This window comes from Vulpes vulpes, unplaced genomic scaffold (assembly GCF_048418805.1).
Source record: "Vulpes vulpes isolate BD-2025 unplaced genomic scaffold, VulVul3 u000000709, whole genome shotgun sequence".
In the NCBI taxonomy this organism is placed as follows: domain Eukaryota; kingdom Metazoa; phylum Chordata; class Mammalia; order Carnivora; family Canidae; genus Vulpes; species Vulpes vulpes.
This window is the reverse complement of record NW_027325751.1, coordinates 76,654-220,832: the sequence shown is the minus strand read 5'-3', so window position 1 is coordinate 220,832 and position 144,179 is coordinate 76,654. Positions and strand designations below refer to the sequence as shown.

The 144,179-nt window shown below is 39.2% G+C and overlaps 3 long non-coding RNA genes across 5 annotated transcripts in view; all 3 read right to left on the bottom strand.

Annotated features, from left to right (window-relative positions):
• Positions 1 to 12,626, bottom strand: part of LOC140596796 (uncharacterized) — a 14,564-nt gene extending 1,938 nt beyond the window's left edge. Inside the window, exons 1-4 of one of the 2 annotated variants that reach the window (XR_011998665.1) lie at positions 11,896 to 12,626; positions 8,724 to 8,844; positions 1,419 to 1,525; positions 641 to 702 (exon numbers count right to left, since the gene is read on the bottom strand). This is a non-coding gene — a long non-coding RNA (uncharacterized lncRNA). Of the gene's footprint in view, positions 1 to 640; positions 703 to 1,418; positions 1,526 to 8,723; positions 8,845 to 11,895 lie in introns of those variants that run through there. The other variant, XR_011998666.1, reaches the window with a different exon arrangement.
• A 29,375-nt stretch (positions 12,627 to 42,001) lies between these two features.
• Positions 42,002 to 45,771, bottom strand: LOC140596799 (uncharacterized). Its single transcript, XR_011998670.1, has 2 exons — positions 45,680 to 45,771; positions 42,002 to 44,506 (listed from the first exon to the last, which is right to left on the bottom strand). It is a non-coding gene; the product is annotated as an uncharacterized lncRNA (long non-coding RNA).
• A 14,378-nt stretch (positions 45,772 to 60,149) lies between these two features.
• LOC140596798 (uncharacterized) lies at positions 60,150 to 131,260 on the bottom strand. Of its 2 annotated transcripts, none has more exons than XR_011998669.1 (4): positions 131,029 to 131,260; positions 129,602 to 129,692; positions 72,151 to 72,367; positions 60,150 to 60,241 (listed from the first exon to the last, which is right to left on the bottom strand). It is a non-coding gene; the product is annotated as an uncharacterized lncRNA (long non-coding RNA). The 2 variants fall into 2 exon arrangements; XR_011998668.1 differs by lacking the exon at positions 60,150 to 60,241 and adding an exon at positions 84,191 to 84,294 and having other exon boundaries at positions 131,029 to 131,257.
• Positions 131,261 to 144,179: the final 12,919 nt, after the last annotated feature.

Here is a 144,179-nt window from a genome sequence, read left to right as displayed (position 1 = left end):
TCAAAATCAAATAATTGGAAGTGTTTTCAATATGGAAAATATACAAATGAAATAAATGGCAGAGACCTATTATGAGCAATGTTTCATTACTTGCAGGTTGTCATTAGATAATTTCAGAATCTAAACAAAGACTCTCAATATTCATACTTCTGTTGCTGTATTTTACATTTAATATCTCCCTACCTATAATCCAGAGGCAAAGTCCTTGACCAAAAGGTCTGATTTAAGAAGGCATTTAGTTTTATGGCAAAAGTTATCCATCTACAGTTACCACTTTCAAGGAATTGACAACAATGCTGATGTGATCTGCTAGTTCCCTTTTGAACAATGTGCAATAATTTATGCCAACCCTGTATCAAGGCATACAGGTAACAAAAAATGGGACAATTATGCACAGTTCAATAGATGTATAATGTTAAGTTTCCCCAGTCTAAAAATTAACCAGTGATACAAAATTTATCAACTATAGTTGACTTCGTTTCAGGAAAACCGCATCTGAGAACTACAAGTACATCACTGTCCTAATCTCATCCTCAGTCACTGGTCGGAATTTTATAGGCCACCATGCTATTTACTTTGTGGATAGTAGTAGTAAATGAATGAAGACAGACTTCCTCAGAATTGGTAATAAACTGTGGTCCCGACTCTTCCCATTATTCAAGTACAACCAAATCTTTGTATAAATCAGTAGGTCAAATGAACCTAAATTGGGGATAAGATCATTAAAGTACAATTAGTTTTTGAAAGGTACAACTATCCTTCCTCTCTCCCTCACATGTGAGCCACCTATCATGTCAGAAAAGCTAGTTTGGCTTGATCTCTAATCAGTTATATTAGCTAATTGCTTTTCTTCAATGGAAATTTTAGTACAGAAAATACTGTACTCCTTTTTACTTACTGAAAAACTCGATTGTTTTTTTTTCTTCAAAGAGAAAAGCCATTAAAGATATTTGCAGAAAGTATATAATTGATCACGAGACAGCATGAATCTAAGCCAGAGAAAAAGAACATCTTGGTTTTGTGACCGCTGTATCCCAATGCCCAGAACCATGGAAGGCATACAGTAGGCATTTAGGGTATATCTGATGAATGAAGGAGTAACTAAGCCAGAAAAGAAAGACACAGTTATACCTGTCTAAGTCTTAATTATATACAAGGAAATGTGTATAAAATAAAAGTAATGGAAGAAATTACGTCAAAATATTCAGGAGTACTGAATGAAAACTTTCATTCTTTCCCTATTCAGCACTTGTAAATAAAACACAACCAGCATCGCTTTAGATTCATGACGTTTTTCTCACTTATATACCATGACATGGATAATTAAGAAAAAACTCAACAAAACTGTTAATTCTTAAAGTAATAGCTTAATCTTTCCACAACAAATCTGAACCATCATGAAGTCATATAATACTTACAAGAGACTTCCAACAGCGGCAGAAACGTCACGGTAGCTGTGATCTGTCGGATTACGGAGAGGATCTCATCCTGGATGGCCTTCTGAGACTTTCCTCTGGGTGTGCTACTGAAGAAACCAAATGAGTTGATTCATTTTAAGTTTTAACAAGTTATTTAAAACACTGGTAAGATTATTTGTTTGATTAAATGCTTCAAAACTCAAATTAAGGAATGCATTCAAAAGGAGTTTTTAAAAAACAATTATAATTTCACTTATTATTCCAGTGATTAAGGCTGATCTTAGTATCAGGTCATTAAATAACAGATGACCAGAAAACCTGCCAAGTGCTTCAAGTCAGGAAACATTCAGCATATTGTAAAATAAAGATAACAATTAGTATCTAAGATCTTTAATTGGCATAATCATTTTGGCATTTTTAGGAATACATAAATGTCTAATTCTGTAGTGCTTCAAAGAAGATGTTATATCAAGTTGTTTTTATTATTAAACATTTTCCAGGGGAGGGGCAAGATGGCGGAAGAGTAGGGTCCCCAAATCACCTGTCCCCACCAATTACCTAGATAATCTTGAAATCATCCTGAAAATCTATGAATTCGGCCTGAGATTTAAAGAGAGAACAGCTGGAATGCTACAGTGAGAAGAGTTCGCACTTCTATCAAGGTAGGAAGACGGGGAAAAAAGAAATAAAGAAACAAAAGGCATCCAAGGGGGAGGGGCCCCGCAAGGAGCCAGGCGAAGGCCAGGGCGAGTGTCCCCAGGACAGGAGAGCCCAGGCCCAGAGAAGCAGGAGCTTCACCAATCTTCCTGGGCAGAAAGGCCTCGCAGGGAGTTGGAGCAGGACCCCAGAAAGGCGGGGATGCCCGCAGGCTCCATGGGACACTAACAGAGCAACTGCGCCCCGGGGAGAGTGTGCTGAGCTCCCTAAAGGGCTGCAGCGCAGACACGGCTGGACCCGGGAGCAGCTCACAGGGGCTAGGGCCACAGTTCCGCAGAGAGGCGGCTGTGTGGTGGGAGCACAAATCCAACAGCACAGGCCCAGGAGCACAGGGCGCCAGGGACACAGCCCAGGATCCGGCCTCCTCCCGGGACAGGCAGAGGCCAGGCGGGTCCAGGATGGGAAGGACGCTCCTGCCCCAAGCTGAGCAGATCAGCGGCCCCGACCCCGGAGCATCCAGGCCCCAGCAGATGGAGAGCTCCGTAGTAACTGCAGGAGCTGACTCCAGGGCTCCAGAGCAGGCCGCTGCCACTGCAGGTGTTTCTTCTGGGGCCTCAAGGGGTAAACAAGCCCCTCTGAGCCCTGCACCAGGCAGGGGGTAGAGCAGCTCCCCCAAGCGCTAACACCTGAAAATCAGCACAACAAGCCCGTCCCCTAGAGACCAACTAGACGGACAAGTTCCAGGGGAAGTCAAGGGACTTAAAGTATACAGAATCAGAAGATACTTCCCTGTGTTTTTTGTTTGTTTGTTTGTTTTTGTTTTTTGTTTTTTGTTTTTTGTTTTTTTTGTTTTTGTTTTTTGTTTTTTGTTTTTTGTTTTTTTTGCTTTTTGAATTTTATTTGTTTCCCTTGGCCTTTTTTTCCCTTCTTTTTCTTTCTGTTTTTCCTCTTTTTTTCTTCCTTTTTCGTTTTTCTTTTTCTCTTTTCTTTCCTCCTTTCTCTCTTCTCAATTTCTCCTTTTCCCAATTCACCTTGTTTTTGGCCACTCTGCACTGAGCAAAATGACTAGAAGGAAAACCTCACCTCAAAAGAAAGAATCAGAAACAGTCCTCTCTCCCAAAGAGTTACAAAATCTGGATTAGAATTCAATGTCAGAAAGCCAATTCAGAAGCACTATTATACAGCTACTGGTGGCTCTAGAAAAAAGCATAAATGACTCAAGAGACTTCATGACTGCAGAATTTAGACCTAATCAGGGAGAAATTAAAAATCAATTGAATGAGATGCAATCCAAACTAGAAGTCCTCACAACGAGGGTTCATGAGCTGGAAGAACGAGTGGGTGACATAGAAGACAACAAAGAGGGAAACAGAGGAAAAAAGAGACAAACAATTAAAAGACCATGAAGATAGATAAACGGAAATAAACGACAGCCTGAGGAAGAAAAACCTACGTATAATTGGGGTTCCCGAGGGCGCCGAAAGGGACAGAGGGTCAGAATACGTATTTTAACCAATCATAGCTGAAAACTTTCCTAATCTGGGAAGGGAAACAGGCATTCAAATCCAGGAGATAGAGAGATAGAGAGATCTCCCCCTAAAATCAATAAAAACAGTTCAACACCTCGACACTTAATAGTTAAGCTTGCAAATTCTAAAGATAAAGAGAAGATCCTTAAAGCATCAAGAGACAAGAAATCCCTGACTATTATGGGGAAGAGTATTAGGGTTACAGCAGACCTCTCTACAGAGACCTGGCAGGCCAGAAACGGCTGGCAGGATATATTCAGGGTCCTAAATGAGAAGAACATGCAACCAAGAATACTTTATCCGGCAAGGATCTCATTCAGAATAGAAGGAGAGATAAAGAGCTTCCAAGACAGGCAGGCACTGAGAGAATATGTGACTTCCAAACCAGCTCTGCAAGAAATTTTAAGGGGAACTCTTAAAATTCCCCTTTAAGGAGAAGTTCAGTGGAACAATCCACAAAACAAGGACTGAATAGATATCATGATGACACTAAACTCCTATCTTTCAATAGTAACTCTGAACGTGAATGGGCTTAATGACCCCATCAAAAGGCACAGGGTTTCAGACTGGATAAAAAAGCAGGACCCATCTATTTGCTGTCTACAAGAGACTCAGACAGAAAGACACGTACAACCTGAAAATAAAAGGTTGGAGAACCATATACTACTCAAAGGGTCCTCAAAAGAAAGCAGGGGTAGCCATCCTTATATCAGAAAAACTAAAGTTTTTCCCAAAGACGGTAGTGAGAGTTGAAGAGGGACACTATATCATACTTAAAGGATCTATCCAAGAAGAGGACTTAACAATCCTCAATATATATGCCCCGAATGTGGGAGCTGACAAAACGATCAATCAATTAATAACATAAATTAAGACATATTTAGATAATAATATACTTGGTGACTTCGATTTAAGGCTTTCTCCACTGGATAGGTCATCTAAGCACAACATCTCCAAAGAAACAAGAGCTTTAAATGATACACTGGACCAGATGGATTTCACAGATATCTACAGAACGTTACATCCAAACTCAACTGAATACACATTCTTCTCAAGTGCACATGGAACTTTCTCCAGAATAGACCACATACTGGGTCACAAATCGGGTCTGAACCGATACCAAAAGATTGGGATCGTCCCCTGTATATTCTCAGACCATAATGCCTTGAAATTAGAACTAAATCACAACAAGAAGTTTGGAAGGACCTCAAACACGTGGAGGTTAAGGACTATCCTGCTAAAAGATGAAAAGGTCAACCAGGAAATTAAGGAAGAATTAAAAAGATTCATGGAACCTAATGAGAATAAAGATACAATCGTTCAAAATCTTTGGGATGCAGCAAAAGCAGTCCTGAGGGGGAAATACATCACAATACAAGCATCCATTCAAAAACTGGAAGGAATTCAAATACAAAAGCTAACCTTACACATAAAGGAGCTAGAGAAAAAACAGCGAATAGATCCTACACCCAGCAGAAGAGAGTTAATAAAGATTCGAGCAGAACTCAATGAAATTGAGAACAAAAGAACTGTGGAACAGATCAACAAAACCAGGAGTTGGTTCTATGAAAGAATTAATTAAGATAGATAAACTATTAGCCAGACCTATTAAAAAGAAGAGAGAGAAGACTCAAATTAATAAAATCATGAATGAGAAAGGAGAGATCACTACCAACACCAAGGAATTAGAAACGATTTTAAAAACATATTATGAACAGCTATACGCCAATAAATTAGGCAAACTGGAACAGATGGACGCATTCCTGAAAGCCACAAACTACCAAAATGAAACAGGAAGAAATAGAAAACCTAAACAGGCCAATAACCAGGGAGGAAATTGAAGCAGTCATCAAAAACCTCCAAAGACACAAAAATCCAGGGCCAGATGGCTTCCCAGGGGAATTCTATCAAACGTTTAAAGAAGAAACCATACCTATTCTACTAAAGCTGTTTGATAGAAAGAGATGGAGTACTTCCAAATTCGTTCTATGTGGCCAGCATCACCTTAATTCCAAAAGCAGACAAAGATCCCACCAAAAAGGAGAGTTCCAGACCAATATCCGTGATGAACATGGAAGCAAAAATTCTCAACAAGATACTAGCCAATAGGATCCAACAACACATTAAGAAAATTATTCGCCATGACCAAGTAGGATTTTTCCCCGGGACAGAAGGCTGATTCAACACTCATAAAACAATCAATGTGATTCATCATATCAGCAAGAGAAAAACCAAGAACCGTATGATCCTCTCATTAGATGCAGAGAAAGCATTTGACAAAATACAGCGTCTATTCCTGATCAAAACTCTTCAGAGTGTAGGAATAGAGGAAACAGTCCTCAACATCTTAAAAGCCATCTACGAAAAGCCCACGGCAAATATAATTCTCAATGGGGAAGCACCGGGAGCCTTTCGCCTAAGTTCAGGAACAAGACAGGGATGTCCACTCTCACCACTGCTATTCAACATAGTACTGGAAGTCCTAGCCTCAGCAGTCAGACAACAAAAAGGCATTAAAGACATTCAAATTGGCAAAGAAGAAGTGAAACTCTCCCTCTTTGCCGATGACATGATACTCTACGTAGAAACACCAAAAGCCTCCACCCAAAGATTGCTAGAACGCATACAGCAATTTGGCAGTGTGGCAGGATACAAAATCAATGCCCAGAATTCAGTGGCATTTCTATACACTAACAATGAGACTGAATAAAGAGAAATTAAGGAGTCAAACCCATTTACAATTGCACCCAAAAGCATAAGATACCTAGGAAGAAACCTAACCAAAGAGGTAAAAGATCTATACCCTAACAACTATAGAACACTTCTGAAAGAAATTGAGGAAGACACAAAGGGATGGAAAAATAGTCCATGCTCATGGATTGGCAGAATTAATATTGTGAAAATGTCAATGGTACCCAGGGCAATTTACACGTTTAATGCAATCCCTATCAAAATACCATGGACATTCTTCAGAGAGTTAGAATAAATTATATTAAGATTTGTGTGGAATCAGAAAAGACCTCATAAAGCCAGGGGAATTTTAAAAAAGAAAACCATAGCGGGGGGCATCACAATGCCAGATTTCAGTTTGTACTACAAAGCTGTGGTCATCAGGACAGTGTGGTACCAGCACAAAAACAGACACATAGATCAATGGAACAGAATAGAGAACCCAGAAGTGGACCCTGAACTTTTTGGTCAACTAATATTCGATAAAGGAGGAAAGACTATCCATTGGAAGAAAGCCAGTCTCTTCAGTAAATGGTGTTGGGAAAATTGGACATCCACATGCAGAAGAATGAAACTAGACCACTCTCTTGCACCACACACAAAGATAAACTCAAAATGGATGAAAGATCTAAATGTGAGACAAGACTCCATCAAAATCCTAGAGGAGAACACAGGCAACACCCTTTTTGAACTCGGCCACAGTAACACCTTGCAAGATACATCCAGGAAGGCAAAAGAAACAAAAGCAAAAATGAACTATTGGGACTTCATCAAGATAAGAAGCTTTTGCACAGCAAAGGATACAGTCAACAAAACTAAAAGACAAGCTACAGATGGGAGAAAATATTTGCAAATGACGTATCAGATAAAGGGCTAGCATCCAAGATCTGCAAAGAACTTCTTAAACTCAACACCAAAGAAACAAACAATCCAATCATGAAATGGGCAAAAGACATGAACAGAAATCTCACAGAGGAAGACCTGGACATGGCCAACATGAACATGAGAAAATGCTCCGCATCACTTGCCATCAGGGAAGTACAAATCAAAACCACCATGAGATACCACCTCACACCAGTGAGAATGGGGAAATTTAACAAGGCAGGAAACCACAAATATTGGAGAGGATGTGGAGAAAAGGGAACCCTCTTACACTGTTGGTGGGAATGTGAACTGGTGCATCCACTCTGGAAAAGTGTGTGGAGGTTCCTCAAAGAGTTAAATATAGAGCTGCCCTATGACCCAGCAATTGCACTGCTGGGGATTTACCCCATAAATTCAGATGCAATGAAATGCCGGGACACCTGCACCCCAATGTTTCTAGCAGCGATATCCACAATAGCTAAACTGTGGAAGGAGCCTTGGTGTCCATCGAAAGATGAATGGATAAAGATGTGGTTTATGTATACAATGGAATATTACTCCGCCAATAGAAATGACAAACATCCACCATTTGCTTCAACGTGGATTGAAGTGGAGGGTATTATGCTGAGTGAAGGTAAGTCAATCGGAGAAGGACAAACATTATATGTTCTCATTCATTTGGGGAATATAGATAAGAGTGAAAGGGAATATAAGGGAAGGGTCAATAAATGTGTGGGAAATATCAGAAAGGGAGACAGAACTTACTTACTCCTAACTCTGGGAAACGAACTAGGGGCGGTGGAATGGGAGGAGGGCGGGGTGGGCGTGACTGGGTGGTGGGCACTGAGGGGGGCACTTGACGGTATGAGCACTGGGTGTTATTCTGTATGTTGGTAAATTGAACACCAATAAAAATAAATTATTTAAAATAATCAAATAAACATTTTCTAAAATAGACCAAAGGCTTCAGGAACAAAGTACATTTCATTATGAGAGAGAGTTCTGAGTTTACAGGTAAGCATGCCTTGGACAATGCTAAGAATTAGCATATAATGAGGGGGCATTTCCCATCCAGAGGATCTAAGAACTTCAGTTCAGAGTGTCTTAGGAAGTTCATAGCATTAAATGAAATACAGTAGAGCTGCATATCAAGCTAGGAGAACGTCTAGGATAATACTTCATGGTTAAAAGTACCTTGACACAATCCATTAAATGGGCCACCTAATACATCCTAATACACCTAATACATAGCTTACATATAGCACCATAAATACTAACGGTTGAAATTCATGGATTTTAGACTAAGGGCAGTTATGTTAAAAGTACACTATACAAGTCCATAATAGGCATGACTCTTTTGTGAGCACAGTTTGTGAGTCTTATTCTTCTCCACAGGAGATCTAACATAATTACAAACAAACTACCTTATACGAAACTAGTTCAATTTGGTTAGAACTCATTTAGTCAAGAAAACAAGTTTTGGGAAAAAAATCATGAAAATGGAAGCAGTTTAATTCATACTTACCTGTCATCTTTTGCAGTCTTGTCGCACTCAATGTCAACCTGCCACCTTTCAAGGACTTCACTGCTTTCATTATTTGAGATGAATACCACCAGCTTCTGAACTGAACACTTGTATAACCAATCTGCAATACAGAACAAGGCATCTGTTTTGGTTCACTGCATTACAAAGTAACTCTTCCCAGGTCTCACTTTCTACCCTTAGCAAATCCTACCACTGGTATTTTGGAACTCCTCCAACCTGTACAGAAAACTTGCCTCACGATAACCTAGCTCCCGTTTTCCAATTCTCAGTATCCATAGCAGATGTAGTTAGTACTGAATGCTAAGCACAGAGTAGTGAACATGCAGTATACTGTAATCCAAGGTAAATTGCAGAAGATGAGCATTAATCTAATCACTGCAGCAATGAATGTAAATTTTTAATTGTAATAAGTGCCAAGAAGGTGCAGTATGTGATCCAATGAGAGAATATAGGAAAATTTGACTCAGGGAATTCTCACTGGACTTCAGTTCTACAAGTAAATACAATTAAATATGCAAAAGGTTACAGAAAAGGGTACAGGTCTAAAATACTGGAAAGCAAAAAGTATCTGACCAGAGGATTGAAAGGGTAATACAGATACAGTTAAGAAAGGGAGAATGAACAAGGTCGGTTTGTGCAAGATACATAGGGGTCAGACCACACAAGGTCACATGGGCTAAATTAAAGAACTTATACTTCAAGTACCAGGGAAGTCATTACTGTGTCTGAAGCAGGGTGTGATGTGATTAAACTTATATTTCAGAACTATCCTTTTGGCTGTGATGTGTGGAAAGTAGAGTGGAAGTAAAGAGAGGATCTAGGGATGCTAATTGATTAGTAATTCAAGCAAGAGGTACTGAAGGCTTATAGAAGGATAAATTGGGAGAGATGGATCAGTATAGGTAGAGTGAAGAGATTTCGTGGTTAAAATTGTTAAGATTTATTGGATACTTATGAGACTAAGGAAGAGGAAATACTCAGGGATAGTTCCCAACTTTCTGGTTTATACCACTGGTTGGAAGGTTGATCCATTCATTGAGAGAAAGAGAATGGGAATGAGACATGATGCTTACAATTTTATAAGGTTCTATTTTTCTTCTTTTTTAAAGATTTTATTTATTTATTCATGACAGAGAGAGAGAGAGGCATAGAGAGAGAGGCAGAGACACAGGCAAAGGGAGAAGCAGGCTCCATGCAGGGAGCCTGATGTGGGACTCGATCCCAGGTCTCCAGGATCATGCCCTGGGCTGAAGGCAGTGCTAAACTGCTGAGCCACCCGGGCTGCCCTAAGGTTTTATTTCTAAGTAATCTCCACACCCAATGTGGGGCTGGAACTTACAACCCAAGATCAAGAGTTGCATGCTCTACTGACTGAGCCAGCCAGGACCCCCTTAAATTTAGTTTTCAAGTATCACTAGGATAGCCACATGTGGATATCAAGGGAGCCACTTACTATATGAGCAAAGAGAAGACTTGGGTTGGATGTATGTTTGTGAGTCAACTACACAAAGATTGTTAGTAAAGTTATGTATGTGTCAGAAGTCATCTTAGAGATTATAATAAGGGGACCTCATAATGAGCCCTGAATTAATCTTGGAACTGGGGATAATATACTCAAGAATACACAGTTGTTGTTTTCTTTCAAGAGACAAAAACAATCTTGTAATATTTAGGACTTGTGGGCCCCCTAGGTCTCTTGCGTAGTCTTTTAAAAACTAGCCTTTCAAAATCTGAAAACACTCAGTTTGCAGGTAGTACAAAAATTGGCCACTTGTTTGATATGTGCCCTCAGGCTTGCCGACCCCTCGACAAAAAACAACCTTTTCTCAATTTTGGTCTGAAAAGGAAGAGATTGGGTAGTCACTTAAAGATCTGGGGTGGGTGGAAATCTTTTTCTTTTAAAACTGAAGACAAATGAAACCAATGAAAATATCTCAAAAGAAAGAAGTCAGAAATACCAGAGAAGAACTAGGGTAGAGTCCTTAAGAAGGCTAGAGGGATGGGGATTCAAAGAGATTGAACAATTTGCCTCTAAGAAGAGCAATTCCCCCATTCTAACTAAAATAAAAGGGACAAATTAAATAGGAAGGTGTACATACAACCGAGGTGAAATGTCATCAGTGTAGTCTTAAAGGAGACAACCTAAAAACCAGTAACTTAGGCAGGGTTTGCTTCTTCATCAAATTAAGGTGACATAGATTCTTAGTTACTTCTATGTTGCAGGCTGAGTAATCTGAGTATCGCCCTGGGTGATTTAGCCCTGAAGATGATAAAAATATAATTAATAGAATTCTAAAAATAAAGCCTCTTGAAACAATATATATATATATATATATATATATATATATATATATATATATATATATATATATATGACTTAGGAATAAAAAAAAAATACTATAATGTTTTTTTTGGTTTTTTTTGGAACTAGCTTTGGAAGGTCAAATGAGGAGCCAGGGAGAAACATCCTATAACACAGAAAAATTAGAAGTGAGAATCCTAAGTAGAGAAAAACATGGGGGAAAAAGAGACAGAATAGATGGAGAACAAGTATTCAGGAATTTCTTGAGCTACGGAAAAACAAGGAGTGTTCAGATAGAAACGGCTAACTTACAGGCAGGATTTTAACAAAGACAAATGAAGAAAGTAAGACATTAAAAAACTTTATTGGGTACTCTATTAGTAGTATTTTTTTAAGTTTAGTTCCCAGGCTGGATCCAATTTCATTTTCTTTTATCTTAAAATAATGACGGTTTTAAACTCCAGGCAGCTATAGAAAATATGTCATGTAAAAATATATAGTGGATTTCTCTCCAACAATAAACATCATCATAGTTATGTAAAATTCCAACTTGTTCCACCTGGCTACACGAACTGCAAAAATCACTTCAAAAAGAGTTGATAGAGATTGTTTTGTGAAGCCAGATCAGATTCCTAACATCAACGTATTTAACCCACTCAAAATGTGGTAGGGAAGAGTGGAGTTTCTTTCACTTTATTATTTGCTTCCTTCCGATGGAGAATCGCTTTATTTGAGATTGCAGTGTTTTACACCTCTTTGTATAGAGCTGAAAAATGAACACCAAGATGCCAGAAAGTACGGGTCCAAGAAGGCCTGCGAAACTCAAATTGGTTTTCAACAATTAAATACCTTTCACTTGTTCCACTACATTACTGAGTTACTTTATGAGCTCAGGATCTGTTGTTATAAGCAAGGTGAATGCGTATTTCTGCACTCTGGTAGAGGTTTCAGGTGGATATATGCCACGCTGATATAAAATGCTGTTGACGCCAAATGCTGAAAACAAAAGGAATGTTAAAGTTATTTCCACTTTGTAACTCTGGAAAATAAAACCTATTTAGATGTGGCTGCGGTTTCATTCATGGCATCAAACTGAAAAAGCCTAATGTGCGTTTGTGGGTGTCTCGCTGAAAGCAGAGTAGGTGAAAAGTGCCACTGAAAATCCTTAAAAATGTTGCTTCTAAATCAAAAGAACACGATACGTGCTTTTATGCGGAAATAAAAATGCCAAACTGCATTAACCTAGCGTCAAAGTAGAACTACAAGCTCACGGTAATGCAAGCCCCAATTCAGGTTATGTGATCACAGGGTGTCCAAATAGGCTTTTGCGTCTGGATTAGCAATTGACTGATTAACCGGTCCAATGCTCCAGAGCAAGCCTCTCCCTCACTTTTCCCTCCTCTTCTCCTGCCAGAGTCTATCAGAGGGTGCAAACATGGCCTGGTCCAGGACAGAGTTTCCTAAATCCAGTCCATCGCCCTCAGTGCCGGAATCAAAGCTTGGTGGATGGGCTGTGCAAAATGTACTGGGGCTCCACCCTCTCGGGGCGGTGTCGGCCGGCCGGGCTGGGAAGCCTGTGGGATCCGCAGTTTAAAGCAAGGCTGCTGGGGAGGGGCCGGCGCGAGGCAGGCCTGGGCAGCACCTGGGCTTCCCGCTGCCCCAGGAGCAAGGCGCCTAGATTAGATTCTCCAGCCAGGCGGGCGCTGGAGCAGAGCCGCCCCCACCCCCGCCCCCGCCCCCGCCTCCGTGGCCCAGGGCCTCCAGGGCCGCCGGGCCTCAGCTCTCCCCGCCCTCTGGCCTGCGGGAGCGGGACTTGCAGAAGAACTCGGCCACGATGTCCGCGCTCCCGCGCAGGGCGATGCCTTGCTCGCGGGACAGCTGCAGCGCCATGACCAGGCCTAGGGACGAGGGAGCGCGCTGCTACCCGGCAGGCGGCGACCGCACAGCCTCCAACGGTTCCCGCCACTCGTTTGGAAAGTAACGACGCTGCTCCCCGGGGCCTTCCGCGCAGGCGCGACGAGCCTCTCAGCCCGCCCAGCGCCAGTCTCCCTGCTCGCCGGAGGGGGGGCGCCTCGCGCAGGCGCAGTGGGTAGGCGTGGTCAGGCACTTCCGGGTTGTCGGGCTCCAAAGGGTCCTGGCAGGCCCCTGTAATTGTGGTCGCGGGCAGCAGCTGAGGCGAGAGGACTGCAAAACCTGCTTTGACGCCCGCTCCCGAGGCCTGCGGACTGAGCGGCCCAGGATCCCAGCTCGTCAGTGCCAAAGCGATTGTTTCTTTTTTTTTTTTTTCAAAGCCATTTTCAAAGTGATGTGAACCGCGCGGGTTGCCTCTTAACGTGGCCCCAGGGACCCCCGCCACCTCCCCAAAGTTCTGCTTAGATGCTTCCGGAGTCAGTGAAGAACCCGCCTGCGTGGCTGCCCAGCTGCAGCTTGAGAGGGCCTGGTGACTGGATCCGGGCGCAGCTTTTAAGAAATTGGGTGCGGCCGGGGTGGCCCAGCGGTTGAGGCGCCTTCAGCCTGGGCCTGACCCTGGAGCCCTGGGGTGGAGTCCCGCGTGGGGCTCCCTGCATGGAGCCTGCTTCTGCATCCGCCTGGGTCTCTGCCTCGCTCTCTTTCTCTGTGTGTCTATCATGAATAAATAAATTCTTCAAAAACAAGGGAATTGGGTTGGGGTTAAAGGGGTGAGCCGCAGCTCCTGTCCTGTGCTGTCAGCGGGGAGCTGCAGGGGCTGCCTCTGCGCGCGGGAATAAGTTCCTCGGGAATAAGTTCCCCCCCAATCAGGCCCAGACACGCGAAAGAAGTTGTCAGGGAATTCTGACCCACGAATTCACTATGTTATGTTAGGATGAGAAGTTTGAAAGAGAGCGCACAATCCGTGTCAATTGCAAAAACACTGTAGTCCTTGAAGCAGCTAGAAACATTATTTGTAAAAATCAAGTCTCAAAAACTACGCACCAGACATGCTATCCTACTTGATTATATGAGAAATGCCTTAGTGTCTTACTGTCTATGATTGCATGACAAATTACCGCAAATTGATGGCTGAAGATAACACGCATTTATTATCGCCATCTGGTACATCAGGGGTTGCTGTGACACAGCTGGATGCTCTACTCAAGAGTCTCACGCAGTTGAAATACAGGTGTCTCTGCAAGTGCAATCTCATCCATTTGCATCCATCAACCCAGAAGACCCAGGGTTCTCTTCCAAGCCCCTTGGCTGTTGGCAGAATTAATAACCTTGGACTGGGGTTACTGTTGTTTTGCTCCTTGGCCAGAGGGGAGTCTTGTGCCTTTGCCAGATGGCTCTTCCATAGACTTTCTCATACTGCGAGTCTGACTTCATGGAGATCCCTTTTAAGGATTCATCTAACTGGGTTAGACCTAGTCAGTTAATTTACCCTTAGCTAAATTTTTTTTTTTTTTACCTTTGATGAATTTAATCCGGGAAGTGAATCCTATCATATTCACAGGCTCTGGCCACACTCAAAATGAGGAGAGTATCTAAAATGTGCTCCTTGGGGGATCCCTGGGTGGCGCAGCGGTTTGGCGCCTGCCTTTGGCCCAGGGCGTGATCCTGGAGACCCGGGATCGAATCCCACATCGGGCTCCCGGTGCATGGAGCCTCCTTCTCCCTCTGCCTGTATCTCTGCCTTGTCCCTCTCTCTCTCTCTCTGTATGACTATCATAAAAAAATAATAATAAATTGAAAAGATTCCTTTAAAAAAATAAAAAATAAATAAAATGTGCTCCTTAGAGGATTTTTCTGCCATCTTAGAATGCTGCCTATGACAGTGTTATCAGATTTTGATCAGTTTGAAACATACCTAATAGGCCAAGTAGCCCTAAAATATTTTCCGTACACCCTTCAATCTTTTGTACCTGTGTATACACACAGGTGTGTTTAAATCACCATCTTTTCACTACTTCCACCAGGAATTTAGAGGCAGAACTCGGGCATTATACTGGTAGAGCCACATGCTCAGCTTACTACAAATAAAAATTGTTTCTCTTTCTGAGGAATTTTATATTGATACTGAGCACGTAACGAAATATTTTCTTCGGTTTCATTTTTCTGAATATGTAAATAATTGTTGGTATAATTTTGGAGATTCTAGAATTTACTTTTTTAATTTTTTTATTTAATAAATTTATTTTTTATTGGTGTTCAATTTACCAACATACAGAATAATACCCAGTGCTCATCCCGTCAAGTGCCCCCCTCAGTGCCCATCACCCAGTCACCCCCACCCCCCGCCCTCCTCCCCTTCCACCACACCTAGTTCGTTTCCCAGAGTTAGGAGTCTTTATGTTCTGTCTCCCTTTCTGATATTTCCCACACATTTCTTCTCCTTTCCCCTTTATTCCCTTTCACTATTATTTATATTTCCAAAATGAATGAGAACATACACTGTTTGTCCTTCTACGATTGACTCACTTCACTCAGCATAATACCCTCCAGTTCCATCCACATCGAAGCAAATGGTGGGTATTTGTCGTTTCTAATGGCTGAGTAATATTCCATTTTATACATAAACCACATCTCCTTTATCCATTCATCTTTCGATGGACACCAAGGCTCCTTCCATAGTTTGGTATTGTGGACATTGCTGCTATAAACATTGGGGTGCAGGTGTCCCGGCGTTTCATTGCATCTGAATCTTTGGGGTAAATCCCCACAGTGCAATTGCTGGGTCGTAGGGCAGATCTATTTTTAATTCTTTGAGGAACCTCCACACAGTTTTCCAGAGTGGCTGCGCCAGTTCACATTCCCACCAACAGTGTAAGAGGGTTCCCTTTTCTCCGCATCCTCTCCAATATTTGTGGTTTCCTGCCTTATTAATTTTCCCCTCTCTCACTGGTGTGAGGTGGTATCTCATTGTGGTTTTGATTTGTATTTCCCTAATGGCAAGTGATGCAGAGCACTTTCTCATGTGCATGTTGGCCATGTCTATGTCTTCCTCTGTGAGATTCCTCTTCATGTCTTTTGCCCATTTCATGATTGGATTGTTTGTTTCTTTGGTGTTGAGTGTAATAAGTTCTTTATAGATCTTGGAAACTAGCCCTTTATCTGATACGTCATTTGCAAATATTTTCTCCCATTCTGTAGGTTGTCTTCGAGTTTTGTTAACTGTATCCTTTGCTGTGCAAAAGCTTCTTATCTTGATGAAGTCCCAATAGTTCATTTTTGCTTTTGTTTCTTTTGTCTTTGTGGATGTATCTTGCAAGAAGTTACTGTGGCCGAGTTCAAAAAGGGTGTTGCCTGTGTTCCCCTCTAGGATTTTGATGGAGTCTTGTCTCACATTTAGATCTTTCATCAATTTTGAGTTTATCTTTGTGTGTGGTGAAAGAGAGTGGTCTAGTTTCATTCTTCTGCAAGTGGATGTCCAATTTTCCTAGCACCATTTATTGAAGAGACTGTCTTTCTTCCAGTGGATAGTCTTTCCTCCTTTATCGAATATTAGTTGACCATAAAGTTGAGGGTCTACTTCTGGGTTCTCTATTCTGTTCCATTGATCTATGTGTCTGTTTTTGTGCCAGTACCACACTGTCTTGATGACCACAGCTTTGTAGTACAACCTGAAATCTGGCATTGTGATGGCCCCAGCTATGGTTTCCTTTTTTAAACTTCCCCTGGCTCTTCGGGATCTTTTCTGATTCCACACAAATCTTAAAATAATTTGTTCTAACTCTCTGAAGAAAGTCCATGGTATTTTGATAGGGAATACATTAAACGTGTAAATTGCCCTGGGTAACATTGACATTTTCACAATATTAATTCTGCCAATCCATGAGCATGGAATATTTTTCCATCTCTTTGTGTCTTCCTCAATTTCTTTCAGAAGTGTTCTATAGTTTTTAGGGTATAGATCCTTTACCTCTTTGGTTAGGTTTATTCCTAGACATCTTATGCTTTTGGGTGCAATTGTAAATGGGATGGACTCCTTAATTTCTCTTTCTTCAGTCACATTGTTAGTGTATAGAAATGCCATTGATTTCTGGGCATTGATTTTGTATCCTGCCACGCTACCAAATTGCTCTATGAGTTCTAGCAATCTTGGGGTGTAAGCTTTTGGGTTTTCTATGTAGAGTATCTTGTCATCGGCGAAGAGGGAGGGTTTGACTTCTTCTTTGCCAATTTGAATGCCTTTAATGTCTTTTTGTTAACACTGATTTTCTAAGCACAGAGTGGGTATAAGACTGTCTACACGTCCATCACACGAAGAAGGCAAGCTGCCCAAGCACCCCACAGGATGGCTTCACTGTACACTATTGAAGGTGGATGCCTAATGATCTAGGGCAAAATGCAACAGCCACACACCAGTGACCTCTTCAGTTTCCAAAAATGCTTAGGAGCAATTCTAACTAAAAAAAACAAACAAAACAAAACAAAACAAAAAACAACAACAACAACAACTGTGGATAAATAACCTCAAGAACAAACAATTTTACATCTTAGAAGAAGGTCAAAGCAATGCATGTGTAAGTCCGGGTGACCCTCTGTTGATATTCTCAAATTAAAAAGAACTTTCAAGGTGTTACCCTCAGCCTCCTGTGCTCCTCCCTTACTTTCCCTCTAAGAGGCTTAATACTTCAGCACTTTGGACCACGAGGAGTTGAAGAGGGCACCACTCCTAGAATATGTTCTAGCTAGACAAAGGAAAGCTGGGAAGAGGTGATAAAAGAAGTTGTAAAATTGTCATCCTGGTTCTGTGACTTCTAGTGAGTGCAACCTTATAATTTCAATTTACTACTCTGACTTGTAACCAGATCACGTGACTAGGTGAGAAAAGGGTCTCTTGTTGTTATACATTCTGAGAGAAAACAAAATTTAGGGCACCAGAGAACAGGGAGTCTTTACTCTTGGTTATCGTCTGGTATGCAACATATGTTTATTGAGCGCACACCAGATGCCGAGTGCTGGGCTTGGCCCTGCTGAAGAATAGATAAAGATAGGTTAGGTCCCTTCCCCCAAGCTTGCACTCAATTCAAGAGAAAAGATGAAAATACATCACTTTGATCATACCTAGCAAACAAAGTGAGGGTTAGTGGACCAGCGGCACTGGGTCACCTGAGATTTATTAGAAATGTGAATCATCAGGCTTTACCCCAGCCCTCCTGAGTCAGAAGCTATATTTTACCAAGATCCCCAGGTAATTTTGTATGCAATCCAAAGTACTTTGAGAAGTACTAACAAATAGAACACTATTTTCTCCTCCCATGGGTCTATTATGCTGCAACGTTAAAAATGGCCACTGGCCCAGCTACATGCCAAGACCAAATGTGTATGTTCATGAAAGACAAGGAATAATTTAAATGAAATATGCCTACGAGGCTGGAGATAACAGTAGACAAGCTTAGCAGAGATGCTTTTGTTCATTTTTAGTGCTATCAGAGTATAAAAAAAGAAGACATTCTTTTATTTAGCTTGCTATTTGTAGACCACTAAAAGGTACAAGTGACCTCATTAAAGGGAAGAAAAATCTACAGTTTGAAATATGTTTCCATTAGTTTACAAGGCTAAAAAGGATAGCATCTGGAGGTTATTCAATTTTACAAAAGATTTTGTGATTTAGTGATTAAAATTCTTGTCTCCTTATCCTCTTTCTGGAATTATCATATCTCTAGGATATGTCAACAAAAGGAGACCTATCAGCTAATGAGGATTTTTTTCAAAGGACGTTTCAGTTTGCATGTAAGAAAACCAAAAGTATCAGGGTGAGTTGTGGAAGGCTACAGCATGTAATTTAAGTACAACATATGTAATATAGTATCAAAATATTTTCATATTTAAAATTTATTCGAAATTAAAAAACAGCCAATTTTTGTACTCAGTAAAGATAAACAAAACCAATTTTAAAGTGATGGCTGATATCGGCAGAAAATGTACAACAATTGCTTTGTATCACTGGACTATGAGGGAAACACCTGAGAATTATTAATGATTACTAAATTGCTCTTCACAGTGTGGAGGCCAAGAAAAATCAAAGCCTTTCCACCTCAAGTTTAGCGTTAGCACAAGTACAGCCATTTTAGGCCCCTGTGAATAAGAGCTGAACTTTATGGGAAAACTGCAGAATGTCCTCAGTGTCCTCGGCAGGTAATCCCATATCAGAAAGACAACAGAGCCCACGCCCATGGTAGAAAGTCCCATATTAGAACAAGAACAGACCCCAAGCCAAGGGCAGGAAGCCCCTATTAGAATAAGAACAGAGCTCAATGCCCTTGAAAGCCCCATATCAGAATGTAAACAGAACTTGAGAAATTCCTCCATCCCTTCTGAAAATCCCCTAGACCAGCCCATAAAAACCCAGCTGTAACCCACTTCGGGGTCCAAGTCCTTGTTCCGCTGTGTCGGGTATACTTGGACCCAAGCTCGAGCTTGCTAATAAACCCTCGTGTGCTTGCATCGTTGTCAGCTCCTCGGTGGTTTCTCGGATTCCCTATCTTGGGCACAACAACAGTACTGATTACACTTTGCACTATATTCTGCAATTAGGTAGATGTATAATTATTACACATTACCATCATATTACTATTCTTATACATTCATTCTTTATTCTTTTAGGTCCCTTAAAGAATCAATGGCATTCCTGGAAGCTAAAGTAGATTTCATTTACATTAATGCAGGTTCTGATTAGTTCATGGAAAATAATTCTATGCAAGTTCCTGTATTGAATTATCCTTTATAGGTTTTTCACATGACTCTCTACTCTTTGTGTATTAGTATTTGTGGAGTGAAATGTAGTTCAAAAGAAGGAAGATGTTCTTCCTTTTATCATTTCTGACTCCTTTTTAAATGCAAGATTAATCATGTTACTCACTAAACATGACTTCTGAAAATCACATTTGGTCATTGAAGAACTATTTTTTCTCTTTTGTGGACTTCAATTCCCAATAGTGATGATATCTTACCATTTGCTGTGAGAAGGAAAACATAGCTGTGTTCCTAAAAGAAATTAAAAATATACTCTATTCTTGGTATATCACCATTAATGGGAATATAAATTTGTAAGAACATCACAAAGGCATTTGTTCTATCCAAAGTATTTGTCTTGTTTACCATGATGCTGTGGGATCCATGTTAAGAGATCCATGTTAAGGTCACATAAATGGCCTGCACCACTATAGAGTCTAACAATTGTGCTGTTGTCCCATTTACTTGGTTTGGGTGTTTAATGAGTTAACCATCACTATCTCTAAAGTATGAGGTAGGTCAAAAAATATAAATACCTTAGAAATGAAATATAAATATGTAAGCATATGTATAGGGGGAAATGTGAAAATATTTATATTTCTAGAAATGTCTATATTTATATAAAATGTATAAATGAACATAAAAATGTCAAACAGTAAGACTTTTAGTTCTAGAATATAAAAGTTCAGGTCTGTCATATTCTTTAGTTAGACACAAAGATATTTCTTCTCAAAGTAACACATTTATTGTAAAAATGCACTTTGGGTGTCATGTTCATCATGAGTGTTTCAGAATTTGAGACATATAAAAACTTTTTTTAGGTAATCTCTAGACCCAACGTGGGACTCAAACTTATAAACAACCCCAAGGTCAAAAGTCACATGCTCCACTGACTGAACCAGCCAGGCACCCTTAAAAATTATTTTTAATAGGGTGAGTAGTTTCTTTTTTCTCAACCAGATTTTCCAATGTTTATTTCATAATCATATCCTTATAGATACAGTTACTTTTAATTACAAGACACTATTCTAACATTTTGCTATATGCATGAAATAGTCAATATCTCATCTTCTCACAATGAGGTAAGTCGTCTTCTGGGGCAGTCTCATACAGATTCATGGAGATGTTGGTAATCAATACAAAGAAAATTTAGAGATCAGTGATTTTTCATGTCTCAAAACAGAAATTAATAAATCAGACAAATTCAGTTTTTACAAGAATGGCATAAAATAAAAAATCACAAAGGAAATATAACTATTACTCCAACAGCCTCCTGTAATCAAGCCAGTATCAGAGTAAGAAGAAAATTCTTCAAGGGAAATGTTTCACACTAAGGTTTTTTCTGTTCATTTTCTTGATGTTTATTTAGGAATCACAGCTGGGGTTTTTCCACATGCAATTTTCCATAAGTGGAAATCTGAATTTTCATGTTAACTTACATATTCTCTAAAATTGTGCCCTATGATTAGAGCTTCTATAATGATGGAATAAAGAAAGGGGCATTCTGGAGACATAATAAATGCCTATTTGGAGCCACAGGACTGAATTATCTGCTTTAGAGAACTCAGAGTAAATTCTCTGCAAAACTCTTATTATGTAACTGACAGCATTTTGCTAATATTTTTGTCCCTTCGCTTATTTATGTAAGAACTCATTAATGTATGTGATAAAGAACTGTGTGATGCTACTTTGTCCTACAATGCAGTATATGAAAGGGTCTTTTCTGGAATACAAACTCAATGGTATTTTCTTTACAATTCAGTTCATTTCATAACATATTACATATTATATACATATTATATACGAAGTACCTACTATGTGAGAAGTATAAGACCCTGTGTTTGACCCTACAAGGGATGGGATATAACAAGATAAATACGACTTAATCCAGCAAAATTACAATCTCTTTTTTTTAAGATTTTATTTATTTATTCATGTGAGACACACACAGAGAGAGAGGCAGAGACACAGGCAGAGGGAGAAGCAGGCTCCACGCAGGGAGCCCGACATGGGACTCGATCCTGGGTCTCCAGGATCAGGCCCTGGGCCGAAGGCGGCGCTAAACCGCTAAGCCACCTGGGCTGCCCAAATTACAATCTCATAAAGAAAACAGGACATGTAGCATTAGTTACTCTACTATAATCTCCCCCACAAAGGTGTCACGGGAATGATTTAAACATGGAGTAGACATATAGAGGACAGAGATAATTTCTTAATAGAGAAGGCTGAGGGAAAAAATATTTGATCCCATGACTTAGGTAGCACTCACAATGTTTTCAATCCAAATATCAGGCATACATTAAAAAAAATTGGTACAGGCTTGGTTTCATAGTTTTTGGGCAATGGCATCATAACTCATTAGCATCTACTAAGACGTCAGAAATTCCCCCATGGTCTCCCTCAGCAGTCCTTCATTTATTGTCCTCTTCATCCCTACTCCTGGACCTCTTCCACACTGCTTCCATGGTACAGATGACTCTGGGATCATCCCAACCCTCTCTGCTTAGACACACTCAACTACCTCCTAGGAGTCCCAGTGGGAACAGGGACAGTCCTTTTTTGACTTCTCTATTCTTTAGAGTCCTCTAAATTTTTCTGCAGCTGTGATCACCTCTTACCTTTAGGGGACACTACCTTGAGGTAAAAAGATTTTGTGGCAAAGATCCACAGTGGTGTGCACAAATGTATAACATATTGAAAAATGGCTAAGATGTTGCCATGCTGATGGGTGCCTGGGTGGCTCGGTGTTTGAGCATCTGCCTTTGGCTCAGGGCATGATCCCAGGGCCCTGGGATCAAGTCCTGCATCAGGCTCCCTGTGAGGAGCCTGCTTCTCCCTTGGCCTCTGTCTCTGCCTCTCTCTCTATGTGTGTCTTATGAATAAATATATAAAATCTTTTTTTTTAAAAGGATTTTGCCAGGATCCCTGGGTGGCGCAGCAGTTTGGCACCTGCCTTTGGCCCAGGGCACGATCCTGGAGACCCCGGATCGAATCCCACGTCGGGCTCCCGGTGCATGGAGCCTGCTTCTCCCTCTGCCTATGTCTCTGCCTCTCTCTCTGTGTGTGTGTGACTATCATAAATAAATAAAAAAAAAATTAAAAAAAAAAAACTTCGTCATTCTTTAAAAAAAAAAAAAAGGATTTTGCCATGACATGACAGAATGAACTACTCTTTACATATTGCAAATAGGAAAGTTTAGAGGTCAGTTTCAACGTGCCACCTCAAAAAATGGGCTGGGGGTAGTGGTACTTTGGTTCCAAGTCGCAATTGAGAGTTTGCCACTTAACTGACTGAATCACCCAGGCACCCCATGATGGTAGTTTTAAATGTATCTTAGGAAAAATATCAGAAATCCAATGGATATTTTCTTCGATAGATAATTAAAAAAACATAAATAAGTAAATACAATTAAGTACATTAATCACTCTGAACTTTAACTCATCTTGAGTCCCCTGTTTCTTCACTCTGATCTCCCTAATTTACTTTTACTTTCTGAATACCACACTAACAAATACAAGGTTTTATCTGGAAGGCAAATGGGAAAATTCTAGTTTTTTCAAGCAGAAGAAATGTATGGTATCCATGTGTTTCAGAGAAAAATAACCTATAGGTGTAATAAGAATTAAGTGCATTAACTGTTAACATAATTTATGGACCAGAGTTGTCAAAAAGAAGGCACTGGGACTAAAATAAGAACATAGAATCTTAGTTATGAACATTGATTTTTTTAATCGCACAGCCCTGAATTTCAGTCCTATTCTAGATTATTTACCATGTGAATTTGGAAAAGTTTTAAAATATTTTTAAGGGACACCTGGGTGGCTCAGCTGTTGAACGTCTGCCTTGGCTCAGGGCATGATCCCCGAGTTCCTGGATCGAGTCCCACATCAGGCTCTTTGCCTGGAGCCTGCTTCTCCCTCTGCCTATGTCTCTGCCCCTCTCTGTGTTTTTCATGAATGAATGAATGAATGAATAAATCTTGTTGCTTATGAGCCTTCAAGATTTAGCTTTCTAGGAAACAAAAAAGATTCATGGCATAGAGTCAAAGATTTCGGTGGCAATCCCATGGGAAAAGCCCCAAACCACTGGGTAGGTACATGAGATATCTGCACCATTTCCTGGATGGAAACCAAAAGGAAGCAGAAATTCCTCACAGAATAATGAGCTGACAAGTCTAAGAAAGAAGGGGCCTTCTATGTCCATGCAGAGTTGCTTATACCTCAACATGGAACAGATCAGTTAGTAAATGTCTTTCGATCAGTACCAGAATAGTATGGAAGAAATAGAGAGCCACTGCGATTGAAAGACGTGCCTCAGCAACAGGCGTACAGACCAATTTCCCATGGTCAGATAGCAGTTTGGACACCTCAGTGGCTATTAGTATACATCAATGACACAGAGCAACCAGATAAGTGCCACTTCACCATTTTACAGCCTCTACAGCACCAAAAGACTCTAGAACATAGACACACTCATGAGGGCAATTAAGAAATCCTAAATCTCTGGCAGTCTTGGAACAGAGAATCAAACTAGACATCAAGTGAGCTATTTAGAACTACAGAATTGGGATCCCTGGGTGGCGCAGCGGTTTGGCGCCTGTCTTTGGCCCAGGGCGCGATCCTGGAGACCCGGGATCGAATCCCACATCGGGCTCCCAGTGCATGGAGCCTGCTTCTCCCTCTGCCTGTGTCTCTGCCTCTCTCTCTCTCTCTCTGTGACTATCATAAATTTAAAAAAAAAAAAATAGAACTACAGAATTGTACATTTCTTACATATGCCAGTGTATAGACAGAGATTGCTATCAGTGCATATAGAATATATGATCCATGCATTGTTTTCCCATTTCCAGAGAAGGTTCCCCTGTCAAATAGGTTTGGAAAATTCATACTTTCCCTTTGAAAGTCAAATGCCCCAATTTTTTTCCATATTTATTTGACATTACTTGACCCTTTTGAAGTGACCCCATTAATTAATCATCCTGGGGACATTTACACTACATGAACATGCTGTATATTGGCCATGGTGAAAATAAGGCTAAGTGAATTAAAATACACTAATCGGGATCCCTGGGTGGCGCAGCGGTTTGGCGCCTGCCTTTGGCCCAGGGCGCGATCCTGGAGACCCGGGATCGAATCCCACGTCGGGCTCCCGGTGCATGGAGCCTGCTTCTCCCTCTGCCTGTGTCTCTGCCTCTCTCTATCTCTCTGTGACTATCATAAATAAATAAAAAAAAAAATTAAAAAAAAATAAACATATAAAAAAAAATAAAAATAAAAAAAAATAAAATACACTAATCAACCTTCTTCCTTAGATACAGGCCACAAGACCATGAAAAGCAGTGCTTTCAGAACTTGGCATTTTGGTGGTGCGCTGGCACTTGTCAGAACAACCAGTGCACAACTGCACCATCTGCAAAACCAGGACAGCTCTTTGGAGTTTCCCTCACAGATATCTGTGATAATGACAACTTGCCCTTCCCAATTCTGGTAGGTCTCAGTTTGGTCTTTTATTGCCTTCCTGAGGAGAAGGAACTTGGAGAGGCCAAGTGTTTTCATACAAACCTACCCCCAAATGTGGAAATTATTAGACAGCCCCTGGCTGTGGCTGAGAAGCCTTGGTAGTGTCATTTGATTTAGCCACTGCAGAGTCATGAGGCCAATACAGCAGCACAACTTTTTGTCCATTCCACTTGTTTCCATAGAGACCCATGTAGGCCTGTTCAGATCAGTCAAAATGGACTCTGTGTGCATGAATCATCTTCACATTTTCCCACTGTTTTCTGAACTTACAGTAGACTCCAGTCTCCTTAAACTGAGTCTACTTAATCTAAAAACAGAAAACATCTTACCTAAGCATAAAGACTCACCCTGCAGCAAATATGAATCCATTAATCCTAACAGAATATGTTAAATGACAGCCACTAGTTTGGCCTGTGTTATCTCAAATCGGTCTACTGAATTGTTGCTGTGCAAATTTACTAAGTACCCAGTACCTCTGCAAGCACTACACTAGATTTGGGAATGTATGCTAGGTGTGAAGACATATACCACGTTAGTTACATGCTAGCTACTACCCCGGTACTTGTATCACGGCAATTTTTGGGGGTAGGTAGAACTATCATCCTCCACAATTTACAAATGAATTAGAAATGTTTCAGTACAGTTAACATGTGCCCCAGGTCACACAATAGAATAGAAGGATAATAGATTTCCGATCCCTTGGTCTTTCTGACTTCAGCCCTTATTATCTTTCTACACTGCAGGAAGAGGACATGTAGATAGATCAAAGGACAGTGAAAGACTCATGAAGGGAATGTAATTGGAGAATAAGAAGAGAGCATTTGAGCTTGATTTTAATAGAGGAAATGAAATAGAGGTAGTACGAATGCAGCATGCAATCACTTAAAGAGGAATCAACAAATGGGAAATGAGTACGGCAAAAAAATTTCCATACTTGGGGCAAGAGCATCTATGGAAGGGAATAAGGAGAAAAGACTGGTAAAGTAGGAGACAGGCAAGGATTCCACAAAGGCCTTGAAACATGGAGTTTGATTTAAAAGGGTAAATGCAATGAAAAAAGTCAAATTAAAATAAGTGATTACAATGTTTCAGTGTATGACTGTAAGGTGGATTTTTGGGTAGAAACTATAGAGAGACATTGACTAAAGAATCTAAATTGACTTTAGTCTCCCCAGCTGTAAAACCACATATTGTCACATTCCCTAGGTCTTTCATAAAGGAAGCAAGCTTTTGCTCTGGGATTGGGATATGAAATGCCATATACTATTCTTCTTTTCCTACAGAATATGCTTTCATTTATCAATCAGAAAGGACCACTCATGAAAGACATCTTCAGAAAATCAGGAAGTAGAAAATCATGCAGAATCCTAAAGGAGAAACTAAATATTGGGGACAGAGTGAACTTGGACAGCGAATCTGTCCTTGTGGTAGCATCGGTTTTAAAGGTGGGGAAAGTTCTAGCTTTATCCACACATGAGTAGCTCAAGTGGTGATTGGTGTCTTTCAATCATGATTTTCCAAGAACCATCATAGGCATAACTGATTAAGAACTTGACACACTGGAAAAAACTTCATCAAATCAAAATTTAAGGAAGATACTGTAGGAGTTAAAAGCCCCAAACATTAGAAATACTTTGTTTTTACCACACACCGCCCACCTGAAGACTCCATGCAGAATACTAATGCTAATATGACTACTAGTAATAATAATAAATTTCAAAATATCCACTGGCACATACATGATGTTTACCAAAGCAAACACCTGCTTTTGATGACGTCCTCACCACCCTAATGAAGGCAGTTTCCAAAAGAAAAATCATATGATACATTTGAGAATAGACATAGAAGTTCACAATAGTAAGCAAATGTTTACTTTATGAGGAATCCAAAAAGGCTCAGTGAGGTGACCAAATCATTCTTAAGCATCATTGTCTCCTGTTTCTTAGTGCCTTTTACTTTATAAGTCATGGAGGAAATATTTTGCCATTTGTGTCTCTTTTTACCACATCCTAAGCATCCTTTTGTTAATATTTGTGATGTCTAGCCCACCATCCAAAGTGATAACAACATGGCAACCAGCTCTTGCTACATGCCTCTTTTGATAAATCTAACTTTTGAAGTAGGTGCAATGGACAAAAGTAGTTTGGAATTCTGAAAATTCAATAGATCGACTAAGAAATAGATTAATTTTGAAATTATACACCCTAAATCACAGATATCGCATTGTATTGCTAAAATGGTAATAGAGAAAGAAGTGAGAACTAGAACAAAGAATTTAATCCATCTACCTTGGTACATGCTAACACCTCTAAACAAAACTATGGTAATGCAGTAATGATGACACTCTTAGAATCAAGGTCATATTTGGTCCTTCCTTGTCACATTTGGTCTTTCCTTCTACCCCATTACTGTTCAACTATACAATAATAGCAATACTCCCTAACCACTACTACACTGGGCTACAGTAAAACACACCACAATGTATATATCAAGCGACAGGGGAAAGAATGATGATACATTAGGTACACAGATAACATGATAAGTGTAGCCCTCTTTAAGGTGCACACATGGAATTGACTTTTCTAGCAAGACTTAGTCAGGTCTTTTCTATTTCTGTGTTATAAGCACAGACTAGGAAGATGGTGACCACGTGTGCATAGAGTTCTTAGACATTTCTAAAGTTTTCCCTTCCTAAAGTTGACTAATCTTTGTGGAGAATCAGACTCTGCAACCTTGGCCTGAATAGTATCATATCAAACTATCTGGAGAACTGGCCTACACTAGAAATGAATATATCCTCAGGACCAACATGAGTTTGCCATTAGACCGTCTACTTTTATACAGTTAAGGAAAGGAAGAATGAAGCAATTATGAGAGTAGCTTTTGTAATAGTTTGCAAAAAAGTACACAAAAGAGTAAGTGCGATATGATGGAAGGGAGCTTTGTCTTCCTTTCCACTGAAGCCTAGGCTCTGCTTTGATGCTTTCATTTTTTTGTTGGAGAAAATCCACTCTCCTGCTTTTGCACGTGCAAGTAAATGGATAGTCAGAGCTGAGCTCCGTGTGGGTCACAGTTTGGGTATCTATGAAGGAAGTAGGGACCAAAGTGAAGTTTCAACTCAGTGTTTTCTCTGTAAAACTTCCAATATATATTTTCTATTTTATATCTATGTTTGTTTGTATATATCTTTTTTAATCTACATAAGGATTTTTTTCAAGATATCCAGGGAAGTATATTTTCATTCGACCTCTATGATAAATGGCTTGGTGTTATTGATGAATTGACTGAGGAGGAGAAAATAAATGTAGCCCAAAGGTAATGATACAATAATTACTCTATTCTGGTCATGTCTCTGAAATACAGCAAATATACTATTAGGAAAATATTGGCTTATATTTTGCCACTTTGTCCTCCAAAATAACAATCAATGCCAAAGAGTTTTAATTCTTCACACCCATGGAGGCCAGTTTCAGAATACAGGCATGCCTTATGGCTATTAATGCTCTTCGCCTGAAGAGCATTATTAATGTGGACTCCTTAGCCATTGTACACCTTCTGAATATGTGAAGCTGGTAGACAAAATTCAGTGGCCTACGAGAGATACTAGAGCATCAACAGCCAGTGGTATAACCTTAAGTTTGTCAAACATTACCAGAGTGGGTTACCTCAGAAATCGAATTCAGTGAAACATTTTTGTATACATTCATGCCTGGAACTCTGCTACAGCGGGTTGTGTACTAGATCTAAAAAGATGTCCTCTGTTCTCCGTCTCTATGCTTCCAGCTTCCTAAGTGCAATGACTTGCCTTATTCAAAAGTGCATCTTTCTGACTTTAGGCTTCTAGCCCAGCTGCCAAAAGCGAATCTTGTTCTCTTGTGATGCCGTTTTGGAGTGTTATACAACATTGAGCAACGAACCTCATCCAATCAGATGACAGCTTTTATTTTATCACTGCATATAGCCCCAAGCATTCTTTGTCTGTCTAATTCCTGCAGCTTGGAATTGTAAGACAACTTCCTAAAAAAGGTAGAGAGAGCTCTCATTTGTGTCCTCTGGGGTTTAGAATCCATGCTTTGAATGTGAAATGTGTAGTAGTAAATCGGATGGATCAGTACTGAAAAGAGCAATCTTATAGGCTTCCTTGGAATGGCAGAGTTTGTTATCCTACTCGGGTGGAATGTGGGAAGGGGTGTTGTTAAAGTGGGAAATGCAGAGCAGTTGAGTAGCTCCTTTCCTATCCAGGAGATTCAATACTAGACTGACTAAACAAAAGAGAGAGAAGAGTGGGGTGATATGGTAGAAAAGAACCTGGGCTCCAGAGTTTGACATGCCAAGCTTCAACTCTCAACCTGATCCTTGAGGGGGGAGCTTGGAACCTTGGGCAAAGCCATGGCTCCTCATGACACAGTGGTAACAATACCTAGCTCCTCTGGTCGTTACTGGCACATCCTAGGTGGCTTGGGCACTATGAGCACCCATGGCTCCAAACACATTGGCCTTGCTCTGCAAGTTGTGGCTCATTTAGAAAAATACTTGGCTACTGTTTTGCCTCTGCTACATCAGACAGAAACTACTAGAGTATTCCAGGACATCCTAATGGAGCCACAATGCCTAATACGATGATAGCTTTTCCGCAAGCTCATGTCTAGAGTCCGCATTAGGCAAAGCAAGACATGAGAAGGGGACTGCCCTGCAGTTAGACACACGTTTTCTCTCCAGCCATGTGAGTTTTTCCTCAAAAAACAAAACAAAAACAAACAAACAAAAAAAAGCCCACAGGAATCTCCAAATTCCACTAAGATACTTCCTCATTTAAGAAATGGATTTCATCAGTTTTTGTCTATGCTTTATGCATTTAAATAAGATGTTATACATAAGTTACAACCCAATATAAAGTGGAAACGAAATTTTGAAAAATAAGTAGTTTAATAAATTAGGTTACTTTGAAAACCATCCTAGTTTTAAAAATGTAACCATTGATATCACAATGTTAGCTATTAAACTAGGCCACAAATTAGAACTTTAGCCCACTGACTAGTAGTATTTTAAAATCTGTACCCAAAGTTCACTGTAAAGTATCACTCTATGTTATTTTTCTTAGAGAACTCTGGTCTCTCTCTATTTTTATCAACTCTGAATTCTTCTTAGAAGTCTTTCACATTATTGGTTAGATCCAAGATTTTAAACAAAATGTGACTTATAGCTATACTATATGATAAAGAGCACCGCTTTGTGGTCTTTTTGCATTACAGGCTTGTCTTGTACACTTTTTGATTGATAATGGCCTCAAGATATTTGGAGAAGACATCACTTCTCTCTTGGGAGAGAATTAAAAAAGAGTTGTGATAACAATGAGAAGGCTGCAGGTACTGTGAATAACTTAATTGGCTTTGGCCAGATATAGACAGCAAGGTTGCCAGAGTTCATGGTAGATACTTAGCCCTGTTCTGGAGCCCAGAGCATCCCCAGGGCAATGATCGATTGCCAGCTGCTCCTTCTTCCAAAGGCTGGCTCAGAGGTCAAGGGAAGTTTCACACTGCTGGAGACCAAAGAAAGCATAGAAACTTCAAGAAGTTTCTAGCAGTATTAGGAGATAGCATGGTATGATAGAGCGTTTGGCAATTTTTTCTAACAAAATTTTAAATTGATCCCATATCTATATTATATTATATTATATTATATTATATTATATTATATTATATTATATATGCAGTTAGGCATATAATACGCAATTATGTAAATCTATTTATAATATATAAATGTGTTCTGGTTGAAACCAGAGCATGAGGCTTTTATTCATTCTTCCTCCTTGTTTTGCTCAGTGCTCTTGAGGCACCACAGGATTCCAGTTTTCTTTAAAATGAGTTGAAGGGAACCAGCATCATTGAGTACAAAGGACTTGACTTGATGTCAAACTACCTCTCCAGAGTACAAACTCCAGTGCCCCCATTTATCAGCTATATGACCTTTGGCCAATTACTCTAGCTCAGTAACAGTTTATTCATCTCTAAAATTTGGATAAAAATAATGTATCAATCTTAGAAATGATGTAAAAATTAAATAAGATAATGATGTAAAATACATTTCTAATAAAGCAATTAATAGAACTAGGAGAAGTTCCCCCTGAGACTAGTGCGAGTGTTATTGGAGCCTAGCTGACCACAGCTCACTGGCAACACCCCATTTTGTAAAACAGAGTTTAGATTCAGAACCTGGAGACACATATCATAAATCCCTCCCTACTTTTGACATGTCTTCGCTTTATGACATATACCTCATTGTGTTGAGGGAATCTTTAGGGTAATCCGTGTCATCAGGAATTAAGATGAGTCTAGTGTCATGTCTGAGAATATGCTGGATAAGACAAGTGTCTGTTTTTCATTTCATCAGTGACAGAAAAACAAACTACTGAATCCAAGCCACTGAGAGTGATAATGATTTCCAAAAGAGCACAACTGCAGAATGCTACCAAGTCCCTATCTGGCATGGGTCCATCCACCTACATGTCTACAGTTTACTAAGTCACAAAAGACTGGAATCTCCATAATGACCCTTGACACTTCCTCTTTCTTTATTTTTCCAATGAATGAGAAATGAACCCCTTCCAAGACCAAGCTATTTCCATTTAAAGCTTTTTCCTTGGTCCCTTACATTCATATTGAGGAAATCTTCCCACAAATTATCTCCTCTATCTTCAATGCCTACCATATCCTATGACATATTTTTGGAATCGTACTGTATTGTACTGTATGGTATTGTATTGTGTTGTATGTTTTTATATGGATACTAAAAATCATTCCATAACTCAGTAGGTTAGACAACCATTTCATTTGTTTATGATTCACAGAACACTTCAGTGGAGGCTCACCTGAGCAGTTCTGGCCGCAGCTGAGGTCACTTATGCAATTGCAGTTAGCCTGCAGCTCATCTGGAGCTAACCTAGGTGTCTGTCTATTGGTGCTGGCTCTTATTGGTCCCCATGTCTTCAAGTAGTTGGAATTCTGAAAATTCAATAGATCGACTCAAGAAATAGATTAATTTTGAAGTTATACAGCTAAATCACAGATATCCAGTTCTATTTCTAAAAGGGAAATTGAGAAAGAAGTGAAAATGAAAACAAAGAATTTAATCCATCTACCTTGGCACTTGCTAAAAGCTCTGAACAAAACTATGTTAAGGCAATAATGATGACACTCTTAGAATCAAGGTCATATTTGGTCCATTACTGTTCAACTCTATGATAAATCGCAATAGTCCCTGACCACTACTACACTGGGCTACAGTAAAACACAGCACTAAATATATATATATATATATATATATATATATATATATATATATAGGCATCAAGAGACAGGGGAAAGAATGATGATACATTAGGTACTCAGATAACATGATAAGTGTTGCCCTCTTTAAGGTGCACACATGGAATTCATGTTTCTAGAAGACTTAGTAGGGTCTTTTCTATTTCCATGTTATAAGCACAGACTAGGAAGATGGTGACCACGTGTGCATAGAGTTCTTAGACATTTCTAAAGTTTTCCCTTCCTAAAGTTGACTAATCTTTGTGGAGAATCAGACTCTGCAACCTTGGCCTGAATAGTATCATGTCAAACTATCTGGAGAATTGGCCTACACTAGAAATGAATATATCCTCAGGGCCAACATGAGGTTGTCATTAGACCATCTACTTTTATACAGTTAAGGAAAGGAAGAATGAAGCAATTATGAGAGTAGCTTTTGTAATAGTTTGCAAAAGTACACAAAAGAGTAAGTGCGATATGATGGAAGGGAGCTTTGTCTTCCTTTCCACTGAACCCTAGGCTCTGCTTTGATGCTTTCATTTTTGTTGGAGAAAATCCACACACCTGCTTTTGCATGTGCAAGTCAATGGATAGTCAGAGCTGAGCTCCACGTGGGTCACAGTTTGGGTATCTATGAAGGAAGTAGGGACTGAGAGAAGCTTCAACTAAGTGTTTTCTCTGTAATATTTCCAATAAATATTTTATATTATATATACATATATATGTGCATATATTTATATTTTTTAATCTACATAAGGATTTTCTTCGAAATATCCAAGGATGTATATTTTCATTCTACCTTTATGATAAATGCCTTGGTGTTATTGATGAATCGAGTGAGGAGGAGAAAATAAATGCAGCCCAAATGTAATGATACAATAATTGCTCTTGTCTGGTCATTTCTCAGAAATACAGCCAATATACTATTAGGAAAATATTGTCTTACTTTTTGCCACTTTGTCCACTAAAATACCGATCAATGCCAAAGAATTTCAATTCTACATACCCGTGGAGGCATGTTTCAGAATACAGGCATGTGTTATGGCTATTATTGCTCTTCACTTGACCTTATTAATGTAGATTCCTTAGCCATTGTACACCTTCTGAATATATGAAACTGGTAGACAAAATTCAGTGGCCTAAGAGATATCCTAGAGCATCAACAGCCCATGGTATAACCTTACGTTTGTCAAACATTTAACCAGAGTGGGTTACCTCAGAAATCGAATTCGGTGAAACATTTTTGTATACGTTCATGCCTGGAACTCTGCTACAGCGGGTTGTGTACTAGATCTAAAAAGATGTCCTCTGTTCTCCGTCTCTATGCTTCCAGCTTCCTAAGTGCAATGACTTGCCTTATTCAAAAGTGCATCTTTCTGACTTTAGGCTTCTAGCCCAGCTGCCAAAAGCGAATCTTGTTCTCTTGTGATGCCGTTTTGGAGTGTTATACAACATTGAGCAATGAACCTCATCCAATCAGATGACAGCTTTTATTTTATCACTGCGTATAGCCCCAAGCATTCTTTGTCCGTCTAATTCCTGCAGCTTGGAATTGTAAGACAACTTCCTAAAAAAGGTAGAGAGAGCTCTCATTTGTGTCCTCTGGGGTTTAGAATCCATAGTAGTAAATCGGATGCATCAGTACTGAAAAGAGCACATCTTCATAGGCTTCCTTGGAATGGCAGAGTTTGTTATCCTACTCGGGTGGAATATGGGAAGGGGTGTTGTTAAAGTGGGAAATGCAGAGCAGTTGAGTAGCTCCTTTCCTATCCAGGAGATTCAATACTAGACTGACTAAACAAAAGAGATAGAGTGGGGTGATATGGTAGAAAAGAACCTGGGCTCCGGAGTTTGACATGCCAAGCTTCAACTCTCAACCTGATCCTTGAGGGGGGAGCTTGGAACCTTGGGCAAAGCCATGGCTCCTCATGACACAGTGGTAACAACACCCAGCTCCTCTGGTCATTAAGGCACATTCTAGTTGGCTCGGGCACTATGAGCACCCATGGCTCCAAATACATTGGCCTTGCTCTGCAAGTTGTGGCTCATTTAGAAAAATACTTGGCTACTGTTTTGCCTCTGCTACATCAGACAGAAACCTCTAGAGTATTTAGGAATTCCTAATGTAGTCACACCTACCTAATAAGATGACAGATTTTTCCCAGCCCATGTCTAGAGCCAGCATTAGGCAAAGCAAGACATGAGAAGGGACTGCAGTTAGACAGACAGACATGTTTTCTCTCCAGCCATGTGAGATTTTCCTCAAAAAACAGACAAATGAACAAACAAAAAAACCCACGAGAATCTCCACGTTCCAACTAAGATACTTCCTCTTTTAAGAAATGGATTTCATAAGTTTTTGTCTATGGTTTACGCATTTAAATAAGATATTATACATAAGTTACAATCCAATATAAACTGGAAATGAGATTTTGAAAAATAAGTAAAGTTTAATAAAGTAGGTTACTTTGAAAACCATGCTAGTTTAAAAAATGTAACCATTGATATCACAATGTTAGCTATTAAACTAGGCGACAAATTAGAACTTTAGCCCACTGACTAGTAGTATTTTAAAATCTGTACCCAAAGTACACTGTAAAGTATCACTCTATGTTATTTTTCTTAGAGAACTCAGGTTTCTCTATATTTTTATCAACTCTGAATTCTTCTTAGAAGTCTTTCACATTATTGGTTAGATCCAAGATTTATAAACAAAATGTGACTTATAGCTATGCCATATAAAAAAGAGCACCCCTTTGTGGTCTTTTTGCATTACAGGCTTGTCTTGTACACTTTTTGATTGAAAATTGCCTCAAGATATTTGGAGAAGACATCACTTCTCTCTTGGGAGAGAATTCAATGAGTTGTGATAACAATGAGAAGGCCGCAGGTACTGTGAATAATTTAATTGGCTTTGGCCAGATGCAGACAGCAAGGTTGCCGGGGGTCATGGTAGATACTTCGCCCCGTTTTGGAGCCCAGAGCATCCCCAGGGCAATGATTCCCAGCTGCTCCTTTTTCCGAAGGCTAGCTCACAGTTCAAGGGAGGTTTCATACTGTTGGAGAACAAAGAAAGCATAGAAACTTCAAGAAGTTTCTAGCAGTATTAGGAGATAGCATGGTATGATAGAGTGTTTGGGAATTTTTTTTTAAACACAGTTTTAAATGGATCCCACATATATATTATATTATATATGTAGTTAAGCATATAATGCATAATTTTGTATTTCTATTTGTAATATATAAATGTGTTCTGTTTGAAACCAGAGTGCAAGGCTTTATTCCTCCTCCCTCCTCGTTTTGCTCAGTGGTCTTGAGGTACCATAGGATTCCAGTGCTCTTTGAAATGAGTTGAAAAGAACCAACATCATTGAGTAAAAAAGGACTTGACTTGACTTCAAACCACCTCTCCAGAGTACAAACTCCAGTGCTCCCATTAATCAGCTATATGACATTTGACCTATTACTCAAGCTCAGTATCAGTTTATTGATCCCTAATATGTGGATAAAAATAATGTCTAAATCTCAGATATGCTGTAAAGATTAAATAAAATAATGTATGTAAAATACATTTCTAATAAAGCAACTAATGGAACTAGAAGTTCCCCCTGAGACTAGAGCGAGTATTATTGGAGCCTAGCTGACCACAGCTCTCTGGCAACACCCCATTTTGTAAAACAGAGTTTAGATTCAGAACCTAGAGACACATATCATAAATCTCTCCATAGTTTTGACATGTCTGCATTTTTACGACATATACCTCATTGTGTTGAGGAAATCTTTAGGGTAACCCACGTCATTAGGAATTAAGATTAGTCTAGTGTCATGTCTGAGAATATGCTGGTATAAGACAATTGTTTGTTTTTCATCAGTGACATAAAAACAAACTCCTGAAAATAAGCCACTGAGAGTGATAGTGATTTCCAAAAAGGCAAAACTGTAGAATGCTACAAAGTACCCATCTGGCACGGGTCCATCCATCTACATGTCTACAGTTTACTAAGTCCTGAAGACTGGAATCTCCATAATGACGCTTGACTTTTCCTCTTTCTTTATTTTTCCAGTGAATGAGAAATGAACCCCTTCCAAGACCCAGCTATTTCCATTTAATTTTTTTCCCTTGGTCCCATATATTCATATTGAGGAAATCTTCCCACAAAATATCTCCTTTTTCTTCAATGCCTACCATATCCTATTACATACTTTTTGTATTGTATTTTAATGTATTGTATTGTACTGTACTGTATTGTGTTGTGTTGTATGTTTTTATATGGATAATAAAAATCATTCCATAACTCAGTAGGTTAGACAACTTTTTAACTTGGTTATGATTCACATAACACTTCAGTGGAGGCTCATCTGAGGTCACTTGTGCACTTGCAGTTAGCCTGCAGCTCATCTGGAGCTAACCTAGGTGGCTGTCTGTTGGAGCTGGCTCTCAATTGGTCCTCATGTCTTCCATAAGGTAGCTTCTCCTCCTTTCATAGGGTGGAGGAAGAGTTCCCAGAACCAAAAGAGACTTTTCAAGAGTTAATGTGGGAGAGGACTGTGCAAAGGACCACGCCCAAGATGGTGGTTTACAAGATGAGGAGGCATTATTTCTTGAGACCACACATCATAAAACTCATGGCAGCACCACTACTACACATATCCTCTTCTTCACTGGCTTTTAATCCTCAGTTCTCTACAACAGCATTTCCTAAGGGGTATTCCAAGTATGGTAGGAAGTATCTTTGAAGTACTAACTCATTTTTTTACCTCAGGTATTTTGTCCCTCATCCTTCTTCCCATCTTAAGCTGCCTTAAGAGGCAACTAAATCACCTCCTCAGGGAATAGAAGCAAGAAGAGAATATGAGGAAAAGGGAGCTCTTTGTTGCTTATGAGTCTTAAAGATTTAGCTTTCTAGGAAACAAAAATGATTCATGGCATAGAGTAGAAGATTTTGGTGGCAATCTCATGGGAAAAGCTCAAAACCACTAGGCAGGTCCATGGGATATCTGCACCATTTCCTGCATGGAAACCAAAAGGAAGCAGATATTCCTCACAGAATAGCGAGCTGACATGTCTAAGAAATATGGCCCTCTATGGTCACGCAGAGTTTCTTATACCTCAACATGGAACAGATCGGTTAGTAAAAGTATCTCCATCAGTCACAGAATAGTATGGAAGAAATAGAAATCCACTGGGTTTGAAAGACATGCCTCATCAACAGGCACACAGTCCAATTTCCCAGGTCAAGAGAGCAGTGCCGACACCTCAATGGCCATTAGTGAACATCAATGACACAGAGCAACCAGATAAGTGCCACTTCACCATTTTACAGCCTCCCTGGCACTAGAAGACTCCAGATAATAGACACACTCATGGGGGCAATTAAGGAATCCTAAAACTCTAGCAGTCTTGGAACAGAGAACCAAACTAGACATCAAGTGAGCTATTTAGAACTACAGAACTGTAGGTTTCTTACATATGCCAGTGTATAGACAGAGATTGGTATCTGTGCATATAGAATATATGATCCGTGCATTGTTTTCCCATTCCCAGAAATGTTCCATTGTCAAATTGCTTTGGAAAATTCATATTTTTATTTTGAAAGTCAAATGCCCCAAATTTTGCCACATTTATTTGTCATTATTTGACCTTTTTGAAGTGACCCCGAAAATTAATCATCCTGGGGACATTTATTGCCTTGTGCTGAGTAGAATATTATATATTTAGTTTAAGAGTTGTAGGCAGCATCATTTATGTTAAAGTTGAGCAAACCGAAGCTTTAAAATGCTGAGCTTCCTAAGTGGCAGAACCAGGATGCTTCTGGTGGAGTGCTGGCACCCACATCAGTGGAGGTGGTGATGTACTCACTACATTCCAGAAAAGCCAAGAGGCCAGGTGTTTAAGGTCATTTGGTGAAATGTTGCTCATCTCTTTATCCTTCAACAGCTTGGCTCATCTGTTGACTTTTAAGGAATTCACTTATTTAAGCAATGTTAAGGTATCTTCAAAGGAAAACATTCATAGCTGACCACTCGAAACACTGAATTCAGCTTTTCACTGCTGATCACCTTTTCTTTGGAAAGCTCTTCCTTTGATAGGGAATGTTGAGTAATTAAAAATCATCTCTGGAAACTGGTGGTAAATAAATGCATTTATAACCTCTCATTGTTTTGCTTTTTCTATGTTTTCTCAAGCTTGTACTTGTGTGTAGATGTATATATACATGTATGTTTGAGTGTGTGTATGAGGAAGTGTGTTTCCACAGTTCATTGTGGTTTAGGCTCTTTTCAGTAAATGTTAAACATATTTAAACAAAAACATCATCTCTGGGTGGGTTGGTGGGGTATGACAAGAAAACACAGCCACCACATAGCCAGCATGTGATGACAACTTCCCAAGGACCCTGACTGCAGAAAGTCGTCCTTGAAGATGACCCAGAGCAGAGGAACCAGAGAAGTAGGGCTCAGGCAAATTGTGTCACAAGAGGCAGATCCTCTGCATGGGAGAAACTTGAGCACTGAGAAAACCAAAGAGGATATCTGAGGCTGAGGGGAGAAGGGCTGGGAAAGCCTATGATTAGCAAACTCCACGTGATTTGAATATAAATCCTTCTAGCTTTTAAAATGAGATCCGACACCTGAACCCACTGATCACACCAGTAGAAAACAAACGTCTACAGGTTCAGTGTCTCCTGATGCAGTGTAATCGACAGTAACTGATGGCACAGGAAATACTGACCTTGAGTGTGATCGAGTCTCTAGTCTTAACCATCAGTCTGAAGGATATGGGCAAGAAGTCTTCAACACCAAGAGGATGGTATTAGCCAACATCAGAACGTGCAGAATTCTATACAACAAATGACTCAGTTTCCCTCGTCTAGCCAGTACAATGAACACGCTGTATAATAGCAATGGTGAAAATAAGGCTAAGTGAATTAAAATACACTAATCTCCCTTCTTCCTTAGATTCAGGCCAGAAGACCATTAAAATTAGTGTTTTCAGAAACTTGGCCTTTTGGCGGTGCGCTGGCACTTGCAAAAATAACCAGTGCACACCTGCACCTTCTGCAAAACCCAGACAGCTCTTTCCATTTTCCCTCATTGATATCTGTGATAATGACAACTTGCCCTTCCCAATTCTGGTAGGTCTCAGTTTGGTCTTTTATTGCCTTCCTGAGGAGGGGGACCTTGGAGAGGCCAAGTGTTTTCATGTAAACCTACACCCAAATGGAGAAATCATTGGACAGCCCCTGCTGTGGCTGAGAAGCTTTCGTAGTGTCATTTGATTTAGGTATTGCAGAGTCATGAGGCTAATACAATAGGACAACTTTTTGTCCATTCCACTTGTTTCCACAGAGACCTACGTAGTGCTGTTCAGATCAGTCAAAATGGACTCTGTGTGCATGAATCATCTTCACAGTCTGCCATTGTCTTCCGGAACTCACAGTAGTTTCAGGTCTCCTTCAACTGAGTCTACTTAATCTAACACTAGAAAACATCTTACCTAAGCATAAAGACTCATCTTGTGGCAAATATGAATCCATTAATCCTACCAGAGTATGTTAAATGACAGCCAAAGAGTTTGGTTATGTGTTATCTGAAATTGGTGTACTGAATTTTCAGTGTGGAAATTCACTGAGTACCCAGGACCTCTGCAAGCACTGCACTAGATTTGGGAATGTTATGCTATGTGTGAAGAAATTTACCACATTACTTACTTGCTAGCTACTACCCCAGTCCTTACATCATGGCAATTTTAGGGGGTAGCTAAAACTATCATCCTCCACAATTTACAAATGAATTAGAAAGTTCTCAGTACAGTTTGCATGTGCCCAAGGTCCCACAATAGATCAGAAGCATAATAAGTTTCTGGTCCCTTGGTCTATCTCACTCCAGCCCTTATTATCTTTCTACACTGCAGGGAGAGGACATGAAGATAGAGCAAAGGACAGTGAAAGACTCATGAAGGGAATGTAATAAGAGAATAAGAAGAGAGCATTTGAGCTTGATTTGAAAAGAGGAAATGAAATAGAGATAGTAGGAATGGAGGATGCAATCACTTAAAGAGGAATCAATGAATGGGAAATGAGTATGGCAAAAAGTATTCCATACTTGGGGGAAGAGCATCTATGTAAGGGAATAAGGAGAAAAGACTGGTAAAGTAGGAGACAGGCGAGGATTCCACAAAGGCCTTGAAACATGGAAGTTTGTTTAAAAGGATAAATTACCCCAAAGATTCAGATGCAATGAAACGTCGGGACACCTGCACCCCGATGTTTCTATCAGCAATGGCCACAATAGCCAAACTGTGGAAGGAGCCTCGGTGTCCATCAAAAGATGAATGGATAAAGAAGATGTGGTTTATGTATACAATGGAATATTACTCAGCAATTAGAAACGACAGATACCCACCATTTGCTTCAACGTGGATGGAACTGGAGGGTATTATGCTGAGTGAAATAAGTCAGTCGGAGAAGGACAAACAGTGTATGTTCTCATTCATTTGGGGAATATGAATAATAGTGAAAGGGAATATAAAGGAAGGGAGAAGAAATGTTGGGAAATATCAGGAAGGGAGACAGAACATAAAGACTCCTAACTCGGGGAAACGAACTAGGGGTGGTGGAGGGGGAGGAGGGCGGGTGTTGGAGGGGAATGGGTGACGGGCACTGAGGTGGACACTTGACGGGATGAGCACTGGGTGTTTTTCTGTATGTTGGTAAATTGAACACCAATAAAAATTAATTAAAAAAAAAAAAAGGATAAATTCAATGAAAAAATCTTATTAAAATAAGTGATTACAATATTTCAGTGTATGACTGTAAGGTGGATTTTTTGGTTAGAAACTATAGAGAGTCATTGACTAAAGAATCTAAATTGACTTTAGTACTTCCAGCTCTAAAATGTATACCATCACATCCCTACCTCTTTCCAAAAGGAAGAAAGCTTTTGCTCTGGGCTTGGGATATGAAATGCTATATACTCTTTCTTTTTTTTCCCTACAGGATATGCATTCCTTTATCAATCAGAAAGGACCACTCACAGAAGGCATCTTCAGAAAATCAGCCCATATAAATTCATACGGAATCATAAAGGAGAAACTAAATTCTGGGGACAGAGTGAACTTTGACAGTGAATCTGTTCTTGTGGTAGCATCTGTTTTAAAGCTGGGCAAAGTTCTAGCTTTATCCACACATGAACAACTCAAGGTTTGATTGTTGTCTTTCATTATGATTGCCCAGGAACCATCATAGGCATAACTGATTAAGAACTTGACACACTGGAAAACACTTCATGAAATCAAAATTTAAGGAAGATACTGTAGGAGTTAAAAGCCCCATACATTAGAAATACGTTCTGTTTTCACCATTCACCGCCCGCCTGAAGACCCCATGCAAAATACTAATGCTAATATGACTACTAGTAATAATAAATTTCAAAATATCCACTGGCACATACATAATGTTTACCAAAGCAAACATCCCGCTTTTGATTACATCCTCACCACCCTCCTAATGCAGGCAGTTTCCAAAAGAAAAATCATATGAAACATTTGAAAATAGGTATAGAAGTTTACAATAGTACGCAAGTGTTTACTTTATGAGGAATCCAAAAAGGCTCAGTGAGGCAATCATTCTTAAGCATCATTTTCTCCTGTCTCTTAATGCCTTTTACTTTATAAGTCATGGAGGAAGGATTTTGCCATTTGTGTCTCCTTTCACCACATCCTAAGCATCCTTTTATTAATATTTGAGATGTCTATCCCACCATCCAAGGTTATAACGACATGGTAACAAGCTCTGGCTACATGCCTCTTTTGATAAAGCTAACTTTTGGAGTAGGCACAACATACAAAAATAGTTTCGATTCTTAAAATTCAAAAGATTGACTAAAACAATAGGTTTTTGAAATTATACAGCTAATTCACAGATATCCAGTTATATTCCTAAAAGGGAAATGGAGAAAGAAGTGAGAACTAGAACAAACAATTTAATCCATCTACCTTGGCACTTGCTAACAACTCTGAACAAAACTATGTTAAGGCAATAATGATGACACTCTTAGAACCAAGGTCATATTTGGTCCTTCCTTGTCCCCCATTACTGTTTAACTCTATGATAGATAGCAATAGTCTCTGACCACTACTACACTGGGCTATAATAAAACACACCAGTAAATATATGTATAGACACCAAGAGAAAGGGGAAAGAATGATGATACATTAAGTACTTGCATAGCATGGTAAGTGTTGCCCTCTTTAAGCTGCACACATGGAATTGACTTTTCTAGCAAGACTTAGTCAGGTCTTTTCTATTTCTGTGTTATAAGCACAGACTAGGAAGATGGTGACCAAGTGTGTGTAGAGTTCTTAGACATTTCTAAAGTTTTCCCTTCCTAAAGTTGACTAATCTTTGTGGAGAATCAGACTCTGCAACCTTGGCCTGAATAGTATCATGTCAAACTATCTGGAGAATTGGCCTACACTAGAAATTAATATATCCTCAGGACCATCATGAGTTTGCCATTAGACTATTTGATACAGTGATTGAAAGGAAGAATGATGCAATTATGAGAGTATTTTTTTAGTAGTTTGCAAAAAAGCACACAAAAGAGTAAGTGCCATATGATAGAACGGAGCTTTGTCTTCATTTCCACTAAAGCTTAGGCTCTGCTTTGAAGCTTTCGTTTTTGTTGGAGAAAATCCACACACCTTCTTTCGCATGTGCACATCGATGGAGAGTCAGAGCTGAGCTCCGTGTGGGTCACAGTTTGGGTATCTATGAAAGAAGTAGGGACTTAACTGAAGTTTTCAACTAAGTGTTTTCTCTGTAATATTTCCAATATGTGTGTGTGTGTGTGTGTGTGTGTGTGTATTTTTGTTATCTACATAGTATTTTCTTCTAAATATCCAAGGAAGTTTACTTTTATCTGACCTCTAGGATAAATGGCTTGGTGTTTTTGATGAAGTGACTGAGGAGGAGAAAATAAATGCAGCCCAGAGGTAATGATGCAATAATTACTCTACTCTGGTCATGTCTCAGAAATACAGGCAATATACTTTTAGGAAAATATTGGCTTACATTTGCCACTTTGTTCACTACAGTAATGATCAAAGCCAAAGAGTTTCAATTCTTCAGACCCATGGACGCATGTTTCAGAATACAGGCATGCCTTATGGCTATTAATGCTCTTCGCCTGAAGAGCATTATTAATGTGGACTCCTTAGCCATTGTACACCTTCTGAATATATGAAACTGGTAGACAAAATTCAGTGGCCTAAGAGAGATCCTAGAGCATCAACAGCCCGTGGTATAATCTTACATTTGTCAAACATTTAACGAGAGTGGGTTAGCTCAGAAATCGAATTCGGTGAAACATTTTTGTATACATTCATGCCTGGAACTCTGCTACAGCAGGTTGTGAACTAGATCTAGAAAGATGTCCTCTGTTCTCCATCTCTATACTTCCAGCTTCCTAAGTGCAAAGACTTGCCTTATTCAAAAGTGCATCTTTCTGACTTTAGGCTTCTAGCCCAGCTGCCAAAAGCGAATGCTGTTCTCTTGTGATGCCTTTTTGGAGTGTTATACAATATTGAGCAACAATCCTCATCCAATCAGATGACAGTTTATAATTTATCACAGAGTATAGCGCCATGCATTCTTTGTCCACCTAATTCCTCCAGCTTTGAGTTGATAAACAACTTTATAAAAAAGGTAAGAGAGCTCTCATTTCTGTCCCTTGAGGTTTAGAATCCATGCTTTGAATCTGAAATGTGTAGTAGTGAACTGGATGGATCAGTTCTTAAATGTGCACAACTTCATAGGCTTCCTTGGAATGGCAGAGTTCGTTATCCTACTCTGGTGGAATATGGGAAGGGATGTTGTTAAAGTGTGAAACGCAGAGCAGTTGAGTCGCTTTCTTCCCATCCAGGAGGTTCAATACTACACTACCTAAATAAACAAGAGAGAAGAGTGGTGTGATATGATTGAAAAGAACCTGGGCTTTGGAGTTTGACATGCCAAGGTTAAACTCTCAGCCTGATCTTTGAGGGGTGGGGGAGCTTGTAAAGGCAAAAGCCATGGATTTTGGGCAAAGCCATGGATTCCTGATAACACAATGTTAACAACACCTAGGTCCTCTAGTCAGTACTGGCACATCCTAGGTGGATCGGGCACTATGAGTACCCATGGCTCCAAACACATTGACCTTCCTCTGTAAGTTGTGGCTCATTTAGAAAAATACATGGCTACTGTTTTGCCTCTGTTACATCAGACAGAAACTACTAGAATATTCCAGAACATCCTAATGGAGCCACAGATGTCTAATAAGATGACTGCTTTTCCCCAAGCACATGCCGAGAGACAGCATTAGACAAAGGAAGACATGAGGAGGGACTGCAGTTATACAGACAGACATGTTTTCTCTCCAGCCATGTGAGTTTTTCCTCAAAAAAAACAAAAAACAAAAAACAAAAAACAAAAAACAAATACAAAGAAACCCTCAGGAATCTCCAAATTCCACTAAGATACTTCCTCATTTAAGAAATTGATTTCATAAGTTTTTCTCTATGCTTTATACATTTTAATTAGATATTATACAGAAGTTATAACCCAATATGTATTGGAAACAAAATTTAAAAAAATAAGTAAAGTTTAACAAATTAGGTTACTTCAAAAACTATCTTAGTTTTAATGATGTAACCATAGGTATCACAATGTTAATTGTGATGTGTTAATAAAAATATACAGAAAGCAGAGTTCCCAAAGAAAAATAACATAGAGTGATACTTTCCGTTGTACTTTGGGTATAGATTTTAAAATAGTACTAGTCAGTGGGCTAAAGTTATAATTTGTGGCCTAGTTTAATAGCTATGACTATTATGACTTATAGCTATGCCATATGAAAAAGAACACCCCTTTGTGGTCCTTTTCATTACAGGTTTCTCTTGTACACTTTTTGATTGAAAATTGCCTCAAGATATTTGGAGTAGACATCACTTCTCTCTTGGGAGAGAATTCAATGGGTTGTGATAACAATGAGAAGGCCGCAGGTACTGTGAATAATTTAATTGGCTTTAGCCAGAAGCAGACAGCAAGGTTGCCATTGGTCTGGCAGATACTTACCCCTGTTCTGGAGCCCAGGGCATCCCCAGGGCAATGATTCTCAGCTGCTCCTTCTTCCGAAGGCTGGCTCACAGGTCAAGGGAGGTTTCACACTGTTGGAGACCAATAAAAGCATAGAAACTTCAAGAAGTTTCTAGCAGTATTAGGAGATAGCATGGAATGATACAGTTTTAGGGAATTTTTTTGAGCACAATTTTAAATGGATCCCACATATATATTATATTATATATGTTGTTAAGCATATAATACATAACTGTGTATTTCAATTTATAATATATAAATGTGCTCTGGTTGAAACCAGAGCATGGGGCTTTTATTCCTCCTCCCTCCTCTTTTTCCTCAGTGGCTCATGAGGCATTCAGAAATTCAGTGCTCTTTAAAATGAGTTGAAAAGAACCAGCAACACTGATAGAAAAGGACTTGACTTGATGTCAAACCACCTCTACAGAGTACAAACTCCAGTGCCCCCATTTGTCAGCTATATGACCTTTGGCCAATTAGTCCAGCTCAGTATCACTTTATTTATGCCCAAAATGTGGAAAAACATAATGTCCAAATCTTAGAAATTTTGTCAAGATTCAATAAGATAAAGGATGTAAAACACATTTCTAAAAAGCCAACTAATAGAACTAGGAGAAGTTCCCCTGAGACTAGTGTTAGTATTATTGGAGCCTAGTTAAACACAGCTCACTGGCAACACCACATTTATAAAACAGAGTTTAGATTCAGAACCTGGAGACCCATATCATCGATTCCTCCATAGTTTTGATATGTCTTCTTTTTACGACATATACCACATTGTGTTGAGGTAATCTTTAGGGTAATCCATGTCATCAGGAATTAAGATGAGTCTAGTGTCATGTCTGAGAATTCGCTGGTATAAATCAAGTGTTTGTTTTTCATTTCATCTGTGACAGAAACACAAACTGTTGAATCCAGCCAGTAAGAAGAACAGTAAATTTCAAAAAGGCACAACTGCCCAATGATACCAAATCCCGATCTGGCATGGGTCCATCCACCTATATGTCTACAGTTTACTAAGTCACTGAAGACTGGATACTCCATAACGGCACTTGACACTTCCTCTTTCTTTATTTTTCCAGTGATGATAAACGAGCCCCTTCCAAGACCCTGCTATTTCCATTTAAATTTTTTTCCTTGGTCCCATATGTTGATATTGAGGAAAACTTCCCACAAAATATCTTCTCTATCTTCAATGCCTACCATATCCTATTACATACTTTTTGTATTGTATTGTATTGTACTGTATTGTACTGTGTTGTGTTGTGCTGTATATTTTTACATGGATAATAAAAATGATTCCGTAACTCAGTAGGTAAGACAACCATTTAATTTGGTTCTGATTCATATAACACTTCAGTGGAGGCTCATCTGAGCAGTTCTGGTCTCAGTTGAGGTCACTTGTGCACTTGCAGTTAGCCTGGAGCTCATCTGGAGCTAACGTAGGTGTCTGTCTATTGGTGCTGGAACTCAATTGGTCCCTATGTCTTCCATAAGGTAGCTTTTCCTCTTTTCATAAGGTGGAGGAAGAGCTCCCAGAAGCAAGAGAGACTTCTCAAGAGTTAATGTGGGAGAGGATGTGCAAAGGACCATGCCAAAGATGGTGGTTCACAAGACAAGGAGGCATTATTACTTAAGAGCACACATCAAAAAACTCACGGCAGCACCACTACTACACATATCCTTTCCTTTACTGCCTTTTAATCCTCAGTTCTGTACCCCAGAATTTCCTAAGGGATATTCCAAGTATGGTTGGAAATGTCTTAGAAATAAAAACTCATTTCTTACCGCAGGTCTTTCCCTCATCCATCTTCCTGTCTTAAGCTGCCTTAGGCAACTAATCACATTCTCAGGGAATAAAGCAACAGGAGAATATTAGGAAAAGGGAGGTCCATGTTGCTTATCAGTTTTACAGATTAACTTTCTAGGAAACAAAAATGATCATGGCATAGAGTAAAAGGTTTCTGTGGCAATCTCACAGGAAAAGCCCAAACCCACTAGGTTAGGTACATGGGATATCTGCACCATTTCCTGGATGGAAACCAAAAGGAAGCAGAAATTCCTCACAGAATAGCGAGCTGACATGTCTAAGAAAGATGGCCCTCTATGTCCATGCAGAATTCCTTATACCTCAACATGGAACAGATCAGTTAGTAAATGTATTTCGATCAGTCCCAGAATAGTATGGAAGAAATAGAGAGCCACTGCGATTGAAAGACATGCCTCAGCAACAGTCACACAGACCAATTTCCCATGGTCAGATAGCAGTTTGGACACCTCAGCGGCTATTAGTATACATCAATGACACAGAGCAACCAGATAAGTGCCACTTCACTATTTTACAGCCTCCACAGCACCAAAAGACTCTAGAACATAGACACACTCATGAGGGCAATTAAGAAATCCTAAATCTCCAGCAATCTTGGAACAGATTATCAAACTAGACATCAAGTGAGCTATTTAGAACTACAGAATTGTACATTTCTTACATATGCCAGTGTATAGACAGAGATTGCTATCAGTGCATATAGAATATACGATCCAAGGATTGTTTTCCCATTCCCAGAAAGAGTTCCCCTGTCAAATAGGTTTGGAAAATTCATACTTTCCCTTTGAAAGTCAAATGCCCCAATTTTTTTCCATATTTATTTGACATTACTTGACCCTTTTGAAGTGACCCCATTAATTAATCATCCTGGGGACATTTACACTAGATGACATGCTGTATAATGGCCATGGTGAAAATAAGGCTAAGTGAATTAAAATACACTAATCAACCTTCTTCCTTAGATACAGGCCACAAGACCATGAAAAGCAGTGCTTTCAGAAACTCGGCATTTTGGCGGTGTGCTGGCACTTGCAAGAACAACCAGTGCACAACTGCACCATCTGCAAAACCAGGACAGCTCTTTGGATTTTCCCTCACAGATATCTGTGATAATGACAACTTGCCCTTTCCAATTCTGGTAGGTCTCAGTTTGGTCTTTTATTGCCTTCCTGAGGAGAAGGAACTTGGAGAGGCCAAGTGTTTTCATACAAACCTACCCTCAAATGTGGAAATTATTAGACAGCCCCTGGCTGTGGCTGAGGAGCATTGATAGTGTCATTTGATTTAGCCACTGCAGAGTCATGAGGCCAATACAGCAGGACAACTTTTTGTCCATTCCACTTGTTTGCACAGAGACCATGTAGGCCTGTTAAGATCAGTCAAAATGGACTCTGTGTGCATGAATCATCTTCACATTCTGCCATTGTCTTCCTGAATTCACAGTAGTCTCAGGTCTCCTTCAACTGAGTCTACTTAATCTAACACTAGAAAACATCTTACCTAAGCATAAAGATGCATCCTGTGGCAAATATGAGTCCATTAATTCTAACAGAATATGCTTAATGAAAGCCACAGAGTTTGGCCTGTGTTATCTCAAATTGGTGTACTGAATTGTTAGTGTGGAAATTTACTGAATACCCAGTACCTCTGCAAGGGCTACACTAGATTTGGGAATGTTATGCTAGATGTGGAGAAATTTACCATGTTAGTTACATGCTACCTACTACCCCAGTCCTTGCATCACAGCAGTTTTAGGGGGTAGCTAGAACTACTGTCCTCCACACTTTACAAATGAGTTAGAAAGTTAGAAAGGTATTCAGAACAGTTTGCATGTGCCCCAGGTCACACAATAAGAAGCATAATAGGTTTCCAATCCCTTGGTCTTTCTGACTCCAGCCCTTATTATCGTTCTACACCACAGGGAGAGGACATGAAGATAGATCAAAGGACAGTGAAAGACTCATGAAGGGAATGTAATAAGAGAATAAGAGAGCATTTGAGCTTGGTTTGAAAAGGAAAGGAAATAGAGGTAGTAGGAATGGAGGATGTAATCACTTAAGGGGAATCAACAAATGGGAAATGAGTATGGCAAAAAGTATTCCATACTTGGGGGAAGAGCATCTATGGAAGGGAATAAGGAGAAAAGACTGGCAAAGTAGGAGACAGGCGAGGATTCCACAAAGGCCTTGAAACATGGAAGTTTGTTTAAAAGGGTAAATTCAATGAAAAAATCTGATTAAAGTAAGTGATTACAATGTTTCAGTGTATGAGTGTAAGGTGGACTTTTGGGTAGAAACTATAGAGAGACATTGACTAAAGAATCTAAATTGAATTTAGTCTTTCCAGCTCTAAAACCGTATACCATCACATTCCCTACCTCTTTCCCAAAGGAAGCAAGCTTTTGCTCTGGGATTGGCATATGACATGCCATATACCCTTCTTTTTTCCTACAGGATATGCTTTCTTATCAATCAGAAAGGACCACTCACAGAAGGCATCTTCAGAAAATCAGCCCATATAAATTCATACAGAATCATAAAGGAAACTAAATTCTGGGGACAGAGTGAACTTTGACAGTGAATGTTATTGTGGTAGCATCTGTTTTAAAGGTCGGGAAAGTTCTAGCCTTATCCACACATGAGTAACTCAAGGTTTGATTGGTGTCTTTCATTAAGATTTCCCAAGAACCATCATAGGCATAACTGATTAAGAACTTGACACACTGGAAAACACTTCATGAAATGAAAATTTAAGGAAGATACTGTAGGGGTTAAAAGCCACATAGATTAGAAATACTTTGTTTTCACCACACACCGCCCACCTGAAGACCCCTTAAAAATACTAATACTAATATGACTACTAGTAATAATAATAAATTTCAAAATATCCACTGGCACATACATAATGTTTACCAAAGCAAACATCCTGCTTTTGATGACTTCCTCACCACCCTCCTAATGAAGGCAGTTTCCAAAAGGAAAATAATATGAAACATTTGAAAATTGGTATAGAAGTTTACAATAGTAAGCAAGTGTTTACTTTATGAGGAATCCAAAAAGGCTCAGTGAGGTGACCAAATCATTCTTAACCATCATTCTCTCCTGTCTCTTAATGCCTTATACTTTGTAAGTCATGGAGGAAGGATTTTGCCAATTGTGCCTCCTTTCACCACATCCTAAGCATCCTTTGGTTAATATTTGTGATGTCTAGCCCACCACGCAAGGTTATAACAACATGGTAACCAGCTCTTGCTACATGCCTCTTTTGATAAATCTAACTTTTGGAGTAGGTGCAACAGAGAAAAGTAGTTTGGAATTCTGAAAATTCTATAGATCAACCAAGAAATAGATTAGTTTCGAAATTATACAGCTAAATCACAGATATCCAGCTCTATTTCTGAAAGGGAAATGGAGAAAGAAGTGAGAATTAGAACAGACAATTTAATCCATCTACCTTGGCACCTAACAGCTCTAAACAAAGGGATGTTAATGCAGTAATGATGACACTCTTAGAATCAAGGTCATATTTCATCCTTCTTTTTCACCTTTGGAATTTCCTTGTCCCCCATTACTGTTCAACTCTATGATAAATAGCAATAGTCCCTGACCACTACTACACTGGGCAACAGTAAAACACACCAGTAAAAAAATATATATAGCCATCAAGAGACAGGGGAAAGAATGATGATACATTACGTACCCGAATCGCAGGATAAGTGTTGTCCTCTTTAATGTGCACACATGGAATTGACTTTTCTACCAAGACTTAGTAGGGTCCTTTCTATTTCCATGTTACAAGCACAGATTATATGGTGTCCACGTGTGCGTAGGTTCTTAGACCTTTCTAAAGTTTTCCCTTCTTAAAGCTGTCTAATCTTTGTGGAGAATCAGTCTCTGCAACCTTGGCCTGAATAGTATCATGTCAAACTATCTGGATAATTGGTCTCCACTAGAAATTAATATATCCTCAGGACCATCATGAGTTTGCCATTAGACTGTCTATTTTATACAGTAAAGGAAAGGAAGAGTGAGGCAATTATGAGAGCAGCTTTTGTAGTAGTTTGCAAAAAAGCACACAAAAGAGTAAGTGCCATATGATAGAACGGAGCTTTGTCTTTATTTCCACTAAAGCCTAGGCTCTGCTTTGAAGCTTTCGTTTTTGTTGGAGAAAATCTACACCTGCTTTCGAATGTGCACATCAATGGAGAGTCAGAGCTGAGCTCCGTGTGGGACACAGTTTGGGTATCTATGAAGGAAGTAGGGACTTAACTGAAGTTTTCAACTGTTTTCTCTGTAATACTTCCAACATATATTTTCTATTGTGTGTTTATATTTTTTATAACCATAAGGATTTTTTTCAAAATATCCAAGGAGGTATGTTTTCATTCGACCTCTATGATAAATGGCTTGGTGTTATTGATGAATCGACTGAGGAGGAGAAAATAAATGTAGCCCAAAGGTAATGATGCTATAATTACTCGACTCTGGTCATGTATCTGAAGTATAGCCAATATACTATTAGGAAAATATTGGCTTAATTTTTGCCACTCTGTCCACTAAAATAATGATCAATGCCAAAGAGTTTCAATTCTACATACCCATGGAGGCATGTTTCAGAATACAGGCATGTGTTATGGCTATTTTTGCTCTTCACCTGACCTTATTAATGTAGAATCCTTTACCATTGTACACAATCTGAATATATGAAACTAGTAGACAAAACTCAGTGGCCTAAGAGAGATGCTAGAGCATCAGTAGCCAGAAGTATAACCATAAGCTTATCAAACCTTTAACCGGAGTGGGTTGGCTCAGAAATTGAATTCAGTGTAACTTTTTTTTGTATACATTAATGCCTGGAACTCTGCTACAACGCGTTGTGTACTAGATCTAGAATGATATTCTCTGTTCTCCGTCTCTATACTTCCAGCTTCCTAAGTGCAATGACTTGCCTTATTCAAAAGTGCATCTGTCTGACTTTAGGCTTCTAGCCCAGCTGCCAAAAGCGAATGCTGTTCTCTTGTGATGCCTTTTTGGAGTGTTATACAACATTGAGCAACAATCCTCATCCAATCAGATGACAGATTTTAATTTATCAGAGAGTAGAGCCCCATGCATTCTTTGTCCACCTAATTCCTCCAGCTTTGAATTGATAAACAACTTTATAAAAAAGGTAAGAGAGTTCTCATTTGTGTCCCTTGGGGTTTAGAATCCATGCTTTGAATCTGAAATGTGTAGTAGTAAACTGGTTCAGTTCTGAAAAGTGCGCATCCTCATAGGCTTCCTTGGAATGGCAGAGTTCATTATCCTACGCTGGTGGAATATGGGAAGGGGTGTTGTTAAAGTGTGAAACAGAGAGCAGTTGAGTCGCTTTCTTCCCGTCCAGGAGATTACATACTAGACTGACTACACAAAAGAGAGAGAAGAGTGGTGTGATAAGATAGAAAAGAACCAGGGCTCTGGAGTTTGACAAGCCAAGGTTCAACTCTCAACCTGATCTGTGATGGGGGGTGGAGCTTGTAAACATAGGCAAAGTCATGGCTTCCTCATAACACAATGAGCTCCTCTGGTCATAACACTGTCTAATAAGATGACAGCTTTACCCCAAGCTCACGACGACAGCCAGCATTAGGCAAAGCAAGACATAAGGAGGGACTGCAGTTATACAGACAGACATGTTTTCTCTCCAGTTCTCTCCAGCCATGTGAGTTTTTCCTCAAAAACAAAAACAAACAAACAAAAAAAAAAACAAAATAGAAAAAAACCCCACAAGATTCTCCACGTTCCAACTCAGATACTTCCTCATTTAAGAAATGGATTTCATGGAGGAGGGGCAAGATGGCGGAAGAGTAGGGTCCCCAATATCCTGTCCCCACCAAATTACCTAGATAACCTTCAAATCAATCTGAAAATGTACGAATTCTGCCTGAGATTTAAAGAGAGACCAGCTGGAATGCTACAGTGAGAAGAGTTCACGCTTCTCTCAAGGTAGGAAGATGGGGAAAAAGAAATAAAGAAACAAAAGGCCTCCAAGAGGGAGCGGCCCTGCGAGCAGCCGGGCTGAGGCCAGGGCGACTGTCCCCAGGACAGGAGAGCCCCGTCCCGGAGAAGCAGGAGCTGCACCAACCTTCCCCGTGGAAAGGCACCCTTAGGGAGTTAGAGCAGGACCCAGGAAGGCGGGGATGCCCTCGGGCTCCCTGGGACACAAACAGGCACCTGCGGCGCACCAAGGAGAGTGCGCTGAGATCCCTAAGGGCTGTAGCAAACACGGCGGGACCGGAGCAGCTCAGAGGGTCTCGGGGGGGCGGCTCCGTGGAGAGGGCTGCATGGCCTGGAGCACGAATCCAAGGGCGCAGGCGCCAAAGCACAGGGCGCCAGGACACAGCCCAGAATCCGGCCTCCCCCAGGGACAGGAAGAGGCCGGGAGGGCCCAGGAGAGCAAGGACGCTCCTGCCAGGAGCTGAGCAGATCAGCGGCCCTGCCCCGGGGCCTCCAGGCCCTGCAGACAGAGAGCCCCGGAGTTACTGCGGGGCCGAATCCAGGTATCCTGAGCTGCCACCCCACTGTGGCTGTTCCTCCTGGGGCCTCACGGGTAAACAACCCCCACTGAGCCCTCCACCAGGCAGGGGGCAGAGCAGCTCCCCCAAGTGCTAACACCTGAAAATCAGCACAACAGGCCCCTCCCCAAGAAGACCAGCTAGAAGGACCAGTTCCAGGGGAAGTCAAGGGACTTAAAGGATACAGAATCAGAAGATACTCCCCCGTGTTTTTTGTATTTTTTGTTTTGTTTTGTGTTTTTTTCTCTCTTTTTGATTTCTGATTGCTTCCCCCACCCCTTTTTTTCACCTTTCTTTCTTTTTCTTTCTCTTTTTCTTTTTTCCCCTTTTTTCTCCTTTCTCTTTTTCCTTTTTCTCTTTTTTTTTCCTTCTCTCTCTCTCTCTTTTTCTCTTTTTCCCAATACAACTTGTTTTTGGCCAGTCTGCACTGAGCAAAATGACTAGAAGGAAAACCTCACCTCAAAAGAAAGAATCAGAAACACTCCTCTCTCCAACAGAGTTACAAACTCTGGATTACAATTCAATGTCAGAAAGCCAATTCAGAAGCACTATTATACAGCTACTAGTGGCTCTAGAAAAAAGCATAAAGGACTCAAGAGACTTCATGACTGCAGAATTTAGATCCAATCAGGCAGAAATTAAAAATCAATTCAATGAGATGCAATCCACGCTAGAAGTCCTAACGACGAGGGTTAACGAAGTGGAAGAACGAGTGAGTGACATAGAAGACAAGATGATGGCAAAGACGGAAACTGAGGAAAAAAGAGACAGACAATTAACAGACCATGAAGACAGATTAAGGGAAATAAACAACAGCCTGAGGAAGAAAAACCTACGTTTAATTGGGATTCCCGAGGGCGCCATAAGGAACAGAGGTCCAGAATATGTATTTGAACAAATCCTAGCTGAAAACTTTCCTAATCTGGGAAGGGAAACAGGCATTCAGATCCAGGAAATAGAGAGACCCCCCCCCCGCTAAAATCAATAAAAACCATTCAACACCTCGACATTTAATAGTTAAGCTTGCAAATTCCAAAGATAAAGAGAAGATCCTTAAAGCAGCAAGGGACAAGAAATCCCTGACTTTTATGGGAAGAAATATTAGGGTGACAGCAGACCTCTCCACAGACACCTGGAAGGCCAGAAAGGGCTGGCAGGATATATTCAGGGTCCTAAATGAGAAGAACATGCAACCAAGAATACTTCATCTAGCAAGGCTCTCATTCAAAATGGAAGTAGAGATAAAGAGCTTCCAAGACAGGCAGGAACTGAAAGAATACGTGACCTCCAAACCAGCTCTGCAGGAAATTTTAAGGGGGACTCTTAATATTCCCCTTTAAGAAGAAGTTCAGTGGAACAATCCACAAAAACAAGGACTGAATAGATATCATGATGACACTAAACTCATATCTGTCAATAGTAACTCTGAACGTAAACGGGCTTAATGACCCCATTAAAAGGCGCAGGGTTTCAGACTGGATAAAGAAGCAGGACCCGTCTATTTGCTGTCTACAAGAGACTCATTTTAGACAGAAGGACACCTACAACCTGAAAATAAAAGGTTGGAGAACCATTTACGATTCAAATGCTCCTCAAAAGAAAGCACGGGTAGCCATCCTCATATCAGATAAATTAAAATTTACCCCGAACACTATAGTGAGAGATGAAGAGGGACCCTATATCATACTCAAAGGATCTATCCAACAAGAGGACTTAACAATCCTCAATATATATGCCCCGAATGTGGGAGCTGCCAAATATTTAAATCAATTAATAACCAAAGTGAAGAAATACTTAGATAATAATGCACTTAAACTTCGTGACTTCAATCTAGCTCTTTCTACCCTCAATAGGTCTTCTAAGCACAACATCTCCAAAGAAATGAGAGCTTTAAATGATACATGGGACCAGATGGATTTCACAGATATCTATAGAACTTTACATCCAAACTCAACTGAATACACATTCTTCTCAAGTGCACATGGAACTTTCTCCAGAATAGACACATACTGGGTCACAAATCGGGTCTGAACCGATACGAAAAGATCGGGATAGTTCCCTGTATATTCTCAGATCATAATGCCTTGAAATTAGAACTTAATCACAACAAGAAGTTTGGAAGGACCACAATCACGTGGAGGTTAAGGAACATCCTGCTAAAAGATGAAAAGGTCAACCAGGAAATTAAGGAAGAATTAAAAAGATTCATGGAAACTAATGAGAATAAAGATACAACCATTCAAAATCTTTGGGATGCAGCAAAAGCAGCCCTGAGGGGGAAATACATCACAACACAAGGATCCATTCAAAAACTGAAAATAACTCAAATACAAAAGCTCACCTTACACATAAAGGAGCTAGAGAAAAAGCAGCAAATGGACCCCACGCCCTGCAGAAGAAGCGTTAATTAAAATTAGAGCAGAACTAAATGAAATCGAGACCAAAAGAACTGAGGAACAGATCAACAGAACCAGGAGTTGGTTCTTTGAAGGAATTAATAAGATAGATAAACCATTAGCCAGCCTTATTAAAAAGAAGAGAAAGAAGACTCAAATTAATAAAATCATGAATGAGAAAGGAGAGGTCACTACCAACACCAAGGAAATACAAACGATTTTAAAAACATATTATGAACAGCTCTACGCCAGTAAATTGAGCAATCTAGGAGAAATGGACACATTCCTGGAAAGCCACAAACTACCAAAACTGGAGCAGGAAGAAATAGAAAATCTGAACAGGCCAATAACCAGGGAGGAAATTGAAGCAGTCAACAAAAACCTCCCAAGACACAAGAGTCCAGGGCCAGATGGTTTCCCAGGGGAATTCTATCAAACGTTGAAAGAAGAAATCATACCTATTCTACTAAAGCTTTTTGGAAAGATAGAAGGAGATGGAGTACTTCCAAATTCGTTCTATGAGGCCAGCATCACCTTAATTCCGAAACCAGACAAAGACCCCACCAAAAAGGAGAATTACAGACCAATATCCCTGATGAACGTGGATGCAAAAATTCTCAACAAGATACTAGCCAATAGTTCATTAAGAAAATTATTCACCATGACCAAGTAGGATTTATCCCCGCGACACAAGGCTGGTTCAACAGTTGTAAAACAAACAATGTGATTCATCATATCAGCAAGAGAAAAACCAAGAACCATATGATCCTCTCATTAGATGCAGAGAAAGCATTTGACAAAATACAGCGTCCATTCCTGATCAAAACACTTCAGAGGGTTGGGATAGAGGGAACTTTCCTCGACATCTTAAAAGCCATCTACGAAAAGCCCACAGCAAATATCATTCTCAATGGGGAACCACTGGGAACCTTTCCCCTAACATCAGCAACAAGACAGGGATGTCCACTCTCACCACTGCTATTGAACATAGTACTGGAAGTCCTCGCCTCAGCAATCAGACAACAAAAAGACATTAAAGGCATACAAATTGGCAAAGAAGAAGTCAAACTATCCCTCTTCGCCGATGACATGATACTCTACATAGAAAACCCAAAAGCCTCCACCCCAAGATTGCTAGAACTCAAACAGGAATTTGGTAGTGTGGCAGGATACAAAATCAATGCCCAGAAATCAATGGCATTTCTATCCACTAACAATGAGACTGAAGAAAGAGAAATTAAGGAGTCAATCCCATTTACAATTGCACCCAAAAGCATGAGATACCTAGGAATTAACCTAACCAAAGAGGTAAAGGATCTATACTCTCAAAACTATAGAACACATCTGAAAGAAATTGAGTAAGGCACAAAGAGATGAAAAATAGTCCATGCTCATGGATTGGCAGAATTAATATTGTCAAAATGTCAATGTTACCCAGGGCAATTTACACGTTTAATGCAATCCCTATCAAAATACCATGGACTTTCTTCAGAGAGTTAGAACAAATTATTTTAAGATTTGTGTGGAATCAGAAAAGACCCCAAATAGCCAGGAGAATTGTAAAAAAGAATACCATAGCTGGGGGCATCACAATTCCAGATTTCAGGTTGGACTACAAAGCTGTGGTCATCAAGACAGTGTGGTAGTGGCACAGAAACAGACACATAGATCAATGGAACAGAATAGACAATCCAGAAGTGGACCCTGAACTTTATGGTCAACTAATATTCGATAAAGGAGGGAAGACTATCCATTGGAAGAAAGACAGTCTCTTCAATAAATGGGGCTGGGAAAATTGGACAACCACATGCAGAAGAATGAAACTAGACCACTCTCTTTCACCGTACACAAAGGTAAACTCAAAATGGATGAGAGATCTAAATGTGAGACAAGAGTCCATCAAAATCCTAGAGAACACAGGCAACACCCTTTTTGAAGTCGGCCACAGTAACTTCTTGCAAGATGTATCCATGAAGGCAAAGGACACAAAAGCAAAAATGAACTATTGGGACTTCATCAAGATAAGAAGCTTTTGCACAGCAAAGGATACAGTCAACAAAACTAAAAGACAACCTACAGAATGGGAGAAAATATTTGCAAATGATGTATCAGATAAAGGGCTAGTTTCCAAGATCTATAAAAAACTTATTAAGCTCCACAGCAAAGAAACAAACAATCCAATCATGAAACGGGTAAAAGACATGAACAGAAATCTCACCTAGGAAGACATAGACATGGCAATCATGCAGATGAGAACGTGCTCTGTATCATTTGCCATCAGGGAAAGATAAATCAAAACCACAATGAGATACCACCTCACACCAGTGAGAATGGGGAAAATTAACAAAGCAGGAAACCACAAATGTTGGAGAGGATGTGGAGAAAGGGGGACCCTCCTGCACTGTTGGTGGGAATGTGAAATGGTGCAGCCACTCTGGAAAACTGTGTGGAGGTTCCTCAAAGAGTTAAAAATAGATCTGCCCTACGACCCAGCAATTGCACTGCTGGGATTTACCCCAAAGATACAGATGCAATGAAACGCTGGGACACCTGCACCCCGATGTTTCTAGCAGCAATGTCCACAATAGCCAAACTGTGGAAGGAGCCTCAGTGTCCCTCAAAAGATGAATGGATAAAGAAGATGTGGTTTATGTATATATACAATGGAATATTCCTCAGTCATTAGAAACGACAAATACCCACCATTTGCTTCAACGTGGATGGAATTGGAGTGTATTATGCTGAGTGCAGTAGGTTAATCGGAGAAGGACAAACAGTGTATGTTCTCATTCATTTGGGGAATATGAATAATAGTGAAAGGGAATATAAAGGAAGGGAGAAGAAATGTCCGGGAAATATCAGGAAGGGAGACAGAACATAAAGACTCCTAACTCTGGGAAACGAACTAGGGGTGGTGGAAGGGGAGGAGGGCGGGGGGTGGAGGGAAATGGGTGACGGGCACTGAGGGGGGCACTTGATGGGATGAGAACTGGGTGTTATTGTGTATGATGGTAAATTGAACACCAATAAAAATTAATTTATTAAAAAAAGAAATGGATTTCATAAAGTTTTGCCTATGTTTTATACAGTTTAATAAGATATTATACAGAGGTTACAACCCAATATCTACTGGAAACAAAATTTTAAAAGAGAGGTAAATTTTAATGAATTGGGTTACTTTGAAAACTATTGTAGTTTTAAAGATGTAACTATTAGTATCACAATATTAGCTGTAAAAATAGGCCAAAAGTTAGAACTATAGCCCACTGATGATAATTACTTCAAATCTGTACCCAAAGTACACCAGAAAGTATCACTCTATGTTATTTTTGTTAGAGAACTCTGGTCTCTCTATATTTTATCAACTCTGAATTCTTCTTAGAAGTCTTTCATATTAATGGTTAGATCCAAGATTTATAAACAAAATGTGACTTATAGCTATGCCATATGAAAAAGAGCACCCCTTTGTGGTCTTTTTGCATTACAGGCTTGTCTTGTACACTTTTTGATTGAAAATTGCCTCAAGATATTTGGAGTAGACATCACTTCTCTCTTGGGAGAGAATTCAATGAGTTGTGATAACAATGAGAAGGCTGCAGGTACTGTGAATAATTTAATTGGCTTTAGCCAGAAGCAGACAGCAAGGTTGCCATTGGTCTGGCAGATACTTACCCCTGTTCTGGAGCCCATGGCATCCCCAGGGCAATGATTCTCAGCTGCTCCTTCTTCCGAAGGCTGGCTCACAGGTCAAGGGAGGTTTCACACTGTTGGAGACCAATAAAAGCATAGACTTCAAGAGGTTTCTAGCAGTATTAGGAGATAGCATGGAATGATACCATTTTGGGGAATATTTTCAAACACAATTTTAAATGGATCCCACATATATATTATATTATATATGTAGTTAAGCATATAATACATAATTATGAATTTCTATTTGTAATATATAAATGTGCTCTGGTTGAAACCCGAGCATGAGGCTTTTATTCCTCCTCCCTCCTCTTTTTGCTCAGTGGCTCTTGAGGCACCACAGGATTCCAGTGCTCTTTAAAATGAGTTGAAGTGAGACAGAACATAAAGACTCCTAACCCTGGGAAACGCACTAGGGGTGGTGGAAGGGGAGGAGGGTGGGGGGTGGGGGTGAATGGGTGACGGGCACTGTGGGGGGCACTTGACAGGATGAGCACTGGGTGTTATTCTGTATGTTGGTAAATTGAACACCAATAAAAAATAAATTTACTATAAAAAAATAAAATGAGTTGAGGACTCCTAACTCTGGGAAATGCACTAGGGGTGGTGGAAGGGGAGGAGGGCAGGGGGTGCGGGTGACTGGGTGGCAGGCACTGAGGGGGGCACTTGACGGGATGAGCACTGGGTGTTATTCTTTATGTTGGCAAATTGAACACCAATAAAAAATAAATGTATTATTAAAAAGGAAAGAAAAAAATGAGTTGAAAAGAATCAGCATCATTGAGAGAAAAGGACTTGACTTGATGTCAAACCACCTCTCCAGAATACAAACTCCAGTGCCCCCCATTTATCAGCTATATGACCTTTGGCCTATACCTCAAGCTTGCTATCAGTTTATTCATCCCTAAAATTTGGATGAAAATAATGTCTAAATCTTAGAAATGTTCTAGAGATTAAATAAGATAATGGATGTAAAATACATTTCTAATAAAGCAGTTAATAGAACTAGGAGAAGTTCCCCTGAGACTAGTGTATTATTGGAGTCTAGCTAATCGCAGCTAACTGGCAACACCCAATTTTGTAAAACAGAGTTTAGATTCAGAACCTAGAGACATATATCATCAACCCTCCATAGTTTTGACATGTCTTCATTTTTTTTCTATAGTGTAATTCATGTCTTAATGAATTAAGATGAATCTAGTGTCAGGTCTGATAGTATTCTGATATAAGACACAGGTTTGTTTGTTTTTTTCATCAGTAACAGAAAAATCACCTGTTGAATCCAAGCCAGTGGGAGTGATAGTGATTTCCAAAAAGGCACACCTGCAGAATGATACCAAGTCCCCATCTGGCATGGGACCATCCACCTACATGTCTACAGTTTATTAAGTCACTGAAGACTGGAATCTCCATAATGACACTTGACACTTCCTTTTTCTTTATTTTTCCAATGAATGAAAAATGAACCCCTTCCAAGACCCAGCTATTTCCATTTAAAGTTTTTTTCCTGGGTCCCATATATTCATATTGAGGATATTTCCCCACAAAATATCTCCTCTATCTTCAATGCCTACCATATCTATCATATTACATACTTTTGTATTGTGTTGTGTTGTATATTTTTATGTGGATAATAAAAATCATTCCATAACTCAGTAAGTTAGACAACCATTTCATTTGGTTATGATTCATATAACACTTCAGTGGAGGCTCATCTGAGCAGGTCTGGTCTCAGCTGAGGTCACTTGTGCACTTGCAGTTAGCCTGCAGCTCATCTGGAGTTAACCTAGGTGTCTGTCTATTGGTGCTGGCTCTCAATTGGTCCCCATGTCTTCCATAAGGTAGCTTCTCCTCCTTTCATAGGGTGGAGGAAGAGTTCCCAGAAGCAAGAGAGACTTCTCAAGAGTTAATGTGGGAGAGGATGTGCAAAGATGGTGGTTCACAAGACAAGGAGGCATTATTTCTTGAGACCACACATCATAAAACTCATGGCAGCACCACTACTACACATATCCTCTTCTTCACTGGCTTTTAATCCTCAGTTCTGAACTCTAGCATTTCCTAAAGGGTATTCCAAGTACGGTAGGAAAAATATTTGAAATAATAACTCATTTTTACCTCAGGTATTCCTTCCTCATCCTTCTTCCTGTCTTAAGCTGCCTTAAGAGGCAACTAAATCTCCTCCTCATGGAATAGAAGCAAGAGGGGAATAGGAGGAAAAGGGAGTTCTTTGTTGCTTATGAGTTTTACAGATTTAGCTTTCTAGGAAACAAAAATGATTCATGGCATAGAGTCGAAGATTTAGGTGGCAATCTCATGGGAAAAGCCCAAAACCACTAGGTAGGTACATGGGATATCTGCACCTTTTCCTGCATGGAAACCAACAGGAAGCAGAAATTCCTCACAGAATAGCGAGCTGACATGTCTAAGAGAGATGGGGCCCTCTATGTCCACGCAGTTTCTTATACCTCAATATGGACAGATCAGATAGTAAAAGTATTTCCATCATTCCCAGAATAGTATGGAAGAAATAGAAAGCCACTGAGATGGAGAGATGCCTCAGCAACAGGAGTACCGACCAATTTCCTAGTACCAGACAATCAAACTAGACATCAAGTGAGCTACTTAGAACTACAGAACTGTACATTTCTGACATATCCCAGTGTATAGACTGAGATTGGTATCAGAGCATATAGAATATATGATCCATGCATTGTTTTCCCTTTCCCTGAAAGGATTCCCTTGTCAAATAGTTTTGGGAAATTCATATTTTCCTTTTGGAAGTCAAATGCCGCAGTTTTTCCCCATATTTATTTGTCATTATTTGACCCTTTTGAAGTGACCCCGTTAATTAAGGAGCCTTGAAACATTAATAAACATTTCTCTAAATTTATTTTAAGTCATAGTTTAACATTCCACTCCCTGCTAAGAAGCCATCAATGGATTTCAATAAATCTTTGGTTTTTTTTCCTCTTTTCGTGAAAAAAAAAAAAAATGTCGTCTTTAAGATCCTCCACAATGCAGCCTGCTCTAGTAATTAGTATTGTCTTCACTCTTTCCCAGTGCAGATCCTTTACTTAACTGGTTCAGACATTTCCTTGGCTCTTGAACAAATCACACTCACTTTTCTACTATAATTCGCACCTCTTCTTGGACTCTGCATTGCCACACACAAAGTAGGCTAGCCATTTGGGCTCTCCACTCCGAGAAATTTCACAAAGCCTTTCGGATATCAATTTAATTGTTCTTTATAAAACATGAGCACTTGACCCTACTAGACATTGGCTGATATGCTGCTTTGACCATCAGGAATTATGCTGATGTGCTCATACATTATCCAGAAAATCCAAACTCCTGTGGTAAACAACTGTATCTTGTGTTAGTTTTATACTACTTTTAAAGCCTGGCTAAATGTCTACTCAAAAAAATGTACAGATGAATATGTTCACTTTCCTACGAGTATAGAGATTTTATAGATACTGGTAAAAACTGCAAGTTTTAAAACAAGAGGTAGAACACAGCACATGAAATTTTAGGGGGTGACAATAAGACATAGGTTTGAGTAATTGTTTTAGATATGACTTCACAGGCTGATTCACATGTGCTTGGATATACTATTTTCATTCATTATACCAAAAAAAGTGATATTGGTGTGATATATTTGGGAATGATTGCAAGTTTGTATGAAATTTCTTTTAAATATCAACAATCCAGAATAAAAGGGGCAAAAAACATAGCTGGGCAATGCAGCTATGAGTTTTTAAACCAAAGAAGATATTGAAGAAAGAAAGAAAGAAAGAAAGAAAGAAAGAAAGAAAGAAAGAAAGAAAGAAAGAAAGAAAGAAAGAAAGAAATTGAAGAGGATATAGAAATACAAGGAGGCATAGAAAAGCTGAAACTGAACTAATTTGTCAACTGTGACTCAGAGAAGAGATTTCTCACATAGGGAAATAGTTAATAAGTGTTAGTTTTTCCCTCAGGATACTCAAGCATAATATCTCTGAGAACAGCAATTCATTTCCTATTTTTGAGGAAAAGATCCTGAGAACTCTGATAAACTGCAAAAGGATCTAATTGCGTAATCTAGAATGAATGACAGGCAATTAGGTGTTCCCATATTGGCCTTTACCATACCTGGGAGTAAGATGTGTGTAATCATTAGTTAATACGCACTTAGTGATACAGTTAAGGTTAAACATTTCTAAAAGTAAAATAAAGGTACTTAGAATGACTATCTTACTTTATTCCAGAAAGAAAGTTACTCTGAGGCTACCAATATAAGGAAACTAATTCTCATAGCTGGTCTGGATCAATTACCATGATGAATAATATATATATATATATATATATATATATATATATATATATATATATATATATATCACTCAATTTTTATTTATATGAGCAACATGTAAGAATTTGGTGAATGAAATATATCTTAGTACAAGAAACCAACTTTTTTTTTCAGAGAGCACTGAACAATGCCTTTTATATTTTTCTGTAATTCTTTCTATGCTAGTCAAATGGGCCAATACATACTCTGAAGATTTATAGTGGATGGTGACTATTTTCCAGTTTTGTTTTGTTTTACTCACCCATTGCATAACTGGTGCTATGAACAAATTAGTTTCTTCATAGTCTTGGGCCTCAATGTCAGTATTAATTTAGTTGGCTTGCTCTTTTAAAGAATGAAGTCATTCCTTTGTCAAATAAAAGAAACAAGTAGAAAAACCAAATTGCCAAAGGAAAATTGTAATTTCTTAAAGTGGATAAAGAGAAACTGCTTTATTAGAATGGAAGGTTTTCCAAAATGTAAAAGTATAAAACTAGCTGGGAAACAAAACAAAACAAAACAACACCATCCTCAGGATAATAATTATCTCTGGGCAAGGAAAGAGTAGGATTAGGAGAAAGGGGAAAGAAAGAAACTCCAAGCACACATACATCAATTTAAATTCTTGGAAGATTTCAAAATGCTTACACTTCACCATGTGCTTCATACTAATGAAGAACATGTTGTAGGTAACTTGATCATATAAATATCTACCACATACCCATGCACACACAAACGCACACATTGAATTGTATATGTAAACATACAAAACACTGTTTAATGAATAAGTAAATAAACGACAGAAATTTTAAGATTTTCTATTTATTCATAAGAGACCGATAGAGAGGCAGAGACACAGACAGGGGGAGAAGCAGGCTCCTCACAGGCAGCCAGATGCGGGACTCGATCCCCAGACCAGGATCACATCCTGAGCCAAAGGCAGGCAGATGTTCAATCACTGAGTCACCCAGAGGTCCCTAAAAAACAGAATTTCTGATCATTCAGCAATTTTGTCTGTGATTCCTCTGTATTGATGATCTGGTTCACTCAGTCCAAGTGGCTGAACAGTAGTATTCCATTATATGATGATACATTTATGTGTGGGCACATCTAGTCAAACTTTCTAGAGGCTTACCTAGTTTATTAGCTTTCAAAGAAATTGATTTTTAAAATCATCTCCATAAATGTTTTTCCTAGGCTCTTTGTGTTTTGTTTTTATAATTCTGTTGCTTCAACTTTCTTACTCTTTTGATTTCTTCATCTATCTGCTTGGATTAAATGCTAGCTCATTGTAGTAAATATATTGAAGACTATTCATAACTTCTAAGTATGGCTTTAGCTATACCTCACAAATTTATTTTTCATATTTTAGTTTGTTGGTAATACCATTACAGTTTATGATTTTCCTTGTGAAGTCTTTTTTAACCTAGTCATTATTTAAGCTTTTGTGTTTTTTTTTCAGATTTTTCTAACCTGTAGGATTTTAATTATTAGTTGTAATAGTTAATTTCTAATTAAACTGCATTGTAATCAGATAATACGGTTTGAATAACTATGACTCTTTGTGATTGAGAGTATACAGTTAATTTTATAAATATTTAAAATGTTGCATGCATGCTTTAGGAGAATGTGTATTTTCTGTTGTATTCTCTTTTGAGTGCAAGGATATGTAAACTCACAATTATGTCAAACATGTTACTCAAATTCTCTATATATTCTCCAAATGTGTAGCTTCTGAGAGAGGTGTTAAATTTTGCCATTATGCTTCTATGAGCTTTTCCCTTTTATTTTGTAATTCTGAGTTTTGGTAGCTGTTGGCTTTTGGTATTTTATAGTTTAAGTCTATATTATTAGGCACATACAAATTTATAATTTCTAGAGCCTTTTCATGAATTATAGCTTATATGCTTTATTCACATTAATGCTTTGACTTCATATTCTACTTTTTAAAAAATTTTATTTATTTATTTATGACAGAGAGAGAGAGAGAGAGAGAGAGAGAGGCAGAGACACAGGAGGAGGGAGAAGCAGGCTCCAAGCTGGGAGCCTGACACGGGACTCGATCCTAGGACTCCAGAATCGCGCCCTGGGCCAAAGGCAGGCGCTAAACTGCTGAGCCACCCAGGGATTCCCCTTCATATTCTACTTTGACAGATATTGTTGCACTAGCAATTTTTTTTTTTTTTTTGCTTCATATATGCTTAGTCTATTTCTTTTTTTTTTCTTCCTTTTTATATTTTCTGTTTTAGGTTGTTTGTGTAGCAGTGTCCCCTGTAAGCAGCATATAATTGATTTTTTTTTATATCCACACTGACAATTTCTGATATTTATTAAAGCGATTTAATCTATTACATTTACTGTCATTATAGTGTATTTCGAGTTATACTGACACACCATATTTTGCATTTTTGTTTCATCAAAGATTTCTTCTGGTTCCTTTTATCTTCCTTAAGTAAGATTTGTTAGACTCATAAATCTTATTTTAGTATCCTCTGTGTCAATTTTTATTTATATTAAAATTTCTCAGCTATTAGGTCTTTGACCACTTTGTTCCAATATTCCTCTAGTATCTTTTACGAGAATCCACTAAAATTTTAAGAAACAATGATTCTCAAAGAGCACTCGATATGAACAACTTTTTCACTTTTTCTCTTCATACTGCATCCAGGGTAAAATTCTCAGTTCTTTTTTCCAGTTTATTAATTCCTTAACCTTGGTCATTCTAGAGATTATTCTTTTACTTTCATATTTTTTTTCTTTTTTTGACACCTATATATTTTCTGAGATTACTAATCAGATCTTTTTCCTCTTCATACAATTTATATTTTTTCAATAAAGATCATTTCAGGGGCACCTGGGTAGCTCAGTCGGGTGAGTATACAATTCTGGATTTCGGCTCAGGTCATGAGATGGAGCCCCACATGGGGTTCCTCACTGGGTGGGGAGTCTGCTTGGGATACCTTGTCTATCTCTCTCCTTCCCTGCTCTCTCTCGCTCCCTCTTAATTAAATAAAAATCTTTAAAAAGATCATTTCATTCATTTTCCCCTTTGATTTTGGTAGCAAGAAGTAGGGTCCTACTATGACAAATACCTAAAACTGTCAAAGCAGCTTTAGAACTGGATAAGGGGTAATAAGGCTGTAGGAGTTTGGAGGGCCATGCTGGGAAAAGCCCACATTGCTGTGAAGGTACTATTGGTAGAAGTAATAGATGCTGAAGGTAATTCTGGTAAGAGTTCAGAAATAAAAGCAAGAACTTCAGAGAGAGACTCTATCTTCTTAGAGAATACATAACTAATCAGAAACAGATTGTTCGAAACATGGATGTTGAAGATCTTTCTGTGAGATCTCAGAATGGAAATAAGGAACATGTTATTGGAAACCATAAAAAAGGAGAACCTTGTCATAAAATGGCTGAAACTTGGCTTAACGAGTGTTCTAGTATTTTGTGGAAGTTTGAACTTGGAAACAATAAAATCAGATATTTATCTGAGTAGATTGCTCAGGAAAGTTTTAAAGGAGCTTGTGTCCTCCTGACTGCTTATACTAAAATGCAAGAAGAGAGAAATGAGTTGAAGAAGGTATAAAGCAAAAAGAAGTCAGGACTCAAAGATGTGGAAAATTCTCAAGTTTCCGAATTTCTCAGTTTGTCATCTCTGCTCTAGCACTTGTACTCATGCTCTTGCTGCCCCTAGACAGTTCCCTTCTTGTCCTCTTCCCATCCAAGTCTGACCTATAGAGTCAGCTTCCCAACAGTCTGTCTTGATTTGTTCAGTCATGTTGGCATTTTCTCTTGTGAATTTCTGTAGCCTTATAATCATTTTCCTGTGATTTTTGTGACATGTAGTCTTTAATGCCCATTTCTTTTTTTAATTTAACATTTTCTGAAATTGAAATTTCAATGTTACTCTTTTGTCTATGTATATATGTATATCTTTTCAGCAATTCTAGGGCTAGCCTCAAATGCTTTTTATGGATAACACACATGTAATCCACGGGTTCTAGAATATGAGGAAATAGAAAATGTGAGTTCTGAATGGTTCTCAGATGGTTCTCCATGGCACCTACAAGAGCAGGGCTAGAGCAGTGTGAAATTTAAGCAAACCAGTGGAGCCTTGCCCTGGTCACTCCTACAGCCTTGAACAAGCAGCTCAACTCTTTTTTTTTGATACTTTTTGCTCTATTATTTTATTTATGGATCTGAGCAAAAAGTTTTGTGAACCCAAAAATATTGTTATAAATGTGTAGTATGTTTTAGCTTTGTCTCTCTTAGGAGAACACAGGCTTCTGCACCCAAAGAGACTGGCACAGTTATGTCTAGATAATTGGGTCAGCTTATTCTTGATTGGATTGTGTGCAAACATGCAGACTACATCCATAGTGATCAACCTCTTAATTTTTTCAAACAACTCTGTGCCAATCTCCTAAATGTTAGTTCCCTTCTAACATTTTCTTTAAAAAAAAAAAAAGTGTCTCAGGCCTCCCAGAATGAACACGAATTTTATAGCATTAGTATTTCTTTACAGACCACAAATTTTAGATTTCTTTCCAAAGCACATGAATGGATTTTAAGAAAATCTGTAAATGGCTATAATTTAAGAGGAAAGTATTATCCTTAAGAGAAGATTAGAATTTGGAGGGAAAAACAACCACAACTTTTATCTAGAAACGTGTTACTTCTCCCTCTGCCCCTTTTCTTGCATGCTCTCAATCAATCAATCAATCAAATCATTATTTCAAAAGAGGAAATGGGCTCACACAATTGTGGAGTCTGGCAAGTCTCAAATCTATAGGGCAAGCTTGCAGGCTAGAAATTCAGGTAAGAATTGATGTTATAGTCTTGATCCCAAATTGCACAGGCAAATGAGAAATTCAGGCAAGGTTTCTATGGCACAGTCTTGAGGCTGAATTCCTTCTAAGGAAACTGGTCTTTGCTCTAATGGCCTTCAAGTGTTTGGATGATGCCTACCCACACTACGGAATGTAATCTGCCTAACTCAAAGCCTACTAATTTAAATGTTATTCACATCTAAAAAATATATTCACAGTAATGTCTACACTAGTTCTTGAACAAATTATTGGGCACCATAGCATAACCACCATAGCATAACCACAATAACATATAAAATTAACCATCACTGTGTGTCATTACCTATTAGGCTCTGTTTTCTTCTTTCCCTCACTCTGCTCTACTTAGTTTTACCTTACTCGACTAAATAAAATGCAGTATGATTTGAGCCTTGTAAGGGTCTCCAATCTGCTACAGACCTAAAATCTCTGAACTAATCAGGAGTTCAAAGAGCTCTCTCTAGCCACAAAGACCAAATTCCCAACAGCTTTGTGTATCAGAGGTTTTCCTGCATAGTAGGTTTGGTGGAAGAGACAATGAGTGAAAGCAGCAAATGTATATGTGGCAGGCTGATCTCAAAATGTTAATACACATTTGCCACTGAATTCACATCATGGATGGTGTATCATTTGTGTCATTATTGCTAGCAGTAAATTTTCATGAAGTCTTTAAAACTGTACCTGATACATATTTCAAGACTGATGGAGTGTGGCTAGGTAAGAGTGGATCTGAGCTGCTCTTTCATTCTGTATTTGGAATCTCAGCAGTCATCCTCTGGATTACTCTATTAGGTATCCTACTAAGATTTCTGCAGTATGATCTCATTTAATTCTCATAGCAACCCGATGAAGCAGGTGCTTTTTTTTTAATAATAAATTTATTTTTTATTGGTGTTCAATTTGCCAACATACAGAATAACACCCAGTGCTCATCCTATCAAGTGCCCCCCTCAGTGCCCACTACCCAGTCGCCCCCACCCCACCCCCCTCCCCTTCCACCACCCCTAGTTCATTTCCTAGAGTTAGGAGTCTTCCATGTTCTGTCTCCCTTTCTGATATTTCCTACCCATTTCTTCTCCCGTCCCCTCTATTCCCTTTCACTATTATTTATATTCCCCAAATGAATGAGACCATATAATGTTTGTCCTTCTCTGATTGATTTACTTCACTCAGCATAATACCCTCCAGTTCCATCCATGTTGAAGCAAATGGTGGGTATTTGTCATTTCTAATGCCTGAGTAATATTCCATTGTATACATAAACCACATCTTCTTTATCCCTTCATCTTTCAATGGACACCGAGGCTCCTTCCACAGTTTGGCTATTGTGGACATTGCTGCTAGAAACATCGGGGTGCAGGTGTCCCAGCGTTTCATTGCATCTGTATCTTTGGGGTAAATCCCCAGCAGTGCAATTGCTGGGTCGTAGGGCAGGTCTATTTTTAACTCTTTCAGGAACCTCCACACAGTTTTCCAGAGTGGCTGCACCAGTTCACATTCCCACCAACAGTGTAAGAGGGTTCCCTTTTCTCCATATCCTCTCCAAAATTTGTGGTTTCCTGCCTTGTTAATTTTCCCCATTCTCACTGGTGTGAGGTGGTATCTCATTGTGGTTTTGATTTGTATTTCCCTGATGGCAAGTGATGCAGAGCATTTTCTCATGTGCATGTTGGCCATGTCTATGTCTTCCTCTGTGAGATTTCTGTTCATGTCTTTTGCCCGTTTCATGATTGGATTGTTTGTTTCTTTGCTGTGGAGTTTAATAAGTTCTTTATAGATCTTGGAAACTGGCCCTTTATCTGATATGTCATTTGCAAATATCTTCTCCCATTCTGTAGGTTGTCTTTTAGTTTTGTTGACTGTATCCTTCTCTGGAAGCAGGTGCTTTTATCACCATCCTGATTTTATAAATGACAACAGTGAGGCTTCAGAAGTGTAACTAGTCTATCCAGTGTCATGTAGGTAGTAAATTATGAGGAAGGTTTAAAACTACGTAATGGGATTCCAGACCTCATGCTCTTGACATTACATAATGTTTTCCAATATACACATGTAATCAAATATTTAAAATTGTAAGAGAAGAAATCAAAGAAGCAATTTAAAGACACTTGCAGACCAATGAAAATGAAAACACAGTGGTCCAAAAACTTTGCAATCCAGCAGAAACCTTTCTAAGAGGGAAGTTTAGAGCAATCCAGCCCTACCTCAAGAAGCAAGAAAAATATCAAATAAACAACCTAAACTTACACCTACAGAGGCTAGAAAAAGAAGAACAAATAAAACCCCAAACTAGCAAAAGAAAGAAAATAATAAAGCATAGAGCAGAAATAAATGAAATAGAAACTAAGAAAACAATAGAACAGATCAATGAAACCAGGAGCTGGTTCTTTAAGAAGATCAACCAGCCTGTACCAGGGCCCCAGCAGCCTCTGCCTCCTGCCCTGCATGCCGCCCTCCCTGGCCGACCCTGTCAGCCACTGTTGGGCAGATGCAGCCCTGCAGAGGGTCCCCAGCTTGGCCTTGCCCCACTGCCGGCCCTCCCGGGGAGCTGTCCTTGGGGCTAAGGGCCTGCAGGGGCCACATGCGGCTCCATGCCCCCAGGTGGGTGGGCACCCGGTGCTGCTGCCCCTCAGCAGCCCGTTGGGGGAAAAGAGGCTGTAACCCGTTGATAGTCCTTTTTGGCTACTCCTTTTGGCCGTCCAGCCAAGGAAGGACTATCAGGCTCTGGGAAGGCATCGTGCACTTGGTGAAGACCGCAGGTGGGCGCCTGCTCAGCCCCTGCTGGACGTGCCCCCCAACTCACCGCTTCCCCTCTGTGGGGCAATTCCCGGAGGCTGCTCTGGAGAGAAGGGGCCCTGCCGGTCCATCCTGGATGAAGAGGCGTTCTGAGAGCCTCAGATATCCTTCACACGCTCTGGACATCAAGACCACATCCAATCCTGGGCATGGAGAGGTCGGTGACTCCGTTCTTCAAACAATGGGACTGCATGGCCTCTAACTCTTCTGACTTGGCTTTTGCCCTGGAAGAAAGACAACAGTTGAATATACACGGATTGTTGCCCTCTTGCTGCATCAGTCAGGATATCCAGGTTCTAAGAATCATTAAAAATTTTGAGCGTGGCCAGGCGGGGCAAGATGGCGGAAGAGTAGGGTCCCCAAGGCACCTGTCCCCACCAACTTACCTAGATAACTTTCAAATCATCCTGAAAACCTACGAATTCAGTCTGAGATTTAAAAAGAGAACAGCTGGAATGCTACAGTGAGAAGAGTTGGCACTTCTATCAAGGTAGGAAGATGGATACAAAAAATAAAGAAAACAGCAGCCAAGCGGGAGGGGCCCCGTGAGGAGCCAGGCTTAGGCCACGCAGCAAGTGCCCCCAAGACAGGAAAGCACAGGCCCGGAGAAGCGGGAGCTTTACCAAACTTTCCAGATGGAAAGGCGCTGGGAGGGAGCTCGGGCAGGATCCCAAGAGGGGTGGTGATGCCTTCAGGCTCCCAGGTGCAGTAATGGAGGAAGTGCACCCTGGGGGAGAGCGAGCCACACACCCCAGGTAGAGCTCCCTAAAGGCCTGGAGCATGCGTCCACTATGGCCCTGGAGCAGTTCAGGTGGCGGTGATGCACGGAGGTGGCTGCGAGCCCAGGAGCTGGATTCCAACGGTTAGGACCCCAGAGCCCAGGGCACGGGGGACACAGCCCAAGATCCGGCACCCCCCAGGACAGGCAGAGGCTGGGAGGACACAGGAGAGCAAGGACGCTCCTGCTGCCGCCCCCAGCTGTACAGATTGGTGCCCCTGCCCAGGGAGCATCCAGGTCCCTGTGGACTGGGAGCTCCCGGTATTACTGCGGGACTTGACTCTAGGGCTGGAGAGCTGGCCGCTGCCACTGTTGTTCCTACTGGTGTCACCTTTTACCCCGGACTGAGCAGGCGCCTCACAGGATAAACAGCTCCCATGGAGCAATGCACCTGGCAGGGGGCTGGGCATCTCCACCAGGTGCACACACCTGAGAATCAGCACAGCAGGCCCAGCAGGCCCCTCCCCCAGGTGAAGAACAGCTAGAAGGACAGGGGGAAATAAAGTTATTGACCAAGCAGCACTAGAAAGTTCAAGAGCAGTCGAGGGATTTACAGTGTATAGAATCAGAGGACACTCCCCCTTGATTTTTGTTTTCCGTTTGTTCCCCCCCCCCGCTTTTATTCTTTTCTTTTTTTTCTCTCCTTTTCTCCTTTTTCCAGTACAACTTGTTTTTGGCCACGATGCACTGAGCAAAATGACTAGAAGGAAAAACTCACCTCTAAAGAAAGAATCAGAGACAGTCCTCTCACCCACAGAGTTATAAAATTTGGATTACAATTCAATATCAGAAAGCCAGTTCACAAGCACAATTATAAAGCTACTGGTGGCTCTAGAAAAAAGCATAAAGGATTCAAGAGACTTCATGACTGCAGAATTTAGATCTAATCAGGCCGAAATTAAAAATCAATTAAATGAGGTGCAATCCAAACTGGAGGTCATAACAATGAGGTTTAATGAGGTAGAAGAGTGAGTGACTGACACTGGAGAAAAGCTGATGGCAAGGAATGAAACTGAGGAGAAAAAGAGAAAAACAATTAAAAGCTCATAGGATAGGTTAAGGGAAAGGGAAACAAATGACAGGCTCAGAAGGAAAAATATACGTTTAATTGGGGTTCCCAAGGGCGCTGAAAAGGACAGAGGTCCAGAATGTGTATTTGAACAAATCATAGCTGAGAACTTCCCTAACTTGGGAAGGGAACAGGCATTCAGATCCAGGAGATAGAGAGATCCCCTCCCCCCTCTAAAGTCAATAAAAAACCGCTCAAAACCTCGACCTTTAATAGTGAAACTTGCAAATTCCAAAGAAAAAGAGATCCTTAAGGAAGCAAGAAACAAGAAATCCTTAACTTTTATGGGGAGAAGCATTAGGATAACAGCAGACCTCTCCACAGAGACCTGGCAGGCCAGAAAGGGCTGGCAGGGTATATTCAGGGTCCTAAATGAGAAGAACATGCAGCCAAGAATACTTTATCCAGCAAGGCTCTCATTCAGAATAGAAGGAGAAATAAAGAGCTTCCAAGGTAAGCAGGAACAAAAAGAATATGTAACCACCAAACCAGCTCTCCAAGACACCTACAGCCTGAAAATAAAAGGTTGGAGAACCATGTACCATTCAAATGGTCCTCAAAAGAAAGCAGGGGTAGCCATCCTTATATTAGATAAAGCTTATCCCAAAGACTGTAGTAAGAGATGAAGAGGGACACTATATCGTACTTAAAAGATCTATCCAAAAAAATAAAAAATAAAAAAATAAAAAGGATCTATCCAACAAGAGGACCTAACGATCATGAATATTTTTGCCCCAAATGTGGGAGCTGCTAAGTATATCAGTCAATTAATAAACAAAGTGAAGTCATACTTAGATAATAATACACTTATACTTGGTGACTTCAATGTAGTGCTTTCTACAATCGACAGATATTCTAAGCACAACATCTCCAAAGAAACAAGAGCTTTAAATGATACACTGGACCAGATGGATTTCATAGATATTTACAGAACTTTACATCCAAATGCAACTGAATACACATTCTTCTCAAGTGCACATGGAACTTTCTCCAGAATAGATGACGTATTGGGTCACAAATCAGGTCTTAACTGGTACCAAAAGATTGGGATCGTCCCCTGCATATTTTCAGACCATAATGCTTTAAAATCAGAACTAAATCATAAGAAATTTGGAAGGATTTCAAACACCAGGAGTTAAAGGACCAAACTGCAAAAAGATGAAAGGGCCAACCAGGAAATTAGGGCAGAATTAAAAAGATTCATGGAAACTAATGAGAATGAAGATACAACCGTTCAAAATCTTTGGGATGCAGCAAAAGCAGTCCGGAGGGGGAAATACATCGCAATACAAGCATCCATCCAAAAACTGGAAGGAATTCAAAAATGAAAGCCAACCTAGCACCTGAAGGAGCTGGAGAAATAAAACAGCAAATAGATCCTATACACAGCAGAAGAAGGGAGTTAATAAATATTCGAGCAGAACTCAATGAAATCGAGACAAGAAGAACTGTGGAACAGATTAACAAAACCAGGAGTTGGTTCTTTGAAAGAATTAAGATAGATAAACCATTAGCCAGCCTTATTAAAAAGAAGAGAGAAAAGATTCAAATTTAAAAAATCATGAATAATATAGGAGAGATCATGACCAATACCAAGGAAATACAAACAATCTTAAAAACGTATAACGAGCAGCTTTATGCCAATAAAATAGGCAATCTAGAAGAAACGGATGCTTTTCTGGAAAGCCACAAACAACCAAAACTAGAACAGGAAGAAAATGAAAACCTGAACAGACCAATAACCAGGGAGGAAATTGAAGCAGTCATCAAAAACCTCCCAAGACACAAAAGTCCAGGGCCAGATGGCTTCCCTGGGGAATTCTATCTAACGTTTAAAGAAGAAACCATACCTCTTCTACTAAAGCTGTTTGGAAAGATAGAAAGACATGGAGTACTTCCAAACTCCTTCTATGAGGCCAGCATCACCTGAATTCCTAAGCCAGACAGAGACCCCACCAAAAAGGAGAATTATAGACTAGGATCCCTGATGAACACAGATGCAAAAAATCTCAACAAGATACTAGCCAATAGGATGCAACATTACATTAAGAAGATTATTCCCCATGACCAAGTAGGATTTATCCCCGGGATACAAGGCTGGTTCAACACTCGTAAAGCAATCAACGTGATTTATCATATCAGCAAGAGAAAAAACAAGAACCATATGATCCTCTCAATAGATGCAGAGAAAGCATTTGACAAAATACAGCATCCATTCCTGATCAAAACTCTTCAGAGTGTAGGGATAGAGGGAATACTCCTCAGCATCTTAAAAGCCATCTACGAAAAGCCCACAACAAATATCATTCTCAGTGGGGAAGCACTGGGAGCCTTTCCCCTAAGATCAGGAAGAAGACAGGGATGTCCACTCTCACCACTGCTATTCAACATAGTACTAGAAGGCCTAGCCTCAGCAATCAGGCAACAAAAAAGAAATAAAAGGCATTCAAATTGGCAAAGAATTCAAACTCTCCCTCTTCGCAGATGGCAGGATACTGTACATAGAAAACCCAAAAGACTCTACCCCAAGAGTGCCAGACATACAGCAATTCAGCAGTGTGGCAGTCAGTGGCATTTCTATACACTAACAATGAGACTGAAGAAAGAGAAATTAAGGAGTCAGTCCCATTTACAATTGCACCCAAAATCATAAGAAAACTAAGACTCCTAACTCTGGGAAACGAACTAGGGGTGGTGGAAGGGGAGGTGGGCAGAGGGTTGGGGTGACTGGGTGACAGGCACTGAGGAGCGCATTTCATGGGATGAGAACTGGGCATTATATTATACGTTGGCAAATCAAGCTTCAATAAAAAATGAATGAAAAAAGAAAAATAATTAAAAAAAAGAAACCTAGGAATAAACCTAACCAAAAGGTAAAGGATCTACACCCTAAAAACTACAGAACACTTCTGAAAGAAATTGAGGAAGACACAAAGAGATGGAAAAATATTCCATGCTCATGGATTGGAAGAATTAATATTGTGAAAATGTCAATGTTACCCAGGGCAATTTACACGTTTAATGCAATCCCTATCAAAATACCATGAATTTTCTTGAGAGAGTTGGAATGAATTATTTTAAGATTTGTGTGGAATCCGAAAAGACCCCAATAGCCAGGGGAATACTAAAGAAGAAAATCATAGCTGGGGGCATCACAATGCCAGATTTCAGGTTGTACTACAAAGCTGTGGTCATCAAGACAATGTGGTACTGGCACAAAAACAGACACATAGATCAGTGGAACAGAATAGAGAATCCAGAAGTGGACCCTCAACTTTATGGTCAACTAATATTCGATAAAGGAGGAAAGACTATCCCCTGGAAAAAAGACAGTCTCTTCAATAAATGGTGCTGGGAAAATTGGACATCCACATGCAGAAGAATGAAACTAGACCATTCTCTTACACCATACACACACACACACACACACACACACACACACACACAACCTCAAAATTGATGAAAGATCTAAATGTGAGACAAGATTCCATCAAAATCCTAGAGGAGAACACAAGCAACACCCTTTTTGAACTTGGCCACAGCAACTTCTTGCAAGATACATCCATGAAGGCAAGAGAAACAAAGGCAAAAAAGAATTATTGGGACTTCATCAAAATAAGAAGCTTCTGCACAGCAAAAGAAACAGTCAACAAAACTAAAAGACAACCTACAGAATGGGAGAAGATATTTGCAAATGACTTATCAGATAAAGGGCTAGTATCCAAAATCTATAAAGAACTTATTTGAACTCAACAGCAAAGATATAAACTATCCAATCATGAAATGGGCAAAAGACATGAACAGAAATTTCCCAGAGGAAGACATAGGTGTAGCCAACAAGCACTTGAGAATATGCTCTGCATCACTTGCCACCAGGGAAATACAAATCAAAACCACAATGAGATACCACCTAACATCAGTGAGAATGGGGAGAATTAACAAGGCAGGAAACAACAAATGTTGGAGAGAATGTGGAGAAAGGGGAACCCTCTTGCACTGTTTGTGGGAATGTGAACTGGTACAGCCCCTCTGGAAAACTGTAGAGGTTCCTCAAACAGTTAAAAATAGATCTGCCCTATGACCCAGCAATTGAACCCCAATGTTTATAGCAGCAATATCCACAATAGCCAAACTGTGGAAGGAGCCTCGGTGTCCATCGAAAGATGAATGGATAAAGATGTGGTATATGGGGGATCCCTGGGTGGCGCAGCGGCTTAGCGCCTGCCTTTGGCCCAGGGCACGATCCTGGAGACCCGGGATCGAATCCCACATCAGGCTCCCGGTGCATGGAGCCTGCTTCTCCCTCTGCCTGTGTCTCTGCCTCTCTCTCTCTCTCTCTCTCTCTTTCTCTCTCTCTGTGACTATTATAAATAAATTAAAAAAATTTAAAAAAAAGATGTGTTATATGTATACAATGGAATATTACTCAGCCATTAGCAAAGACAAATAGCCCCATTTGCTTCAATGTGGAGGGACCTGGAGGGTATTGTGCTGAGTGAAGTAAGTCAATCGGAATGGGAGAAATATTATATGGTCTCATTCATCCGAGGAATATAAAGATTAGTGAAAGCTAATAAAGGGAAAGGAGAGAAAATGAGTGAAAACATCAGTAAGGGTGACAAAACATGAGAGACATTTAACTCTGTGAAATGGACAAGGGGCAGTGGAAGGGGAAGTGGGCGGGATGTTGGGGTGACTGTGTGATGGGCATTGAGGGGAACTTGGTGGGATGAGGACTGGGTGGTATGCTATATGTTGGAAAATTGAAATCCAATTTAAAAATAAACTAAATTGATAAACATTTAGCCAGACTCATAAAAAGGAGAAAGAGGGGGGATGTCTGGGTGGCTCAGTGGTTGAACATCTGCTTTCAGCTCAGGGTGTGATCCTGGAGTCCCGGGATCGAGTCCTACATTGGGCTCCTTGCATGCAGCCTGCTTCTCCTTCTGCCTGTGTCTCTGCCTCTGTCTCTCTCTGTCATGGATAAATAAATAAGTTCTTAAATATTTCTTTTTAACAAGCATTTAAAGAAGAGTTAATACCTACTCATCTTAAACTACTTGAAAAACAGAAGGAAAGCTCCTATGTATTCTATGAGGCCAGCATCACCCTGATACCAAAACCAGATAAAGACACTACAGAGAGGGAGGGAGGGAGGGAGGGAGAAAGAGAGAGAGAGAGAACTACAGGCCCATGTCTCTGATGAACATAGATGCAAAAATCCTCAACAAAATATTAGCCAACCAAATCCAAAAATACACTAAAAAAATCATTTACCATGATCAAGTGGGATTTATTCTTAGTATTCAAATGTGATTCAATATTCACAAATCAATTAACATCATACATCCCATCAACAAGAGAAGTGTAAAACACCATGATTGCTTCAATGGATGCAGAAAAGCATTTAAAAGTACAACATCCATTCATGATAAAAACTCTCAACAAAATAAGTTTGGAGGGAACATAACTCAACAGAATGAAGACAATATATGAAAAAATAACAGCTAATATCATACTCAATGGTGAAAAAAGTGAGAGCTTTTCCCCAAGATCAAGAGCAAGACAAGGATTTCCACCTGACTACTTTGATTCAGCATAGTACTGGAAGTCCTATCCCCAGCAATAAGAAAAGAAAAAGAAATAAATGGCATCCAAATGGGTAAGGAAGAGGTAAAACTTTCACTATTTGCAGGTGCCATGATACTATATGTAGAAAACCCTCAGGATTCTACCAAAAATTGACTAGACCTGATAAATGAGTTCAGGAAAGTCACAGGATACAAACCAATATACAGAAATCCACTGCATTTCTATACACTAATAATGAAGAAGCAAAAAGAGAAATTAAGAAACAGTTCCATTAACAATTGCGCCAAAAAGAATAAGATACCTAGGAATAAACATAAACAAGGAAGTGAAAGATACTGAAAAACTATAAAACACTGATGAAAAAAATTGAAGACCAAATGAAAAAATATTCCATGTTTATAGATGAGAGAACAAGTATTAATAAAATATCCCATGCTCAAAAAAAATCTACAGATTTGATGGAATCCCTATTAAATACCAGTAGTATTTTTCACAGAACTAAAACAAGTAATTCATAAGCATGTATGGAACCACAAAAGACCCCAAATAGCCAAAGCAATCTGAAAAAGAAAAAAACTGGAGGTATCACAGTCCCAGATTTCAAGATATATTACAAAGCTGTAATAATCAAAACAGTATGGTATTGACAAAAACAGACAATTGATCAATGGTATGGTATTATGGGCATAAAGATCACCTTACAGTATCACTTCTATTTGATATTTAGGGTGAAAATATAGGTGTTCGGTGAAATAGATGAAAACAGACCCTAGGGCAGCCCGGGTGGCTCAGCGGTTTAACGCTGCCTTTAGCCCAGAGCATGATCCTGGAGACCGGGGATGGAGTCCTGCATGGAGCCTGCTTCTCCCTCTGCCTGTGTCTCTGCCTCTATCTCTTTCATTCTGTGTCTCTCATGAATAAATACATATATTCTCTGCTCCTATGAATTCTTTTTTTTTATTCCACATGTAAGTAATATATAGTATTTGTCTTTCTCTGATTTATTTCACTTAGCATAATACCTTCAATTTCATCAACGCTGTCACAATGGGAAGGATTTTCTTTGGTTTTTCTCATGGCTGATTAATAATGCATTATTATATATGGAATATAATGTGTATATATACACAATATACATGCACTACATTTTCTTTTTTCATTTGTCCATTGTTAGACATTTAGGATGTTTCTATGTCTTGGCTACGATAAATAATGCTGTGATAAACATGAGAGTGCAGATATGCTGCTTTCATTTTCTTCAGATAAATGTCCAGAAGTTGATTTCTTGGATGATATGGTAGTTTTATTTTTAATTTTTCAAGAAACATCGACAGTGGGGGTTTTCCATAGTGGCTATACCAATTTACATTTCCACCAATAGCCACAAACATTGCCTTTTCTCCACATCTGTGCCAGCACTTATTATATCTTGTCTTTTTGATAATAGCCATTATAACAGACATGAGATGATATCTCATTGTGGTTTTGATTTGCATTTATCTAATGACTAGTGATGTTGAGCATCTTTTCATGTGGCTTGTTGGCTATCTGTATGTCTTCTTTGGAAAAATATTCAGTTGTCTTGTCTATCTTTAAATCAGATTGTTTTGCTTGTTTTTGTTTTGCTATTGAGTTGTGGGAGTTTCTCATATATTAGGGTTGTTAACCCTTTATCAGATAAATGGTTTCCAAATTTTTTATGGAATTTTTATTGGGAGGCTATTTCAGTTTACCAAATCCACCAATTGTCAATTTATCCTCAGAAAAAAATTACGTTCAATCTTCTGGCTGTATTTTTGGAAACCATTCATACTGTATAATTGCCAGGTAGGAAACAGAGATATAATTCTACTTGTTCACCTTTTAAAGGTACATTCAGGGATGCCTGAATGGTTCAGGGGTTGAGTGTCTGCCTTCGGCTCAGGGCATGATCCCAGAGTCCCAGGATCAAGTCCCACATCGGGGTCCCTGCATGGAGCCTGCTTCTCCCTCTGCCTGTGTCTGTGCCTGCCTCTCTCTCTCTCTCTCTCATGAATAAATAAATAAAATCTTTAAAAATAATAAAATAAAGGTACATTAAACTGTTTGTTTTTTAATATTTTTATTTATCTATTCATTCGGGCTTATCTGAAAGCCCTGGACACTTTGAATTAATGAAAAAATTGAAATGAATATTAAAGTCTCATTACCCTAGATAGTGATTCATGAATTAGGTTTAATAGCCTAAGTATTCTCCCATCTGCTGAGAAATATACCTAGAGAGGATTAACATTAATTCTAATAATTCCAGTTTTAAATGCTGTTTTTCACAAACAACTTATTAAAAGAATTTGCAATACTTCTTTGGAAAAATCCCTAAAGTTTTATATGACTGAAATCTGCTCAGAAATATAAAAACAAAGAAATCATGAAAATAGAAATATCAACAGAATGAAAATGACTTAATAAGAAACTACATAGATCACTGACTATTAAAGGACTTATCTCCCTGTTTGTCGATTATGATAATTCCCAAATTTTCCTTCTGATTTTTTTCTATTAACTAGTTATATCCCTGTTAATTAACAACTGGATCAAAATGTAGACAGAACTGAAAATTTTTTAAATCACAAAATGAGTAAAAGAAGTCCTCAGAGGGGATCTATTAAAGCCATTCAATTTACAAATGAAGAAATTGATGACAGGTGAAGTAAAACATTTATTTAAGGTTGCAGTGACTTGGTGATTTCATCCCCCATTTCAATTCCATTGACTTAGAGCAATTGTTTATTAATTTTAGTTATCATACTATTGAAGGTTTTCAGTGATACATAAATAAGTGGGCAGGGAAACTGATAGGTAGGTAGGTAAATAGATAGGCAGACCACTAAACCCTCCCCCAATTTTAGACATTCCAAGATCACCTAGATTTTGTCAGTTTTCAGTAGCTCTATTTTAAATCAGGCACTCAGTATGCGTACATTATTGAGCATCTGCCATGTACTACTCCTGGGATAATTGTTAGTGGATGTAACGAATAAGAAATCATCCTTGTCCACAGAAAACTGACAGAGCTATTTATTTAGCTCAGTGTAGTAAATAGGTATGAGGAAAGTGAATGGGATTGAATACATAGAGGAAAGTGAATGGGATTAAATATAGAGACCTCAGCCTGCTTGAAGGTAGGAGAAATTAGATCTGAATCTAGTCTTACCCTACTCTCAGTAGGAATTGGTCTATTCAAGGGTTGGCTGAAAGAACATTCCATCTATAGACAGGCAGAGACAAGAAATCAGGTGTTGTGAAATGGATGGGAAAATGTGTCTAGTACAAGCCTATCAGACAATAGGAACTTCAGCCTATTATTGTGGATACGTGCTGATTTTCCCTAACTTTCAGTGACCCTTCTTTATGATGAGAGCAAGAGGTTTGCCACATGTAAATTGTAACAAAAAGGCAACTGACTAACTGCAAATTTAAATACAGATAATCAAACAAGAAAGTGAAGTGACAGAAAAGAGAGTAGGACAGACTTCATAAGGGCAAAAAGGATTCCTGAGAGGAATTTAATCCATGTCTTAGTGTTATACTGTGTATTCCAGGTTCTCTTCCTATATGTATCCATTAAATTTCCAGGAATGTGAGGGACATAATAATTGAAATTACTGTCCAATTATAAAATATGAGTATGTTTTTCCTAAGTCTGTGATCCTGAAAATGCATATGTGAATACCTTCTTCCCAAATTCAATCATATTTAAATATTCTATGAAGAAACTAACACTTAAATAACTATGATAAATTAATTTGTTGGAAGAAGATAATATAATATATATCCTCAATATATATAATGTATATTGAGCTGTGATTAGATTATTATAAAAATTTTCTAGGACTACCTGGAATAAATATGAAAGGAGAAAACTGTCCTATAATTAGAACCTAAGTAAATATACAATTAAATATGTATCTTCTATATTGTCCTCTTGGCTTGAAGAAAAGCTAATTCTATAGAAAATACACCTCAAAAGTATTACTTTCACATTCAAACCTATTCAACTCTACCTACTTCATGTGCATCTGACTGAATACATTCTTTGTATGTGACAATATTTACGTATTTAAGTCTAAGAATCACACCTGAAGAACAAATATTGGTAAATAGGAATAAAGATAACTTGAAAACCAACAAATTAACATGTGTATTTGTATTTCTGTTGTAAAAAACAGCCATAATTTTCAATATGACCTCTAATCTTTATTTAAAGTATTGTCATGAATTTCCAGCTATGGTAGACCAAATGTTAAGGACCAAGATTCAGGAGAAAAAAGAAACACAGGAGGGGAGTCTAGCATTTCCCATTGTAGTGTCTCCTGATTCTCTTAAAGGTGATTAGAAGATGAGCAGTGCTTTTGACAGCCTTGGGGCCACAGTAGACAGTGTAAGAATTCAGAATAGTGGCTTATTGGAAGGAAGGAGGGAGTAAGGATTAAGAAAGGATGATGATCTTTCTTTTTTTCTTAGTGGTCATTATACACGTGTTACTTTGCCCTAACTCATCAAGCTGCACATTAGTATTTTGTGCACTTCTCTGTGTGTTGTACTTCAAAGTAGACAGTAAAAACTTACCACGATAAGAAACGTCAACTCATGCTTACACCCTTAAATTCACTCCAGTAAACACATTGAGCATCTTCTCATGCCAGCCATGATGCTGTGTTAGCCTCGCAACTCTAAATAAAAGACAAATACCATATGATTTTATTCATGTGTGGAATTTAAGAAAAAAAGCAAACAACATGGGAGAGGGAGAGGAAAACCAAGAAACAGACTCTTATCCATAGAGAACAAAATGATGGTTACCAGAGGGGAGGTGCCCAGCAGGATGGGTTAAATAGGTGATGGGGATCGAGAAGTGCGCTTGTGATAAGCACCGGGTGTTGTTTGTAACTGTTGAATCACTAAATTCTACACCTGAAACCAGTATTGTACTGTCTGTTAACTAACTGGAATTTAAGGAAAAATTTTGTAAAAAGGCCATACATTTTTTAAAATAAACTTATGTATAGAAACAAGAACAAAAACAAAAAAAGAGAGAGACACACACACATCCCTAATTTCATCAAGCTTACTATTCTAGGAAAAATATGGCATTAAGAAACGCCATACTAGGAAAATTCAAGACTTTAGCACTTACATTGAAAGCCACTGATTTAATAAAGAAATCATATCAGTTCGGAATGGTAAGTTCTACAGCCTAAGTTATAAATTTATAAATTTAATATTTCCTTTTCCATGGTCATATTTTTGCTGTGATTTTTAAAAATATTTTATTTATTTATTTGAGAGAAACAAAGAGCATGAATAGAAGGAGGGGCAGAGAGAGAGAGGTAGAGGGAGATACAGACTCTCCGTTGAGTGGGGAACCTGACGGGAGGCTCAAGCCCAGGTCCCTGAGATCATGATCTCAGCCAAAGTCAGACCCTTAATGAACTGAGTCACCCAGCCCCTTTGCTGTGATTTTTAAACATATTTACTACAAATTCCTTGAGGTAAGAGGCTATGTTTTATTCATCTTTCAATCCACTGTTCATTGCACAAGGTGTAGCTAAGAGACTTAAGTAAATAGATTGGATGAAGAAAAAAAATCAAGATATATAGAACGTCTTCTTTAATGTATCTGGTTGCCTGTGTGATTCTTTCTTTATAAAATAAGCCAATTTAAGGCAAGAGACTTTATTCTTTACATTTTCTTGAAGAAATTAAATGTCATGCATAAATTTAGTGCTTAATAATTCTTTTATGATTATTAAATATCCATTGTTCAACTTTTAATTTTTAATCTTAGACGGGCTCATGGCCATCTATTAACAATTCCTAACCCTTCAGCTCTTCAAGGATTTATAATTTAGTACAAGTTTTTAACTTCATAGATGAGGTAAATTAAGCCCCAAGAACTTGTAAAGTAAGGCATAATACTTAGCTCTCACTTGCAAATTCTCTCTTATACTCAAAGATAAACATATCAGATCACTTTGTACATCTCCAAATGTACTCTACTGGTAATTGTTTAATTCATAAAAGGAAAACATTTCATATTCAGTGTAAGAAAAACAGTGTGATTGCTACAAACAGGAAGCAAAAACAAAATGACATATACATATTTTTTATGTGAAAAAAATCTACAGGTGTGTGTATTTAATACTAACCTATGGTTTTGACAGAGTCAATGGTATTTTCTGGGAATAGGCAATTGGAAGAGTTTTTACAAAAAAAAATTGTCTTAAGAAATTTGGAAAGCAATCTACATTCACAGTTATGTTTTATCTGCAATCAAGGAACTGACAGTCTACGTAACCACAGATTTCCTATTTGTTGTTATTTTAATGATTGCAACACTAGTTTGAAAAGTTCAGCTAGAGAATTCAGTCTCTACCTTGAACTATGTTCTATGAGAACACTATGAGAAGGAAAAGTCAAACTGACCAGCAAATACATTAAATTAGACTCTTGGGATACGTGACCACTTTCTAAAAGAAAAACCACATTACACTCACAAAGCAGAGGAAAGTTTTCACTAAGAAGGCTTTATCCCAAGATAAAGCAGAGAACTGACAGTGAGGACCTCTGGAGACCATCACACTAATTAATCTCTCTGGTATCCAAGGGTTTATTATCTCCACTGAGGCCTATTCATAGGTGGAAAATAATCCTGAAGGTAGATTCATTTCCAAGTTGTTATGCTAAACAATGAAACTAGTCATGATCCAATATATCATTTATCCTTACTAAGGAAATACTTAAGGGATTTGAGATGATGAGTGAATGTTATAGAAAATTTAAAAATTAATGTCATTTAATGAACCATGGGTTTAATTATGAGCATATGAAAGAAACGTATTTGATTATTAAAAGATTATCTAAAATTACAGATTATACAACTTCTTGGGCACTTGATCTTTTTGATCAAATTCAGTTAATAAAAACTGAATAATGAGCCATTTAATAGGAAAATTCTTGCACCAAAGAGATCATCTTCCTAGGTTCAAATGTTTCTTAGGGTTAAAGGCTGATGAACGTTTCATGAAAACAAAATGGATCATACACTCAGAGAAAAATCTTGCTTTGCCAAAGCATTTTATAACCTAATTTTGAAATTAGAATGGAAATTAGCATATGGAATATTTTCATTATCATACAGTTACAACAAAGTTTCTATCTACTCTCTCGTGCACTGTATTAGCTCCTGGGTTTTCTCAACTCACATTATTTCACAATATTCTTCCACACATGACTATTTTTGGTATTTTATACTTCGAAAAATATGTTAGCTTATTATTCAGAGATAACATCCAGAGGGAGTTAAAGCAGCTAAAAACTTCATGATCAAAATCCTTGCCCTCTGACATAACTGAAACAGTATTTCTTTGAGTTATATTCTGACACCAAATAATAATTATGGAGAATAAACAAACGCTAGTAAGAGCCCTGGATGTCATCAGCAACAGAAAGGCTATTTGTAATACTGTCTTAGAACTTTCCTACTTTAAAGATAACTAACAAGCCTACTCAACCTTTTGGGGAAACTCTCAAGAGAGGAGGAGTATTGCATGGAAATAGCAAAAGTGAGCAACAATAATGCTCCCACTCCTGGCCACTATAGCATGTGAGGGGAGACAAACAATGTTCCAGTCAAGGCAAAAATAAAATAAGGAAGCTGAGATAACTTTTTAAAAAGATTTTATTTATTTATTCATGAGACAGACAGAGAGGGAGGCAGAGACACAAGCAGGGGAAGAAGAAGGGTCCATGCAGGGAGCCCAATGTGGGACTCGATCCCGGGACTCCAGGATCAAGCCCTGAGCCAAAGGCTCAGCTTAACCACTGAACCACCCGGATGTCCCCAAGATAACATTTTAAATATGGTTGAGGATATTAGGGGAGTCTTTTTACCTTAGAAAATGAATTCCCTGAGACACAGTGAAGAAATTTTGAAAGGTAAGATGAAGTAGAGGGATAAATAAGAGATAAACAAACATACAGAAAATGAGGGCATCACTGGACGATGCTACCATAGAGGTAAGGAGGGCAGTAATTAAAGTTGGGTTTTGCCTGATGAGAATAACAAGAAGTTTAGTGGAATTATCCTATGAAGGCTCTTTCTTTTTTCTTTTCTTTTGAAGGCTCTTTCTACTCACAATCACTTCCCCTTAATATTTACATCCACTTCAATCCTGATTCTTTTTCCACATTCCACTGAAATTGCTCATGCTAAGTTCACCGTTGACTTTGACATTGCCAAATCAGTGAAATTTTTCTTCCAAATGATCTAACCTTAAGCATATCTGACCACTCTGACTTTTTCCTTGTTTTCCCAGCACCACACACTCATCCATTTATTCTTATTTCACTGACTTATTTTTCTACCTCTTTTTTTTTATTCTCCTCTTACCCTAATATAAATTTTCCTTCTCTTTCTCTATCATCTTCTGAGGTAATACCAGCCAATTTCATGACTTAACACCATTGTTTCATGATGATCTCCAAATTTATATCTAAAGTCTAGACTTTTCCTCTGAGTTTGAGTTACATTTATCCAACAGTTTACTTCACATCTCTACTTGTATGTCCAATAAGCATTTCAAAATTAGTGTGACTGTCAAATTCCCTCCTCTTCTATCCTCCTCTAACATCACAACGCTGTCAGTAAAATAAATAATTGAAGGAAAAACTACTAAGTTTAAATAGTTTAATACTGTGTTTCTTCTTCTACTTTTAAATTCCTATTTCCAGCAGTGCCTTTCCAGTTCCACATGGTCTGCTAACAAAAATGTAACTATTGCTGTTGCTTTATGTCTTTTTAGTCATTATCTTTATCTTTCACTTTCCTGCCTCTGTTTCACAGTAAAGATCTGTGAAATCAGTGACTGTTATTTTTGCCATATGTTGCCATAGGAAAATAAATTATCAATAGGATTTTGCTCCAATTCTTTTATTATTTATCAAAGGTGGGAAGTTTCATTTTTTAATTAATTTACTTTTTATTGGAGTTCAATTTGCCAACATATAGCATAACCTCCAGTGCTCATCCCACCAAGTGCCCCCCTCAGTGCCCATCGCCCAGTCACCCCAACCCTCCGCCCACCTCCTCTTCCACTACCCCTTGTTCATCTCCCAGTGTTAAGTCTCTCTCATGTTTTGTCACTGTCACTGATATTTTCACTCATTTTCTCTCCTTTCCCCTTTATTCCCTTTCATTGTTTTTTATATTTCCCAAATGAAGGAGACCATATAATGTTTGTCCTTTTCCAATTGATTTATTTCACTCAGCATAACACCCTCCAGTTCCATTCACGACGAAGCAAATGGTGGGTATTTGCCGTTTCTAATGGGTGAGTAATATTCCATTGTATACATATACCACAGCTCTTTTATCCATTCATCCTTTGCTGGACACCGAGGCTACTTCCACAGTTTGGCTATTGTGGACATTGCTGCTAGAAACATCGGGGTTCAGGTGTTTCAGCATTTCACTGCATCTGTATCTTTGGGGTAAATCCCCAGCAGTGCAATTCCTGGGTTGTTAGGGCAGATCTATTTTTAACCCTTTGAGGAACCTCCACACAGTTTTCCAGAGTGGCTGCACCAGTTCACATTCCCACCAACAGGGCAAGAGGGTTCCCCTTTCTCCACATCCTCTCCAACATTCATTGTTTCCTGCCTTTTTAATTTTCACCATTCTCACTGGTGTGAGGTGGTATCTCATTGTGGTTTTGTATTTCCCTGATGGCAAGTGATGCAGAGCATTTTCTCATGTGCTTGTTGGCCATATCTATGTCTTCCTCTGTGAGATTCCTGTTCATGTCTTTTGCCCATTTCATGGTTGGATTGTTTCTTTTCTTTTGAGTTTAATAAGTTCTTTATAGATCTTGGATGCTAGCCCTTTATCTGATAAGTCATTTGCAAATATCATCTCCCATTCCGTAGGTTGCCTTTGTTTTGTTGACTGGTTTTTTTGCTGTGTAGAAGCTTCTTGTCTTGATGAAGCCCCAATAATTCATTTTTGCCTTTGTTTCTTTTGCCTTCTTGGATGTATCTTGCAAGAAGTTGCTGTGGCTGAGTTCAAAAAGGGTGTTGCCTGTGTTCTCCTCTAGGATTTTGATGGAACCTTGTCTTGCATTTAGATCTTTCATCCATTTTGAGTTTATCTTTGTGTACGGTGTAAGAGAATGGTCCGGTTTCATTCTTCTGCATGTGGATGTCCAATTTTCCCAGCACCATTTATTGAAGAGACTGTCTTTTTTCCAGTGGATAGTCTTTCCTGCTTTGTCGAATATTAGTTGACCATAAAGTTCAGGGTCCACTTCTGGATTCTCTATTCTGTTCCACTGATCTATGTGTCTGTTTCTGTGCCAGTACCACACTGTCTGGATTACAACAGCTTTGTAGTACAACCTGAAATCTGGCATTGTGATGCCCCCAGATATGGTTTTCTTTTTTAATATTCCCCTGGCTATTTGGGGTCTTTTCTGATTCCACACAAATGTTAAAATAATTTGTTCCAACTCTGTGAAGAAAGTCCATGGTATTTTGATAGGGATTGCATTAAACGTATAAATTGCCCGGGGTAACATTGACATTTTCACAATATTAATTCTTCCAATCCATGCGCATGGTATATTTTTCCATCTCTTTGTGTCTATCTCAATTTGTTTCAAGAAATGTTCTGTAGTTTTTAGGGTATTGATCCTTTACCTCTTTGGTTAGGTTTATTCCTGGGTATTTTATGCTTTTGGGTGCAATTGTAAATGAGATTGACTCCTTAATTTCTCTTTCTTTAGTCTCATTGTATAGAAATGCTTCTGACTTCTGAGCATTCATTTTGTATTCTGCCATACTACCGAATTGCTGTATGAGTTCTAGCAATCCTGGGGTGGAGTCTTTTGGGTTTTCTATGTATGGGAAACTTCATTTTCATGAAGCTATATTAAGTAAGTACTTGCCTAGAATATGGCATTGCTATCATTTGACCTTTATCAGCCTTTCTCCCTATTCTTTTGTTTGAACGAAGGTCCTTTCTTTCGTGGGAAGATAGGAAGGGCCTTTAATATACAGGTGGAGAAATGTGCCACGATTCAGAGGAAGCCTAGAAGAGGAAGTAAATAGTCCTATATAAGTAAGGTCATAGGGTGTCTCTTCCAAAATAGGCAGAAGAGACAAAAAGAAATATTATAGAAACAGCAGCTGCCATGTGAAATGGGACTGAGGGAATACTGTGTTATATGGGGGTAAAGTCTCTTAACTGCTTCTTGAGAATGTCTGTGAAGGGCTGCATCTTTCTTCCAGGCTCTTGGAGTTGAATTTGTAAATATTTTGGATGTGTCACTGTTGGTCCTAAGGTGAAAGCAATGTTATATTTGGTTTATACAATCTTACACGCAAAAATGTATTTAATTAAGCTATATTTAATGAAATACACATTAGTATATGGCCCTGTTCTAGAGACTCATAAAATTAAAAAATTGTTTCAATGATAATACCAAAACATTGAGAACTTGCACACTAAGTACTATGTTTCTTCTTGATTTTAATGTGATAAATTTACATTAATCATCTTTATTTTAGTTCATCTTTATTTTATTCTTTTCTCCATATAAGTAAAATAAGATAAAAATCTCACAATAATACTGATAATTTTGTAAAACAGCTACAGTGATTTTAACTCCTTTTCTTTGACTATGTTCTTTTGTTTACCCTTCTTTTTCCTACTTTGGGAAAAATCTCACATGTTTTTCTGGAGAATTTTCTTTTAGTGTCAGTAATTTAGAGTGGTGGTTAAGTTGGGGGACTTCCACTTATTAGCCACATGACTGGCCTCTGTTTTCATCTAAGTTATGGGGATACTAACAATAAGTTTATATACCGGGAGGGAGGGGCAAGATGGCAGAGGAGTAGAGTCCCCAAATCACCTGAGCCCAACAAATTACCTAGATAACCTTCAAATCATCCTGAAAACCTACGAATTCGGCCTGAGATTAAAGAGAGAACAGCTGAAACGCTACAGTGAGAAGAGTTCTCGATTCTCTCAAGATAGGAAGACGGGGAAAAAGAAATAAAGAAACAAAAGGCCTCCAAGGGGGAGGGGCCCGGCGAGGACCTGGGCTGAGGCTGGGGCGAGTGTCCCCAGGACAGGAGAGCCCCGGCCCGGAGAAGCAAGAGCTGCACCAACCTTCCTGGGCAGAAAGGGGCCCGCAGGGAGTTAGAGCAGGACCCAGGAGGGCGGGGATGCCCTCGGGCTCCCTGGGACACTAACAGACACCTGCGCCCCGGGAGAGTGCGCCGAGCTCCCTAAGGGCTGCAGCGCGCACGGCGGGACCTGGAGCACCTCGAAGGGGCTCGGGCGAGGAAGAGTCTCCGTGCAGAGTGGGCTGCACGGCTCCGGGAGCAGGTAGGAGAAGCTCAGGCGGCGGCTCCGCGGAGGGGGCTGTGCGGCCAGGAGCACGAATCCAACAGCGCAGGCCCAGGAGCACTGCGTGTGGGACACAGCCCAGGATCCGGCTTCCCCCCAGGACAGGCAGAGGCCAGGAGGGCACAGGACAGCAAGGACGCTTCTGACCCAAGCTGAGCAGATCACCGGCCCCGCCCCGGGGCATCAGACCCTGCGGACTGAGAGCTCCGTAGTTACTGCGGGAGTTGAATCCAGGGCTCTGGAGCTGGCCGCCACCACCAGGGTTGTTCCTCCAGGGGCCTCACGGGGTAAACAACCCCCACTGAGCCCAGCACCAGGCAGGGGGCAGAGCAGCAAACCCAAGTGCTAACACCTGAAAATCAGCACAACAGGCCCCTCCCCCAGAAGACCAGCTAGACTGACAACTTCCAGGGGAAGTCAAGGGACTTAAAGTATACAGAAAGAGAAGATACTCCCCCGTGTTTTCTGTTTTTTTTTTTTTTTTTTTTGCTTTTTAATGTCTGTTTGCTTTCCCCACCCTTTTTTACTTTCTTTCTTTTTCTCTTTTTCTTTTTTTTCTTCCTTTCTTTTCTTTTTCTCTTTTCTTTCCTTCTTTCTCTCCTCTCTTTTTCTCCCTTTCCCAATACAACTTGTTTTTCTCCACTCTGCACTGAGCAAAATGACTAGAAGGAAAACCTCACCTCAAAAGAAAGAATCAGAAACAGTTCTCTCTCCCACAGAGTTACAAAATCTGGATTACAGCTCAATGTCAGAAAGCCAATTCAGAAGCACCATTATACAGCTACTGGTGGCTCTAGAAAAAAGCATAAAGGACTCAAGAGACTTCATGACTGCAGAATTTAGATCCAATCAGGCAGAAATTAAAAATCAATTCAATGAGATGCAATCCAAACTAGAAGTCCTAAAGAAGAGGGTTATCGAGGTGGAAGAATGAGTGAGTGACATAGAAGACAAGTTGATGGCAAAGAGGGAAACTGAGGAAAAAAGAGACAAACAATTAAAAGACCATGAAGATACATTAAGGGAAATAAACAACAGCCTGAGGAAGAAAAACCTACGTTTAATTGGGGTTCCCGAGGGCGCCGAAAGGGCCAGAGGATCAGAATATGTATTTGAACAAATCCTAGCTGAAAACTTTCCTAATCTGGGAAGGGAAACAGGCATTCAGATCCAGGAAATAGAGAGATTCCCCCCCCCTAAAATCAATAAAAACCGTTCAACACCTCGACATTTAATAGTTAAGCTTGCAAATTCCAAAGATAAAGAGAAGATCCTTAAAGCAGCAAGAGACAAGAAATCCCTGACTTTTATGGGAAGAAGTATTAGGGTAACAGCAGACCTCTCCACAGACACCTGGAAGGCCAGAAAGGGCTGGCAGGATATATTCAGGGTCCTAAATGAGAAGAACATGCAACCAAGAATACTTTATCCAGCAAGGCTCTCATTCAGAATGGAAGGAGACATAAAGAGCTTCCAAGACAGGCAGGAACTGAAAGAATATGTGGCCTCCAAACCAGCTACGAAAGCAATTTTAAGGGGGACTCTTAAAATTCCCCTTTAAGAAGAAGTTAAGTGGAACAATCCACAAAAAACAAGGACTGAATAGATATCATGATGACACTAAACTCATTATCTTTCAATATAACTCTGAACGTGAACGGGCTTAAAGACCCCATCAAAAGGGGCAGGGTGTCAGACTGGATAAAAGAGCAGGACCCATCTATTTGCTGTCTACAGGAGACTCATTTTAGACAGGAGGACACCTACAGCCTGAAAATAAAAGGTTGGAGAACAATTTACCATTCAAATGGTCCTCAAAAGAAAGCAGGGGTACCATCCTTATATCATATAAACTAAAATTTACCCCGTTGACTGTACTGAGAGATGAAGAGGGACACTATATCATACTTAAAGGATCTATCCAACAAGAGGACTAAACAATCCTCAATATATATGCCCCCAATGTGGGAGCTGCCAAATATTTAAATCAATTAATAACCAAAGATAAGACATACTTAGATAATAATACACTTACATTGGTGACTTCAATCTAGCTCTTTCTACCCTCGATAGGTCCTCTAAACACAACATCTCCAAAGAAATGAGAGCTTTAAATGATACACTGGACCAGATGGATTTCACAGATATCTATAAAACTTTACATCCAAACTCAACTGAGTACACATTCTTCTCAAGTGCACATGGAACTTTCTCCAGAATAGACCACATACTGGGACACAAATCGGGTCTGAACCGATACGAAAAGAAAGGGATCGTCCCCTGTATTCTCAGACCCTAATGCCTAGAAATTAGAACTAAATCACAACAAGAAGTTTGGAAGGTCCTCAAACACGTGGAGGTTAAGGACCATCTTGCTAAAAGATGAAAGGGTCAACCAGGAAATTAAGGAAGAGTTAAAAAGATTCATGGAAACTAATGAGAATGAAGATACAACCGTTCAAAATCTTTGGGATACAACAAACACAGTCCTAAGGGGGAAATACATCGCAATACAAGCATCCATTCAAAAACTGGAAAGAACTCAAATACAAAGGCTAACCTTACACATAAAGGAGCTAGAGAAAAAACAGCAAATAGATCCTACACCCAGCAGAGGAAGAGAGTTAATAAAGATTCGAGCAGAACTCAATGAAATCGAGACCAGAAGAACTGTGGAATAGATCAACAAAACCAGGAGTTGGTTCTTTGAAAGAATTAGTAATACAGATAAACCATTAGCCAGCCTTATTAAAAAGAAGAGAGAGAAGACTCAAATTAATAAAATCATGAATGAGAAAGGAGAGATCACTACCAACACCAAGGAAATACAAACGATTTTAAAAACATATTATGAACAGCTATACACCAATAAATTAGGCAATCTGGGAGAAATGGACGCATTCCTCGAAAGCCACAAACTACCAAAACTGGAACAGGAAGAAATTGAAAATCTGAACAGCCAATAACCAGGGAGGAAATTGAAGGAGTCATCAAAAACCTCCCAAGACACAAAAGTTCAGTGACAGATGGCTTCCCAGGGGAATTCTATCAAATGTTTAAAGAAGAAACCATACCTATCCCACTAAAGCTGTTTGGAAAGATAGAAAGAGATGGAGTACTTCCAAATTCGTTCTATGAGGCCAGCATCACCTTAATTCCGAAACCAAACAAAGACCCCACCAAAAAGGAGAATTACAGACCAATATCCCTGATGAACATGGATGCAAAAGTTCTCAACAAGATACTAGGCAATAGGATCCAACAGGACATTAAGAAAATTTTTCACCATGACCAAGTAGGATTTATCCCTGGGACACAAGGGTGGTTCAACACTCGTAAAACAATTAATGTGATTCATCATATCAGCAAGAGAAAAACCAAGAACCATATGATCCTCTCATTAGATGCAGAGAAAGGATTTGACAAAATACAGCATCCATTCCTGATCAAAACTCTTCAGAGTGTAGAGATAGAGGGAACATTCCTCAACATCTTAAAAGCAATCTACGAAAAGCCCACAGCAGATACCATGATACCATTCTCCATGGGGAAGCACTGGGAGCCTTTCCCCTAAGATCAGGAACAAGACAGGGATGTCCACTCTCACCACTGCTATTCAACATAGTACTGGAAGTCCTCGCCTCAGCAATCAGACAACAAAAAGACATTAAAGGCATTCAAATTGTCAAAGAAGAAGTCAAACTCTCCCTCTTCGCCGATGACATGATACTCTACATAGAAAACCCAAAAGCCTCCACCCCAAGATTGCTAGAACTCATACAGAAATTCAGCAGTGTGACAGGAGACAAAATCAATGCCCAGAAGTCAGTGGCATTTCTATACACTAACAATGAGACTGAAGAAAGAGAATTTAAGGAGTCCATCCCATTTACAATTTGCACCCCAAAGCATAAGATACCTAGGAATAAACCTAACCAAAGAGGTAAAGAATCTATACCCTAAAAAGTATAGAACATTTCTGAAAGCAATTGAGGAAGACACAAAGAGATGGAAAAATATTCCATGCTCATGGATTGGCAGAATTAATATTGTGAAAATGTCAATGTTACCAAGGGCAATTTACACGTTTAATGCAATCCCTATCAAAATACCATGGACTTTCTTCAGAGTTAGAACAAATTATTTTAAGATTTGTGTGGAATCAGAAAAGACCCCGAATAGCCAGGGGAATTTTAAAAAAGAAAACCATAGCTGGGGGCAGCACAATGCCAGATTTCAGGTGTACTCTAAAGCTGTGGTCATCAAGACAGTGTGGTACTGGCACAAAAACAGACACATAGATCAATGGAACAGAATAGACAATCCAGAAGTAGACCCTGAACTTTATGGTCATCTAATATTCGATAAAGGAGGAAAGACTATCCATTGGAAGAAAGACAGTCTCTTCAATGAATGGTGTTGGGAAAATTGGACATCCACATGCAGAAGAATGAAAATAGACCACTCTCTTTCACCATACACAAAGGTTAACTAAAAATGGATGAGAGATCTAAATGTGAGACAAGATTCCATCAAAATCCTAGAGGGGAACACAGGTAACACCCTTTTTGAACTTGACCACAGTAACTTCTTGCAAGATACATCCATGAAGGCAAAAGAAACAAAAGCATAAATGAACTATTGGGACTTCATCAAGATAAGAAGCTTTTGCACAGCAAAGGATACAGTCAACAAAACTCAAAGACAACCTACAGAATGGGAGAAAATATTTGCAAATGACATATCAGATAAAGGGCTAGTTTCCAAAATCTATAAAGAATTTATTAAACTCAACACCAAAGAAACAATCCAATCATGAAATGGGCAAAAGACATGAACAGACATCTCACAGAGGAAGATATGGACATGGCCAACACGCACATGAGAAAATGCTCTGCATCACTTGCCATCAGGGAAATACAAATCAAAACCACAATGAGATCCCACCTCACACCAGTGAGAATGGGGAAAATTAACAAGGCAGGAAACCACAAATGTTGGAGAGGATGAGGAGAAAAGGGAACCCTCTTACACTGCTGGTGGCAACGTGAACTGGTGCAGCCACTCTGGAAAACTCTGTGGAGGTTCCTGAAAGAGTTAAAAATAGACCTGCCCTACGACCCCGCAATTGCACTGCTGGGGATTTACCCCAAATATGCAGATGCATTGAAACGCCAGGACCCTGGCACCCCGATGTTTCTAGCAGCAATGTCCACAATAGCCAATCTGGAAAGGAGCCTCGGTGTCCATCGAAAGATGAATGGATACAGAAGATATGGTTTATTTATACAATGGAATTTACTCAGCCATTAGAAATGACAAATACCCACCATATGCTTTGACGTGGATGGAACTCGAGGGTATTATGCTGAGTGAAGTAAGTCAATCGGAGAAAGACAAACATTATATCTTCTCTTTCATTTGGGGAATATAAATAATAGTGAAAGGGAATATAAGGCAAGGGAGAAGAAATGTGTGGGAAATATCAGAAAGGGAGACAGAACATAAAGACTCCTAACTGTGCGAAATGAACTAGGGATAGTGGAAAGGGAGGAGGGCGGGGGGTGGGGGTGAATGTTTGACGGGCACTGAGGGGGGCACTTGAAGGGATGAGCACTGGGTGTTATTCTGTATGTTGGCAAATTGAACACAAATAAAAAATAAATTTAATAAAATAAATAATCTATCTCAATATGTGTCATAAATTTGAAACTGCAAAAATAGTGACTTAAGAATATGAGACTTAAACTCTTTGAGAATGATGTAATCAATTTGGATTCAGCTATTAATGTTATCCCAGATGGTACTGCCTTTGCTGTCATTTCTATGAGAAAACAGAAATGATTTTTCCATTTGGAAAATTTTACAGATTTTTAGCATAAAATAACATATGTATTTTGTTAAAAATAATAAATGGTTATCTTACTGACATGGAATAACAGATGTGATTCCTTATATGCTTAATTTATGGTGAAAATTGCTTAGGCTTAATAGAAGGTTGCACAGAAATTCATAGTACACAGTAAGGTGTTATTAAAATATATAATATCGGGATCCCTGGGTGGCGCAGCGGTTTAGCGCCTGTCTTTGGCCCAGGGCGCGATCCTGGAGACCCGGGATCGAATCCCACATCGGGCTCCCGGTGCATGGAGCCTGCTTCCTCCTCTGCCTGTGTCTCTGCCTCTCTCTCTCTGTGACTATCATAAATTTAAAAAAAAAAATAAAATAAAATATATAATATCATTTCTAATAGAATTATTAATATCCCAAGAGAAATTGTCTAGCTATGGTTTCAGTTAAGCCAGCTCAACAAATGCTGCCACTCTGTTATATGCTGAACATTCTAACAGGAGATAAAAAGATAATAAAAGCAGAATTACTACCTTTAAGAAACTTTCAATCTGACAGAGCCACAGAATTTAAACAGATATAACTAGGGAGCTTTATGTATACTGAAGTAAAGGCAAATTACAAAAGTAGTACAAAGAAGGCAATAATGAATTCAGTTTGGAGAAACTAGAAGGAATAATATGGAAACTGGCCTTCGTAGGATAAGTAGCAGTTCAATGGGTGGTGAAAGTGTTTCAAATGGCCCAGACCTATAAAACAACCTTGTCATCTTCAGAGAACTACAAACAATTTAATGCTAAAAGGAAGAAAAGGAGGGTATGGAGAGAAAAAGAAGAAAAAGAAGGGGAGGGGAAGATGATCAAAAAAGGAAAAAGAGAAAGAGAAGGAAGAAGGCAAGAAGTAAAAAGTAGGGGATCCCTGGGTGGCTCAGCGGTTTAGCGCCCGCCTTCAGCCCAGGGCTTGATCCTGGAGTCCTGGGATCGAGTCCCACATAAGGCTCCCTGCACGGAGCCTGCTTCTCCCTCTGCCTGTGTCTCTGCCTCTCTCTCTGTGTCTCTCATGAATAAATAAATAAAATCTTTAAAAAAATAAAAAAAGAAGTAGAAGGAAAGGAGGCTGGAGAAGTAGGCTGGGAACAGATTAGAAAGGATTTTGTTGAGCTGGAACCTCCTCTTTTAGGCATCAGGAAGTCACTGAAGGAATTCATCTGGAGAACAATATAGTCAGATTTGAAATTTGGAAAGGTCACTCCAGTAACAACATACAAAAAGAAAAAACTGCATGGGCAAGAAGGAAACCAGGAAGACCAAAAAGCAGCCTATTATTATAATTCAGGCTGGAGGTGACGTGCTTGAACTAACACAAGGCTACTGGTGATGCTGCAGAGAAGACAGGCCTGACAGATCACTTGAGTGAGCACATGGGTATTGAAGGTGAGAGAAGAAAGGAAGCACTGGATAGCTTAGAATGTTATGGACTTCAGATAGCAGTGGTGCCATATCACTAATGCAGACAGTGACAAGAAAAGTGGAATCGTTTCAGAGTAAAGAAAGAGGAACCACATTACTAAACTCTGGGGATGTTGACTAAGGGACTTATAAGACCTCCAGCTGAAGGTACATATTTAGGGTTATCCGTTTTTAAATTATACCCAGAGACAAATGATGTTATCCAGGGAGAGAATATAATGAGAAGAGGAATAATAACCCTGGAGAAAAACAAAGTTAATCATACATTCAAGTAAGGGGTGCTCTAAAGAAGAGGTCACAGAAATACAAAGAAATCCAGACTATGTTGTCATGGAACTCAAGTGAGAAAATAGTTGAAAGAAATAATCAACACTGTTAAGTACCACAGAAAACCCAAGTGAAATAGTGACTGAAAAATGTTCATTGGATTTGGCAATTGAGGTAAAAATAACACAGTGGTAATTTCAGTGGAATTGGGAAGTTAGAATTCAGATTTCAAATGGAGGGCAATAAAACAAAGGTATTTTCTTTTATTTTGTGATGTATTTATTATTTTATTTATTTTATTCAATTTTTTATGTTTTATTTTATAAAGCTATTATTCCAGAAAGATGGTGGAGAAGACAAACATAAAAAAAGGCATTAGCCAGGGGAAAAAAAGTTTCAAAGAGTATGTTAGACTTCTTTTTTTTTTTAAGATTTATTTATTTATTCATGAGAGACACCGTGGGCGGGGGTCAGAGACATAGGCAGCGGGATAAACAGGCTCCATGCAGGAAGCCCAATGTGGGGACTCAATCCTGGACTCCCAGGATCACACCCTGAGCCAAAGGCAAATGCTCAGCCTCTGAGCCACCCAGGCGTCCCTGTTAGACTTCTTTTTAATGTCAGTTCATTGTCTTCCTTTTAAGAAAATAGGATCACTAGCAGTTTGGCCTCTAAAATTTTCCTGGTAGCCAGAAAATTCACTACTAAAAATTTTGAAGTCATTTGAAACAACAGAAATTTTAACATTTTGGAAATCCTTGGCAACAGAGAAACAACCTTCTAAAAGCAGGGCACCATAATGTCAGATACTGGCATAAAGAGCAAAGGAATGTCTTTCAGAGATCCTACACATCAAAAAGCTATTGGCACTGTAGAGGCGGTAATGCATGGTGGTTAAGAATGGTTCTGCGGTCTACGGCCATACCACCCTGAACACGCCCGATCTCGTCTGATCTCGGAAGAATGGTTCTGCGGGTGCCTTGGTGGCTCAGTCAGTTAAACATCCAGCTCATGGTTTCAGTTCAAGTCATGATCTCATGGATCGTGAGATGTAGCCCCAAGCTGGGCTCTGTGTTTAGCAGGAAGTCTGCTTAAGATTCTCTTTCTCTTTCTCTCTCTCTCTCTCTCCCTGCCCCCAATCACATCCTCTTGCCCTCTCTTCCTCTCTCTCTAAAATAAAGAAATAAATCTTTAAAAAAAGTTCTGGAATCACCTATCCATATTCAAGGCCTGGCTCTATACCACTTTGTGACTGTGCCAGAGTGAGGTGGTCTTCAGTCTCGGTTTTCTCACCTGTGAAATGGAGATAATAACTCATCTACATCATGAAGTTCTGTCAGGAGTAAATGAGATAACATTTCTCTGACACTTAGTGATAAGAATGATAATGCTAATTTGGTATATTTTGCTAATGAAGATGAGGATATTGATTATACACAGTTGTATAGCTCATATGAAGAACTATGGAACTGGATGAGACCATGAAAGCAGGGAGTAGAGACAGAAAAGAGAAGAGGTCTAAAGAGTCTTCTGGCATATAAGATATTAGGATTTTGAGAAAGAACCAACAGAGGAGACTAAATTGGAGCAGTGAGGTAGGAGCAAAAGTAGGAGAACAAAGTCATGGGAGCAATGGAAAGTGTTTCAGGAATGATCGATTGAGTCAAATGATACTAATAAGTCAAGTAAAATGAAGACTGAGTATTGATCACTGGATTTAGCAGGAAAAAAAAAAACAGAAATCTTTGGTGACCTTGACAGGAGAAGGCTGGTGGACACTGTTTGTGTCTCTATGTTAGCACATGTATGTAACTTTGATGATTTATGTCCAAGCCACTGAGGCAGATTTTTGTCCATTACTGCATATGATCCAAATAAGGAACGTGATATTTTCTGGGGGCTTCTCAGATAGCTAATGGAAAGACATACGTTCTGCCACTGGATGTGACCAAGATCGCTATCCCTGGGAATTGTTAGCAGACATCTTCAGTCTTGAAAAAGAACAGTTTTGGCACAGAAGGAATAGAAGCTAAGCAGAAACCAGTTGATGATGACAGAAGTAATTATCCAGCTACCCAAAGTTCAATATATCTCTATTTAATTTCCTCAAAGTCTGTTTATCTCAAGATAGTTATACTAGCAAAAAAATACCATTTTTACATAAGCCTTATTATATTTTTCTGTTATTTGCAAAACAAATATCCTTAACTAATAGTTCAATTTACCAAGGCTGAAACTGCATGAACTGGCTGAGGGAAAGGGTAGTGGTTCCTGGAGGAATTTTGCACAGTCAATAAAAACTCCTATCACAATCTATACATGACCAAATCCTGATCATTTTCATTTCTACGTCCCCATTCTGAAGGCATTCTAATGATGTATAAAATAATTAATTGTTAAAAGCTAGAATCTGTTTTAAGAGAATTCTGGGACAACAGTGATCAAATTTGAATGTCTTATTTCCTATCCATTTCTGGCTTAAATATATTTGTCTACCTTGAGCCAAGCAGCAGTTGGTGGTGGTGAGCCACTGAGTATAAGTAAGATGTTGAGTTATGAAAAGATCTTGGCAGAGGAGAAAATGTGGGGCCTTTTCCAACATGGGTGAGGCATGAGTTTGAAAGCCAAATTCAGAGACTCAAGATTAAGTTTGCATTTGATGAATACTAGGGATAGCTTCAAAGTTCTGTACACTCCAAGCATCTAAGGATGACTTGGTCTCTTGTGAAGGGCTCTTAGTCTGACCCCTACAAAGCTGAAAAAGCATATCTAGAAGGCTAAACATCCCTTTTTCTGAGGGCAGGAAGGTATGAGTAGGAAAAGGGACAGGAAGACTCTCTGCTGTCTAGATAGTCTAACTGTCTACCTTCTATGCAATTCCCCAGGGAGTTAGGCAGGTGATGCTTTGCTTCCCATCACTTAGGGAACCTTCAATATTTGTACCCAGGTCTACATCAAAAAAATAACAACCTTTTAGAATAAGAATCTGAAAGAGAAAGAGCAAGATCAAAGGATATAGGTATCCAGTGAAATAGTGCTGCTGGACAGATTTATGACAAGTTGTACAAAAAACTTGAAGAGCATTTTAGTAGAGTACACACACACACAATCTAAATATATATTTAAGTCTAAGTAGATATTGGTAGACTGTCTGGGAATGTGTTTTTAAAAGTACTAAATAAGAATTCTTGAAATGAAAGTGGAATTGGTTTAGAATAAAAGTATTTAATTATCTCAGCAAAACCCAGAAGTTGAAGATGGTGGCAGGGTTGGATTAGAGTGGAGTGATTAGGTGATAAAAACATTCCTTGGGGCACCTGGGTGGCTCAGTGGTTGAGGATCTGCCTTTGGCTCAGGACATGATCCTAGAGTTCTGGGATTCAGTCCCATATGGGGCTCCCCACAGGTAACCTACTTCTCGCTTCTCCCCCTCCTGAGTCTCTGCCTCTCTCTCTGTGTCTCTCATGAATGAATGAATGAATGAATGAATGAATGAATGAATATATAAAAAAATGATTTTTAAAACCCCACATTCCAAACCTCTCATCTGATGGGATGAAACACAGAAAAGCAGCAAGTGAAAGTTTGCTAAAGGACTCATCTTATTGGTTTGAGTGTTATGATAATTAGGAGGGAAGCCTCCAGGGTGTTGGGGGGGTGGTGGGGAGGCAACTGTTCTCTCTTTTCACAATGAGTATGTACATCAAATCATCACATTGTGCATTTTAAATATATCACAATTTTATTGTCAGTTATACCTCAATAAAACTGAAAAAATGGAAGAGAGCAGGAACAAGATAGAGAAAATAAGTCTAGTGAAGTTTTGAATTTCTTCATCCTGCTATACCTCTTGGACTTCATCTTCTGTGAATCAGTATAGTTCCTTTAAGTATGGGTTTAAAAATATATATATCTTGCTTTTAAACAGTAGGAGAGAAATGTGTGTCTGACTTAGAGCAGAAGAGGGGTACATAAAGGTAAAGGGGAATAGAATGAATAGTAACTTGAATAAACCAGAGAAATAAGAATAAATTGCAAACAATAATGTAAAATAAGAAAAAAATTAAGGAAAGCAGATCAGTCAATATGCTCAGTGTTAATGGACTATATGCTTCCATTAAGTCAGTCATATTGGATTAATAAAAGAAGAAATTAGAGAATATTATTAAATATAAAGTAATTTGAAAACTGAAAATAAAGAAATAGGAAAAAAATACCAGGTAAATCCAAGCAAAGTAAAAAAGACAAATAGCAAGGTTAATAGCAGACAATATATAACTTAAGTATTATATTAAATTCAATAGACAGGGAAAAGCACTAAACTAGATAAAAAGGGAAGTCATATCCTCATAAAAGGCACAAAAGAATGCACTGTATGAATGTACCAGTCAACACAGGTGCTAACCATATAAAGCAAAAACTATTATAATAGAAGGGGAATCTGACTAAAAATGTATTTACAGCTTGAAATTGAAATACATCTCTTTTCAAATCAGAGCCCTAGTCAGAAAAAAAAACAGAGAATTTGAAAAGTATAACCCACAATTATAAATACATAGCTTATATATCTTAAATAGAGAATCTAGTATCTCTCCACACTCTAACTCAGCATAGTCTTATTAGAGGAGAAATGAGTGTGCAGAAATGGCCTACTGCCTCTCTCTGGCAGCCTAAGGGAGAAGGAGAAAGGGAACAGAAAAAGAAAGAGACAGGAGGGGGAAAAGAAGGACTAGGAGATAAGGAAGAGGGAGGGAGGAAAAAAAAGAGAGAAGAGGGTAAAGAACAAGAAGGAGACAGAGAGAGAGGATCAGGGGAAAGGGAGGGGGAGACCATGAGTTGAAATTCTGTCCCTGCCTCTCTATGGCTTCTGTGTAATGAACAGCGTGACACATTGAAATGAATGAATGTGTTTTTAGAGGTTTAGAAGGTAATAGTATTTAGCATCGAGACAAACTTTTCTGCCTATTTATCACATGAAAAGCAAAGAACACCCTGAAGTGATATACATAATGATGCTTAATTTAGATTTTTTGGTTCTGCACAGTCCTTAAATTCTTTTCCTGGAAAAGCTATTATTAACTGTGCTAATTGTAGTTCAGTGCAACAGCTCTCAATGCTTGTCATGTTTAGAGGGTGTTTTTCAGTAAGCTTCTGAAAGCCCTAATTAATGGAAAAGACCAGACTCTCACTGCTTCTTCTATACATGCTTAAAGTACCAAAGATGCTTGATGAAACTACATTACCAAATGATCAAAATGGACTTTTCCCAATGAAATAAATGTAGTTAACACGACCATAAATCTCAGTAACACAATACATGGACTATAATATTTATTATTTCTAAGAATATTGTTAAATGCTTTCATCAGAGTATCTAAATTTCATTTTGTTCTCTCATCAAAAAGAAATAAATAATATTATACTACATTCCATTATATCTAGTCATTTAACTTTTCAGAAATTCTATTATCAGAAAGGGAGACAGAACATAAAGACTCCTAACGCTGGGAAACAAACTACGGGTGGTGGAAGGGGAGAAGGGCGGGGGGTGGGGGTGAATGGGTGACGGGGACTGAGGGGGGCACTTGACGGGATGAGCACAGGGTGTTATTCTGTATGTTGGCAAATTGAACACCAATAAAAAATGAATTTATTATTGAAAAAAGAAATTCTATTATAAAATTTTTCAAATATTTATAAGTTGAAAGAATTTCACAGTGAAACTGTGAAGACCTACATACTCACCCTTTAGAATCTTTTTTTTTTAGATTTTATTTATTTATTCATGAGAGACACAGAGAGACAGAGGCAGGGACATAGGCAGAGGGAAAAGAAGGCTCCAGGCAGAGAGCCCAATGTGGGACTCGATCCTGGCACTCGAGGATCATGCCCTGGCCGGAAGGAAGGCACCAAACCACTGAGCCACCCAGGCATCCCTCACCCCTTAGATTCTAACATTAATATCTCACTATCTTGTTTCATTCTATATCTATCCAACTCTCCATCCATTAATACATCTTGGTCTTTCTTTTTTTTTAAGATTTTATTTATTTAGTCATGACAGACGCACAGAGAGAGAGAGAGAGAGAGAGAGAGAGAGAGGCAGAGACACAGGCAGAGGGAGAAGCAGGCCCCATGCAGGGAGCTTGATGTGGGACTCGATCCTGGGACTCCAGGATCACACCCTGGGCTGAAGGCAGGCGCTAAACCACTGAGCCACCCAGGGATCCCCTATCTTGGTCTTTCTTTATGAACTTCAAAGTAAATGGAAACACCAATCTCCTTTTTCTTAAGTACTACAGCAAACACTAGTGATGTAGCTTTTGACACAGACAAGATACATTTATCTCCACTACAATAAGCAGGAAGATGCAAGGCACATATACTAGTATAGGAACTAGGACCCTGAATATATGACTTCCTACTCATGTCTAGAAAATAAGGCAATAGCTAAGTAACATCTTGAGGTTCTGTGGGAAAATGAAAGCTACAGAGATTATTATTGATAATAATAAGTAATAAGTTCATTTTTCCTTAAGATTTCTTCATCTAAAACTATCAGAGACTCCTATAAACAAGCCAAACCTCTGATTTGTCACTGAGGAAAAATAATGTTTAAGAATTTTGCTACTCGGGATCCCTGGGTGGCGCAGCAGTTTAGCGCCTGCCTTTGGCCCAGGGCGCGATCCTGGAGAACTGAGATCGAATCCCATGTCGGGCTCCCGGTGCATGGAGCCTGCTTCTCCCTCTGCCTATGTCTCTGCCTCTCTCTCTCTCTCTCTCTCTCTCTCTCTCATAAATAAATAAAAATAAAAAAAAAGAATTTTGTTACTCAAGCAATAGAGAAGATTATAAAGAAGAAACAAAAAGCACATGAAACCTATAAGTGTTAATATTTTGGTGACTATCCTTGTCCAAATATCTCCATTTATTCATTCATTCAGCAAATAATTTTTGAGTGCCTACTGTGTGCCATGGGACACAAAGCTTATGTCCTCAAGATGTTTATATTCTAGTCATATGTCAGGTGGTAATATGCTCTAAAGAAAAGTAAAGAAGGGTATTAGTGCCAGAGATGTTATTTTGGGTAGGGTTGTCAGGAAAATCCTTTTTAAAGAAGTGACATTTAAGCAGAAGTATGGAGGAGAGGGCAGGAAGATGGAGATGGCAAAGGGGATTGCAAAAGTACTAAATTTGTAAGGTGACATGGCATTCAGCACATCCGAGGAATAGTGAAGACAAGTGTAGCTGGAGTGTCCTGAGGGAAGGGAGAGAATGACCTGAGGTTAGAGAAGCTACAGGGGCCACATTCTACTCTGAGTGAGATGGAAAGTACTATCATGTACTACCATGTACTATCATGTACTCAGAGAGTACTATCATGACAGTACTCATCAGAGAAGGATCTGATTTAGCTTTTCAAATAATCACTCTGGCTGTGTGCAGAGTGCTGCAAGAAGGCAAGCATGGAAGAGGGAAATGAGAAAGAAGATTCTAAAGGGAATCCGGGTGAAGAGCTGATGTTTGGACTTGGGTGGGAGCAGTGGAAGTAGTATATACACAGACCTATACATAGACATATACTTCAATAATTTTACATGAATGGGACTAGGTATATGCTGAATGTGTTCTTTAAACTTTTCTTGTGTACTCATTTTTTCTTTTATTTTCCCGTTCCCTAGTCCTCCATCCCACACTCCACACTCCTCCTTTCCAGTAACCAATGTAAGAAGCCAGCCATTTATGCAACCTTTCACATTTCTCTCCATTTCAGAAATCATCCATGGAGGACTGTTGTTTAATGTCTTGCTTTATAAAAACTGAACTATATTATCTTACTTTGCTGCATGAATTGCTAATACATTTGCGTACTTTTCTATTTGGTTAGTTGTCTTTTTCTTACTTGGTAGGCACATTATAAGTATTGACTCTTTTTTGTGTTTTGTTTTCTTTTATCATATGAATTCCCTAACCCTGACCTCCAAGCTCCTATGTGATCACCTCCTCCCTAGAATGACCTAGAACCCTAGATGGTAGAGGCTTCCTGGGTCTACTGATCTCTGGTTAGTCTCACGGTCCCTCCTTTGTCTTCTCAGCATTCCCATCACTGAGTAAACGAATTCCCTGCTTTAAATTTCCTATATTTTCTTGGTTCAGCCCTGATAACTCTCCTATAGTATTTATCCTTGTGCCTCAATCAGAGGAAAAGCTAAAATATTTTTTTAAGCAATGATTATCATGGACAGCCTCCCACACGTCAGCAAATTAGTGGGAACTGTTCATTCTTACTTATTCAACACCCCATGCAACATAATCAACCAAACAGTGTTGACTGAGTATCACTTAATCACCACCTCCAAAATACAGTGTCAAGTTTCCCCATCACCACAATGCTGGTACCATCCTCTCAGGGGCCAAAAGGCAGACCACCCCAGGATGGATAGCTACTTTGAGTTAAAAAGTAATCAAAACTTAGAAGATTCAGGAAAAGTTCATCTCCCCCACAACTGACTAAAAATAGTTTAGATAGACACCCTGCTCCAGGAAGAGAGCTATCATCAGAGCTAACTATAGTACACTACAAACTAGATACGGTAGAGAGGAAAGAACATAGCAGGGCCTGTTTGATCAAAGTCCTTTCTCTCCCATTGTTTCTGAGTGGTAAACAACATTTTACCAAACATTAATTATTTTATGTCTTCCTGACAATTGCATTCCTTACCTTTGAAGTACCAGATCCCTATCTCTTTTTTATTAGTTCAGAATGACATATATATACCTCCCTTGGTTTGACTATCTTTGGTGTATTTCTGAGTGTGTGGATTCTCCATATGTAGGAAATTAAATTTTGTTTTCTTCTATTAATCTGTCTCACGTCAATTTGATTTTAGCCCACCTAGAATGACCTACTAGGGAACAGAAAATTCTTGCTCCCTAACACCTCATTAATAGATTCTGTAGTTTCCAGATTTAGTTCAAAATTTCTCTGTCCTTCATTCAATTCAGAAACAATTCAATTCAGAAACATTTTTTCACCTAGGACTCTACTGAATGTATTGATTATTAAGATTTTTTTCTCTTTTGGCCTCCATGCTTTCTACCACCCAAACACAACTGTCAACATTTATTAAGTGACTGAGCAAGTATTTATTGAGAGTCCAATATCTGCCAAGCACTATGCAAAGCACAAGCCAGGTCCACCAAGAGATAATCCTTCTAGGATCTCAGCAATTTGGCAATTATAATGCAATGTGATAAAGGATATTTTGAGATGACTGATGTCTCGGTCATAAAGCAAAAATGGCAGAATGTTGAGATGACTCCCTAGATCCCCTACCCTTGGTATACACAAACAGGATGATCCCCTCCCGCTTAAGTATGGGCAGAATTTGTGAATATGATGGGAAAGTTACTCCCATGATTATGTATGTTACATAAGCTCCTATTTTAGCAGATTCCCTGCTGGCCCTGAAGTGCCAGACTACCATGTTGTAGAGGGTCACATGGTAAGGACCTGAGTTGAGAGTAGGTCCCCACCTACAGCTATTAAAGAAATAGGAACCTCAGTTCTACAGCTGCAAGGAAACAAATTCCTCCAACAAGCTACAGAAGCCTGGAAGCTTAATTTTCCCTGGTCAAGTCTCCAGATGAAGACACAGCTGGCCAACATCCTGATCTTAGCTTTAGTTCCTGAGCAGAGTGTCCAGGATACCTAAGGCACAAAAACTGTGAGAAAATAAATTTTGTTTCAAGCTGCTACATTTGTGGTGATATGTTACAAAGCAATACATAAAGAAAACAAACTTGACGGGTAAGAGGAGGATATTAGTAGTACACGCAGGAATAGACCTAACCACTCTATGGTCAGGGATGGCTTTTTAAGAAAGTCCTAAACTGAGACATGAAGACTGCAGGAGTTAGTTTAAGCAAACAGGAGGGGAATGGGGAGAGGAAGGATAGAGAGGTATTCCAGATACATAATCCAGGAAGTGTGGTGGAGTAGAGGGGGAGACAGAGGGAAAGAGGGAGAAAGAGGAACACAGTCCATAAACTCTTCTTCTTTAAACCTCTAGTAGTTTGCAAATTACCTTGACTCTAAACCACATTCTTTAGGACTCTTCACACTAGGTTTTTACCCTGCCCAACCACTCCCATCCCATTCTATGCTTTAGCCAAAAACCTTCATTGGTGCTAGGAAAGATCTGTGCGTTTATTTTGCAACTCCTATCCCAGAAATTTTGCCAAATTAAATATCCTAGGTGCAGAGAACAACTCTTTGACTCAACAACAGGTCTGCCTCATGTGTTTCACATAACAAGGGCTTTATCATCTCTAGGATGCTATCATATAGTACTTCCTTAGTCTCTACAAAGACCCCATGCCTCACTCCCAACAGCAGTGCACTTTGTAATACCCGTGTGCACCTCTGTTCACAGTATCCCTGGCTACGTAGTCTCTTCTTCAACTTTTCCAAGGTTAGGGCCATGTCTGGTTGATGTTTTGTCTTGTTTTCACTTGTTATCATATCATAACTGCTGCCTGGCTGCTTTACTTTCTTGTGAGCAAGGCTTAATGACATCTGAGCTATTCAAAGGAGAATGAAAGTTCTCACCCAGAGCCCCCAGACCACTCTTCAGATCTTCCTTTTTCATGGGGTATTTTTATGGTTTGGAGATATGGACAATGGTCTAGGAATTCTTTTTTTTTTTTTTTGTTATCAGTCAAGTGTAAGTATAGCTAAACTTTTCTGAGTGTATATTACATGCCCAGCATTGTGTAAAGTATTTTCCATGGATTATCTTGTCCCGTGCTCACAGCAGACCTACAGACATGTGTAGTAATATTTTTCTCATTATACAGACAGGGTAATTAAAGCCTGGTAGGTAGCAAAGCAGGGATGCCACCCTCAGCACACTGTTTGTCTAGAGCCCAGGTTTTCAACCACTATTCCATGATGTTTCTTCAGTCTGAACCCAATCATTTCCCACTCCCAGAGGCCCTCCATGCTCACAGAAGCAACCAAACAATGCTGGGCCTAGGAAGCTGTCCCCTCTCCAGAGGGTTTTATATTCTAGCACAGAGCTGGGAACTGAATTGAGACTGCTTGGATTTTTCCACAGTTCTGCCATTTATCAACTTTGTGATCTTAATCCCTTAGCCTCAGTTACTTCATCTCTAAAATGGGGTCCATAATAACCATCTCACAGGGTAGCCATAAGAATTCAATAAGATGATGCAAATAAAGTGTTTATTCCCAGAACTGGCAGCTTGTAAGCACTCAGGAAAAATGTAATTACTATTATTCTGGTCCTCAAGGGAAGTAAAGCAGATACAAATACTTCAGTTAATGCACTTCCTATAGTTAAAAAAAAAATTCCTCAAATCGAGCTTTCTTTTTCTTTCTCTTTCTTTCTTTCTTTCTTTCTTTCTTTCTTTCTTTCTTTCTTTCTTTCTCTCTTTCTATTTATGTATTCATGAGAGACAGAAAGGAAGACAGAGGCAGAGACACAGGCAGATGCAGAAGCAGACTCCACGCAGGAAGCCCGACGCAGGACTCGATCCCAGGTCTCCAGGATCACATCCTGGGCTGAAGGCAGACGCTCAACCGCTGAGCCACCCAGGGATACCCCTAAGCATTTATTTCTATGCATTAAGATGTTAAATGTCACATATGGTGAAAATGGAAATATTCCTTTGAAACAATATCTTAACATTATTTAAATTATTAATAATAGCCAGAGGGAAGGCAGACTATAAATGAGTATCATTATGTTTGTGATTTTTAATGGTGAACATTAAATTACATTGTTGTAAACTATGAAATATTTCACTTGATTCCCAAATTCCCAATAACTTTTCAATAAGGTAAAGAGGATGGTGTTCAAGAGAGAGGCTCAAAAAGTAGCTGCAAACCCAATATATCAGAGAGGAACAGTATATTCAGGACAGGAGGTGGGACTGGCTCTTTCACTATTTTCACTGTAGCTAATGAAAGGCAAACCCCAAAATGTTCAGAGCTCTAGGACTTTTCAGATAAATACTGGAAATGCTGAGTATGATTCATGTCCAAGATTGATTTACTGAAAAATACAGATGTGGAGACAAAATTTCAGCATTTTAATCTTTGCTAAATATGGTCTCCTTGAAATAGGTCTCAACTGCAAGCCAAGAGATGTGGGCTCCAGTGCTGGCTCCTCCTTTACTAGCTGTGTGGCCTTGGCAAGCTGCACCATCTCACTAGGCTTAGTATCCTTATCTTTAAAAAAGAGAAGATGAGGAGCCCTGACTGCAGGACCTCACACACTCCCTCTAGCTTGAATATTCAATGGAATAAAGGACTTAGTATCTTTATTTATTTTTGGTGTTTCTTACTTTTAAAGTGGATGATCACCTTTGAAAGCATACATCTTAAATAAAATATGGATTTGAGGCACCTTAGAAAGTCATCTTCATGGCCACTGGCTGGAAGAAAATAGATTGCAACCAGCAGCTGGAGTCAATACAAAATTAAATGACACAGCAAGAGTATTCAAATATTTTCTTAGGCATAGAAATAGACCTTTCAGAATTATCATTTTTAAAATCATAACTATTTCAAAAGGTACATGGTTAGTAACCATGTAAAAAAATAAGGTACAGCATGTTATAAATAAAACATGTTTTACATGGAAACCTCAATTATAGAAAGTAAAGCCTACTTATGAACTATTTTCAGACATTCAAGTTAAATTATAATTGATAACAGCCCAATTTTCCGATTAACTTATGTTTCAAAATAGTATACAATTTTTAAAATAAGCTTCAATATAATCATACTTCTATAATTCCTCTGGATATTCTTGCTTCAGAGAGCTGTGCAAGCCCAGAGAAACAGACTAACCCTTCATACCCCAGTTTCACACATGAAATGGGAATATTAACAGCAATGCTGTACACAGTCCCTCAAACCTTCACAGAAGAGTAATATGTTCCACTAAGCTAGACTGGAAGCCGGCATTGGAAGTACTTGTCAATGGTCTAGTGGAAAGTCATTTCAAAACTGATGAAATAGCATTTCCCTTGGTAACTCAGGGGAATTTTACTGGTATGCTACAAAATCTGACTCCTGGTTTATATCAAATTTTTATTTTCTGTTGCTGTTGACATTGTTATGTCTTTTGTTTTACATTTGTTTTGGTCTTCCTTCTCCCAGAAACTATTATTTATGAGCAGATGTGTTAGTTTGCAGGCATATCTCAAAGCTATGACTTTCTTACCACTTTCTGTCAGAAGATGATCTAATCTGTGAGTCAAACTGTATTACAAACACCTAATCTTATTCTGGTCCTGATGAAATCAAACACTTTGGAACAATTTCTTCTTCATTGTTCTAGAGCATTGCCATTATGCTTCTCCTGTATTTGAGCAAACAAGAACAGATGAGAGAGGACTAGGCAAGTTAAAAATATCAGTCTGTCTGTCTGTCTGTCTATCTATCTATGTATTTTTACTTAACTTCAATTTGCCAACATATAGTACAACATTAGTTTCAGATGTCGTTTTTAATAATTCACAGTTGCATATAACCCCCAGTGCTGATATAAGCCCTTTAAAAAAAAGATGACAACTCAGTAAAGATTATTGGATTATGTTCTTTGGTAAATCTATTTCTTGGCTATTCCTAAAAAGAAAAGATCACACCCAAGGACCACATTAGAATACATTTATTTGAAAACACTCCTTATCAGCTGCCAATTAAAAAAATTCTCAAGCAGCAATGAATTTAATCAACATAGACCTTCTGAGTCCCAGGCCTGAGATGCTGAAAGGAATGAATAAAGTTAAGAAGCTTTTACTTGTAACTTTTCATTCTGGCAGATTAAACAACTAAGTCTCTTTTTCCTAAATTATTAATATTTCCAGGTAAGGTGGGATTATTCAGAGGTTATTTTTCATATAATTCCCATACTCTAGCACAGGATTAGCAACATCCTTCTAATTCTTTTAATTTAAATAATGGTGGGAAGGAGGGGGGAATAAAATCATTAAGCATTGTAAACAGTCTAGCTGATAAAGAGCTTTTGTTTTTTTTAGTTTGTCTTATTATTTAATTATGTATAATTAACATAAAATGTTTATATAGCAAAATTACATACAAATGTATAATATTATCTAAGACCTGGAACAAATTTTCATAACTGAGACTCTATACAGAAATATATGTTTGAAAAATTCATTCGAACTTTAAGGAAAAATAAATAATTATTTTAAGTACAATTTTTTTGTCCTCACAATTTAAAACTACCCCAAAATTGCTTCCAGTATCATGTAAAATAAAGACAGAATTCAATAAAGGTTTTTTTTTTTCTGGGAAACCAACTAGGGGTGGTGGAAGGTGAGGTGGGCAGAGGGTAGGGGTGACTGGGTGATGGGCACTAAGGGGCGCACTTGATGGGATGAGCACTGGGTGGTATGCTATATGTTAGCAAATTGAACACCAAAAAAAAAAATAAATAAATTATAAAAAAAACAATAAAGAGCTTTTGTAGGGATATTTTTTTTGGTGAAATAAATCGGCACTGATGCATAGAAACTGATTTGAGGGAAAAGGGATACCAAAGAAGACACAATGCAAGAAAATAAATTAAAAAGTAATATGAGGAAAAGGTTTAATGACTGACAGTAAATCATTTATTCATGGCCATTTATTGATACTATACTTCCAACAGCATGCTAAAGTAATACTAAAATCTTTATTTTTAGAGAAACATTTATTTATCTCAAAGGCTTAAGGAACTATTCATTCCATTTAATACACTTTTCCAATATATTTGATGTAAGATTCTAAATATAGCAAATATAGTAGAATTTTCCCATTCTTATCCCTATTATGTTTTTATTCTTTTTTTCTAGAGGTATTTGGAGGATCATAAGACAGATATTTGAGGTTCCATGTCCCCATTAGATAACTGATTTGACAAACTCTTAACTTGTGAAGATCATTTTAAGGTTTGTATAAATTCATCCTTGGCCAATATGCTGGAGTGGACTTATTATGCATTGTAAGAATTAATTATTAAACTTTCAAGAGGTTTTCAAGCCAATTGACATCCCAGGGGTAGTCTGAAACTGGCCCCATGTAGGAGTATTTACATCATGTTAATTGTCAAATGCTACGAATCAGGACTTCTCTAACCCCATATCCAGAGCTAGTTAATAAATATTTACCAGTAAGTATAAGTACACCGTTGGTCAGAGCTATTCTTTGACTTTTTCATAATATGCCAAGGAAAATAAAGCCTACTATATAATACAACTTTGACCAAAATGCCTTCTAAAATATTTTATGTTTATTTTTTGTATTAATAATTTCAAAATTTCAAGAATTGGTACTACTAAGCTTAAAAAATATGGGCCAGTCAAATCACATTAGATTAGGCTTCTCTGTTTTGATTTTAAAGTTGGAAATGATGTCCTTCAAAGATATATATTCATTTTACTCAGACACAGTAAGTTAGTGAATTTCTCCATTCACTGTAGTCTCTTCCTGCTGTCCCACCTGTTTTGAGGAGTTAACTCTGCTGATACAGCAATTGGACATCCAAAGAACACATTATTTTATAAGTAACTATATAAATGAAATATGTATGTTTACATAGTCATTTGACATTACTCTGCTGAAGTAAGACAAAAAAGTCAGAAGGCAATGGTCAAATCAATAGAAATTAGAATAAACACCAATTAAAATGTAAAAAAACCTTAGGAGGAGACAGCTTCCCAGGCCCAACATTATTGGTTTACTGTGATGGCCAGGGAGGACTTCCAAGACAGAGGAAGGACCAGATTGAGACCTAAATCAGCACCATGCTTTACTAAATAAGACCTGAACTCTTGGCAGTTTCTAACAGGCAACCAACACATATTAAACTGTTTGTAGGGATCCCTGGGTGGCGCAGCGGTTTGGCGCCTGCCTTTGGCCCAGGGCGCGATCCTGGAGACCCGGGATCGAATCCCACGTCGGGCTCCTGGTGCATGGAGCTTGCTTCTTCCTCTGCCTCTCTCTCTATCTCTCTGGGACTATCATAAATAAAATTTAAAAAATAAAAAATAAAAAAAATAAACTGTATATCAACTTATTACAGTGTTCTCCATCTAAATTGTCATAGGAAAAATAAAGTTGTTTCATTCATTTCGGCTTCAGTTTCACATCTGGGCAAAGCACACTGCTGGTAAAGACAGCTCTTATTTTCCTGGTGAAAAATGGACCCTGGGTCTCTGCACAGGAAGTATTTAGCGCCTTTGTGGCAGTGTTCAGTTTAAGCCAGACTGCAAATAAGAGAGCCATCTGTGTTCAAACATGGAAAGGGTTCACAGTAAGGGAAGAGATCTTAAACTTTTCTCTTTTCCTGGGTGTGGATCTTGCTTAGTATCCCTGAGGAAATGAGCTGTTAAGGGATGCGCTGCTCTGTGAATCACAGCTCTGAAAGGAGATACAGATGGCTGTATCTGTATACAAATATACACCAAAGTAAACCTTCCATTGTGGATAATTTAGTAGGTTGATTAGAGCACATTTCATCACTGACCAACAGAACAGAAACAACTACGAAAGCTGAAGGCTCATTCCAGAAACATCTCTGACCAAAGTTTTCTCGAGCTTTAACTTCATGGTTTTATATTTAATCATTTCAGCATTTTGCTAGTTAAACAATTCTGATATGAAATGTGAATCCCAGAAAGTGCAGTTTCATTCCACATAGCTGGAAAATTGGTAACTCATTTTTCTCTTCCACTTGTTATCGATTCGTAAAGATCATTCCAAATCCCCACTACTTATTCTGTTCATTAAATTGTCTTATTCCATGGTTTTTCCAGAAACTTTAGCCACAGTTCTAATATCTCTTTGTAAATGTTGTCTCATTTTAAATAACTGCTTTAAACAAATATTCTAAACTCACTACCAAATTTAGGGCAGCAGATTCAGACTCGAGCCCTCCAGATCACTTGTCTACAATCCATACAACACATAAGAACAAAGTCTTCCAGGGGCACCTTGGTGGCTCAATGGCTCAGGTCATGATCCAGGGTCCGGGGATTGAGTCCCACATTGGGTTCCCCACAGGGAGCCTGCTTCTCCCTCTGCCTATGTCTCTGCCTCTCTATCTCTCATGAATAAATAAATAGAATCTTAAAAAAGAAAAAGAACAAAGTCTTCTAGTTCAGGCAGGGCAAGCCCTCCAGATCGGTTACTCTTATCTCTTTTATTCACATCATCACCATTACTTATAGTTTTTCTCTAAATTTGTATTAAAGAAATCAAGTATCTTTGTAAAACTGTATAATGTAGACATTATATCAGTATTAATTTTCTTTATTAAAATCCTACTTCAGTGACTTTAACTCTGAAAAGTAAAATGACAATGTTTTTTCTTAGAACATACCAGGTATCAGAGATATTGCTGTTTCCATGCAACAGTGATATTCATGAACTTGATCAATGTGTCATCACTTAAGAATCCATAAGAATAGGATATAAGCTGGTTGGTGTGGATCTGGCTGTGTCCACTACTTTTTATTGTCTTGGAGGGCACTGGGCAAATGCTGAATTCTCTCTACAGGAGGGACAGAAATGCAAGGGTTCCCTGACCATGTCCCACTGATTCTGAATAATTTGAGGCCATGTATTAGAACACTAGAACTTAAGAGTGTCAAAGTATGAGGTGGTCTAGTCCAGACTGAATCCTAATCAAGTAAATCTCTGAATGGGCCAAGCAGAACCACCCCTTTCTGTCCTTTTTCCCAGGGATGGAAGAACTGGTGGTGGTCTTGGAAAGCACTCCAGCTCCAGCTTCAGCTCTAGTTCTAGACTCTAGGTCTATCCCTCTTATCTACGGAACCATTTTTAAACTGCTAGGAAACTCTGGGTAGACCATATACCTATATGAACTGCATATTTATATAATCACTCTCTGGATGTGTTTAGATTCTTTACTATGAAAAAGGCATTGCAAATCTCACATAGGCATCTGATTCCAGGTTGGTTCCCTGTTAGATTCCAGGAGTTTTATTAAGCAAAGGAAGAAGCCCTTCACAGCTGATCTCACTTCACATGCTGGCATATAGTTCTAGGTATTGATATATCCCCACAGACCTAAACAACAGTTAAGTCCAGCAGAACATTATATGACGCACAGTCTTTCTTCACGTTGGCAGCAATAGTTTGGATACTGAGAATACGGTTGTGGGTTTTTTCCTCCTGTTGTGTTACATATTTTATCAGTAATCTGAAAATCACTATATTAACACATTTGAACTGCTTAATCAATGCTAGTAAGTTGGCACTGTCAGCCTTTTCCCTCACTATCTATACTTAATATTTCTCTTGGGTGTGTTTTTGAATGGAACAAAGAAGGATAATTCTTCCTGTTTTTCTATTTTCCTTTTCCACCTCCCTGTCCTTTGGCTGCTATTTTACAAAACATCCTAATTTATAAAAGAATGGTCTCTTACAAGAGATGAAGTACAAGAATTTTAAACCCCTTAATTGCACTGTGTGTTTCAAATCTTAAAACTGAATTCTAATTTAGTGCCTCAACATTCTAAATCAACATTCCAGGAATTTTTTAAATCTTGCAATGATGCAAAGTATCAAGTTGAAAATCAACCACAAGAAGACATAACATTTCCACACTTTTAACTTATGGGCTAAAAATGGAAAAAGATTCACATTGCTTATATTTGCTTTAGCCTGATTAATGGCAGTTATATCAGAAGGCCTTGGCCAACACTTGGGGAAAGCAGCCAAGTACACAGAGACAAGCCAAAAGTCACTAAAGATGAGCAAGTCACAATGCACCATCTGTGGTGGCACCAGATACCTGCATAAAATAAATTCTCAAAATAAGAGAAAATTCACTTAAGAGAAATGCAGCTTCTTTTAATTAACTTTCCTCCAGTAATTGTTATCTTTTTAGGAAATACCATAAATATCCTGCTGGATATTTATGATTGTTTGGGCAGCTTTTCTCACGAGGGCCATAATTAACAGGGAGACACAGTTTTGGTTCCCTCTGTCCCACACAAAGACAACTTGGGACTCTTAAATAATGCCTTGCTTTCAAATTAATGCAAAATGTTATTACATTAACCCAGGAATCAATTAAGCTATTTTAAAGAAATAATATATTTTTTACAATAACCAGGCTTTAGTTGAATAAGCTGAGCTGAAGTGTGGCTATAACTCCAATAACACTTGGATGAATTTAACCTAAAGGAATTACAACTTAATACAAATAGATGAGGGATATCTGGGTGGCTCAGTAGTTGAGTGTCTGACTTTGGATCAGGTAATGATCCTGGGGTCCTAGGATGGAGTTCTGCATCAGGTTCCCCTTAGGGAGCCTGTTTCTCCCTCTGCCTATGTCTCTGCCTCTTTCTATTAATCTCTCATGAATAAATAGATAAAATCTTTAAAAAAAATACAGATAGATGAGATTTCATCAGAGCACATGGCAAAATATTTTTTACCACTTTTATGTAGTTTGTTTTAAAATATGTCAACTCAGTCTTTGGAATTTTAAAGACATTTTTATATCTTCTCTAATATAATCATTTATATGTGTACTAATACAACCATCACACTTCCACATACTAGACTCTTCCTAAGTTAGGGGTATGAATTAAATTATTGTTTTTAACCACATTAGTGGAGACAGCTCTACTTTCAGCACTTGAGCCAAAGGATCAGGAATGGCCACACAACAGAGGCAATGACTTCAACACCTCACTGACCTTGACTCACAAGTATCTCTGACTTTATCACCCCTCCGGTTCCATTGTCTTGTTTAGTTCCAACCTTCATTAATTCTAAAATGGTCCATGACAGTAACCTCCTCTCTAGCATCTGGGCCTCCAAACTACCCTACACTCCATAGGAATGTGGCCATTTGACACCTGTCCTAACAGAGCTTTGGAAATTGTTCAAATGTCAATAGCCCTTAAAGTTCAAACTCTAGTAAGTCAACAATTTTCTGTTAAGCAAATCAATTGATAAACCAACCTCTTCACAATTTGTCTCTAACCTATCTCTTTGGCCTTATGTCTAACTATCCATATGCGCTCCCAAATATCCTAAACTGTAGTTTTCATCACAATGGCAAATTATAGACTATATAATCAGGCTCCCTGGGTTCTAATCTCAATAGTATCACCTTCAAAATGTGTTAGCGGGAGACCAAATACTTTATTTTTTGAAATTTCAGTTTTCCCATCTGTACAATTGGGATCAAAAGGTTGTTGTTAATTAAATGACACACACTAATATTAAATAAAGAGTAGCACAGAACATGAAGACTCCTAACTCGGGGAAATGAACTAGGGGATGTGGAGGGGGAGGAGGAGGGGGGGTGGTTAGTGGGTGACGGGCACTGAGGGGGGCACTTGACGGGATGAGCACTGGGTGTTACTCTGTATGTTGGCAAATTGAATACCAATAAAAAATAAATTTATTATGAAAGAAAAGAAAAGAACAAAAAGAAAAGAAAAGAAAAGGAAAGAAAGAAAGAAAGAATGAAAGAAAGAAAGAAAAGAAAGAAAGAGTAGCTAGTAATAATCACAGCAAACAAACACTTAATCCATGCCTTTACCCCAAACTTTCTGGCTGATGTGTCCTCCCATCTGGCATCCTTTTCTCAATGAACTCCTATATGTCCCTCAAAGATTAGTTCAAATGGCACCTGCCTTTGAAAGCCTTCCTTTACCATTTCACTTGGGAAAAGGTAGCTTTCCCCACTGCAATACGCTTACAGCATTTTGTGAATATTGTATATTACAACCTGCATCTTCATAAATCTCTATATATGTGTTCTTCCTATAGTGTAAGATCTGCATGGAAAACAATAATATCTTGACATCCCCATACTCGGTTATGGGTACACTGTACCATCCCTCACCCAAGAAAGATATAATAAAGTCCTAATACCCAGTACCTCAAAATGTGACCTATTTGAAAACAGAGTTGTTGCAGATATCATTAGTTAAGATCATACTGGAGTAGAGTGGAGTCCTAATCCAAAACAAATGATATACTTTTAAGAAGACAGCAATGTGAAGACACAGAGTCACAAGCACCATATGAAGCCAGAGGCAGAGATTGGAGTGATATATATCTCAAGCCAAAGAGTGCTAAGAATTGCTGGCCTTCATCAGAACCTATGAAGAGGCAAAGAATTCTGCCCCAGATCCTTCAGAAGGACTGTGGCCCGACCAAAACATTGATTTCAGACTTCTAAACTACAGAATTGCGAGATAATAAATTTCCGTTGTTTTAAGCCAGCAACTTATGGTACTTCATTATAACAGCCCGAGGAAACCAATACATGTTCCCAGATTCAGGGGGAAAAACTAACATATTTGTGTTAAAGAAGCAAATGACTTTAAGAATTTTACTTAATCAATTGGGACTTACATAGAAAAATAGGAGTGTACAGAGATGGCTAGATTAGACCATCCTAAATTCTGGCTTTAAGAATCTGTAAGTACCTGATTTCCTATTTAAGTATCATATTTAACTTCCTTGCCCACCTAAAAAATTAAGGTTATTGATGCTTTTTCTTTTAAGATTTTTTTATTCATGGGATCCCCGGGTGACTCAGTGGTTGAGTATCTGCCTTTGGCCCAAGACATGATCCTGGAGACCCAGGATCGAGTCCCGCATCGGGCTCCCTGCATGGACCCTGCTTCTCCCTCTGCCTGTGTCTCTGCCTCAGAGAGACACTGAAAGAGAGAGAAAGAGGCAGAGACACAGTCAGAGGGAGAAGAAGGCTCCATGCAGGGAGCCCGATGCGGGACTCAATCCTGGGTCTCCAGGATCTTGCCCTGGGCCAAAGGCAGGTGCCAAATCACTGATCCACCTAGGCATATCAAGATTGATACTTAAGACTTAGAAAATGTTGACATATTCCTCCTTGCCCTGTACCTACACTGACTGCTTATAAAATGAAACCTAGTCTTATTCATCAGAGCAATGACATAAAAGTTTTTCAACAGGTGATTCATAAAAAATGGCATACTTATTCATCTTTATATGGTATCTATAGTCCAAGGAGATTGTGTCTGAGACTCCAGAAAGTTTTTTCCAAAGCATTTTTATTAACAACATGTTTGCTCTCAGGGACCTATTAATTTATTATAATGTAGTTATACTGATAGGCATCTTACCTAAAAACATTCATTTACATGGAAATAACAGTGTAAAGACAGATAAAAGTAGTCTTATATTTAGGCCAGAATCAAGGTCTATCTACTCTTTACGTTAGTAATTGCAGCTAAGAAGGAAGGAAAAAATATAGAATTTGGAAGGAGAAATGTAATTTCAGTCACTGTGGTTAGAAGGGACATTTATTGTATGATTGAAATAAGTCAATAGGAGAATGACAAACATTAAATGGTCTCATTCATTTGGGGAATATAAAAAATAGTGAAAGGGAATAAAGGGGAAAGGAGAAAAAATGAGTGGGAAACATCAGAAAGGGAGACAGAACATGAGAGACTCCTAACTCTGGGAACAAACTGGGCGGGGGGTGGAAGGTGAGGTGGGCGGGGGGGGGGGGTGACTCGGTGATAGGCACTGAGGGGGGCACTTGATGGGATGAGCACTGGGTTTATTCTATATGTTTGCAAATTGAACACCAATAAAAAATAAATTTATATTAAAAAATCCAAAGTACACAAGGAAGGCAAAATGCCATACTTATTTGGTGCCTAAAATAACATGTTATTATAAAGTAAAGCAATTTCATTTTTGGAGCATGGAAAATCCCAAAACTATGAAAAATGTGCTTTCTGAGATCTCTAAGAGCCTTAACTTCAAAAACATGCAGTGAAGGTACTAAATAAATCTTTCAAGAAAAAGAATGCTCTGGCATGAGTCAAACATCCAGTTTCTGACACCTACATTCAATGTTGCCTCTAAAGAGATGTCTTGTCTTTCACTGCTCAGGTCCTTGAGAACCAGGCCTCACAATGAAGGAAGTCAGTATAGTCACAGTCTGGTTCTCCAGCTTCTGGAACTCCCAAGAATGCACAGATTTGATCCAGTCATCTATAATCCAACAGTCATTCAATAATCATGAGTTATGCCTTACCCTAGGCTCACCACTGATTTGCTGTTGGCAGCTTTGATTAATTTTTTTTTTCTGAAGCTCAGTATTCTCATCTGTAAGCAAGGATAATGATGGTATCTGCTTCCTAGGATTTGTTGTGGTAATTAAATAAGAGATGGCTCATAGGACTTCACATAGAGCCTGGCATATGATAATTACCCAATACAAGTTAACTGCTGTCTTTATCATCATTACTGGAATATGTTATAAAACTAGTAAGCAAGTTGAGGGTAGGACTGTGCCTATTACTTAATGGACACCCACACTGAACAGCTGAGACCAGTGAATGCTAAAGTAAATCTTCGTGCCAATTCCAGCCCAAAGCCTACTTCTGTAAATGTTTATTGGAACACAGCCACTCCTGATCTTTTATATGTTGTCTATGTCTACGTTACCCAGCAGATGTACATAGTTGTAACAAAAGGACTGAATAGGCTGCAGACTGTGAACCATTTATTACTTGGCTCTTTAAACAATAAGTGTGTTAATCCTGCACTAGAGCATCGCCACTTACTATGTGGTCCTCAGCTCATTAGAAATACAGACACTGGGATCCCTGGGTGGCTCAGTGGTTTAGCACCTGCCTTCCGCCTAGAGCGTGATCCTGGAGGCCGGGGATCAATTCCTGCATCAGGCTCCCTGCATGGAGCCTGCTTCTCCCGCTGCCTGTGTCTCTGCCTCTCTCTGTGTGTCTCTCATGTAGAAATAAACAAAATCTTTAAAAAAAAGAAATACAGACACGTAGGCTCCCTTGACCTACTGAATCAGAAACTATATATTTTCACAAAATCTTCAAATGATATACAAACATTAAGGGTTGAGAAACAGTGGTCTAGGTCAGAGGTTAACAAAATTTCTGTAAAGGGATAGAGAGTAAATATTTAAGCCTTTGTTGCAGGACTATAATATCTGTTCAAATCTGCCTTCCTATCTCAAAAGCAGCCAGAAAAAAATATGTAAATAAATGGGCACGGTTCCATGCCAATAAAACCAAGTATGGAACCTGAAGTTTCAATTTTATACAATTTTCATGTATCACAAAATATTCTTTTAATTTTTTTCAACCATTTAAAAATGTTGAAACCTTCCCTTAGCTTGTGTACCATACAAAAACAGGCAGCAGGGCAGCCCGGATGGCTCAGCGGTTTAGTGCCACCTTCAGCCCGGGGCATGGTCCTGGAGACCCGGGATCGAGTCCCACATCAGGCTCCCTGCATGGGGCCTGCTTCTCTCTCTGCCTGTGTCTCTGCCTCTCTATGTGTCTCAAGAATAAATAAATAAATAAATAAATAAATAAATAAATAAATAAATAAATAAAATCATTAAAAAAAAAAAAAAACAGGCAGCAGGTAGGATCTGGCCTGTAGATCAGAGTCAGTAGTCTTAATCTAGGCTAATGCCACATCACTGTTTAGCCAGCAGGTTACCCCTCCTCCCATACTCTCCCCAGGACTCTAAAAACCTATGTGTATTTTCTGGCACATGTGACTTTAGAGAAGTTATCTTCTACTCATCTAACTTATCCCAAAAAATATTTCTGTTCCTCCTTTATGACTTCTAACTTGTAATATAAAGTTCCTATCAAATGATGTGATGGTGTAACTGTTTCCTTTTCTTTGGCAGATTAAATAGAACATACCAGAGAGGCTGAACTAGGAAGCTATAGGTGAATAGACAGACAGGTGGACAGATAAGATACCTGCCTCCAAAGGAATAGGAACCTGATCACAATGAAAAACTCTTTGTCTCTAAATTCAAACCAAGTATGCTGAGCATTTCTAAATATATACTCAGGATTTGTGTCTATTTGATCCACAATATCCTTCTCCTTGACTCTTCAAGTAGTCTGAAGCTATTGGAAAGTAACATAGGAAGTCTGCACATCTTGCCCTTGCCCTTCCCCTTCCAGAGGCTAGTAGATCACAAGCAACTGAGAAGGAACTGCCAGAGAGGGTTCTCCATCCAGAAAAAAAAAAGAGCTTTGCCCCACTCTCAGGGCTCTGGGACACATTGGTGAGAGATGGCTAGAGGAGGGGATCCCTACCTGCCTTTTACTTAAGCCAGTATTCTTTGTTCCTGCTTATACTGAGATCATAAATCAGTTTCAGAAGAGAAGCTTAGTTCATAGAAACCTTTAATTTATGTTCAAAGTTTATTGAAGCTAAGCTCAATAAATGGTAGATAAGAGGACTTTGTTGAGTAAACACAACATTCATAATTTAGGTTTAGCAATTTAAGAAACATGAAAGTACTCAAGATTCATCAGAAGCACAAACTATATGAACTATCTGCACAATCTTAGAAGAAAGATTTACATATACCTATAGACTTATGATATATATATATATAACATTTTAATCTAAATGAATGTGTTAGAATACATTCTGACCCCTGGTCTCGGCTACCATCACATCTTTTTTGTCGTTTAACCTTACTCTGTTTTATCTTTCTACCATCATCCAATTTTCCCTCTCCTTTCAAGGATAATTTATTCTGCGAAACAGGCTGAGATAAAAACCTTTCTACATAGCCTGATAAATCTTATAATTATAAATTATTCAATAATGAAATGGTTCCCATAGTGTATTAATGAGGAAGATTTCAGCTACAAGAAACAGAAAATCCTGGCCTCACTAGCTGACGTCTTAAGAAATTGATCATTTCATAAGAGAAATTCTGCAGTTAGGCAGCTACACGGTTGCTTAATTCAGTGCCTCGACAACATCATCAAGGATCTTTCCAATTTTCAATATTGCATTATTCAGGATATAGGCTTATCCTTATGTTAACTACCTTACACCATATGTGACAAAATGATATCCAGTAAAAATGCTGTTTTTGTGTCTCTTTAATTATGACAAAGTTTTTCCCTGAGCTCCCACAATATTCCACTTCATAGCTCATTGACCAGAAATGCATCATACCTGTTTCTAAAATATGAGCAGCCAAGAAGAATGAGATTACCATAATTGTGCTGAATGGGGAAAATATGCAGCCAAGAATATTTTATCTGGCAAGCCTGTCATTCAGAATAGGAAGAGAGATAAAGAGTGTCCCACACAAACAAAAACTAAAGGAGTTCATAGACCACTAAGCCAGCCCTGCAAGAAATATTAAGAGGAACTGAGTGGGAGAAAAAAGATCAAAAGCAACAAAGACGGGCATCCCCGGTGGCCCAGTGGTTTAGCACTGCTTGCAGCCCAAGGTGTGATCCTGGAGATCCAGGATCAAGTCCCATGTCAGGCTCCCTGCATGGAGTCTGCTTCTCCCTCTGCCTGTGTCTCTGCCTCTCTGCCTGCCTTCTCTCTCTCTCTCTCTCTCTCTCTGAATTAATAAATAAAAAATCTTTTCTAAAAAAAGCAACAAAGACTAGAAAGGAACATCACCAGAAACACCAAGTTTATAGGTAACACAGTGCCATGAAATTCATATCTTTCAATAAGCAATCTGAATGTATATGAACTAAATTTCCAATCAAAATACATTGGGTATCAGAATAGATTTTTTTAAAAAGGCACATCTATATGCTACCTACAAGAGACTCATTTTAGACCTAAAGACACCCCCATATTGAAACTAAGGAGATGGAGCACCACTTATCATGCTAATGGATGGCAAAACAAAGCCAGGGTTGCCAAACTTATATCAAACTAGATTTTAAAACAAAGACAGTAAGAAGTGTTTGAATGATACACTCGACCAGATGGCCTTAACAGGTATATTCAGGACATTTCATCCCAAAGTAGAATATGCATTCTTTTATATACAATGGAGTATTACTCAGAATGAAATCTTGCCATTTGCAACAATGTGGATGGAGCTAGAGCACATTACACTAAGTGAAATAAGTCAGTAAGAAAAAGACAAATACTATATGATTTCACATTCATATGTGGAATTTAAGAAACAAAACAGATGAACATATGGGAAAAGGGGGAAAAAAGAGAGAAGGAAAAAACCATAAGAGACTTAAGGACAGAGAACAAACTGAGGGCTGCTGGAGGGAGATGAGCAGGGATGGGCTAGATGGGTGGTGAGGACACTTGTCAGGATGAGCACTGGGTGTTGTATGTAAGTGATGAATTACTGAATTCTACTCCTGAAACCAATATTGCAAATCTATGTTAAGTAGAACTTAAATACAATTTAAAAAAAAATTACCGTAATTGGATTAGGAAAGCATATGGTCATGTGAAAGATTATATTACCTGAATGAAAATCAGCATTAGAAAGAAGTGGGGAGGGATGCAGGAGCTATTACTCAGTAGTCACACAATACTCAATACTACAATCAATAAGAGGTATCCTGTTCATCAGCCTTTGAAGGTAGCCAATTAATTTGCAGGAAATAGTAACTGGGAGATTCTGTGACTACACAATTTTATATTACTGGAGTAATAAAGACCTGAAGCAGCCTCAATGTAATTACAGAATAAAGGCACATACCACAATCTGAGAATAGTTCTAGAATTTGGCAAAACCTGGTCCTAACACCTTTCAGTAAACCAATGTTCATCAAGGACTCAAGCAGTTGGGATTTATAACTGCCACTCAGGCCCCAGCCAACTTTCCCCATGATGTGATCAGTTCCAATTAATATAATACACTTTAATTTGTGTATCATTCTGTATTCAAGTATGACAAGTACCTTAAGCAAAGAAAAAAAGCAAAGTTGAATTTAAAAAAATTAAAACATTCTAATGTGACCCAGAAGCTATCAATTTGTGAATGCTGCCGGGGCGGGGGGTCTTCTCTTACAGCCTCATTTAAGGGGGCTGCAAGTGGACAGAAACAAGGCTTGGTCATTCATAGCCGATAGATGATAGAAAACTGAAATGGAAAGAGAAGTCTGTGCATTCTGGTCCTTCTGTCCCTCCCTGTTCACCCACACTGTCCACCTAGCAGCACAAGTACAGAAACTTGGTTTCTGTAAGCCAAGAGGAAGAGAACACTATTTCTGAGACCCAGTTGATGGAGGAGGGGCCATGGCACACAATTCCTATTTACTTTTTCAACTATTTCTTCAAACTAAGAAAAAAACCCTATTCTAAATCTAACCTATTCTAAAATTATCTTAAATTTTCCAAAAACGAGATAGAAAGCATCTCAAATTCCCCTTCATAATTTGAAAGCACAAGTTAGAAATTGAGCACCAATAAAAAATAAATTTATTATAAAAAAAAGAAAAGAAACTGATGTCTGTTAATATATATCAGTACCTCATGTGTTTCAGACACAGCTATCTTACCTTCCTGTTATGTTTCGCTCTTTATTATACGAATGTACTAATGTAGCCAAGTAATTTAGGATGGGATCAACTCTAGTGGACTTCACAAGCAGGTTTAGTTTAGTTGGACAGCTATTCTTTTAAGTGTGTTGTTGCTAAAAATGTGACAGAGCTACTCTTTCTTCCATGAGTGTTCTGAAGACGTATTTAAACATTTCAACCTGTAAGAATCTGCTTAATCCCTCTGCAGAATATTAAAGGGAAAAGAAGTTACTCTTTGACCAGGAAAGTTTAAGGCATTTAAATATGATCAGATATCCAGAAATAAAATAGTACATTCCATGAAGAAACTAGGAAATCACAACACAGATACATTCATTGTACATGAAAAACTCAGAAACTTAGTATAAAAGCAAAGAAAATATTAAGTGACATTATTAAAGTAAGCTAACTAGAATAAGAAAATAACACCAAAACCACATTAATTCTATTGGTTTTTCTTGCACAGAACAGAGGGAAAATGATAAAAAATTGGACATATTAAATTTCTCCATTCTTTCCACTTAAGGGTAAAGTCTAGATCGAAAATGTTCTAAGAATTTCCTTTTATTTTATTATTATTATTATTTTAATATTACTTATTATTATTTATATGGAGCCCAATGCAGAACCTGAACTCATGATTTGAGCTGATACCAAGAGTCAGACACTTGATCAACTGAGCCACGCAGGTGCTTCGAGAATGTTTTGAGAATTTAATGGATAATTATTTCCCTTAAATCCAAATTTTTCCTTAATAGATTTTTAAAGAACCATATGCTCCTCAATAGTACTTAGTTTTGGCTTATGAATAAGATGAAAAACGTTTGAGGGATAATGGCTTTTATGTATGGACCTGGGTGTGCAGATGCACACACACACACACACACACACACGCATGTGTGTGTGTATTTCCATCAACTGTTTATAATGGAAGTGTATCCAGAATAAGGATAAAACTACTGATTGGATTCTTAAACAATATAACTACTGCCTCAGAGTCTTAGAAAAACACTAGCTCAGAAGCTGCCAGGACTCTAAGAAATCAACCAGGATATGTACAAGCAAACTGCAGAACATTTATTAAAAGTCCACTACCTAATCTAAGGTGATTTGAGTACATCTATAGGTGTTTATGAGATTTTATCACATATCACTATGGTTCATAAAGCATTATTTATACAAACAATAACCATAGAAGTCCAACTCTCTAAACTTTCAAGATACCACTCGGTAAAGCAATCAATTACTTTGATTTAGTACACTGCTCTGGATTTTTCCTGGATGGCAAAGCCTAGATATTGGGAAAGACGCTAAAGACACGGCCAAGCTTCAGACCTTATCCTTTCTCCCTAAAAGACATTTATTTTTTTTTAAATTTTTATTTATTTTTGATAGTCACAGAGAGAGAGAGAGAGAGGCAGAGACACAGGCAGAGGGAGAAGCAGGCTCCATGCACCGGGAGCCCGACGTGGGACCCGATCCCGGGTCTCCAGGATCGCGCCCTGGGCCAAAGGCAGGCGCCAACCCGCTGCGCCACCCAGGGATCCCCCTAAAAGACATTTAAATAGTACCTACCGGTTGCAGACAGATATCATGTTGGTTTATGTAGATTTTCATCTATATCAAGTGTTAGTACCTTGGAGTACAAAGGATCCTTTTGGTCTTCCTAAAAACAAGGGAAAAATTGAGCAAAGGCATTCCTCATATGTGTGCTTTACTCAGTTACTTTTGCCACTTTGGCTTTGGACTTTTTGGAGTGGAAGGTGAAATCTAGATGAAAATCAGACCCTTATCATACCCTGTTAACTCTTAACTCCTTTCTTTTAATTCCAGTACAATACCAACTTTATTTCTTAAAGGCCCTTCCAGTTCTGTGTAATCCATAATCCCATGAAGACTTCCACAGACCCTGACCACAGCAAATTCAAATTATTTGATAAGAAGACACCCTTCAGATAAATGGGACTTTTGTGCTGCTCTTTCGAATAATCTCTGGGACCCGGTCTTGCTATTGTGGTTTGTTGTCTGTTTTTATTTAGGGTTTTTATTTATTTGAGAGAGACGCAGAGACAGTGACAGAGAGCACAAGCTCAGGAGGAGAGGGAGAAGCAGACTCCCCACTGAGCAAGGAGCCTGACGCGGGGCTCCATTTCAGGACCCTGGGATCATGACCTGAGCCAAAGGCAAACGCTTAACCAACTGGTCACCCAGGTGTCTTCTCTTGTTGTTGATCATCCTGTCTTTAGGAATTTTCTCCACATTTGGCCACACTAATCTGACTTCCCCACTTAACCCACCACCCATTGCATCTCATGAGCGGCTTTAAACGACAAAAAGGAAAATCCTGAAAGACATCAAACTCCTAAAAGACAGGGGAATTGTTAGGGACACTCCCAGAGCTGCAGCCCACCCCCTGACTTGTGATGGTATTTGAGGGCACTGAAACCAAGGGTAGAGCAGAACACACAGTTGTCTGGTAAAGCTCAGCAGTAATGACCAACTGGTGTTTGGCCAGAAATTCCGTTTTCCCTCCTCTTCCCCTAAAGACCATTAACGTTTTTTCTTTTAAGGATTTTATTTAGTTATTCATGAGACACACAGAGACAGAAGCAGAGACAGGGGCAGGGGCAGAAGCAGGCTCCAGGCAGGGGGCCCGAAGCGGGACTCGATCCTGAGTCTCTAGGATCAGGCCCTGGGCTGCAGGCCCGCTAAACCGTGAGCCACCCGGGCTGCCCACATTTTTTCTTTAATGTGATGGATTTGGCAGGTGAATTTATTCCATCTAAATACGAATGCCCTGTCTCGATTCATTCTTATAGCCTGAACTTTTAAAAAGTCTTCCGCCAGAAACAAACCGCCATCGCTGTACCCTCCGCCACCTCCCGCAGAACATCCGGTCATCAAATTGCATGAAAATCCTCTCCTCCCCGGGCTGCAAAGACGCATCCGATCCCTTTCCCCCGTCCCGCCCTCAGAAAGGCAGGCCCGGGGGGCACACGTACCTCGCGGAGGCCCTGCCGGTGAGGGGGGCGGCGGCCCGGGAGCCCACGTGCCCTCCACAGAGAGCCGTCCTCCGCGGTGCGGCCAAGGGCGCCCGGACAGTGGCCGGGCAGGGCCGCGGCGGGAGAGCGCACCTTGCGGGGTGTTTTCAGGCAGGCTTCCAGCTCGGCGGCCCGGACTCTCGGATGCGCCCCGAAACCCTGGTCTCCCTCGGGGAGTCCCTGCCGCCGCACCGCGCATGTGCTGGCAACTGCAGGCGCCCAACGGCCTCCCGCCCGCCTCTCACCTGCGCGTGCGCAGTCGCTCCTCAGAGCCAGCGGGCGCCGGAGCACCCGAAGACTGTGGGAGCGGAGCTGCTTCCGCTCAGGCGGGCGTCCCCCGGCCTGGAGCTGGTCCCGCGAAGCCTGCAGCCGCGCTCGCCGTTGACGTGCGGTAGAAAGCAAGCTCGAAGCCGGCGCTTTCCTGCCTGCGGCCAGAAGCCTCTGCCTGTACGCAGATCTGGGTCGGTGCGGCCGAGGCCTAGACGTGGGGTTCACGTGCCGTTCCACAGCCCAGCCGCTCTCGCGGGGGCGGCCGCGCGGGGAAGAGCTCGCCGTCCGGGGGTCTCCCTGCCAGGACCCCCTTAACTGGCCGTCCGGCTCCCCGGGACCCTCGAAGGCAGCTCGGACAGAGGCCCAGGAGAGCAGGAGGAAAGGAGGAGAACTTGCTGCCCCACCTGCCCTGCCCCAGAAGGCGCCGTCCAGCCTGGCGGGCGGGGGGCGGAAGCCGGTGGTCACCCCAGCGCGCGGGGCGGCTGTGCAGGCGCCCCAAGGCCCGGAGGAGCCTGCAGCAGCAGCCTAGGAAAAGCTTTCTCAGCTGACAAATGAAACGATTCTTGGAGCCAGAAAGGAAACACGACGGGTCCGTAGGGGCTGTGGTTTTAGATGCTCATCTCCTTCAGGGCAGCCCAGGGGCCCAGCGGTTTAGCGCCGCCTGCAGCCCGGGGTGTGACCCTGGAGACCCGGGATCGAGCCCGGCACGGGCTCCCTGCCTGGAGCCGGCTTCTCCCTCTGCCTGTGCCTCTGCCTCTCTCTCTCTCTCTTGCCTCTCCTGAATGAATAAATAAAATCTTCAAAAAATAAAATAAATTATCATCCTCTTCAAACAGTATTATGCTAATCCACATAGGTGGATTTTCCATTTCCCTGTCTCATTCTTTGTGCCAAAATTTGCATACGGTTTACTTCTACATATGTTTAAAAAAACACTGGCAAACATTACTATTATTTATTTTTAAAGATTTTTTACTATTGTTTCTGTAGACACATGGTTAACTGTATGGTTTTTTTTTTCCTTTAAGAGTTTATTTATTTATTTGAGAGGGAGGGAGCGAGAGCACCTGCCCACAAGTCAGATGCGGGCTGAATCCCAGGGCCCCTGTATCATGACCTGAGTGGAAGGCAGATGTTTAAAGGACTGAGCCGCCCGGGGTGCCCTATGTTTAACTTTTAAAGAAATCGCCAGACTAGGGATCCCTGGGTGGCCCAGCGGTTTGGCGCCTGCCTTTGGCCCAGGGGTGATCCTGGAGACTCGGGGTCGAATCCCACATCGGGCTCCCAGTGCATGGAGCCTGCTTCTGTCTCTGCCTCTCTCTCTCTCTCTCTGTGTGTGACTATCATAAATTTAAAAAAAAGAAAGAAATTGCCAGACTATTATACAAAGTGATTGCAGTGTTTTGCATTCCTACCAGAGATATAGGAGACTTCCAGTGTTCTCTATGTCCTTGTCGATAATTGCATTTGTCAGCCTTTTTATTTCAAGCTTTTTAATGGTTCTATACTGGTATTTTATAATTTTGGTTTGCATTTTCTTAATGCTTGATGATGTTGAGTATCTTTCCAGGAGCTTGTTAGCCAGAGTGTCTTCTTTTATGAAGTGTCTTTCTTTTGCTCATTTCTTAATTGAAAAGTTTCTCTTGTTATTGTGTTATACAAGTTCTTTGTATATTTTGTGCTATGTGTCTGGATCTACCTTAGACAGATGTATGTTTTGCAAATATTTTCTCTCATTTTGTGGCTGCCTTTTCATTTTCAATAGTGTCCTTTGACAAGTAAAATTTTTGGTTTTGGTGGAGTCCAATTAACAAAATCTTCATTTATGGGCTTATGATTATGTCTTGCCTAAGAAATCTCTGCCTAAATCAAGGTTATAAAGATCTTCCTTTATATTTTCTTTTAAAAGATTTAGCTCCTATGTTTATTTTGAATTATTTTTCAGGTATGGTGTAATGAGAAGGCTGAGATCCATTTGTGTGTGTGTGTGTGTGTGTATACGTACATATATACATACATATATATATATATATACATACATATATATATATATCCATTATTCTAGCATAGTTTACTAAAAAGACAATCTTTCCCCCAGCCGTAAATTTTTGACATCTTTGTTGAAAAATCAATTGGTTATATAATTGATGTATTTCTGCATTGTCATTTCTGTTCCATTTATCTGTCTATTCTCTGCCATTACTATAGTGCCTTGGTACTTTAACTTTGTAATCTTGAAATCAAATGGTATAAATCCTCCTTTATTAGTTTTAAAAATCATTTGCAAATTCTAGATCACTTGAATTTCCCTATCAGTTATATATTAAGTTTGTCAATTTCTCTTTACTCTCATTTATGAAAGATATTTTGCTGAATATAGAATTTAGAATTTTTTTCTGTCAACATTTTATTTTTATTTTTTATTTTTTTCTGTCAGCATTTTAGAGAGATAAGCCTCTTTTCTGTGGTTTGAATGATTTCTGACAAAAAGTCTGCTGTTTTGTTTAACTTTGTGTCTCTGCGTGCAATGTGTCTGTTTTCTTGATGCTTTTAGGATTCCCTCTTTAACACTTTTTTGGCAGTTTGATTACAATAAAACTTGGAGAGATTTGATTTATGTTTATTTTACTTAGGCTTCATTTTGTCTTTTGGTTCTGAAAGTTTATAACTTATTAAATTTGAAAAAAAAGTTGTACTATTATGTCATCAAGTATTTTTTTCTCTTCCTTTCCTTACCTACTGAAATTCCAGTTGCACAAGTGTCAAATCATTTGTTATTGTCTCAGAAGGTCACTAAAGACTAATTTTTCTTCAGCCTTTGTTAGTTTTCTGGGCTTCGTTCTCGCATTTCTATCACTATCCAATATACATATTGGATTTGTGCTGTTTTAAAGTTCTTGTCTGTTAATCAAGATTATATTTTTATATATTTTTATATATTATATGTTTAATTTTGGGTCTGTTTCATTGATTGACTTTTCTCCAAGTTATGGGTCACATTTTTCTGCTTCTTCATATATGCAGTGATTTTAGTGATGTGGGACATCATGGTTTTATGTTCTTGAGTACTGCATTTGTTACATCTTTTTGGGTGAATTTAGAATACCTTTAATGCTCATTTAGCCCCACTTTTAAGATGAGGCTTCTCTGGGCTCTCCACTAAATGTACCATGTATTCATGAAGGTCTCTTTGCTTGGGTTTATGGGAACTTGAATGATTCTCAGACCTTTACAATCTCCAGGAATTAATTGTTCAGCTCACTGGTAACTGTTCTGTTCTCTGAAATTATTCATATCCAGTGATGGGTTTGCAAATTCATTTTCAGCCAAAGACTTGATGCAACTTCCATGAAAATATCCTGAGCACTTCTGCATAGCTCCCTCCTCTTAGGTAGTCTGCCTCACAAATTCTAATTGCCTTGGCTTCCCCAAATGATGATTTCTATCTCCTCAATTCATTCATATACACAAGTTTTGTTAGAATTCCCCTTCCTGAACTTCAGTAGAAATTCTTCTAGGCAGAAGGTCTAGACAAAGGTAGAGTTCACCTCATTCCTTTCTCTTTCCTCCAAGATTATTCTCCTATACTGCCTACCATCAAGTTTCTTAAAGTAGTTACTTCCTAAACTATGTCCAGTTTTCTAGTTGTTTATGGATGGAGGGTAATTGAAATCCTTGTTGTCTCTTGTGTGTGGCCAAATTCTCACAACATTTAGCAGGAAGGTTGGTTTTAGAAAATCCTGAAATTTCCTGTCTCGGACATGAACATAATAGAACTAAATGTAAATTCAGCTGTTAAAAGAAAAGTTAGCTGCCTTTGTTATTTAATCTCACAAGTCTTCCAGAATCTGAGTCCTTTTACTAGCAGGAAAAAATACAGTAACACTGGCCAAATAAGATTAATTCAACTTGAATTCAAAATACTTTGGGGAGGGATCCCTGGGTGGCGCAACGGTTTGGCGCCTGCCTTTGGCCCAGGGCGCGATCCTGGACACCCGGGATCGAATCCCACATCGGGCTCCCGGTGCATGGAGCCTGCTTCTCCCTCTGCCTGTGTCTCTGCCTCTCTCTCTCTCTCTGTGACTATCATAAGTAAATAAAAATTAAAAAAAAACATCAAAATACTATGGGGGAAAAAATCTATTAAACGCTAGTCACAACTGTTTCTCCCCTCTACAGAGTCTTCTCTAACTTTCTTTCCTGTACAACTGGCTTCTGGGTGCATGCCAGCATGGTGGGTATAAAGAGGTCCACATTCTGTCTTCTGGAATTTTCCTTTCCTTCTCTCATCACTGGATGGCCCACTGGAGTGCCTACTGAGGTATGACTGGTCTGGCTTATTCTGTGGTGTCATGTCTGTTAATGCCTCTGGATCTTGTCATGACCCCACAGTGGCTCTTTCACATTTTTCTGATTGTCTCAAATCTGTGATTCTTGCTGGAGACCCAAAAGCTATCACTGATTTTCCTCATCATGCCACAGTATGCAGAATTCTTTGAAAGAGGCAGGCTTCAGATACTTCCTCAGACATTGCTTCTCTGCCCAGGGATTATATAACACCAACAAAAGGCATAATATAAGGCTTTGCAAAGGAGTGTACAGCATTCCCTCTTCCCTCTCCCTGGAGCATTAGTTCCCAAGTAGGTGGGTAGGTCACTAATACCTATACTCTTCTCCTCTTTCTCTCCTTTCCAAATCCTATGCTTCTTAGTAAAGGAAACTTTCCTTCCTGTTGTAAGGAAACTTTGTTTGCAATATGGTCTCTGTTCTTTATACTATGTTTTCTTATAAATGCAATACTATAGAAATTAAATGAATCAAGGCCACCACCTTCAATTGTAAAGAGAAGCTTTTGAAATTGAAAAACATTTGTTCTTTAACAAAGCATGGCTTCCTGACTAAATGTTTGCAGTGGACTAAAAGAGGACTCGAAAAGGAATAAAAACACTCTTTGTTCTGTACCTACTCTCTCATTCTGAAGCAGTATCATTGATTTAACAGGATCACGGTATTGGATTCTCTGCAGCCCAGGTTACGTCCTACATTCTTGAGAGTTCAGAAATCAGCTTTTGCTGCACCTAATGAGTAGATGTGTGTCTCAGGCTTGGGACAAACTTGCAAGGACCAAGATCTGGAGGCATGAAGATCAATCCCAACACTCCAGGAAACTTCTTTGAAACATTATATGCACCAAACTGTTCTTTAGTTCTTTGACAAAGGCAAGGGAAAGAAAATGTGATTATTATGAATCATGCATTGTCACCCATAATAACCCTCTTTTACCTGAAGGACCATACTGTCAGAATTTACTGACATAACTTGTATAATCACATTTAGTCTTTATATGTTGGTCTTGTATTTATACTTCTATATCAGAAGATGGCAGGAAAATCTCTTTACAAGAATACTGGGAGATCATTTTTATGAGCTCATTTAAAAGAACTTCACATGATCTGCTAATCTAAGAAATTATTAAGAGACTTCGGAGGAGGTCCCCGTCCATTAAACATTTAAACACTTGCACCAAATAACAGTCGCTGACATGAGAACTGCCAAAATCACATTCCTCTAATGACATATGATCGAGAATGTAGCACAAAAAGAATTCACAGCACAAAACCATCTAGGAACAATCAATTTTACACTAAATGTTAACATTCCCATGTGTTAAACGCACAGACCATTTTGAGAATCGGTAATCATTTCAAAAACAAGGGCTCAATATCCAATATCATGCTTTACTAGTCCTCATTGACACACAAGTACGCATGCACACAGACACTGACACACGTTCATAGATGTAAAACTTCTAGCCACATAGATTGAACAGTTTTATTGAGATCTAACTTACATCACTTTGTGGGGAAAGGTGGTGGAAAGAGCAGAAAATGCTGCTAGTGTCAATAACCAGGGTCTCGACTAGGGCCACTGTAATCAAATATATGACCTCATTTATCATGTGTTGCAGATACTGTAGTTTCCATGAAGACAGATATCACATCATTTTTTCCCCTAAAATATGAGGTGGAAAACAACTTTAGTAATTTCCATTTGGTAAGGAAGGATTGCTTGATAATTTAAGAACAGATTTAAGATGTGTCTCTTTATCCTGAAATCCTGAAATGTTTTATCGCAACACTGCAATTCTACTCATGGCCAGAAATAAACAAACAAATACATCTATGGGACTTACAAACATCAAAAGACCCCAAAATGCCACTTCAGTATTTTTATGCAAATCATTGCTCATAGCACTATAAATGTGATTTTAGTAGATTCATTAACATAAAGTTGTTCTTTTTTCCCCAAATAATTGACCTAGCTCCTTGGAACTTCTTTAGTGAGAGATACAAGAAAAGAAGAATGAGCTGTTATTTAAAACTTTTCCAGCTACTTATTTTATGTATTTTTACTCTGCCTAGATTTATAAATAGTAAGGTTGCTTCTTTCTTTTGTTTTGAGCATGTAATTTGCTAGTTCTATATCCTTGGGGGGAAAATGCTTCCTAAACCAAGATGCGAGCTGACACATGCAACTTCTCTGTGCAGGTCACCTGTTAGTAAGGTTAAAATTACTAAGAAGATGGCACTTTTAATTATTTTTGATAGGTTAGAGAGTTCAGGGTTGCCAGTTTGTGTGAGAGGAGTCTCCCATTTCCCAGTCACTCCCACTCCTCCCTTTTGTCCTTTGCACTAATGATATGCAGTGTCCTCCATCTTCAGTGATTAATTCTGGTGTTCTACTGAGCTGGTAATTTGATGTGCCCAGGAGGCTTTTTTTTTAACCAAAGGGATCAGAATGAAAAGTGGCTCAATTAAAAAATCGTGGGTAAAAGGAGAGAGCCTGTAAAACTCACACATTTCTATGTATGCGTGCAACATCCATTTCCTTTGCACTTGAATCATATAAATGCACATTAGGTCACCCTTCACAGCTAACTCTTTTTTTCTTTTTTCAATTTTAAAGTTTGTTTTGTTTTGTTTTGTTTATTTTTATTTTATTAATAATAAATTTATTTTTTTTAATTAATTTTTATTGGTGTTCAATTTACCAACATACAGAAAAACACCCAGTGCTCATCCCGTCAAGTGTCCACCTCAGTGCCCGTCACCCATTCCCCTCCAACACCCGCCCTCCTCTCCCCTTCCACCACCCCTAGTTCGTTTCCCCGAGTTAGGAGTCTTTATGTTCTGTCTCCCTTCCTGATATTTCCCAACATTTCTTGGTGTCCAATTTGACAATATACAGAATAACACCCAGTGCTCATCCTGTCAAGTGCCCCCCTCTAGTGCCCGCCACCAAGTCACCCCCACCCCCCGCCCTCCTCCCCTTCCACCACCCCTAGTTCATTTCCCAGAGTTAGGAGTCTTCCATGTTCTGTCTCGCTTTCTGATATTTCCCACCCATTTCTTCTCCCTTCCCCTCTATTCCCTTTCACTATAATTTATATTCCCCAAATGAATGAGACCATAAAATGTTTGTCCTTCTCCGATTGACTTATTTCATTCAGCATAATACCCTCCAGTTCAATCCACGTCGAAGCAAATGGTGGGTATTTGTCATTTCTAATGGCTGAGTAATATTCCATTGTATACATAAACCACATCTTCTACTTTTTAATAATAAATTTATTTTTAATTGGTGTTCAATTTGACAACATACAGAATAACACCCAGTGCTCATCCTGTCAAGTGCACCCCTCAGTGCACGTCACCCATTCACCCCCACCCCCCACTCTCCTCCCCTTCCACAACCCCTAGTTTATTTCCCAGAGTTAGCAGTCTTCCATGTTCTGTCTCGCTTTCTGATATTTCCCACCCATTTCTTCTCCCTTCCCATCTATTCCCTTTCGCTATAATTTATATTCCCCAAATGAATGAGACCATATAATGTTTGTCCTTCTCCGATTGACTTACTGCACTCAGCATAATACCCTCCAGTTCCATTCACATCAAAGCAAATGGTGGGTATTTGTCATTTCTAATGGCTGAGTAATATTCCATTGTATACATAGACCACATCTTCTTTATCCATTCATCTTTCGATGGACACGAGGCTCCTTCCACAGTTTGGCTATTGTGGACATTGCTGCTAGAAACATTGGGGTGCTGGTGTCCCGGTGTTTCATTGCATCTGTATCTTTGGGAAAAATCCCCAGCAGTGCAATTGCTGGGTCATAGGGCAGGTCCATTTTTAAAACTCCTTGAGGAACCTCCACACAGTTTTCCAGAGTGGCTTCACCAGTTCACATTCCCACCCACAGGGCAAGAGGGTTCCTATTTCTCCACATCCTCTCCAACATTCATTGTATCCTTCCTTGTTAATTTTCCCCATTCTCACTGGTGTGAGGTGGGATCTCATTGTGGTTTTGATTTGTATTTCCCTGATTACCAGTGATGCAGAGCATTTTCTCATGTGCATGTTGGCCATGTCTATGTCTTCCTCTGTGAGATTTCTCTTCATGTCTTTTGCCCATTTCATGATTGGATTGTTTGTTTCTTTGGTGTTGAGTTAAATAAGTTCTTTATAGATCTAGGAAACTAGCCCTTTGTCTGATAATGTCATTTGCAAATATCTTCTTCCATTCTCTAGGTTGTCTTTTGTTTTGTTGACTATATCCTTTGCTGTACAAAAGCTTCTTATCTTGATGAAGTCCCAATAGTTAATTTTTGCTTTTGTTTCTTTTACCTTCGTGGATGTATCTTGCAAAAAATTTCTGTGGCCGAGTTCAAAAAGGGTGTTGCCTGTGTTCTCCTCTAGGATTTTGATGGAATCTTGTCTCACAATTAGATCTTTCATCCATTTTGAGTTTATCTTTGTGTGTGGTGAAAGAGAGTGGTCTAGTTTCATTCTTCTGCATGTGGATGTCCAATTTTCCCAGCACCATTTATTGAAGAGACTGGCTTTCTTCCAGTGGATAGTCTTTCCTCCTTATCGAATATTAGTTGACCATAAAGTTCAGGGTCCCCTTCTGGGTTCTCTATTCTGGTCCATTGTTCTATGTATCTGTTTTTGTGCCAGTCCCACACTGTCTTGATGACCACAGCTTTGTAGTCCAACCTGAAATCTGGCATTGTGCTGCCCCCAGCTATGGTTTTCTTTTAATATATTCCCCCGGGCTATTCGGGGTCTTTTCTGATTCCACACAAATTTTAAATTATTTGTTCTAACTCTCTGAAGAAAGTCCATGGTATCTTGATAGGGATAGCTTTAAACGTGTAAATTGCCCTGGGTAACATTGACATTTTCACAATATTAATTCTGCCAATCCATGAGCATGGAATATTTTTCTATCTCTTTGTGTCTTCCTCAACGTCTTTCAGAAGTGTTCTATAGTTTTTAGGGTATAGATCCTTTACCTCTTTAGTTAGGTTAATTCCTAGGTATCTTATGCTTTTGGGTGCAATTGTAAATGGGATTGACACCTTAATTTCTCTTTCTTCAGTCTCATTGTTGGTGGATAGAAATGCCACTAACTTCTGGGCATTGATTTTGTATCCTGCCACACTGCCAAATTGCTGTATGATTTCTAGCAATCTTGGGGTGGTGTCTTTTGGGTTTTCTATGTAGAGTATCATGTCATCGGTGAAGAGGGAGAGTTTCACTACTTTTTTGCCAATTTGAATGCCTTTTATGTATTTTTGTTGTCTGATTGCTGAGGCTAGAACTTCTAGTACTATGTTGAGTAGCAGTGGTGAGAGTGGACATCCCTGTCTTGTTCCTGATCTTAGGGGAAAGGCTCCCAGTGCTTCCCCATTGAGAATGATATTTGCCGTGGGCTTTTCATAGATGGCTTTTAAGATGCTGAGGAATGTTCCCTCTATCCCTACACTCTGAAGAGTTTTGATCAGGAATGGATGCTGTATTTTGTCAAATGCTTTCTCTGCATCTATTGAGAGGATCATATGGTTCATGGTTTTCTCTTGCTGATATGATGAGTCACATTGATTGTTTTATGAGTGTTGAACCAGCCTTGTGTCCTAGGAATAAATCCTACATGGTCATGGTGAATAATCTTCTTAATATACTCTTGGATCCTATTGGCTACTATCTTGTTGAGAATTTTTGCATCCATGTTCATCAGCGATATTGGTCTGCAATTCTCCTTTTTCGTGGGGTCTTTGTCTGGCTTTGGTATTAAGGTGATGCTGGCCTCATAGAACAAATTTGGAAGTACTCCATCTCTTTCTATCTTTCCAAACAGCTTTAGTATAATATGTATGGTTTCTTCTTTAAACGTTTGATAGAATCCCCCTGGGAAGCCATCTGGCCCTGGACTTTTGTGTCTTGGGAGGTTTTTGATGACGCTTCAATTTCCTCCCTGGTTATTGGCCTGTTCAGGTTTGCTATTTCTTCCTGTTCCAGTTTTGGTAGTTTGTGGCTTTCCAGAAATATGTCCAGTTCTCTAGATTACCTAATTTATTGGCATATAGCTGTTCATAATATGTTTTTAAAATCGTTGGCATTTCCTTGGTGTTGGTAGTGATCTACCTCTCCTTTCTCATTCATGATTTTATTAATTTGAGTCTTCTCTCTCTTCTTTTTAAAAAGGCTGGCTAATGGTTTATCTGTATTATTAATTCTTTCAAAGAACCAACTCCTGGTTTTGTTGATCTGTTCCACAGTTCTTCTTATCTCAAATTCGTTGAGTTCTGCTCGAATCCTTATTAACTCTCTTCTTCTGCTGGGTGTAGGATCTATTTGCTGTTTTTTCTCTAGCTCCTTTATGTGTAAGGTTAGCTTTTGTATTTGAGTCCTTTCCAGTTTTTGAATGGATTCTTGTATTGCAATGTATTTCCCCCTCAGGAATGCTTTTGCTGCATCACGAAGATTTTGAATGGTTGTATCTTCATTCTCATTAGTTTCCATGAATCTTTTTAATTTTCCTTAATTTACTGGTTGACCCTTTCATCTTTTAGCAGGATGGTCCTTTAACTCCACGTGTTTGAAGTCCTTCCAAACTTCTTGTTGTGATTTAGTTCTAATTTCAAGGCACTATGGTCTGAGAATACACAGGGGACCATCCCAATCTTTTGGTATCGGTTCTGACCCGATTTCTGATCCAGTATGTGGTCTCTTCTGGAGAAAGTTCCACGTGAACTTGAGAAGAATGTGTATTCAGTTGAGTTTGGATGTAAAGTTCTGTAGATATCTGTGAAATCCATCTGGTCCACTGTATCATTTAAAGCTCTCATTTCTTTGGAGATGTTGTGTTTAGAAGACCTATCGAGTGTAGAAAGCGCTAGATTGAAGTATAAGTGTATAATTATCTTAGTATGTCTTAACTTTGGTTATTAATTGATTGATATATTTGGCAGCTCCCACATTCAGGGCATATATATTGAGGATTGTTAAGTCCTCTTGTTGGATAGATCCTTTAAGTATGATATAGTGTCCCTCTTCATCTCTCACTACAGTCTTCGGAGTAGATTTTAGTTTATCTGATATAAGGATGGCTACCCCTGCTTTCTTTTGAGGAGCATTTGAATGGTAAATGGTTCTCCAACCTTTCATTTTCATACTGTAGGTGTCCTTCTGTCTAAAATGAGTCTCTTGTAGACAGCAAATAGATGGGTCCTGGTTTTTTATCCAGTCTGACACCCTGCATCTTTTGATGGGGTCATTAAGCCCTTCACGTTCAGAGTTACTATTGACAGATATGAGTTTAGTGTCATCACGATATTTATTCAGTGCTTGTTTTTGTGGATTGTTCCACTGGACTTCTTCTTAAAGGGAATTTTGAGAGTGCCCCTTAAAATTTCTTGCAGAGCTGGTTTGGAGGTCACATATTCTTTCAGTTCCTGCCTGTCTTGGAAGATCTTTATCTCTCCTTCCATTCTGAATGAGAGCTTTCCTGGATAAAGTATTCTTGGCTGCATGTTTTTCTCATTTAGGACCCTAAATATATCCTGCCAGCTCTTTCTGGCCTGCCAGTCTCTGTGGAGAGATCTGCTGTTAATCTGAAATTTCTCCCCATATAAGTTAGGTATCTCTTGTCTTTTGCTGCTTTAAGGATCTTCTCTTTATCTTTGGAATTTGCAAGCTTCACTATTAAATGTCGTGGTGTGGAGGGCTTTTTATTGATTTTGAGTGGGAGAGCTCTCTCTTTCCTGGATCTGAATGCCTGTTTCCCTTCCCAGATTCGGAAAGTTTTCAGCTAGGATTTGTTCAAATACATATTCTGGACCTCTGTCCCTTTTGGCACCCTGGGGAACCCAAATTAAACGTAGGTTTTTCTTCCTCCGGCTGTTATTTATTTTCCTTAATCTATTCTCATGGTCTTTTAATTATTTGTCTCTTTTTTCCTCAGGTTCCCTCTTTGCCATCAACTTGTCTTCTATGTCACTCACTCGTTCTTCCACCTCGTTAACCCTCATTGTTAGGACTTCTAGTTTGGTTTGCATCTCATTCGATTGATTTTTAATTTCTGTCTGATTGGATCTAAATCCTGCAGTCATGAAGTCTCTTGAGTCCTTTATGCTTTTTTCTAGAGCCACCAGTAACTGTATAATAGTGCTTCTGAGTTAGCTTTCTGACATTGAATTGTAATCCAGATTTTGTTACTCTGTGGGAGAGAGGACTGTTTCTGATTCTTTCTTTTGAGGTGAGGTGTTCCTTCTTGTCATTTTGCTCAGTGCAGAGTGGCCAAAAACAAGTTGTAATGGGAAAAGGAGGAAAAGAGAGGAGAGAAAGAAGGAAAGAAAAGAGAAAAAGAAGAAAGGAAGAAGAAAAAGAGAAAGAAAAAAAGGATGGGGGAAGCAAACAGAAATCAAAAAGCAAAACAAAACACGACAAAACAAAAACAAAAACACAGGAGAGTATTCTCTGATTCTGTATACTTT